The 117,767-nt window shown below is 37.5% G+C and overlaps 2 protein-coding genes across 2 annotated transcripts; both read left to right on the forward strand.

Annotated features, from left to right (window-relative positions):
- Positions 1-14,375: 14,375 nt before the first annotated feature.
- LOC149011154 (uncharacterized) lies at positions 14,376-65,149 on the forward strand. Its single transcript, XM_089163240.1, has 25 exons — positions 14,376-14,686; positions 28,791-28,871; positions 29,044-29,143; positions 29,242-29,326; positions 29,455-29,504; positions 29,592-29,657; positions 32,826-32,905; positions 33,741-33,800; positions 35,587-35,686; positions 35,782-35,859; positions 36,678-36,745; positions 36,857-36,925; positions 37,048-37,125; positions 37,250-37,345; positions 45,174-45,244; positions 45,376-45,453; positions 45,606-45,699; positions 48,852-48,950; positions 55,964-56,181; positions 56,276-56,390; positions 63,190-63,321; positions 63,408-63,515; positions 63,600-63,709; positions 63,801-63,902; positions 63,983-65,149. Exons 1-25 carry the CDS (start codon positions 14,642-14,644, stop codon positions 64,479-64,481), a joined length of 2,682 nt encoding a protein of 893 aa, XP_089019366.1. The 5' UTR covers positions 14,376-14,641; the 3' UTR covers positions 64,482-65,149.
- A 32,303-nt stretch (positions 65,150-97,452) lies between these two features.
- Positions 97,453-99,465, forward strand: LOC149011155 (uncharacterized). Its single transcript, XM_089162570.1, has 3 exons — positions 97,453-98,120; positions 98,294-98,565; positions 98,999-99,465. The coding sequence occupies exons 1-3, from the start codon at positions 97,453-97,455 to the stop codon at positions 99,463-99,465; spliced, it is 1,407 nt and encodes a 468-aa protein (XP_089018696.1).
- Positions 99,466-117,767: the final 18,302 nt, after the last annotated feature.

Here is a 117,767-nt window from a genome sequence, read left to right on the forward strand (position 1 = left end):
TAGACTTCTTATGTATGTCATCCAACAACCATGATCGTGCTGAGGGTATCAATAAGTAGTGTCCCATACCACAACCCCTGATATCCCAAGCAATATATATCCAATATGGATACCCTCCACCATAGTTACATCACATCATCAACCATCATGATATAGCTAAACAACTAACGTCACATAGCAATTGAAGTACATCTCGTCATCATTCACAAGACACTAGCCCTCTTCTGGGTAGGTTTAGTCACTCTGATCCCTCAAGGACTGGTTGCCTCTGTTGGAATCCCGGGCAAGGGGTTTAGTCTTCGTCAATCAACCATGGCTGGGGTTTAGGTCTACACTCTCTCACCACGACCATTGGCATAAGTACTGGCTCATGTCGAGGTTTCTAATCCAATGCAAGGTCATACGGTGACATACTACATGTAGTTCAGATACTTCCCCTATAGCACCAACCAACTTAGTCCTCACAGACTAGCTACCTCTATTGCACTCCATTCCCAAACCCTATGGTCATTCACATATTGTTGGCGACACTCTCCTTCTCATCTATCGGGCATGGTGTCTTGCTTCTTCTTGATCGTAAGGATTCGGATTCCTCGAAACCCCGATGCTTCTCACCATGCTCCTAAGTAATGCCTACATGTCAAGGAACTGAACTACATCTAGTTCATCTGCTCTTGTGTTGCTGAAACAATTGGTCCTTCATTATTTTGAACTTCCAATAATCCACCATCATTAACTTCTTCTCCCCACTCCTTGATCTCTTAAAGAAGCGGATCTTCACCTCGGGGGGGGTTGGATGAATCGGATTCCGATTATGCCTTGCACATTTCTCAATAGTGATGACCTTGTATCCACGTGACTTTTTGAATCGTTTCCCACAGGCAATGTCAAAATGAAGTGTCTGTAAATTTTCCAACTACCGGAAGCCTACAAAACAAATATCAAACGTGGGATGACTCGTCGGTTGGGAAGCCGCCTCAATTGGCTAAAACAATGAATGCACCACTAAAGAGCTCTAACTAGTTGCAGAGCTTAATTGAAAACTAGAATAAATGGGAGACGATTCAATTCTCTCCTCCTCACATTGCACATCAGCATATATAAGATTTACCTTCCATTCTTGACTATAGGATCAATCAATAAGACCTATTTGTGACCGTTCAATCGTAAGGTTAGGTTCCCAAATTTGAGTGGTTGCATGTTATTTTATAGGCACGATTGCCTATTCCAAATCTGGCAGGATCACGATTTCTACCATAACTGTTGAATTCCTTACTGCTAAGGAACCTTCAAGTTAACTTGTCGTTCCAATCTTGATCGGGTAAAGCCCGTTGACTATGGTTCAACCTGGTTGTCTCGACAGATTATTTTCACTTATCTGTAGGTGATGCCATGGCACAATTTCCCTCTTAATTTGTGTGGTTATTTTTCTCTTCTACTCTAACCATGTCAGTTCCATGTGTATAACATTATTATTTTGCCATTGTTGGCGTGATATGTAGCTTTATCCTCACACTAATATCATGATCAACCCTCTTTTCTATATTTATATTCAAATTCATTTCATATAAGATAAATGCAAACTTTGATAACGTAATATTAAATATTTGAAAATGATTAACCTATTTCATTATGTTAAATTTTAGCATGGTCTGATATTTATTAGTTGTTGTGTATATAAGAAACTATTACTTAACCACAATCTTCAAAATTTATAAAGTAATTATAATAAATATAGATGTAGTGCATTTTTTATTATACATAACAGTTTTTTTATTTTATTATTATTATTTTTTTTAAGAATCTAAAACAATATATCGATTTTAAAATAATTTCATTAGTTTTCATCACTACATTTGTTTCCCTTAATAGTCTTATGTAGAAAAATGGAGATACCAACTATATTAGTATATTGTTCTCACTATAGCCATTGATTTTTTATTTTTTTTGGGTAGAAATAGGTCTATATATTAATGTGCGACCCACACAAGGCATCAAGATTACATAAATCTAAAAACCATGGATCCAAACAAGGCCAAAGAGTCCGGCACCTAACGGACACAGCCTTACCGGCAAGGAAGTCAGCTACCGCATTGCAATCCCTTTTAACATGAACAAAAGAAATAATCTGAATCCAAGATGCCAGAATCACCACATCCCAAACAAGGTGTTGAATGTCCACTGGAATCAGTTCCAACTTGGTAACGTATTTAATCGCTACCGACGAATCTGATTCCATAAGGACACTGCAAAATCCTTCCTCCAATGCAAAAGTGATTCATTCTCGAAGAGCCAAGATTTCACCTACCAATATTGTATTGAACTGGGCTGGAACCGCAAACCCCTTAATGGGCCTTCCCTCCGAGTCCCGACAGACAAAGCCCAGGCCACTCGCAACGCTATTCAATGAAGCATCAACGTTAATCTTCACCGAACCACGAGGAGGTTTACACCATTGATTGCTGTCTCTAGAAGGTTCTTCATGACGATCAAGGGTTTCCACTCCAGCCTTCCTCTCGTTGAAGCTCGAGTATTCCAGCATCTCAGCCACCGATTTCTCCATCACTTGTTATGGAGACCAAAATCGCCCCTCAAAAATCAGATCGTTTCACGCCTTCCAAATCCTCCAGCAGGTATGAGCGATCAAGGATGAAGCTTCCTTAAACCCTTTTTTATCATTGGGTAAACGACTTCTCCACTCACTAATGACCTTATGCAACAGAGGGTTGTTCGGTGGCAAGAAAGAGAGAGGAGAAGCAAACCAAACCCTGTGAGCGAACTGGCAATCGAGCAAAATGTGGTCAGCTGATTCAGGTTCTCCGCACCTGCAACAACATGAATCAAACTGTTCGATTCTTTTGGAAAGCTCCACCGCATAAGGTAAAGCCCCTAAACAAGTTCTCCATAGCATGTTTTGATTTTAGGAGCAGAGTCACAGTTCCAAATGTTTTTCCATACCATCGATGATATCTGATTTTTGCTTGAGATTGTTGATGATGATGGTTGATTGCTATGCTCCCACTCTTTCATCTTTTGAATGTGATGATATGAAGATTTAACAGAGAACATTCCATTTATTGCTGGACCCCATATTTGTCTGTCTTCCCTTGGAATTAAACTAATCCCAATTTTAATAATTGCTTCTGCATCCTCCCTACCAAAGACTTCATAGATTAGATCTCTCTTCCAGATTCTTAATTCATCATCAATTAACTCAAATACCCATACGATTCCTTTATGATCTCTGTTGCAGCTCTGAATTTTAAACCCTGGGCAGATAGAATCCATAAATCTTCCCAAACACGAATAGCTGTTCCATTTCCAACAGCCCACACAAGTCCTGATTTTAGAATCTTCCTCCCCTCCATAATACTTCTCCACGCCCATGATGGATTATATCCAACTTTAGCAAGATAAGAAATCGAGTTGGGAAAGTAGATTTGTTTCAGAAATCTCACCCAGTATGCCTCTAGACTGCTCCATATCTTCCAAGCTAATTTGGATAAAAGGGCCATATTCTGCATATGAGGATCCCTAAATCCAAGCCCCCCCCCTATCCTTTGATTGGCACATTTTCTCCCATGACACCCAGCAGATCTTCCTTTTGTCCTCTATTCCTCCCCAAATAAAACTGATCGCATCTTTCTTTAATTCTCATGATGATATTTAGTCGTGCACGTATTGATGTGACGTATAGTCGTGCACAATCGTCATGAGCAATCATTTTTAGTTGGTTTACATTTATGTCCGTACTATGCGAGTAATGTAACTTTTTTCCCGAACGAAATCAAGTAGTTTAATGTACTATGATACGGGAAAAAAAATTTGAAGTTTACTAATTACTTTAATTATTATTCCCTACAATGACTATGATATTCTATCTACAAGGACGCCACAATAACTATCAGAATCATCGAACTACTTTATAAGCATAATTGCATAAGAAACATAGACATTTAATTACATGATAAAACAAATGGTGGTGGAGATCATGGTTGTGAGAGGCAGAGGCAGTTAGCATAATACTCATGGTGGTGGGATTGGTGGCAGTGGTGTGTGAGTGTTGTGGATATATTTTGAATACCATTGCCTCTATACTTTGATGCTTTAATGATAAAATAGAGAACTCCAAGTTGAAGTTTCTTATTATATTTTCTAGTTACTTCTTTGTAAGATTAATTTTTGTTGGGAAATGCTACATTAACCCCTAATTCATCTCGATGATAATAAACACAAAGCTCCACTATCTTGCTTAAGATGTAGCTAATTAAGTCAAGCCTAATGAACCATGACGAGAAAATGGAACCAATGCTAAGTTGATCAAGACACAAGGGAGGTGGAACAAGACAAAGATGAATGTCAAACACAAGACCCAACAATAGAGTAAGAGTATGTAGACTTGAATACAAAAAGAGAATTGGGCCAAAAAAATAAAAACTACCTTAAGAAGGATCAACCAAACTCAAGTATAACAAATGCATTTAAATTACATGTATACATGTAACATTGCACACATTCATGCATCATATATAATTGCATTTTGATTGAAATATGACATCTTAAGTAGGGTTAAAATTGTACTTAAGGTTAGTTAAGAGAACAAAAACCCCACATGAAATCAAGTATCAACTTATTATACACAATATCTAGTTATTTCAATTCAAGCAATGTTGCTTGATGAAACAAACAACTAGCCATTTTAGGTTTAATCCATTGCATTCTTAATGATTTGTTTTTTTTCTTTCTTTCTTTCTTTCTACCATGGTACATCAACAAGGCCAACGGCTTAAAAGATATAACTAATTAACTGAAAATTGGAGGCATTAAGCCTTTCTACAGCTCCACCTAAAAGATCTCTATGATGGCATTTGAGAGATCTGATTAAATATTTACTTTGTGCTTTTGACGGACTTATAATCACTAGAATGGAAACGGAATAGAGCCGTTTTCCCAAAAGGGCGAGCTTTTTGGTCTCCCAAGCATTATATTGGCTTTGTGATTTTTTTCTCTAAAACTGAGGTTTGTCCCGGCCAACTTATTTTCATGTTGACTAATCCTAAGGGAGATAATTTTATATGTTGGGGTGGGGGATCTATTTTTTATATACGGGATTCTTTTTTCTTCTTTTTTTTTTTGGTAAACCAAACGAATTTATTAAGGCAAAGCCGAGGAAATAGAGTTACAAATATTATGTAGCCAGGGAGTAGATAAAGGCCAACTAGTCATGCCTAAAAGTGACTTGGCCCTCCTTGCTAGGTGATCCGATACATGATTGAATCTCCTATAAACGAAAGAAAAACGGCATTCTTCAAAAGCAGAGCTTAAGTGTCGAATGTCTTCTATGAATGCATGGATCGAAATAGGTGGCGGCTTTTGGTATTGTAGGATTGAGATTAACTCTTCACAATCTGACTAAAAAATAACATGGTCAATACCTTCAGCTAACGAGTGAAGTGCTGCCTCTCTCATAGCCTCTGCTTCTGCCATTAAAACCGTTGATGACTTGATGCAAAATCGGGTTGAGACACGGCAAAAATTGGTACTCCTTGCCAATCACGCATGATGAAACCCAGGCCACTTTTCTATTATTATGATCAAAAAGTGGCATCTGAATTGACTTTGTAAAAAGGCCTTGTTGGGGGTATCCATCTGGAGGCAAACGTAGGAAGAGATTGGAAAGGAGTATTAAAACATGTTGAATGGGCTTGTAAATACTCATGGGCCTTACTCCATGCAATATACAGGATTTTTCCATAGCCCTAAAAAAAAATTAAAGAGTACAAAAAGAGAGGGCCTTGGCACAATGGTCATTGGACCATAGTTGTAGCCTGTGATTTTATTTTATTTTTTTGGGTGGGGGGGTGGAGGGAAGGGGATTGAGATTCATTTGGGCCAGTTTACACTTTATACACTCACCTTGGCTAATCTTGGGGTGGGGGGGGGAACTATTTTATGTAAAATAGTAGAACTCTTAGTCATATATGAGATGCATAAAATATTATGTATGACTTGATAATTAATTACTTTTCATATTTGTGTATACAATTACTAAAAGATCACATAATACTTTGTTTATAATTCATGCAAAGTTTGAACATTTGGCAATACTTGTCAAAATTAGGTTGGACCAGCTCTCAACCAAATAAACTCATCTCAAATAAAACACATAGGCAACCATTAGCTATAAGATTGTTGGACATATCATAAAGAGGAATAATATTTCAAACTATAATGTGAAGTAGTGAATGAAAAATGAAAAATAAAAATGAACAAAAAATTGTTTAAACTTCTAATGATTATAAAAATGCAAATCAAATGAAGTGTTTTAAGAGTGTTTCAGTTTTTTTTTTTTTCCAGTGAATTATAACTATTTTGTCCATTAACACATTATGTATGACTTTTTTTTTCTTTTTTTCGCCTAAAACACATTATGCATGAGTCTAAACAATAAATAACCATACAAAATCAACATAAACGATAATCGGTAATGTTTTTAGTTATGGTCATTTTTTAAGGTTATGTTTTTTTCGGGTTATCTTTCTTTGAAGAATAACTCTTATATTCTGAAGGCAATTGAAATACTACTAACAGATAATAAGAATAAAATTTTAGATATATTTTTTTCTCCCTAATTTCACAACAGTATGAACTAAATTAAAATATTATTTTTCATGAACTGATGATTATGCAACTCCTTTAATTTCAATGTTTTATATATTTAAGTATAAATGTTAAGTGGTTTTTTACAATTTTTGTTAGTTTAGTATAATTAATTATGAACAAAGTTACAATATTGTAATTGTGCGAAGTTGTAATGAAAAATCATCAGGTATTTTTTTCTTCTTCTTTCTCTTCCATTGCAATGTGCAAGTAATTTATCACGTATCCTATAATTGAAGAGGAAGAGGACAATTGATTAGCTAAATCATATCATAATATTATTATAAGAATATGAACTCAATGAACACGGCTACATTCCATGTTCCACAAATACAATTTTGTATTCGTCAATTAGACTTTTGAATTAGTAATAAATAATGTTTGAAATTGTAAATTCAAATCGTTGAATTAATTTTAATTCTCAATTTCTCCACGTATCATTTTTTTAAAGAAATCATTAATTATCAAATATGTTAGATGTCTTTTTGTTCCCCCACCCCAAAATAGAAAGGAAAAAAAAAAAGGAGATTCAAATTAGTTAGACACATTTAAATTATTTTTTTGTCTTTCAATTATTCCACTTTTCGAAATCTACCACTCTTTAAAATGTAACTAATCTTCACCCCTTGAAGAAATCTAGGTTTTTTGCCACCCCCTGTTTATTCTCCATCATCTTCTAATTTCATTAACTCATGGCAACACTTTAAAAAGCTTGGTAAACCATAGTTCAATTTCTTTTGCATTTGGTTTCATATTGCTTATACCATCGATGATGATCGTAGATATGGCGCAAGGGGGTGCGTTAGAGTTTTTAGTAGTGATGTCCCAGGGAGGTGAAATTCAAGTGACAAACTACTTTATCGTACAAGGTGGCAAGGTTCTAATCAATGCGTTTAAGGCACAGCATTGAGTTGTTGACGGTGGAGATCAAATCTCGACTGTCCATTTTGGTTTTCAGCACCTTCGAAATGGACGGTCAAGATCAAAATCTCGATTGAGATTTGATCTCTACCGTCGGTAGCACATGTTGCGCAATAAATGCGTAGCATTCAAGTTCCCTTGCTAATCAATTTTTTCCAAATCAAGGTGGGGTGCCACTTGTGCACGCTTCAAATCATAGTGAATCTATGACAATCAATCCTCTCTCTAATTGAGGCGAAAAAAACCTAGGCGTTGTTTCAAGAGGCGGAGGCTCTCCGCCTATCTCCGTCCCGTTTTCGGTCTCAGCCTCTCTCCGCCTCTTTCCACCTCATCTTCATCTCTAACTAAGGCTCTCCACCTCTCTCTCCTTCTCTTATCGCCTCTCTTCGCTTGAGGCTATCAGCCTCTCTCCGTCCATTTCCGCCTCTTCCACCTTTATTTTTCTTTCTCCTTTTCACTATCCGCATTCCTCTGCATCTTCCTCATCGCTCTTCTCTTTTCCATCTCTTCTTTTTCTTTTCTTTTTTTTTTGCTGTTTTTTTTATCTCTGTTTCACTGCTTTAAGCTTCCGGTTATTAAAATAAAAAAAAAAAGACAGTGGTTGATGCGAGCTTTGGTTGTGTATTATGTGGTCTGATGTTTTTTATGCCATATTTTTTTCGTCTACTATTGGTGGTGGTATCCATGTTTGCAGTTTCAAGATGGGAGTTCAAAAACAAGATCTGGCGCTTTTTGCTTCAATAACAAAGTTGGCACCCTTGTGGTGTGTTCTGTCTTCATCCATGAGGCGTGTTCTGTATCCGCCCTTGTGGCGTGCTCTGTTTTCGCCCTTAAGGCGTGTGGTATGTAAGCCCTTGTGGCGTGCTCTGTTTTCGCCCTTGAGGCGTGTGGTATGTAAGCCCTTGTGGCGTGCTTTGTGTTCCCCTTTGAGGCGTGTGGTATGTAAACCCTTGTGGCGTGCTCTGTGTTCGCCTTTGAGGCGTGTGGTATGTAAGCCCTTGTGGCGTGTTCTATCTTTGCCCATGAGGCATGTTCTATATCCGCCCTTGTGGCTGGCTCTGTTTTCGCTCTTGAGGCGTGTGGTTTGTAAGCCCTAGTGGCTTGTTTATGTCTGTGTCGGTGTCTGCTTTTGTAGTGTGTCTCCACAGGCGGTGGTGGTGGATATGTATATTATACCCATTATGCTTTTCTGGTTCTGTGTTGTCACAACCAGTATTCTAATGGTTTATTGGGCTCGACCCATTCCTTAGCTTTTGTTTGGTGTTTGTGTTTGTATTTTTTTTCAAGTTTATGAATGAAGTGTTTAACTTTTGACCCAAAAAAAAATGTATGACAATTTGTTGTGATGCAAGTTTCTCAACATCTACCTCTACAGGTGGCTTAGGTTTTTATTTTAAAAACACAAATGGTGAGTTATTAGATGCCATGCACATTCCTTGCACCACTACTGAAAGAGGCTGTGTACGCGGGCTGCTCTCTATAGGCTGGAAAATGCGGACATTAAGTCATTGAACTCTCTTTGGATACTCAAACGGTCATCTGTCACTTGCAGGACGGCGTCATGGATCTGCCCATCCAGTTCCAAAAGGTGTTAGAGGATGTTCCTCATCTTACTTAATTATTTGAGTATTGTAAATTTTCATACATTCAAATGGTGCAAAACAGTTTCGCTTACACTCAGGCACTGAAGGCTTCACTTCCGAATGTGATTTTTGGCCTCTTTTTTATCCTAGTTTTGGGTGTTATCCCACCTAACCAGTAATTTCAATACACTCATCTTTTTACACATAAAAAAAAACAAAAAAGAACAATTAATAATCTTCACCCCTTTATATTCTTTCCTTATGGGATTAAGCCTAACCACTCTTTGATTGCTTGGAATCAACAATATCGAAGAATTTAATGGAGGATTTGAAAGTAGAGATGCAATTAAGAATATCATGGCAAACGAGGGATCTGAGAGGAAGGGAAGGCATGAGAAAGGTGGATTCAAAGGCTGGATTTTGCAGGGTTTGCCTTTAAGCCTACTTTGCTCTACTACATTCAAAGGAGACTGCTGCAAACCCATGGTTTAGAAGAATATAAGATCAAAGAAAAGAATGGCCTTTTGATAAATTTTTGGCAATATCGAACTTATGTGTCGCTTTATTTTCTTGAAGTCAAATTTGTGATCAAGTGTTCTTTTTTGATCAACTGTTCAATAAGATACTTTTGAGATGTTGAATCATATAGGAATTTGTGTTGCTTTCTTGCTTCATCATTACTCCTTGTTTGTGTGTTGGTGTTTGATCTCCAAACTAATAACATCTTACAAATTCATCCTTGTAGTTCAAGAAGAATATGGAGCGGCTATGGATCAATTAAAGCCCTAAAGATTTTGCTTAACATTGTTGAATCTGTCATTGCTACTGCTTATGAAGACTTTAATTGTAACTTCAAAGCTCTTCAGAAGGTATGGTTGAAAACCAACTCTATCATATTCATCAGCCAAAATAATTAATGAATTTGTATTCAGAGCAACAGTTCTTGTTGTCTTTGCAATTGACTATATACTGCTATATTTTGACCTCACCATTGTATGCAACCCGAAGAAGCTTTGAACCAGCTTGAAGCACAGTAGAACCAATTGCAGGAAAGTGAATAATTATTTGTATTTGCTAACAAATATGCTTTGGATCTTCATGAGATGACTCAAGTACTTTCACAGCTTGCTGGATGGAATATCCGAAGAGACAACAAGAGAGATGACCCCTAATTGGATGTATACCATGGTTGATTATAATTGATGAGATATTCATGTTATATACATAAGTATACAAATAGAACTAATAAATGATACAATATACTTCACAACGTAAATTTTAAATTAACACATTTATTCACTCTCTTTTTTCCCCCATTTTTCTTCACCTTTTTCTTATGTTTTGCAAAATAAATCTTTAGCTTCGAAGTTTCCTATTCAGTTTGGAACTATCCTCAGATATTATACAATGACTTTTAACCAATAATTTTTTGTATTCTAAAATTATTCTTCAAGTGGAAGACACGCCACGTGTTTTTTACTAGTAAACATAATAATAAGAATTGGAAAAAAAAAACATGTCAATAAGCATTTAGGGGTTAAAAAACTTAATTAACACATGAAAAATAAAGGGGGTGTGCTTCAGTGTTGCGCATTTAATGCGCAACACTGAGCTGCGAACGCTCCAGATAAAGCCACGTCACCAAAATTAATTCTGGCCCTTGATGGACACCAAGTGATATTTTGTTTGTTTTAAGTAGTGTAAAAGTAAAACCGGTTCGACTCGACGAAGAAAAACCAAACATGTTGGGGCATCTTTCTTTTCAGTAACCTTCTTTCCTGCATCTCTAAACTTCGAGTTCATCACGGAACTAGCTTCCTCAAGAATCCTATGGGCATTCTGCTTTAACTCGGTTTCTTCATAGTTCTTCTTGAATGCTTCAGATATAATCTTGATTGGGAACCAATGAATGGGATTCTCCCATTGTGCCCACAATTATTTTGCTGATGTCCACCTCGTTTCATCTGCCTCACTGAGAACAGTAGGTCTGTGATCAACGAAGTCAATAATTTCAAAGGACTCGTCTAAGCTTCGGTTTAGAAATTTTCGGTCTTCAGCAGATGGCATCAATTTTGCGAGAAAACCTGAAAGGACCAAAAGAGATACGCAGGAAACTCTGTACTCAAATTTGCCATCCTTATTGCCAAACTCGCAAAAACCAGAACCAAGCGAAAACGAGAAACAGAGGGAACAGATAAATTGGATAAGATGCCGGAGCACAAGATCGCAAAGCCAAGCCAAGACACAGAATCAAAGAACACGAGGAGATGAAACGGAAGCAAACGAGCAGAATTAGGGTAAAGCAAGTCCGCCAGAATGAAAGATGAACCAAGACTCAAAACGAAAGGGCACCCAAGAAGACAAAGGAGGACGGGTCTCACCCCTAAGTCAGCTGAACGTGGGTTTCATGAACGAACCCACGGTTACCCATAAACAAGCAAAAACCACATGGTGTAATCAAGGGCCGAATATCAGGACATGGTTTCATCTGGAGGAGATAGTGTTGCGATTTAATGGAACACTGAAGCAAAATTGAAAATAAAGTGGTTGTCTTGTATGTATTCTTGAAAATGGTACTGCAAATAATATTGATTATTCTTATCATAAACAAAATTACAATATTGAATATATTATATATTAACGCATGCAAATGAATGATTGAAAATTTTTAAGGAAATAAAAATGTAGTCATTTCTCTTGAGTTTATGCTTTTATAATAAAATAGCATGATAGTACAATATGATATGATGTGGCTTGGTCCTACACCCAAGGAGGTTCTAACTCTTGAAATCATATCACGAGGCATTGGTCTTTATTAACAAAGTCAACCCCTTGGGACGTCTACATTTTTTTTGAGGATAAAAATAATGACAAATTCATCAACCATAAGAAAAAAGTTTATTTTTTTTCTTTTCTTTTATTTTTAATATGTTTGAGTCACTTAAAATGGGGCTAAAACTTTGGTTGAGTAGCTTATTAGCTCAAAATTACATTTGGGTTACAAGTTAACTTATTAGCTCAAAATTTCATTTGGGTTACAAGTTAACAGTTGATAGTCAAGCTCAGTTAACTACCACTATTAAATAACCAAATTACCCACATGTGAAATTAAATGATAAAAATTTAGTAAAATACCCTTGTTTCTCATATCATATCTAACATTTAGATGAGTGAAAAGATTCCCAACAACCACCAAAAGAAAATTTTGAAAATGGAACACAAAATTTTGAATTTCCTGGTAACATCGGCCTTTTGGAGCTTCAACAATGATAAGGAGCCTCACGGGGCACGGACTACAATGGGATAATGATGTAACCTTTGGGAGTGCTTTTGGTAGTGTATATTCACATAGATGGAAGAGAATGTGGAAGTGAATCTTGATTTCAAAGATGAATGACACCATCATTCTCTATTGAGTTGAGCCTGTCGGCATTCGTGATATCGAAATTCGTCGTTTACGTTGATGCAAAATACATCTTTGCATATCTATAAGGCAGTGTCAAGGATGAGATAGTTTTCCGGAGGTTCTCATGAGCATTGGTAAATCCCTCTCTACATTGTAGAGTGTTGGTATTGCGTTTAGATCTGATTGTGCACTTGCAGTACGTGCCTTGCATAAACAGAGATCGGAACTCCATCGTACTAAATCTAGTGGTCATAAAGCTCTTCGTGGACTCTGACTCATTAGTAATTGCAAAGGTAGCGATGGATGGATTGACATGAAGGCTAGTTTTGAGTTTTAATTGATATGTGAGGAAACAACATAGTGATCTTGAACTATAAATGAAAATAGAAGAGAGAGGCTCGTTGATAGTACCCCTTTTTTTTTGAAACCTAGGATTTCTTCATTGCAGGATCAATTTGAGCTCTTGGAATCTTTAAATTGTTTTACCATTCTTAGGGTTTAAAGGGGGAGGTGTGTGTGGGGGTGTTGGGCGGGGCCCTTTTTTTGGGGGGGGGGGGGGACAAGAGGAGGGTGGGTGGGTGGTTTTTGGCAATGGGTAGTGGTGGGTGATTTTCTACATGAAGATGGGTGGGGGGAATCCCTTCACCCACTTACACGAAGGATTGGGATAGGTATGAGTGTTTTAATCAAATTGTATTTATTGAACATTTTGGGGATATTTTTGTCATAGAAGGTATGGTCAAGGAGGTAATATAGTCATACTAAATTAAAATTAAAATTATATTAATAACCCCAACAATTTGTGACCGAAATGTAATTTTGAGTAGATAAGTGACTCAACCTGACTTTTGCCCATTTGAAATAACTCAAAAGCAAAAAAGAAAAAAAAAAAAATCAAAGAAAAGTCAATATCAATAAAAGAATAATTCATTTTGATAGCAATTTTCCTTTTTAAACCCAACGAATTGGACTAATGGAGACCTCAAAAAAAGAGTCGATCTAAATCATTTTGGACTAGCATTGGAGTGACTGTATAAAGGAGCCAAACCTATTAAAATAGAAACTGTAACCACAACTAAAAAAGAGCATCTAAAAAGAAGTTATTAATAAATTGAAAGATTGCTGCCTAGGATTAAGAGTTTAAAAAAAAAATTTTTTTAATTAATTTATTATTTTTGTGTAATATTCTGAATTAAGTTCTTGTGCCATTTCTCAATGATAATTGATAGGTGGGTTATCATCTCGTTTTCATTGGATGCTTTTACATACATTCTCTCATTGTCTCTTAAGAAAAATGACTTGACAAGGAACTCTTCCCCATAAGAACAGTGAAAACATGCTTTCCTATTATTAGAAGCTAAACCGAAACAGTAAAAAACCAAACTTGGTGGTCTCCGTTCCAGTGTTTCAATTTCCATTTAGACTACTGAAACCAGATTGAACTCCAAAAAGATTGATACACTCTTCCCAAGGTTGTAAATGCATGAAGTTCCTGAGATATTCATGGTTAAGTGGCCACATCATCATTGAATTTTCAGGTTTTTCAGGTTCCCAGAAAGACGAAGCTATGAGTTCAGAGTCAGAATCTGCATTATAACTGTTGTGCTGCACTCTGGAGATCAAATAAAATTGAATTCCGAGCCAAGTAAAGTAAGAAGTCCACGGCCAATGTAGTGATAGTACACTGATGTTGACTGAGTGGTTCTCAAATGTCAGCATAGTTTATGGAAAGAATAAGGGCATTCTGGGTATTCTGGCACCTTCCGGTATTTCTATTTTCTATCGATGGGCGGGGAAAAGTGCACAGAATATATAAGAGAAAAAAAGGGAAAACGGAGAGAGAGAGAGGAGAAACCAAGAGAGCGAGGTTGGGAGCTAAGATAACCAAGGGTTCTCTCCGATGTTAATGGCAATTAGGGTTTTCTGTTGATCTCATGAAGTCAAATCTCCGGCTACTTCCCTCTTTAGTCACTTCCTAATGTTGTGTTCCATTCCCTAATTATGTCATATTGTTTTTCTCGATATCTTTAAGGATTTGTATAAATTCAGTAGAAGAAGAGAGAAAAGACTGATGGGCGCACAAGGAAAAACTGCGGCTGTTGCGAATTCAATGCAGGTAAGTGTTTTTATATGATCTCTGTTGACTGGGGTTTCGTAAATTTTCGACTTCGATGATGCCCTAGCGGTGAAGTTCTTCCCCTCTTTTTCTCGTTATCCTATTTCAACTTTGAATTCGATTTTGACTGCACGTTTAACACTGAGTTCTTGCTCATTTTGGCCTGGCGGGATATTTGGGTCCTCTTCCCGGAGGTGTAAAATTTTATATTTCCTGGTTTATTCATTTAATGGCTACTGGAATCTGTCTAAGAAGTTACGCTGATTTTAATTCAATTCCGACTTCTACTAAACTGAGGTCTTTTAGTTTGGTAACGTTCCTCACGGGAACTGAATGGTTGCAGAAGTTGTTATAAATTACACCACAAATTTCTTTACGCGGACTAATTTATTCACCAAGTCATATGGGGCAGTAGCTATTCAGACATTCTATCATGCTTATACAAAGTAATAGTCAGTCGTAAGAATGCATGGTGGATGCTGCAAGCTCTTTCCGCACTTGTAGGCAGTGTAGTTTTTGCAGCTAGATTATGACTATTGTGCTCTTCGGTGAGCCTTCGACTAGTTGATTACTAAGTTTTGCTTATTTGGGAATGCGTTTGATGGGTGTTTAAGCTAGGTTTTTATGACCAGGTTTGAGAATGAGCTCATAGAAGATGATTAGATGGTTGAGGAAATTTAAGACTGAAGAGTGCCTCTAAGGTAATGTAAAAATAATTTTTGGAGACTAGAGAGATTGCATTGTGTCACTAGTGAGGTTTTGAGCTGTGTTGTGAAAATAACATTTTGGGAGTAGGGAGATTAGGTTGTGTAACTACGGAGGCTTTAAGCTGTTATTTAAAAAAAACAACAACTTTAGTTTACTGTTAAATCCTAAAATTTGATTCCTTGATTGATCTTTATTTTGAGTTCTTAAACTTCTTTCATGCATTTTGCATTTTTGGGGTTTCCTAGTTGCACGAGGGTTACTTAATAACTGAGAATCCGACTATTAGAATTGGCTCTGACTTGCAGCCCTAGTTTACATAGGGATGGGTAAATTTTGTTATCATTTTTTTGTTAGCAGTCACCAGGTTGAACTTGACCAACTCTACCTCCAAAACATCTTACAATTTGGAATGATTTACTTTCTTTAAGTGGATGATGATTTGGATAATGGAATACGATAAACTGTTGAGACTGAGGTTTCTGAAAGTTGTTGAATGTGTGTCCTGCTGCTTGTGTGTGCCACCCAAGGTTATTGAACTTGGAACCAGGATCAAGATTGGTCATATCAATTCCTAACCGATTCCATGCTGAATTGGATAGATTCTGCTTGAGAGCTAGAAATGGGTTGTGAATCAGCCATCCCAGTACGTGAGGAATTGGGTCCAGCATCAGCTGATCCGTTCATGTTACAGCACATGTTTTGCCATCGACGTGGGGTCTATAGAATGCAGTTGATGTCTAGAAGACCTTTCCCCCAAGATGATGACTGCCCCCTCCCCCAAACCAAAAAAAAAAAAAAAAAACTCTATTTTCTTGTTGGCGTTTGATTTCAAATTTTATTTTGAGCAAACCGTAGCATTTTATATGTGTAATAGGCTGAACACAGTTTTCCCATGATTTGAGTATTGTTTCATGAAGCTTTACTTTTGAGTTCTCTTATTCTCTTGTCATATATGACTATATGAGTGATAATTAAGGCTAGGGCTTTGCTATGAGATTTAAATACTGAGGGTTGAGGAACCTTGCTAAGAGAGCTGAACACTTTTATCCTTTCTACTTTCTGTGTTCTTATTTCTTTCATCCTCCTATTGTCTGATTCCTGGAATGGAGATTTTGCTTCTGCAGTTGATTGAAAGAGGGCCATTAATCCGTGATTATTCCTTCGTTTAATTTCTGTTTGAAACTCCTGCTAGAACTTTCATTGAACAGTTTTGTTGACTGAGGTCTTGTTTGTTTGCTGCAAGCCTGCAACTATTTTGATCCAACTGTCGATTGGTGAACATTTTCTATGTTATAATTTGCCAATTTTTCCAATGTGATTCCTTTTCTTGAAAACCATGATGCTGCTTCTCTCTGTCCGTATCTTTTCTTTATTCTTGACTCAGGCCAGGGATTAATGTAGTTCTAAGTTAGAAAAGATTATCTAGTAGTCAAACAGTGAGGATCTGGTATGAACTGTAAGTTTGGCTCGGTCAAAATGACGGTTTGATATTAAATTAGGTTAGGGTTTTGTAGGACCAAGGATATGATGGCTGTGTTAGGTTAGGTGATGTAACCCAAGGGTTAGGGTTTCTTGAGATAATTCCCTAGAGCTTAGGGTTAGCTCAGATTCTTCCAGCAGATAATCACCAAGATTCTAATTTCTAAGGATGGGATGGATACCATGGTGGGCTAGTTGTGGTTTGTAGGGAAGGACAAGGAGATACAATTGGGATCCAAATGGTGGTGAGGGAAAAGTTAGGGTTTTACCAAATTATCGTGGGATGATTTTGGGAGACTAAAAGTGTATCCTAGGATTGATGAGATTGAGTTTAGGGAAAGTTGTGGTGATGATTCCTAGGTGAAACAAAGATAAAGAAGATTGTAGGGTTTTGGGAATGGATCTCGGATAGAACTTTGAAGATCTAAGGCAATATTTCTCAATTCCCCTTTTTTCCTGTTTTCTGGTGGCCACAAGTCAGGAGGAGTGAGAGAGAAAGAGAGGGGTGGGGCATGCCAGAGGGCTTTGGGAAGGTGGGGGAGGGGTCTGGAGGGATCGCCAGGGTGGGGGTAGCTGAGGATGGATCGCAGGAAGGGACTGGCAGGGTCGGGGGCTGTGAAGAGAGGGGAGGGGCTCATAAAGGTGCAAGAAACGGGAGTGAAGGGGGAGGGCTGCGGTGGCTGTAGGAGGAAGGGGAAGGGGGCTGAGGTGTGTTTATTTGGAATGCTGCTGGAGATGGAGTGGACTGCTGGATCTTAAAAAGTTGCTGCAATTGAAGGCAAGAAGCTTGAAATCCACCGTGGCCCTCCCAGGAAGGCCACAACCTGTTCTCCCACTTGAGTTCTCGATTCTTTATTCAATGCAGACTAATTTTTCAATGAAGAGAATGGCCTATTTATAGCCTTACATCAAGAAAGAAAGGATTTGACTCTAACTTGGGAATTGGCTTAGACTCAACTAGGGATTAGATACTGACTCAACTATAAGTTAGGAGACCCCTTACAATTTAAAAACAGCCACATAAAATAAAAGAATCTGTCTTTTATAAAAGACCTAATTATCCATAAAGAGTCCCACTTGAAAGAAAGACTCCTTGGGACACAAGAACTCAACCAACTCAAACTAGGACTTCAAAATAGAATTGGACTCAGAAGAGTGAAACAAACTTCTGAATAAAATAAGCCACTAATTAGGGGTTAGACAATGATGAAATTGCCACTATAGGTGTTTGGCCAACCCTAGGTGCACCATCTTGGTTGGCCCTTGGGGCCCAAACTAGGGTTTCAGTTAGGGGTAGGGCTCTTGTTCACATCATTAGGTTTATCTAGCGGAGTTTGTCATTGGATTTTAGGTTTTATTTTTTATGGGATAAGGTTTTCTGGATATGAATTGCTCCAATTTAGGGTTAGGTTTTAGGATCTTGGAAAGAAGAAGATGAAGGAATATGGGGCTTCGAATGGTCAAAATGGGATGTTACTTGGATTGACCTTCCCTTGTGGTGAGAGGAGAACTTAAAGGAATAGTTCTAATGGCTTGTCTGATATGTGGAAGTTTTCGGATTCATGGATGGTGTTTAGGGAGCTATATTTTTTTGGAGGGTGGGGGGGTTTCAAGGAGCTAGTGTTTATGGCTAGAGGACTAAAACGAGAAGAAGTGGGTTGTGGGTTATTCAACATGTTGAAAATCTTCTTTGCATAGCAGCTCGAATGTTTGAAAATGTGCTTGAATTGCTGCAAAGAATGGCTAGCAACTAGAATATGCTTCATGAGGTTGAATATTGTAGACTTGTGGTTTCCTTGAAGAACTTGATAGAGTGGGATGAAGAGTAGAATAGCTAACTCTAGAGGTGGCAATCTTCCAAACAAAGTCTTTTTCAATCAATTGTGGTTTCAACTAACAATTGCAATTATATTTTTAGCCATTCAAAATTTTTGTGGTGCCCAAAGATCTAGATGGGACAAACAGATTTGGTTTTAGGTAATGGATTGTGAATTCCCCATTCAGAGATTTAAATTTTTTCGTTCCTATCTTTTGTGCTAACTTGGACCTCGAGTGACGAAATAGGGTGGTCAGAAATGACAAGCCATCACTGATGGGTTTGAGCCTAGTAGTTTGGCTTCCAAGATGTATAAAAACTTGCTGACAACTTCTTAGGTATTGGATGGGGGAAGAGTACAGAATTCAAGAAGGAAACGGAAAAAGGATTTAAAAAAAATAAAAAATGTACTTGATGGCATGGTTTAGGAATTGAGATCTCGGTCTCAACCTAGATCTCATGATTCTCATCCAGCAAAAAACCAAGATCTGATATTCTTTCCAAGTTCAACTCGAGTGAATTGCCCATCTTGGTGGGTTTTAGGGCTCAGGTTGGGCTGGAATTTGGTATTTAGCCTTGGTGAGGCCTTTTAAATAGAGTGGTGGCCTTAGATTTGGAAGAAAGCTAGTGTATATATGAGTTCTGACTTGGCCCTTGCTTTGAAACCAAAAATGTTGAAGGAATGAAATTGCAGACTTATAAAATATGTTCAGTTGTTCACAATTCCACATTATGACACTGCAAAATTGGTGTATTTATAAGTTATGGGATCGCGGGTGTGATTTCGGTAAATGAAATTGCAGACTTATAAATATATGTTCAGTTGTTCACAATTCCACATTATGACATTAGAACATTGGTGTATTTTATAAGTTACACTATAGTCATCACTAGAGTATGAGAGTGAAATGAAGTCAATGACTAAGTCACTAAACAACTCCTCCAATTCTTGCTCCTCTGCAACCAACACTAGCACCAACACCATCACTCAACATACATTTAATCCACACCCAAACACCTTCTGCAGAACATATTATTTGAAAAACAGGAAATTGGGGAAGAAAACTCACCTTGCTTGAAGAATAGCTTCAAAATTGCTAGATTCTTGTTTATTACTTGCTGTGGATGAACTAGATGGAGTGATGATGCAGTGTAATAGAAGATCTCAGCAGTTTTCTAGCAAAAGCCAGGCCAAAAGTGGAAGGACAACAGCTGGACAAGAAAGGAGGTTGAGTGTCGAGTTGAGACATCTAGTCTTGACTCAACAAGAGGTGGGATTTTAAAGAGCTGACTCGATTGAGATCTTGATTGAGATTTACCAGTCCTTTTTTTTGCCCTTGATCTCGTCTCGAGGTTCTAGGAAACCAAGATCTTGGCCGAGAAGTGCAAGGGAGAAGTGTAAAAGTTGATTGTATTCAAAAGCCAAATTCCTCTACTGGGCCAGGTGATTTTGGGGTGAGCAGATCATGAGAATGATTCAGTTCTTGATGGTAGAAGTGTGGAACCATGCTTCTTTAACCATTCTCTGATGTGAACACAGAGGTCCCCCCTTGGCCGACCCCTATGTGGGGCCCACTATAGGGCTACAAGAAGCCCCCTTGAGCTGGGAAACCCCCTAGTAGGGGTATTTAGGGCATTTTATTCATCTTTGCAGTGATGAAATTATTTCTAGAATTATTTGGAGTTTGAATTGGTTTTTATTTCTTACTTCAAGTTGTGCTTGAATTGGTTAGGTTGTGGATAAGATAAACTATTTCACAACGAGGATTCCTATCTTTGAGGAGATTCTTATCTTTAAGAGTTTACTTTTAATTAGAGATTATCTTTTATTAGTTGGGTGGTTGAATGTCCTAGGGAATTCTTTTGATAAAGTCTTGAGTTATTTAGTCTTCTATTTTCAGCACATGTCTTCAATTGTTTAGATTCTAATTCAAGTCCTGATTATGTGTTGGGATCCTTGTCTGTTAAGGAATCCCACATAGTGTGAGTCTTTTGAAGGCTATAAATAGCCTAGTATTCTTTGTAATTCTGCAGTTTTGATTATTGAATGAAGTTATTGATTTTGAGAATGATGGTTTCCTAGTTGAGGGGGCCATGGTTGAGTAAGGATTTTGTTCAAGGTCTGCACATCTACCATCAAGGTCAGCTTAGTCGTCTTCATTCCAGCTATTTTCAAGCAGCCAAGCAGCCTTCTTCAAGTTCTACAGCTTTAAACCAAGTAAGTACAGAATTCCCCACCCCATCCCCTGCCTCCTCTCTCTCACATAAGACACCCCCAGCCCTCCCCTGTTTCTGTGCAACCTGCCCCACCCCCTGCTCCTGCTGCCACACCCATCCAACAACACCTCCAGCCCCTTACGACTCCCCGAGTCCCTCCCCTGCCCTCCCACAATTCTGTTAAGCCCCTCCCCCACACTGTCCCTGCCCTACGGCCTCTCCCCTTTCCCTCCCAGCCCTCTCAGACTCTCTCTCTGTCTCTCTTTCTTGTGGCTGAAAAATAAAGCAGAAAAAACGGAAAAAAGAAAAAAAGAAAGAAGAAAATAAAGAAGAAAAGAAAGAAAAGAAGAAGGGAAAGAAAAGAAAGAAAAGAAAAAGGAAGAAAGATTCTTTCCTGTAAAGATGCAACCCATACCCATTACATCATCATCCAATTTGGGTTTGTTAAAACCCTAAAACTTTTCCCACACCCAGCTGCAATTCATATATGTCCGAGGATCCGCATAGCCCTCGATTTATGTGTTATTTATCCATTCCTACTTTTTTTATGCCAATGTTGGTGACTGGAGCCAGAAATAAATAGACCTACTCCTCAATTGAATCAAAACTCCAATCCGAACTCCGAGTTGGTTCTTTGAAGATTGAGGTGCATTTGCAGACAATTATGCCATTCGGAAGAAGTAGTTTCCTTCACCCGTCCCATCTTCCCTAATAATATTTTGGATATCTGACTACATAGTAAATGATCCCATCACAAAACCCAAGATTTTCCCTTTTCTCTAAAACCCTTCCCACATAATTTTGGATTGATCCATATCCATCCTTTCCACAATCCAAAAAATTATTTTGCTTATTTCTATCAATCTTAGACATTCCATAATATTTTTACCTTTATTTGCTGGAAGATTCTGGGTGAATCCTAAATTCTAGGGAGTCTTTCTGTGAAGCCCTCCCTGGCGTCCTTTTAATTACCAGTCTGTTGATTAGTCCCTTGTACTAATCAGTCTTGATGGTGGACAACAATCAATAGTGGAATAGAATCGTCCCACTAGCAGTCGGAGATTCCTATTGCCATGCCCTAGCTGAAGCAGGCTTTGTATGTAGTAACTATTAGCAGAGGACATTGATTGGCAACATGGTCTCCCCCTAGTGGGATGCACTAGGGGTGCATGAATGATGTTACTGATTTCATTGGCTTGAATGGTTACTATGAGTCTATTGGGGCTCAAAACCTTGCTCAGTGAGAAGTAAAAAAAATGGATATATTTGATATGATTTATGACCCCCTATTTTTCATTAAAATAAAGGGAAAATCTCTAACTTTCCACTGTACTTACTCTCTATTAAGTGGAACTCCCCACTTGAAAGTGTCACTTCTGATTCCCCCCCAAAAAGTGTAACTTTACCTCCTTCTCCCGTGATATTTTAAAATGGCCAAATTACCCTTTTTTTTCTTTCTTCTCTTTAATCGGTTACATTGATTTTTCTAAATTGTTTTTCGTTATTTCTGTTTCTTCCTTTTCTCCCTTTTTGTACGAATCCATACTTGGATGGATTTATTTTTATTTTTATATTTTTCTTTCTTCTTTTTTATAGAGTTATTTTTTCCTCCATATTTATAGGAAATTGTTAAATGTAATTAGATGTAATTTTTTTCCTTCCTCCATCTTTTTTATCAGAATCTATTAAACATGATTAGATGTATTTTTCTAATTTCACACTCTTTTATAAGCATCCACCAAAGGAAAAATGAAAATATAAATAAAAATTAAAGGGGAAAGAAAAAAATAGAGAATAGAAATTCACCTATGACATTATTGATTGTCATAATAAAATGGAGATGAAAAAAATGATCCAAGAAAGAAAGAAATTGCTTTAATCGATTAGAGGGATAAAAATACATTAGGATTAAGAAATTTCTTTAGTCGGTTAGAGGGATAAAAATAGATTGAATCCTTGATCAGATAGGAAAGATCATGAAGAGAGGGCTTGTCTCACATTTTCCGATCCAATCATCCTGGCCGTGGGCCCAATACAACTCGTTTACTATCGAAGTCTCGAGTTCCCCAAAGTCTGATCATGAACCTACCACCCGCCTAAAATGAATAGTTCGCCCAAAATAGACTATCTGGAAGGAAATGAATGAAGGTTATGTACATCGGTCACCCGATAGATATTGATGAGGAGGGTACTTTGGTCATTTTCAAATATCAAGGGAGAAGAAGAGGTAAAAGTTCACTTTTTTGGGGGAATCAGAGATGAAGCTTTTGAGAGGGGAGTAAGAGTTAATAGAGAGCAAGTATAGAGGAGAGAAATTTTCCCAAAAATAAAATTGATTTAAACATAGCTTCATAAACAAGGGCTGTTGATGATTTATCACCATAAGCTGTTGTTCTTTGTTTATGTGGGTATTATTAACATATGCAGAGTTGCAACTTATGTGGGGTAGAATGGTAAAATTACCAAAAATTAGAACAAGACCTTGTTTTTCTCTCTCTCCAACCTCCGTTTGCTCCTATTTTCACTTTACAATATTTTACGGACATTGAAATTTGCCCAAACCAATGAACGCGGGTCAAAACTAAAACTAAAGCCAACAAATATTGATGCAACCTAGGGTTTAGGGTTAGATTTTTGTATCTTCTTAAGTGGAACCAGCACACAATTAAGGCCTCCGGAAGTTTGGCTACAGGTTGTAGGGGTCTTAGAACCTACTGGGAATGGTATTTCGGATCTGAAATTTGATAAGAATTCAGAATTCAAACTTGAATTTCAAATCCTAGTTGAACTGGGATTCGTCTAGGGCTAGGGTTTGGGGTATTGGGCTGTTGTTTTGCAGTTTACAACAGTGAAGGACTATTCTGCAGTTCAGAAACTGGTTTAGGTAAGCAGGAAGAATCAGAATACAAACTTGAATTTCAAATCCTAGTTGAACTGGGATTCGGCTAGGGTTTGGGTTTGGGGAGTTGGGCTGTTATTTTGCAGTTTATCACTAGTGAAGGACCATTCTGCAGTTCAGAAATTGGTTTAGGTAAGTGGGACTGAGATTTAAGGTGTTTGAGAGTTTTCTGCAATTTAAAAAATTCTGCAATTCTTCTCAAGGAGGAAGATGAAGTGCAGAAATTTGGAACACCAGATCTAGGGCTGCTTAGGGAATTTTAAGGTTATGGTTCTATAGGCTTGGGTGACTCTAGGAAGGGTATGGTGAATGGTTTAGGGCTAGTTGGGGTGGTATCTGCAAACTTGGGAAGGAGAAGGAAGGGGGATGGCTTCTAGGGTTTGAGGAAGGAGCTGGAGTTGTGGGAACTTGAAGTGGAAGGGGCTGCAATGAGTTGTGATGAGTTTGAGGTGGTGGTTAGGGTCAGACAAGGGAATAGGGGGCTGAGAAGGTTGTGCAAGGTGCAGGAGGGGCCGAGGGGGTGGGGAGGCTTGCGGACCGAAGAAAGGGCTGGGAATGATGCGTGAAGGGGATGTACTTACTTGTATGTTGAGAAGGATTGCTGTGATTGTTACTTAAGTGCTGAAATGATTGCTTGAGTTCTTGAAGAAGAAGAAATAACTTGAAATTTGCAGAAACAATAACTTAATCCCAGCCGCAGGTCACCTTCCGAGGGATCCCACGACTTCTTAAGCCAAGTTTTCACTCAATCAATTAATTAATTATCAAATCTGTCAATGACAATAAGATTAGGCTATTTATAGCCACTTAACCCAAATAGACTCAAACAATGAAACTTGGTTCCTAAGTAACCAAGACTTAATAATTTAGGACTCAACTAATGAATTCCCGACTAATTAGGAATCTAATTACTTACCAAACCTGGACTTTCTAAAATAAAAACCCTATCACACCAACAAACAAATACCAACTTTAACTCAATTACTAAGACTCCAACTTAGAAATAAAAACAAAATTAAAGTTTGGAAATGAAAGTGGACTCGGTCAACTAATGAAGCTCAATCTAGGGGGTAGGAAAATGACCATCTACCCCAGGACAAATTCGGCTCCCCCATGGTTTGGGCCTTCTTCCAGATGGGCTTGGGCCCAGTTCTTGGCTCTTTTGGGGCTGATTGGGGGCTGGTTTCATCAGCTCTGCCTTTTTTGAAAACATTCGTCTTCTGATGAATGTGCTTCTCTAGCTCTCTTGGATCAATGCCTTGGAAGTCTTCGATGTGAACTCTTCCTTGCATCTTGTCGTGGAGAGGAAGCAGTAGGTGTGTTACTGTTTGCACCTTTCCTGGATAGTACTTGGGTGGGCTTGGATTAGTGGTAAAGTAATCTTCAATCGTAGAGGATTAAGTGTTAGGAACCCAAGGAGGAAGGATGGAGTTGATGGTCATGCCTTTGGATCCCTTTTCGTCTGCACTTTAATTGTCACTGTTGTTATGGCCCGTAGGAGATTTAGAGTATCTTCCCCAAGAAAGAAAGTGAAACCCAAGTGGTCCTGTCTCACATGGGAGTGTTGTTGGTAAGGATCTGATATCTATGGACAACAATGCTTGTCTTGTACTATAATGAGTCCCTGGAGGAGTGGGTGCCTCAATTCCTTCTCCTTAGTTGCTATGACCTTGTCTCTGCTTTCGCCTTGTCTGTAGGAAATTGTGGGATTGGTGAGAGGGTTCACCATCTGGTTGTGGAGGGAGTTGGTCGTGGTGTCTTGGTTGAGCTTTTGACTGGGTTCCAGGTGTTGGATCCACCAAGTGCTCTGTTTTGGTATTGGAGTACTTCAGAATTGCTTTGAGGGCCTGCTTCTTGATCTCTGCTGGTATAAGGGTAAGAGTACAATCTTCTTACCTTTGTGCCTCAATTTACACTTGTTTTCCCTCCCCATGATGGTTTCATCATTATCATACAACCAGGGTCTCCCTAAAGTAATGTCAGTCAATCCCATGGGTACTACATCACATGATATCTCCTCTGAGTAAGAATGGAGCCTAATGAGAACTCCACACCTATGGTGACTTCTAATTCTTCACTGTCTACAAAAGAAGCTTTATGGAGTTGGGGATGCCTCTCACTTTTAATATCAGCCCTCTTTACAAATTCTTTTGACACCACATTTAAGTTACTACCATTGTCAACAGTTACCAAAGATTTGTGCTCGCTTGATTGGACTTTATTGTAGAAGCAACAACTCCTCCTCCAGTCTTCTTCTCCTTCTGGCTCTGCTGAAAGGACATTACAGTTGACGTTGAGGGAGTGGCTGCAATATAAGCCTTCCATGGGGCTGTCTGCTGCTTGTTTTTGTAGCTCTGATACCAATAATGTAAACCATAGTTTAGGGTTAGCTTGCAGGATCTTCTAAACTGGAACCAACACTCAATTAGGGTTTCTAAGTGTTTCAGCTAGGGTTTTGGCTGGGGAGGGATGGAGTGTTAGGGCTGCTGGGTCAGCTCTTCAAAACTAAATTCTAATGCATCTCTTAAACTAGAATGGACTCTAATTGCTGGAACTCAAATAGAATTTAAATTCTGAAATTTCCAAAAATTCTGCAAATCCTAAGGTTGAAAAGTGCAGAAATTCTCAGATTAGGATAGAAGGGATTGGATGGGCCAATTGAATGAGGGCTTTTGCTTAGGGGTTGGGTGCGGTCCAAGGAGGGTGGAATGGGTTTAATAGGGGCTGGGGAGTTAGGGTTTTCAAAGGGGAAGGCCTGCTACTACTGCAAGACAGAGAGGGAAAGGGGGAGGGCTTTTGACTGCAAGGGGTTGGATAGGGGCTGCTAGGGCAGAAGGGTAAGGGTGAGGGGTGATTTGTGTTGGTGTTGGGGCTGGTTTGGAGGTCAGGGGTTGAGGGGAAAGACTGGAGAGGGCTGCGGATAGAAGATGGGATGGCTAGGGTTTGGATTGGGGTATTCCACTTACTAAGTTGAAGAACTTGCAGAAAAACTCTGTGATTGAATGCTTGATGCAGAGGGAGCCTTGAAGTTGAAAAAACAATGCACAATATCCAGCCGTAGGGTATCCCTTAGGATCCCTCGACTTCTCAAGCCAATTCACAAAACTTTGGTTTATTCAATAATCAAGATTGAGAAATAACATGATGGACTAGGCTATTTATAGCCTTTATACAACTGAATTGGACTTATAAAAGAACTCCCCTACCTATTTGGGATCCAACACTACTTAATTAGAATTTGACTAAAATAAAATCACTTACTAAGAGTCTAAGATAAGTTTTCTAAATTTAGAAAACCCTATCCTAAACAAATCACACTCATCAACAAATACTAACGTAACTATTAAGACTCTAAATTAAAAAATAAAAACAGAATTGAAAATCAGAAATTATTCTGAACTCAACCCTACTGACATAGACTTGATTCCAAGGGGTGAAAATGACCATTGTGCCTGGTCAGATTCGGCCCCCTGGTTTGGGTCCTATTCTGGATAGGCTTGGCTCCTTCTAGGCTCTTTTGGGGCTGCCTGGGGGCTGGTTACATCATATATTTAACAAGGTAGACCAAAACCAACTCAAAACCAAACTGATGATACATAATATAGTGTTCATCCAATGGTACCAAAGCTATTTCTTGTTATACAATATCTTATGTCTAGCAGTAACCATACAAAAACTGTTTATCACTCAACCTGTTAACGTAACGATTATTCACAAAAAGTTTGAAGAGATGAACACAAGTTATGCCAAAGAGAGCCTAAAGTGTATCTCCCTTGGGTTTATAAATAGGCTTCCAATCAATGTCATAACTCATGGGAGATTTAGGAATTGAATTCCTAAAAGAAATAGAACTGAAAAACTTCTTAGATCGTGGGCTCCTACTAGGCTTATGACTTGGGCACTCGAAAAAAGAAAAAGAAAAAAAAAGGAATAGAAACTACTATTATGCCCTTGTAACTTAAGCTAGGCAGAATGTATTTAAATAAAGGCCACTTGTTAAGCTATTTTTGTTCTTGGCCTAGACACTCAACTTCTAGGTCTGTGATTGTAGAAACCTTTGAATAAGGGGCAACACCCACATCTATCAACCCTTGGTTTATTTTAAAGGAAAAAAGTTTAATTTGGTGGTGGAACTAGATTGTGGCCACTCCTCCTAACATAGATTTACTACCTCACCACATCGTATTGCGCCCAAAGCAGAGCACCATATAATCTTCATTAAAACATTTAGGTCCTAATTTGGTCTGTTACACCATGGACTAACATGCTTAAGATAAAAAAAATTCCAGCAATAGGGATTAGTAACTTATTCACCTAGCAGTTGCATAGTTTCAACTTAAAGCTTATATAAACTGAAACAAACAACTGAAATAAAACTGCAAACTTCTAATTAAAACCTAGGCCTACTTTTCAAATATGAAACTAGAAACTAACCAAAGTGAAGGAGATGATGTGCTGGATTATTTGTTCTCCACACAGTCTAGACTTGGTCCCAACATGATCTTCTAGAAGCATTTAAGATGAGGCAATGTTGGTTGACACTGCTTGTGTGAACAGTGTTTTGGTCTTCAATTCAACCTCCATCAGCTGTGCTGCGGTGACCTGAATTCTAAGATCATCACTTTCAGCTGCTGGCTTGATATGGATGAAATAGGACCAAAGATTGCAGGCTGCTCGATAGTCCTGCTGTATGGGCCATTCTGAACCAGATTAGGAGCTCCAGTTAAGAGCTTGGATTTCATCAGGCTGTAGTCAATGGCACCTGTAATACAGTTTTTAATAATCTTCTTCTTTACTCTAGCACCTTTCTCTAGTTTTCACAACTGTTGAAAAAAAATCTGACTGTTGCATTTGACTTTTTCTTCTTGTATGGCTTTTAATCGCAGAGGGATTTCTATTTGCATGGTTTCTTCTTATTCCCTATGAGTGGAAGTTTCAGTTCTTAGGAATCTCTTCTTATATCCCTAATAGATCTTATTTTGCAGCGTGTTAAGGTCTACCGTTTGAATGATGATGGAAAATGGGATGATCGTGGAACTGGACATGTATCTGTTGATTATCTGGAGGTTTGTTGATATTTTTGGAGTGCATCTTATTCTTCCAACTGCTCTTAATTTTTGGTCTTATGTAAGTTGTGCATTTATCTTTTCCCCTTTCTGTGGGAGAAGAAGTGTGGCATGGTCAACTTGGAGTGCTTACTCAAACTAACCCCCACCCCCTTTAAATAAAAAATAACAGAGATCAGAAGAAATTGGTCTTTTTGTTGTTGATGAGGAAGACAATGAGACGTTACTTGTGCATCGTATCTGCTCTGATGATATCTATAGAAGGCAAGAAGGTATTTCCATTTTCTATATTGTATTCCTGATTGTCTTCAGTTATGGTTCTTACATTATGGAACAACCGTAATAATGCGGCTTTATTTTACTTTCCTAGATACTATCATTTCTTGGCGAGATCCACAGTACCTTACAGAGCTGGCTCTTAGCTTTCAAGAGAGTGCTGGGTGCTCTTATATCTGGTAACTGTCCAGCTCTTTCTAATAGTGTCATGGTGACACTCCCCCCCACCCCCCCTTCTTTTTTTAACTTTTATGCTATCATATAACATTTTTCTTTCTTCCTCCCCCCTCCTCTTTTTGACACTTAGGGACCACATTTGCAGTGTGCAAAGAAATATACAATTTCATACACTCGGTAGTAAGTATCTGTTTCTTATTTGTGGTCTCTGAATTGCTTGTTATTTGTTTTTCATCACCTTGTTCAAATGTCTGAATTTCTTCATAGACCTTGACGTGGGTCATCGCTCGACCACAGAGCCATTGGAGACATCTGGGACTTCCCAGGCCAATGGTAATTCTTCCTAAGCTTTTTTTCTTTCTCCTTTTGGGTTTGTTTGTTTTTTGTGTGTGTGTGTGTGTGTGTGTGTGTGTGTTGCGTGCGTGCAATTTATGAATGAAAGAAACAAATTACTCGGAGATCATGAGGAAATCCAAGCTAAATGGAGAAGATCACCTTATAGATTGATTCTCATTGCACAAAGTGGTCAATTCTGAGTTTCTTAAGGAAAAATTTCTTCTTTGGTAGCAAACTATTGGTTGCCCTCTGTAATATATTAGGTCACATTCTGTAAGTTTTTATTGTTTTACTATAAACAGATAACCGTTTTGGAGTGTTTCTGGTTATTATTGTAAATGTTGAATATGTTGATAAACTATATCCACTTTGAATCAGAAAACGATTTAATTGAGTACTGTATTTGATTGATCAAAACAGTAGCCAAATAGGACCTTTCACAGGGAATCAAGTTCAGATTTGATAGACTTAAGATGAAACAAAATTTAGATGTGAAAGAGGGTTGAAACTAGAGTGGTATTATAAAGATAATAGTGTAACAATACGGGCTGAATAGATCTTCAAAACAAGGCAGAACTATGATGAAGAAATTGAAAGGACAACATTAGGGAATTGAGAATAACAATGTTAACACTTGGGCTTCACACCGCAAGGTGGATCGATTGGATCGAACACCAACCTACCTTGATCAAACACAAAGATTCTCCATAGAGAAGGAATGCGAACAAAGCAATTTGATTTCAATTGATGAGTTGTGTCTTCACATCTTACATAAGTCTCTTTATATAACATTCTAAAGAGACATAAACATTAATGGTAACATCCAACCACTAGCTAACACCACTTACCTATTAATAATCAACTACTACCTAACTCTTGACAAAGGAAAACTCTTTTGACAATGAGTTCTTTTATTTTCAAACCACAACCCCTTTTATTGACTTTTCAAAAACTAGACTTGGGCTTAGGTTTAGACTATGAAGTTCAACATATGTGGGCTAACTTTAACCCACTAAAATAGTCCTAGCCCATGAAAGCCATGGGCTGATTCAGGTGATAGCTTTAGGCCTTTGATGGGCCTAATCCAATGGGCTTTTTCTTTCTTAAATATGTCTTTAATTCTGCATCACGATTCCAAGCTTTAAAAACCCAGTTTAACTTCTCCTTGTCTCACCATGCAGTTCGCTTATCCATTGCTATAATTCCAGGCTTTTCAGCCAACCCTTGTTGCATTTTATGTTGGAATAGTGCTGAATATGTTGTCTTCTTTCCTTCTCTTGCGCTCTCTCTAGCTCCATATGGGAGGAAACCATTGCCTCCGTTAGGCCCTGCGGCTGCTGCCCTAGGTCTTTTGCTTGATGTGGATTTTGAGATCCTTCTCCAGTAACTCTATTTGTGACTACATAGGTAAGCTGGTGTTTGGGACAGCTATTTAGCACATGTGGTCGCAAAGTAATCTTAGGGTATGAACCCTAATTCTAAGGTTGTGGACTTGATTGAGAAAGTCATCTGGTTCAATGTTTCCTTGAGACTTCAAAGTTTACCCTCCCCCACTATTTTTGGATACCCCAATGAACAGATATACTGTTGATACCTGGGGCCTAGGCTCTTACTGAGTAATTTTAGTTCGACTAGGATTTGAATGTTTTTCAAATAGGAGTTGGAGTTATTATTTTCTCTTTAAACAATGTAAGATCTAATGCTTCACATGCTATATGAATTTTGAGAAGTGTTTCCCTGCAATGTAGCTAAGGAATCCAGGGCATGGATCAAGAACCCGCCAGATCTTGTGAGTTATCTATGATGTAAACCAACAAACTTATACAGAATCGGCCACCTCTTTCTTTCTTGCAATCTTGATCTTTTCTTGGGTTGGAAGATTCTGCAGTCAGGGCTTTCTGGGAAGCTGCTCCAGGTTTGTGATAAGGAAAAGAAAAGGAAAACCTAAAGGAGAAAGGCTGGAATGATAGGGGATTAGGTATTAGTGAAGCGGGAGGGGTTTTAAGGGTACTGCAGGGTTTAAAAGGGGGCTGAGGTTGTCTGCGATGGAAGGGGAAGGGTGAGGGAGGGCTTCCGTGAGCTAGGAAAGGGGGAAGAGGGGCTGGGATGGGGAGGTGAGGGGCTGTACTTGCTTGAGATGGTAAAGCGCCGCTTTTGTTTGTGCACTTTTAAGGCCATCACAAGAGGTCAACCTGACCTTGGTTTGGGGCTGCCTCTGATTGCTAGCTGCTTAGATCTCTTTTTTTCTCTCACCATTTAAAATTTTAGTTTTCAAATTATTTCTAATTTAGCCGTTGGATTTTTTAAATTCTTTAGGTGTTCGATTTAGTTTTATTGAATTGAAGGTCTGATCCAAAATTTAGGTATATCAGCAGATCGGATTGGGTTTAGTTTTGGTTTTACTGTTTCTAGGCTCTTCGCCCATGGGATCTTTTTTTTTCTAAATTACTGCCGAACTGCTTGTCGGATTGTATTGGCTATTGTTTCTAGATTTTGGTGATACTTAGGAGGGTTTGATTTGATGTCAGATTGAGGGTTTGTCTTGGATTGATATGGAAGGTTTTCTTGCAACCAACAAACAGTGCCACACGGCCCCTCCCTAAAAAGGAAAAAAGAAAGAGATATTCATTGAAAATTTTTATTGAAACACCCACTAATAGAGGTAGCCTACATAACAGCCTTAAAAGAGACTGATTTCTGAGCTCAGTATTTGAAAAAATTCCTAAGTGCTTGTTGGTGCCCTCCGGGCCACACTATTCCCATAATAAATTAATTTGACTGGTTTTCACTGCTGGTTATTTGGCTAGTTCTGCATGTGCTTCACCTTGAAAACATAAGATTTCCATCTTCTCCTATGTCCTTCAAATTAATATGCTTAATGTGTGATTGTTTCATAACCTATCAACTGTTGGTTCATTGAATTTGGTTTGTTTAATTTTCGCTATTCTATGTAATCTGAAAAATATGGTAAGTTGTGTTCATTATGACCCTTGGAGCTTCTGCTCTGGCCCCTTTATTTTTAATTTTTAATGTGGACAGCATTATTTGAATTAGCAGGTTTCTAGTATTTTCCTTCACTTCATTTTCAGCTCCATAATTTGTGCAGAGTGTTGGTTGTTTGTCTAATCATTTTTCCTTTCCCTTTTTTTTCCATTAATTATGTAGATGAGACATTTCATGGTGCCCACAGTGAGCTGAGGGAATTGCCAGTTGTTGAACTATCAACACTTCCTCTAATCTTGAAGGTTTTGTCAATAGATATTGTTCTCTTCTCACCCCTTGACTTCTCATTATATGTGGATTTGTACTGTTGTTTCTTGCTGCTGTATGAGTTGCCTTGGTGAATGTCTTGTTCTTTCCTTGAGTTGGTTTTCGCTTTTATTTTCCCTGCTTTTTTCTGGCAGTCAATTGAATTAAGTCGTTTGGATTTTTATATAAAGTGATGATGGCGGTCGAGTTTTAAAATTCTCGTCTGATGGAGTTTAGAGTCCAAATCACCTCCCTGTCAGGGGAGAGGTATGTGCTCCCTTGACGCTTCTCCATGACACAATTGGGGGGCACATGGGACCCATTGGGGGTCCACCTCTGATTCTTTTTGTCAATATTCTGAGGTGGGCCCACCTATTGTGGTGGAGAGATGTTAGGGGAGCATACACCTCTCCCTTGACGGGGAGGTCATCCAAACTCTGAAGTTTACATATCTCGACAGTATTTTGAATTCTCTAACTGAACTTGCCTACTGTCTTGTTTTTCCCATTAATTATTTATTGGTTTATACTGCAACTTGGCGAGTAAAATTCCTGATTTCTTGTTTGTGCACCTTTGAGATGCTTAAAAAAAAGATTCTTTTTCAATTTACTGTTTGTTTAACCTATTTTCTGTTCTTAGCACAAGGATCATGGTTAGCATGAGATTTGAACTTTATCTACCTATTTGATATTACTTTTTCCCTGCTGGGCGAGGAGATGTAATGACCTATTTCACGGTGTTGCTACTACTATTATTGTTTTTCCAGAATTTAAAAAAAATTATTATTAGCATGTGTTCATTGCTTGTTAAGTAGCTCAATGTTTATTGCAGACTGTGACAGAAAGCGGCATTGCAGATCAGATTCGAGTGACAGAGCTTATTGTACAAGATGTAAGCTTCTTATAAACTTTGAAATTTGAATACAACAAGCGCAACAACAACCATAACTTTATCGAGTCAACCTTTTTATTCCTTAGAAAATCTGTACTTGTTTAACAGGGTATGTGCCTGCTGTTATGTTTTGCCAGGCATTGTACCATACTGGAAACTCTCAGAAATGACTAGAATAATAAACATACCAACTGGCCGAAGAAATTTCCGTTCAAACTCTTCTTCCCAGTACTTCATTGAAAATTTTGTCAGTAATCTGGACTTTTAGAATAATATTTGTAGTACTACATGTAAGTGAGATTCACTAAGATGTTATTATGTATGGACACTGCTGGAAGTAATGGCAAATTGCATGGTTGAAGTACTATTAAATAATCCAATTGAGGGAGAATTTCAGGAAAGAAGTCGATAACTTCTATTTTGTGTAAATTCTTGTTTCTCTGAAGTCGAAAAATTTCAGCTGAGATCCCGACATTTCCAAAAACTATGTTGGGGATACTGAAAGCTAGACTGAAATATTACCAACTTCTTCCATACCCAGTTTTCTCACATCCAACTATGACACTAGTCCAGTCTGTGACTAATGCAAAGAAAGATGCTTCATGAGAAACCTGACTACCGGAACACCACCTCTCTTCACCAAAAAGCTGGACGAAGCCATGACGTCAGTGTACACCCCTAGGATCCATCTGTTAGTGGCCAGAAACCCTAAAAACTCGGCTGAAGACTGTATTGTCCAAGAAACTGAACACTTTAGGCAGGGAAATATCGATGTTTCAAGGCTTTGTCATTGATCTTGAAGATCCTGGGCTGCACTTACTTCTATTCTGGATGTATCCCTAGGTTGAAAGGATCAACTAGGGGCCAATTACACTTACGAACCAGCCAATTTGGTTTGGTTAAAACTGGGTGTTTTGCCTACTTTATCTGTACCCATGAAAGTGTACAAATTGCTTCTTAAGATTAAATACTGAGCGCAGGGAACTTCAGTTGTAATGCTAAACTTCATAATTTTGATGGAATTCAGCCAGTTCAGTTGCAGTATTTAATCTAGTTCTTATTTTTATTTTTTTAATTATTGGGTAATGTATTGAGTGTGCTCTTGAAGTAAGCGGTTCTCTGTGACACCCCAACTCAACATAAAAGAAAAGAAAAGAAAAGAAAAGAAAAAAAAAAAAAAAGGAAAAAAGAAAAGAAAAGAAGGAAAATAAATGGAAACAGTCTTTGATGATTCATGCAATCTTGGTTGGATAAAAGATGCCATCTCGTAACTTTTCAAATGCATAATTCATTACCTGCACTATCAAAGTGATATCTCATTTTACATGCCTACAGTCTTTGTGATACACTGTGTTCACACATCAATAAGTAACCAGAAAAATGCTCGTATGAGATCATTGATGTTCCATTGAGAGTGCCCTTTTTTTGGCATATATTTAAGGAACTGGCCCTTTTTTAAGTTGACTTTTTGTGTTACAATGTGATTGCTCATGGTTCATGACTTTGTGTTAGGCATTCCGTTGGCTATGCTTCTGTGAAATTGTAATGGTATCTATTCAAAGTTAAAAAATTTGAAGTACTAGTGCTATTTAAAAGAAAATGAGGAGTGTTTCCTTCTACTACTGGAGATGAAGTTCTAGTGCATTCTATTTTACTAAACTTCTGCAACGTTTTGGTTTTTATTTTTCTTTTTTTTGTAAAGTTTTTCTATGATCCTACTTTTTTCTTCTTCTTGTTCCTGTGGGTTATGAATTTAGTATTTCTGAACATTCCATTTTTCATGCAGCAAGATTTCTTCAGCAAGCTGATGGATCTGTTTAGAATGTGCGAAGACTTGGAAAACATCGAGGGTCTTCACATGATATTCAAAATAGTCAAGGGGATCAGTCAGTGCTTGTATTTTTATGTACTTTATTTGTATTTAATTGTCTTCATACCCTTATTCTAGTGCTAACTACCTTCTTATTGTTTTTGTCCACAGTTTTGCTCAATAATCCTCAGATCTTTGAGAAAATTTTTGGGGATGAGCTCATCATGGATGTTATAGGTTCACTGGAATGTAGGTTCTTATTTTGGCTGTCAGTTTTTATTTTTTATTTTACTTTTTTAGTTTTTTGAGTTGAAGAAAAGGAGTATCGATGTCTTGCTCTCAATAGTACAGTAATATAATGTGGAGATGTTTGTTAGCTATTGTCATGCAAAAATTTGAGGTAATAGTAGTACCAATTAATTCTCCTGGAATGGCTTGTAGCTAACAGTATAGTTGACTATCAATTTATAGATTTATTGAGGGACAAAAATTGTGTGTTTGTGGAGTAGTCTTTTTCTTTCAATTGCTGAGCTGAGGCATACATTGTTGACTCATAAGAATTGGATGACATAATTCTCTGAGTAAAGATCGAATGCCAGTCTACTAGTACTCGGGGGTGAAAATGGTTGGGAAGGAAAAGACAAATACATTTGGACAATATTGGCTAAAATATAATGACGTCACAGGTTATCTTGCTTGCCTTGTAGTTTCTGTCCCACTGAAGGCTTTAATCACTTAGTACTCAATTATATGAAGTGAGGAAAGTTAAATTCATCATTTACTACCCAATATGCAGTGAGCACAGTATTTTATTGGCCCGAATAAATAGGGTTGTTAACTTGTTATTTGGATGTTTATAAAGAGCTTGAATGTGGATATATCTTTGCCTTCTGGTTGATATATTCTGTTGCGTCATTTGTAAGGGTGTTTTGAATTTGAAATTCTGTCAACTAGAAACATAGACAATTCAATGCCTTTCTTCTTTGGTTTTCTCTCTTCATTTTCATTTTTAACCAACACACACTTCAAATGTTGTTCCAATGTTTCCTGTTGATGCTGCCTTGCAGATGATCCTGATATTAGTCTAGTCCAGCATCATCGAGCCTTCCTAAAGGAGCATGTGGTTTTTAAGGAGGTGATATTTTGTTAACCTGTTCTCTCTCTTCATTGTCATCGTGGGTCTTAGTCTGCTCATCACTTTTAATATTAACAAACTGATTATTTTTTTCTTTTCTGCTTTCTACAGGCAGTCCCTATTAAAGATCATATGGTCTTGTCAAAGATACATCAGACATACAGAATTGGTTATATAAAGGTTATGATGCTATCTTGATGCTGGATTATTGGGTTGATTTTCTCTCTGAATGCCTGTTTCACCATCTCTGTGGATTTAGATGTGCTCCCCTTCTGATTCATCTCGTGCTGTTACTTTTTTAGGATGTGATTTTTCCAAGGGCATTGGATGAGGCAACGGTTGCAAATCTCAATTCCATCATCCATGCAAATAATGCTGTAGTAAGATTTAATGCTTTGATTGTTCCAAATTATGATCTTTTCTAGTAGAAATTTCAAATTCTAGCTTTAGCTTTAGTTTATTTTTTTCTCATTTCCTGATGAACTCTATGTTACTTTGTTGTAGGTAATTTCATTGTTAAAGGATGACAATACATTTATTCAGGAATTGTTTTCAAAGATGAAATCACCTTCCACCTCTACAGAGTCAAAGAAGAATTTGGTAATATTTTGGTGCATCTTTTCATTGGGCTAAGGCATGTTTACTTTCTATTGCAAATTTTGCTCTATATAAACTCAACTATTCCTTAACCCTTCTGATTGAGGTTAGCTGTATGAATTCTGTATTTCAACTTTACTCCTAGGTGATAGTTGTTGATTTCTTGTTAAGTTTAATCTTTGCATTACTATGTCGTGTGTTTGGCCGTATCCCACTGATAAGACAATTAAAGTGCAGGCTTTCTTACCCCATCTTTTCTCCAAAGTTTCCAAACTAGCACAGTCGTGTGGGAGTTTCTTATTGTGTTCCCAAATCTCATTTTTATATGGGTGAACCTGGTTTCAATTCTTAGGCAACAGAGAAAACCCTTACCTGCAATAGGAGGCTATGAAGCCATTGAAGAAAGCTGGAGTGTGCTAGTAAATAGTTTTTTTTCTATATTCCATTATAGCTTCTTTTTGCGAGCCATAACAAAACAAAGCCCATTCTGTATCTGTATACTAATTGAAGAGTCTCCATTTTATGGAATTTCTCATGTTATCTGCTTCTAAAGTATCTGCGTAGTTTGTCAGCTGGTCTTGGTTTCCATTTGAAAAAAAGACGTTGCTTTGATCACATGGAGAATTTATTTTCTTCAATAAACAGTGAAATTTTTATGGGTTTCTCGTTCTCCCTCTATGCATTTTTCAGTATAGCCAATTTGCATGTAAATGATAAAGGGTCCTTGGAGCAAGCTTCTTTTCTATGGTATTTATCTGTTGTCCAGTTTGATGAGTGTACGCCACAATGACTTTGACCTCATAACTCAGATCACTGCAGCAATGAATGCCCTTGGTTTCATTCATGGTTAGACGTCTTGCTTTGGAGGGCAATCTCGCCCTTCAGAAAAACCAAGATCGTGCTCAAGGTGGCGAGATCTTGGGTGAGATACTGTAAATCTTGAGGGCTCAGATTGGGGGGGGGGGTTTAAGAGTCAAATTGGGCTCAAATATGGTATTTAGCCAATTGTAGGCCTTCTAAGCACACTGGTGGCCTTAGATTTGTAAGAAAAGAACCCTATGTATGAGTTCTAACTTGACCCTAAGTTTGAAATCGAAATGCTATAGGAATGAACATGAGGTATTAAAACATAAAATATAGAACCATTAAGACATAAGTGAAAACCAAGTGATAAGATACATCAAATAGCTTAAATTGTTCAGAATTCCATCCATATGAGTATACTACAGCATCATCATTCTTGACTCTCAAAAATACAATAATACAATCATCATAAATTTATAAATCATAACTTCATAACAGAAGGTGGGATCAGCTTGACCTGCACCATGACCACATCCTGCAGGTCCTTTACTAGTGGCTCTATGTTGTTCAGCCAACTTGATGAGGTGCTGAAGAATATCATCCCTCACAAAGACTTACTGAACAGAGTATTTGGAAAAAATAAAATTCGGGGGGAAATTTCTCCTTGCTAGAAGAACTCCTTCAACTGATTTGTCTTGTTTTGTTAATGTTGATGTGCTAAATCTTGCTTAGGAGTGTGGTAGGTGAAGATCCGGCGAGAATTGGGCAAAAAATGGGGACAAAATGAAGGTTCAAGTGTGCTATTGAGATATGTGGCGAGAGGAGTGAGAGAGAGTTGAGATGAGACTGGATCTTGCCTTGACTTGAGTGAGATCCTTTTAAAAGGGGCTGGGTTGGACTGAGATCTTGACTCGATCAAGATCTCGGTCGACTTGGGGTAAAATCCTGGACTCGGCCTACATCTTGTCCCACCATGCTGGAAAAGCGAGATCTTGCCGAGACCTCTGACCATGGTTTCATCTACAGCATTACTACCCTAGACTTTGATAATGGTAGGAAGGGAGAGGGACCAGCCTTTCGGTCCTGGTTTTGAAGTAATTTGGTACTATTGCCTTTGTGTTATCAAATTGAGCTGGCATGCATGGTTGATGTTGAAATTGTCATTTTATTGCTTTGACCTATAGGCTTACGTTACATTTATTTGCATAGTTATCTAAAATAAGAGTCAAAATGATCATATAAAATCAAATATTGGTCTCCTCACCACCCCTCTTGCATGTGGTTTGGGAAAATGAACTGATGCAAGTCCCAAGACCTACCCCAACTTGAGGACCAATGGCAAGAACAGGGAATAAGTGCTACGCTTGCTGCCAGCAGCCTAGGTTGCTGCCCAGCAGCATAAACAAACCGCTCAAACTACCAGTGCAGTTTTGTAGTAAGACCCAACATTGACTTTCTGGTTCTGTTCTGTTTCAGTCAGTCTATATTAGAACAGGTCTATCAAGAACCGAACTCGCCCATCCTTTTTGGGCACAGGAACGCCAGAACCAATCCGAGTAATCAACCGCTTTTATAAAATCTGCCTCCAACCCCTCTTTTACTTTAATTTGGAAAAGCACATTAATTAAATAGAGCTTATTAAAGACCTGGTACACCTTAAATAGTCCTTATCTGGGACCTGATACACTTTAATTTTGTATCCTTGTTAGGCTAGTATTTATTATTAAGAGTTTAACATTTCAATTCAGTTTTCTATCCAAGTAATACTAGGAAACAATTGTAAGGCTATAAATAAGTCCCTGTGCATGTAATAAGATTTCGGATCAATAAAATTGGCTATTACAGCCTATGTATGTTTGCTTAGGAAAGAGACTGCTTCAGTGGTAGTAAGGAACCCCCAGTTGCTTGAGTGATAGAAATTCCCCAGTTTTCAATTGAAGAAGCTCTTTGGCTGGAACAGTGCGCCTAGTTGCTTCCGCCCTTCCGTGTCAATCAAATACAGTGTTTGTTCTCCAACTAAATTGGTTAGCCAGCAGCTGTTCCATTCTCCTTTCCATCCTTTTATTTTCTATTTTGATGCCAACCCCGTTGAAGCCCTCTTCTCCATGTCCATAAGCCTTCCACCCATATCTGAATATTCAACCATCAGAATCTTCCCAAACTACAGACCCATCATCCTAGGATTCATACAAGCTCTTGATCCTGATTCCAGCCCCTTGTCCCAATCCACAACCTTATTGCTTGATGCCCTTGACCTCTAAAACCCTAACCCTTCGTCCAGAATTCGAAGGGAGTTAATCCCGCAGTCATCCATCAATAATCCTCCAGATTTAGAGAACATAATATAGGCCCTCAACCCACCTTCAATTCCTGTTTTGACTCAAACAGAAACCCCAAATAGTTCTGGCCAAAATTCTCTAGAAACCCTCATTTTGCCTGACAGCTTATTCATCTAAGATCTGGGATTATTGGCCCTCATCCAATATAGGCTACATCATGAACTGGATCCCCATCATTATGTTGTTGCTCCTCTGCCCGAGACGCATGGGGGGAGCCTCTGATTTTTATGGGTTGGTTGGACATATTTGACAACACCTCTTTTCTTGACCAGGCATCTCTAGCCTCGAGGTAGGTGTTAAAGCTCCCAATCTAGCTTAACATTTGACTTCCCTCCCTCAGGTTTGCACGCTACAATCGACATCGCAACTCACAGCAATCGCATAATCAAATCAGGTTAAGATGAAGGATATAGCTTTATTAATCAATCAATCACGAAGAATAATAACTCTTGTAGAACATCAAAAGGAATTAGATTTATTCAGTGGCTCCACTCTTCACCTACAGTACCTGAGAGCAACTCCTCTCCCCTTTAAGGTCTACATTGCAATTTCCCTAATCCAATGCCATTTCCCCTCTTCCCTTCCCCTATTTATCAGTTCTTTTCCTGCTGATTCTCCCTTCTTCCCAGTTCAGTTGTTTCAGTTCTTCCTCCTGGCCAATACAGTTGTTTCTAATTCAATTGGTCCAGTTGTGCAACACACTCTGTCCCATATCTGGTTCCCTTTTGGCTGCTCATGTGATCCCCTGTTTCCCCTTTTATTCTTGCGAGTATACACTTCTGATATTAGGGGCCTATCTGTATGTTGAGTAGGGTAAAAGATCATGGATACTGATTACTGAGGCTACAGTCTGGAGTGGTTGTGTTTGGGGTGCACTAGTTTTGCTGGCCCATGTCATATGGATGTATGGAAAATATTAGTTTGGGCTTCTTCCTGTTCTGAATTTAAAGATACATTTCTGATATTAAGGATCAGCAGATTCTTTTTTTATACGATGATGATCATTTAACATATTTTCCTATTGTAGTGTTTTGGCGTCCATCTAACTATCAAACAATTTTCATTTACAGTCAGCTTTTATCAAGCAAATTTTCATTTACAGTTAGCTTTAGTGTCATTTGAGTTTCTTTGTAGTGCAGAGTTTAGTAGTTTTGACTCTTAAAGAATTAATTTGAAAATTAGAATACTATTTTTAGTGTCATTTGTGTTAGGAACGTTGTCTTTGAGTCCCTTTTGTATCTTTGTATTCCTACCTTAGGTGTTGTCTATGCTGCTTATTGATGATTGAGGGAACCAACTGAAAGTGTCTTGTCCTATCAAGGTTTTCGGAAGTCTGAATTCCCACTGAAGTAGGGAACTAGGTTGGAGAATCTCACAGAAGATTTCTTACTTGTGACTTTTATCAGAAGAGGATTCCTGGTGCCACCTGCTCCTCACACTGTCATCACCGAGGTTCGATGCCTGGACTACCATTTCCTTCATCATTCTCTTCAGAAGGTCTGATCTCACCATAGGAGGTTCTTCTCACTGATTTAGTGTGTGCTGAGGACGCAGGCCAACTTGTGTGGACTTGGCATTAGGGCCCTTTTGGGTTTGGGGTGAAATTTCTTAAGAGAGATGTGCAGCTAGGTGTTTATGGGAGGAGAGCAATGCAAGAGTATTCTGAGACTAGTTTATGGAGTTTGAAGCAGTGATTTGTACAGTTGTTGTCAATTTGTCTTGGCCCTCCTGGGTAGGATAGAGTTTATATTCTTTCCATAGGTTGGATCCTCTTACCTACTCTGATGGACTTTGATGGAGATTCTCATGGAAATCCTCTACCGTCTTGGATGGGTGGTACTGCCAAGTCCTCTTGTAGGCTGGTGAAAGGGGTGTATTCTTGTTCCTCCCCCCCAACCCCCCATTTTCTCCTTTTGTTGGGTAGGGGATTGGGAACTCTTACTGTTGCTGAGCTTTTCTTCTTGAAGTGTGGTACTTTGTTCTTGATAATATTGAAGCAAAGTTTGTTGTTTGGAGGGAGCAGTGCACAAACATTGTTACCTGGGTCCTGGATTTTTATTTAGTTGATGAACAAATGGGTATTTTGCATCTGGGGTCAATTGGAGATTTTGCTGGAGTTTCATTAGCTGGATATCTGATATTAGTTTGCTTGTCAATGCCCATGATCAGTCACATTCGAGAGACTACTTGTGTATCACCGAGGAAAGTCCTGTCTTCTCAATGACCAGTTTTCTGAAAGCCAAGACCTTGAAGGTCCTTGATTTATCCCTAATTTTGAGGTGGCACATAAAATCATAAATCATTCCATGGAAGCGTTCAAATACATTGTGTTCTTCCATTAGCCACTGGATATCAATGGTAATGGGAGGATGCTCATGGAATGCAAGTGTTGGATAATTTTTCACATTAGACCATCCGTTAGTGCTTACCATAACCTCTTCAGCTCTTTAAAATTCTGTCTCAATTATCATGTATTTCATTATTATGTGGGGCAATGGTCTCCTGGACAGCCCACTGAGGAACTTCCTGTATGACTCAAACATGGCCTGGTGGCAGGTGACAATGGGCACCAATTTTGTCAACAGATCTCATGATCCCCTGCTAATATATAAATTTAGAACTCAAATGGCTTGTTTGAAGTGGAAAATAAAGCTTTGGAAATTCCTGGACTCCCGTGAGTATGATGTCAACAAGTGGAAAGATATGTGATTGTTGATTTCCTGGAAATATGACATGATTATTTCAAATCATACATTTTTTTTTATGGTTGGAATTGTTTCATCAACCTTCCACTATGTGGAATCCTAGTTTGAAAAATGAAGCTGGAATTTATGTTTGTTGGTGACTACTTTTGAAAGTTATGCATATCCTCTGTTATTTCCATTTCTGATGTAGTTCTAGATTAATAGATTATCAACTAGGAGTCAGTTCTTCCAAGATCTTGTTCAGAGTCTACCCAAATGAGTGCAAGATGGGGTTTCTTGTAAATGTTGGTTAGGTTGAGTAGGCCTATGGGCTCTTGTTGTTCCCTAGATAGAATTGGTTGAAACGTCTAGGTTTGTGATGGACTAGGATTATCAGCCTGTGGTTAAGTTTGAATCCTTCATGGTTTGGTTGAGAATCTCCTAAGATGATACACAAAAGGGTTTCTTAATCAGAGTTTTGCAATATGGTTGGATATTCCTTTGGGGAATTGGGTTTGTAGGCTTCAAAATAAGATACAACCTGGAGAGAATGTAGATAATGATGTAGGGGAATAATCCTCCAAATTTGGTGTTCGAATGGGTAAGTGGGGCTAGATCAATGTTCTTGTTTTTAGGGCTTTTGGAAGCAGAAAATTTGAGTAGCTTTTAGGTTTCTGGGGTTAGGATGTTAGCTTGAGCTGAAACCCGGAGGAAATATAGGTAATGGGATAGGGATATGATCCTCCAAGTTTGGGCAGGTTTTGATTGCTGAATTAGAAGATATGGGGTTTCTTGGTTTTAGGGTTGTAGGGAGTACTAAATTCATTAAAATATTTATATCTTTTATTATTTGACTTTAAACTGTTATGTATTCATTTGTATCAAGTAATGGTTGTGTACTTCATGTTTTATAAGTCTGTATGGTCATTCCTTTAGCATATTGGTTTCTAAGTTGTTGAGTTGGCATTCACATCTACACTTGTTTTCTCTCAAATCTAAGGCCACCACTATGTTTTGAAGGTCTAAAATAGGGTAAATACCAAATTCCAGCCCAAACAGAGTCCTAGAACCCACAGAGATGGGTACGAGTTGGCTCGAGTTGTGGTGGCCAAAAATACCATATCTCGGCCGAGATCTCGCTAAGTTTTCTGGGCCACCGTGATCCCAGTCTAGATTGATATCTCAAACCATGGTCAAAATGGTATGATGGCAACCAAGCTGAAGAATCTCATTAACTAATCGATTACTTGATCCTTTGATTTTTCTTCTTCTTCTTTCTTTTCCTTTTTTTCTTTTTTTGGGGGGTGGGGGTGGGGGAAGGAGCTTTGACTGGAATTAGGAAACTTGTACTTATCTTAATCTTACAGTTCACCATTAAAGGAACCCAATTGTGGGCTGCTTGCTACTTGACTCGCACAAAAAATACTGACTTAAATAAAGAAATCATGAAGGCTCTTAGCTGTCCCTGACTTTAAATTGAGTAGAATTAGAACAATGCTGTTCCCAACCAGAATTTTTTGGACTTGAAAATTAACTATAAAGTTATATTTGAACTATCGATGTGCTGCTGGGAAGAAAGCCTAGGGGCTTCACTTTTGTTTCTAACTGCTGAGCATTAAATCTGAAATTCCAAATTAGGGGGTGGATCTCTGTCAGTTTCTGTTTCAAAGAATGACTGTCAGCAAGAATATTACCTGACGTTGTGTAATTATCTGATAGCTGTTACCACAATTGTTATCCTATACAATTTTCAAAGTGTAAGTAGGTTTTCCCTTCAATAATAATTTTCTCATTTATGCTTACTGTTTGCTTAGTGGTGGTTTCTGCAATTGTTCACAAATACCGAAATAATTAACTAAAGTTATGTGGAGAGCCAACATACAGAGAATGACTGAAGTTATAGCAGTAGAATTGTGTCTAATGCACTGTAGTGGAACCTTGGATGCATTTTTTGGTGTCAAGGCATATTAGATGACTGACTTTCTTGTCATTATTCTGAAACAGGTTTTCTTTTTGCACGAGTTTTGTAGCTTGAGTAAAAGCTTGCAGCTGGTCCATCAATTGCGATTATTTAGGTAGCCTGTTGTATTATATTGCTTTGATCTAGGGACCAAGTTGCTATGCTGAAATTTAGTTTGTCCAGTTTGGCATTGTGATGATATTCTTTTTGTATTGGGAACTTCTGATAGTTTCATATTTTCTTCAGGGATCTCATGAACGAAGGCATCTTTGACATCATAACTGATACATTGCAGAGTCCAGATAAAAGGCTTGTATTAACTGGGTAATAGCTATATTTGCAAATTTTTTTTTTTTTTTTATCTTTTTAATTATTCTAAATACTTCTTTCATATCTCTGGTCTTCATATTTATTTTAAAGTTATTATTGAAAATTGACAGTTATGACAATAATTATCCATTCTATGTGGAGTGCAGGACAGATATCCTTATTCTTTTCCTGAACCAGGATCCCAACCTTCTTAGGTCATATGTGTTTCGACAGGAGGGCATTCCTCTTCTTGGGCTCCTGGTATGCAAATAGTCTCTTCTTCTCCCACTGCTGTACTTTTTCAAAGCAAAAATCCGAGCCATGTGGGTGATTTTGTAATCTTGTTGAAGGTGTACGGATGGGCTGGATGCTTCAGTGTGTATGTCAGTAAGTGAGGTCAAACAATGCCAATGCTTAATAGCTAACATTAGGAGGGAAAAAAAGAGATGTTAATGACCACTATTATGGCCATGAAGCAATTCAGAGCTTAAATTATTTGGCATCATTTGCATAGTGACTCTATGCATATGGACCTTACTGAAAATCATAATTGCAATTACTGAGAGCCAAAAGCACTCTGCAACTTTAGATCAGCCATTCTTGGATGTGTTATAAAATTGGGACACAATATTGTTGGAATGGACTTCTGTTTTTTGTACAGCAATATAATCTATTGGGCTCTAATATTCAGTGTGACTGTTTATGGACCTTTACTGAAAATCTTAATTGCAGAGAGCCAAAAACACTCTTTGCAATGCAACTTCAGATCAGCCATCCTTGGGTGTGTTATAGAATTAGGACACTGTGTTGTTGGATTGGGCTTCTGTTTTTTGTCCAGCAATGTAATCTATTGAGGTCTAACATTCACACTTTACTGCTTGATAAATCTGTGCAACCCATTGGGACCTTATATAAGGGCTTTATAATTCAACCTAGTATAATGATACCACCGTAAACAGATTTCTAATGGCGCTAAGTCCATTGGGGTATATACTCTGTCTTGGTCAACCAAACCCAACTGGGCCTCTAGATGGTGATGAACCTACCTGTTCTAATATGATTCTCGGTAAAGTTGGATTTTATAAATTTATTTATTTGGGGGAAATTACATCTTTTAAGTTTTTTGTTTTATTTATTTTAGAAATTAGATAAACATTATATTTGGTTTCTGATTCCTTATTTTCTGTACTTGGATTTATGTTCTTGGTAGAGTCTTATTTTAGGGCCAACACAGAGTTGTTCTAGTGGTGAAACCAACACCTCTTAGTGAAGAGGTCGTGGGTTCGACCCTTGCTAAGGCATATAATATCCCCATCCCCCGGCTTAATAAAGCCCCTTTGTCCCCCCCCCCCCCCCCCCACAAAAAAAAAAAAAAAAAAATTGTCTTATTTTAGGGGTTTCTAATGTTTCCATTATGATGCAATCCCCCCATAGTTAAAGAATAGATTGGATTGAGTGAATCAAGTTCTGCACTCTTCTGTTTTCCCTCCTAGCGACTCTAAATTTTCTTCAGGTCTTCCCCCCCCCCCCCCCCAACAGGCCCACCATTATCTGTGTACATTAAAAAAAGCTGAAGTAAAAGACATAAGACAGAGTCTTACATGACACAACCTTTGGTGGCCCTTTGCTTAGAAACTCATAAAATATCTCCCTCAATTTGACAATTCAAATGCTCGAATCAACAGCTGGTAATCAGAAAACATAGATGCGTGGGTTTGCCCAATCCCTATAGGTAAAAGCCATTTTCTCCATCTGGCCCTACGCTAGATGCTTACATGAGTTTGCCTAGGATTGTTTGTGAATTTTGAGGTTCTTTGCTGGCTATTCTAATTGTGACTTTGTTGGTAATTGATACTGGGAGCTGCCATCTATCACTTATGGCGAGAAAGAAACCTTAGGAGATGTACCCCCCGACTCTAGATCTTTATACTCCATTTGTAAAGTCTTTCACTTCGATGTCTCTTGTACTCTCCAGTTGTATCTCTAACCCCCTTTTAGACATCCCAAGGAACAGGCTCATTGCTGTTATCTGGGGTTTAGGGTTCTATGTTCAACCTCCTACCTAATGGCTGGCTGGCCTCCCCACCCCCGCGTGGTCCGTGGTGTATATTTTTCTCTTCTTTCCTTTAGGGTTGTTGGTAATGAAAATTATTCATTCAAAAGAAAAAGCCAGATACAAGGAAGCATCAATGATTTTGTATCTGAAACTTATCCACTGTTTGATTAGACTGTGCCCTTCCTTCCCAATTGTTTTTGCGTCACTTCTTGGCTAGTATTGTCAAAGCGTTTGCCCAGGAGGCAAAGCGGTTTTTCAACCGCGTTGAACCGCTGAATTGACGCGTTGTTTTTTTGCCGCCTTTTCGCCTAAGCACTACTACTTTGTTGCCTTGTGCGCCTTATTGCTGCCCAGACACTAAAACAACTTTTTTTTTTTTTTTTGACATTTTGTACATAATATTGGTTTATTTATTTATTTTTAAAAATTTTAAAATCAAATTTATTCTACAAAGCCGTAAATAAATTTAAAGCTTAGTCATTTCGGAATCGAGACCCCATTGGAAAGGAACTCCGAGGCCCAAAGTGACACGGGACCTCCGTGCCCGTTGGCAATATAATGTGAAGCATGAGCCATACTCAACATCGAGAATCAATGAATCATTAAATGGACAATGACTTGGAAATCAGAATAATGAGATCTATTAGTTTATCGTGTTGGGCCTTGTTAGTACATCGTCATTGTTATGATGCTTGATGAGATGAACTTGTGCTTGTGTTCTTTTTTTGGATTATTTCTCATAATTATGATTCTTGAATGCTTTCTTTTTTGGATGAATGTGACTATTGAATGTTTGTTTAGTTTATTGTAGGAAGTAGTTGTATTAAAAAGTAGTTTAAAAGTAGTTGTATTGAAAATTTTTGACCCAACCGCTTTGGTTGCCTTAGTGCCGCCTAGGCGCTGCTTTTTTTCGCCTAACAGCCTAGGCCAAGCCCCACTCGCTTTGGTCACCTTGCTACCTTGACAACCTTGCTCTTGGCAAAAATTAGTCCACTGAAAAAGCTTTCTACTACCGTCATGAAGCGTATAAAAATGGGAATAACAGGAATATTACAAAACAATATGGTTGGGGTATACAATATTTTAATACAAGGAATATTACAAAAGAATATGGTTGGGGTATACAATATTTTTACTTTTAGAGATCTAGTATATCAAAGTTTATTCTACTTGGTACATACTTCATTTTATCCAATGAATTACTGTGCTGTTCTGCTGGGTGTTATTTCTTTATTGGTGTTTACTTTCTGTTTAATTGTAATTTATGTGCTTGAAGAGCTTTGTGTTAGATGATGCATCAGCACTGTTATTTGCATATTTCTCCCTTGAGAGCTAAATTGTTTGGGTTTTTCTACAGGTTAAAGGTATGCTAACAGACTTTGGGGAGGACATGCATTGTCAGTTTCTTGAAATCCTACGCAGTTTATTGGACTCGTATACTCTCTGTGGATCCCAGGTGAAAAGATTATGCTTGATGCTCCAACTTTTACTTAAATCTCTCTTCCCAAAGAGTTTGCTCAATGTTGTGTGCATCTTTTTGGATGTTTTCTTACTTGTTTGGGCATAAGGATAAAAACAAGCATGTTTCTTTGAAATCTGTAGACAGTCATTTGTTGTGTGTTTACATGTTAGGGGAAGAACAACTATTTTCTTTGAAAAATTTAGAAAATGTTAATATCTTAATCATCAGAGGCACAGAATGGTATCTGACTTTTTTTGAGATAATGAGACAAAACCAAGGTCAAAATTGAGAACTATGACTTAGTCAAGATCTCAAACGGAGATTTTGGTTTGGCTTAGATCCTGATCAAACCAGTGTATAAAAGGGGCAGTTTTGCTTGAATCAAGATGACTTGACAATCGTGCTTGAGTTTTAACAGTTTTGCCTGGATTCTTGCTTTCAGTTCCAATTTGCCCTTTTCCTTTCCAATTCAGTGTTAGTAATTTCAGTGGCAGTAAAAGTAATCCTGCCTAACTTTTGGTTAGGGACAGTAAGTTCATTTAGGTTGCTATCTTTTATTTAAAGTCAGTTTTACTTTCCAGCTCTTAATTCAGTAACGCAGCCTGGTATCAGACTTGCTTGGTCAATTAGGAGTGGGTTAGATGCTGTTCTAACTTAAGTCAATTTCCAAGTCTTAATCTCCATAGGACTTCTTGGCTATAAATAATCCCAAATAGATTGAAATCAACTACAATTGATTGCTAGGTTATTTTCCCTTCAAGCTTTAGGTGCTTTTATGTGTGTGTTGCTGCTTGCCTGCAGTAGCTATTGGTTTATGTCACTGTTGTCGAAGAAGGTCCAAGGGTTGAGTATTTCATTCGGGTTGTTGGTGAAGTCAAGCTAGGTCCTTGCTATGGCTGAATAGACAGCCTTCAAGAAGCCATATTTGATTCACTTGATAGCTTTGCAAGGCTCCCCATTCAGGTGTCTTGCAGCCTATCCATTCCCCTTTTGTTACACCTATATTTTGCTTGAATTTTCTTGAGCTTTCAGATTCCCCCTCCATTCCGCCAATATATTTAGAATTCAATGTCAGGTGTACACCCGACTAGAGATGGTGTCATATGATTCTTAGAGCATGAGAACATGGAGTAGGGGGAGCGGCCCCCACGAGAAGAGGTTGCAGAACCTCAGGGGAGACGGTCCACAAGAGAGCATAGATCAACACAAAGGTATCCCATTTTTGAGTATATTCTTCTTCCTGATAAGGGGGAGCCCAAAAGTTTTTAGGAAGCGGTGATCCCCGTGATAGAAGCAGTTGGGTGAAAGCTATGCAGGAGGAGATGAATTCCTTGCATAAGAACCATACTTATGAGTTGGTAAAACTTCCTAAGGATAGAAAAACATTGAAGAACAAATGGGTATACATGTTAGGATTAGAGCGACAATCACGCAATCAAACAGAAAACAAGAAAGAGAGACACGAATTTTACCCTGGTTCACCTCAATGTGAGTCTGCGTCAAACATTAGGTTTTTGACTATATTCTTTTCAAACAACTATTACAAATGTTGTGTTACTTTGAAACCCTAAGCCACAGCTATTCATGGGCCCAAGCCCAAACTGTAAAAAAACTTCAAGGCCCAAAGAGACGTGGGTCTTCTATAGGCTCTGAGGCTGTGCGCCCCCACCCCCGTGCCCATCGGCAACACAATGTGAAGGATGAGCCATACTCAACAATACAAGATAAAGAGAGATGTATCTGGAGAGCTAGTGAAACACAAAGTTCGTTTGGTGGTGAAAGGGTTCGAACAGAAGAAGGGCATTGACTTTGATGAGATCTTCTCTCTAGTTGTAAAATTGACATCCATTCCAATGATTCTAAATTTGGCAGCTAGCATGGATCTTGAGCTTGAGCAGTTAGATGTGAAAATTGCATTTCTTCGTGGTGACTTAAATGAAGAAATTTATATGATGCAACTAGAAGGGTTTGAAGTCAAAGGGAGTGAACAATTGGTATGCAAGTTAAAGAAGAGTCTTTATGGAATATGGACTAAAGCAAACACTAAGGCACTAGTATAAGAAGTTTGACTCACTTATGGTGGCTATTGGGTATAAGAAAACTCAAGCAGATCATTGTGTATACTTTAAGAAATTTCCTAATGGTAAATTCATTGTTCTTCTCCTTTATGTTGATGATATGTTGATCATTGGGTAGGATGTAGATATGATTACGAAGTTGAAAGAACAGTTGTTCAAGTCCTTTGATATGATGGACTTAGGGCTAGGCAGACAAATATTGGGAATGCAGATTGTTCATTATAGGAAGGCTAGGAAGCTATGGTTGTCACAAGAAAAATATGTTGAACGGGTACTTGAAAGGTTCAACATGCAGGGTGCTAAGCTTGTAAGCACACCTCTTGCCAACCACTTTAAACTGAGTAAGTAGACATGTCTATTTATCAATCAACAAAGAGAAGCAATGTCAAATGTTCCCTACTCATCTGCAGTTGGTAGTCTTATGTATATGGTTTGCACTCGATATTTGGGAGGAAGTTCCAAACTCTCTTTGTGTTTTGGAGGTCTAGATGCAGTCTTGGAAGGGTATACTCAGTTTGACATGGCGGGTGACCTTGATTGTAAAAAGTCAACTTTAGGGTATTTGTTTTACTTTTGCAGGGGGGCTGTTTGATGGCAGTCCAAACTACAAAAAATTGTTGCTTAGTTGAATACATCGCCGCTGCAGAAGCTGGGAAAGAAATGTTATGGTTGAAAAGATTTTTTCAAGAATTGGGTTTGAAGCAGCCAAGCAGGACAAATATGTAGTCTACTGTGATAGTCAGAGTGCTATAGACTTGAGCAAAAACTCTACAAATATCTCTTGTACCAAGCACATTGATGTCAGATATCATTGGTTGTCTGATGTCATGGAAGGTGAGTTGTTGAGATTGTGAAGATTCACACATGTAAGATTGCCTCTGATATGTTAACAAAGATTGTTACTAGAGAGAAGTTTGAAGTGTGGAAGGAGCTTGCACATATGGATTCCAAATAAGGAGTTCAATTGTGGTTTCCTTCCTCGTGGGCACGGAGGCGGAGATTTGTTGGGTTCCGTTGCTTGTATGTTGTGGGGCCCAACAACATTAAAAGCAAGAAAAAAGCCACAAGACTATTATTGGAGTCCACCTAAACTTCCATTATCACCAAATAGTAACAGTAATGGATACACAATCAGTGTCTCATCTCTAGATTACACTAGAGGAATACAAACACCATCATCAAAATGAAAATCTAATAGGAAATGGAGAAAAATCGCCAGATCTTCCTGTGAACTGTGGTAGAATGAAAATTTGACCTTTGGATGTGAAGTACTTGGTGTCACAAACATTCCTTTAAATATCACCTCATTCTAGCGAAATCTTGCCGTAAAAATCAAGAACAAAACCCCTTATTCTTCTTCTTCACCGTTTCTCTCTTTCTTTCTCTTTTCCCCCTTGCTTACAACTGAAGCTAAAACATTAATGAATTGAGTTTTTCAAAACTCAATTCCATTTTTGCTTCTTCCTTTTTTGACTTTCTAAAAGAGGTTTCAAATGCCAAATTTGTTTTTCTTAGTTCTTTTGATTTTTTTCTTCTTTTTAATGCTGATGGGTCCCACAACATATGAACCACAGAAAGCAACAAATCTCCCCCTTTGTGACCATAAGGGAGGAAACTACAACTGGACTCCTTATTTGGAATTCATATGTTCAAGCTCCTTCCACACTAAAAAACTTCTCTCTAGTAAGAGTATTTGTTAACATATTAGAGGCATTCTTTTCTTTGTGAATCTTCACAATCTTTAACAACTCACCTTCCACGACATCATGCAATCAATGATATGTGATATCAATGTGCTTTGTGTGAGAGTGATATGTAGGGTTCTTGCTCAAGTCTATAGTACTCTGATGTCACAGTAGACTACATACTTGTCCTGTTTCAAACCCAATTCTTGAAGAAATCTTTTTAACCATAACATTTATTTACTAGCTTCTACAACGACGATGTATTCAGCCTTAGGTGTTAATCAAAGCAACAAAGTTATCAATAGATCAAACAATCATTAATGAAGTCACAAAAGCAAATACACAAGAATTTTTTTAGTGTGAAAAAATCTGCAAGGGAAAAAACCATGGGACTATTATTGGAGTTCACCCAAACTTCCACTATCGCCAAATAGTAACAATAATGGGTACACAATCAATATGTCATCTGTAGATTACACTAGAGGAATAAAAACACCATCATCAAAATGGAAATTAAATTGGCTTTTGAAATCTCTTTTAGAAAGTAAAAAAAGGAGGAAGCAAAAATGGAATTGAGATTTTAAAAACTCAATTCATTGCTATTTTAGCTTCAGCCATAAGCAAGGGGAAAGAGAGAGAGAGAATTGTAGAAAGAGAGAGATGAGGTGAGAGAAGGTGAAGAAGAAGAACAAGGGTTTTGTTCTTGATTTCTATGGCGAATCCAACGGCGAGATTTCGCCGGAATGAGGTGAAAATTTGAAAGAAATGTTTGTGACACCGATTACTTCACATTCATTGGTCAGAATTTCATTCTACCACAATTCACAGGAAGATTTAGTGTTTTTTTTTCCATTTTCTCTTTGATTTCCGTTTTGATGATGATGATGTTGTATTCCTCTAGTGTAATCTAGAGATGAGATATTGATTGTGTACCCATTATTTTTACTATTTGGTGATAGTGGATTTTGGGTGGACTCTGATAAAAGTCCCGTGGTTTATTCCCTTGCAGGTTTTTCCACGTTAAAAAATTTCTTGTGTTTGCTAGTGTGGTTTCATTGGTGATTGTTTGATCTATTGGTGATTTTGTTGCTTTGATTTAGACTTGTATATTGTTTAGCGCCCAACAGAGTGCCCAAAATAGGTTAGACAACAATTTTAGCCCCAAATGACACTATATACTTCTCGAGATGGACCATCAAGTTCACAAAAAGAAAATACACAATATCTTACGATATCTTGGCCCATGTCACTATTTTGAGGAGGTGAGATTGCCCTGAAGATTGGGATCTTGATCTGTGATTAGAGGCCAGGCCTTGATGCAATTGTGACACTGCTCCATTGTGACCTAGTGGTCATGATTCATGTATGGAAACAGAAAGTAATGCTAAAGCGTGGTGGTTTCCTGTGCTGGCTGAGAAAACTTAAGATTGCTTACTTGATATTAAACGGTTAGGAGGAAATGCAGTTTATAGATGGTAAACATAAGATACTATGTTTTATATTGTTTGGTGCGAGTGGTCAATCAATTATTCACAATTTGAAGTTCTTTGAATGGCAGCTTGTTAAGTAGCCAAGCTGGGGGCTTTTTAATCATCTTGCCATGTCACAGGACGGAGGCCAACTCTAAAAACAGGCTTGTATATACCGATCACTGACTATGTAGTGGGCTTTTTACCATATTAAAAATTAGGTATATGGAATCTATAGGTGTGGCTTTAGTAAAAATAGAAGCAAAAATGGATCGACTAGGATAGGTGATAGGAAAGAGGCTCAAATGGAGGTTTTGACATTTTCGGGACTTGTTTCATGTTGTTTTTTCACGTTTGAATTCACATGACTGCAGATGCTCCTGTAACTGGTCAGTGGATTGGTTTCTGGGATGCTACCCCTTGCTAGAATACCTGCTAAAAATTGCTGCCGATCTTGAATTTGCCACAGTGCAAGGTTATTAGGAAGTTCTGGCTTCTCAGATTTTGACTCTTGTACCAATAATCAATGGCATTCACTCCTTAAAACAAAAAGGCAAAAGTCCCTTGCATCTTGTGTAGTTTGGTTGGTTGCAGCAATGACATGATGGATTATGAATGACTTGACATCAATGGTAAGCAAAATTTTGAGATGTGGCCACTTAGGTCTTCCTTAGGCTTCTTTATTCTTGAATGTTATCTCCATTGAGGAATTGGACATTTGGTAACTTCCTCTCTTGCTAGCGCCTTCTTACAGATGCTGCATAGAGTTCGAATCTTATGTTTGTTGAGTTCAGCTTCTGTTTCCTGGGTGATAATCTAGGGAGTATCTATTGAATCCAGGACTGTGGAAATAACAAGTGGACTAGATGTACACTATTCTAGCGTGCAAAACAGGTATTGATAGAAAAATAAATGATCTATGAATATGCATGCTCGTGACTGTTTGCCCCATTTCAGCTTCAGAAGTTGGGATATGTTGTCCTCTTAAGATGTTTTATATCACTAGCAAATTACTAAAAAAGAAATTGATTGAGAATCAAAAAGGGGGAAAGGTGTTCTCAGAGAATCCTTGTAGATGGGCCTTGGGATTATTAAGTTCATATTTGGTAGCTAATTTCTGAATTGTCGGATTTAGAATCTCTCTAGCATAATTCTGTTTCTAAGATTTTGTTCCATCTTCTATTTATCTTTAATAGCTTTTCGTGCTTTGGTCAAATGCTTGGGGACTGTCAAGAAGTATGGTGAAGGGAAAAGTCATGCATTAATTCTACTGATAAATTAAGCATTTTTTTTAAACAAGCAATGTTCATCATGTACCTATGTTTTCAATAATTAAACTATAGTACAAGGGGACATCAGTAATTATCCCTAAGTAATAACAAACGTCAGGGTTTTTTTTTGGGGGGGGGGGGGGGTTTGAAAAATACAAAGATGCCATGTCAACGGTTCATGCAAAGTCGAAGGTTGGACTAGTAAGAAGTACAAGGGCTAAGGTAGTAATAAAGCTATAGTATAGAAGGGTGGCAGTAATTATCTATTTGGTATCTCATGTATGGCATCCGTCTATTAAGTTTATTTGTGAAGAAAGGTAATTGAACTTTCACTTGTATTTCATTATGTTTTCTAGTCTTGAGTTTTTGGAAAAACTTCTTGGTGAAATTGACGTATAAGAATGCTTCCATCTTCATAATTCCTGTTAGTTCAGCTTTTGGAACTTTGTTCTCTATATTTGCAGTGTGTGAATGGCTTTATCGTTATTTTTCTCTTTTGCACAGAGAGACACTATCATAGAGATTTTTTATGATAAGCACTTGGATCAGTTAGTCGATGTTATAACATCATCGTGCCCGCCGAAAGGTAGTACATGTTCAGTTGTCAAATTGGCTGGCTCTGTTGGGAGGACTGGAAGTCAAGCTGTGACAAAGCCTGAAATTTTGCTAAACATTTGTGATCTCCTCTGTTTTTGTGTGCTTCACCATCCTTACAGGATAAAGTAATCATATTTCTCATGCTAAGTTTGGTTTTTCTCATTTCATCATGTAACCTTTTGCAGTCTCCTCTCATCTCTGCTCACTTTTTGTGTGTAGGTGCAATTTTCTTGCCAATAATGTAATAGAAAAGGTCTTGTTTCTAACTCGTAGAAGAGAAAAATACTTGGTAGTTGCTGCTGTTCGATTTCTGCGGACTATTATTTCTCGACATGTGAGTGATTTTTTTTATTCCTTTCAAGGGATTTCTTAGTAGTTAAATTTAATCATATTACTGCATTTAACTGGAATGATTGATTTGGTGATAAATAATAGAAGAAAAGGGGGGGGGGGCAGGAGAGTCGATAGCTTGTTCAGCAAGGGGGGCCCAACTCACCACTTCATTCAGGAGACACACGATCACCTAGAATGTCACCAACAGTTTACTTGAAAATTGAGATCTATGGGAATATCTAGAGGTTTGGAATCCAGTAACCTTTTCTGAGTAAAGATCAATTGCATAATTCGTGGTGGGAAAAAGGATCCCTTTTTCTTGATTGAGCCACTTCGACACCCAAAAATTACCTTGGTTTACCTAACCTCGGTCTGAGTTTCTGCTGCAAATGCTTCTTCAAAATCTCAATACCTGAAGCATCATTTACTGTGACAACAATGTCATCTACACAAACAATGGGAAGTATTCTCCCTATTCTAGAATGTCAGAAAATTATTGAATTGATCACTATCACACCATGTCAGCTCAATTTCTTTTTATAGTCTTAAAGAACTGATCAAACTACTCCTCAGGGGAGTGTCCCAGCCAATTCAGAAATTTCTTAAGCTTATACACTATACCAGATTTTCCTGAATAATAAACCTGGGAGGTTGCTCCTTATAAACTTCCCTGTGAAGATCTCTATGCAGAAAGGGATTGTTAACATCTAATTGATGATAAAGGCCAATGATGAGTAGCTGCTAGTCAAACCAAGGTATGAACACGAGTAGGCTTAGCCATAGTAGAAAAGTATCCAAATAATCCACAGCATATGCTTGGCCGTAGCCATTTGTCATCAGCTGGGCCTTTAAACCTGCTAAGGAACAATCAGGGTTAACCTTTTCCTCATAAAACCTGAAGACAGCCAAAGCTGATTAACCTGACTTTAAGGAGACAAGGTCTTGTGACTAGTTCCCCATGTATAGCATCCTACAACCAGGACAGATTATGCCTATGGAACAGAACTAGGAATAGGATGATTTTCAGCAAGTCAAACACAATTAGAAGGTAAAGAGGACAAACGGGAATAGGACACTGTCAGAATTTGTGCTGGACTTGGATACCTTTATCGGGACCTATGGGAACATCAAAATAGAAGTAGTATCCAACGAAGTACTTATTGCAGTTTCAGTAGGCAAAGAAGATGGAGCAGAGGTGACAAACTGGGTGGAACCCTAGCTTTCCAAAGATGACGATAGCAGTAGTACAGGCAGTGGTGAAGAAACTTTTGGAACTATATGAACGAAAGACTGAACGAGTGCAATATCATCATACGACTCATAAACAACAAAGTAAGATTCATCATAAGGGATGGACTTAAAGAATTAGGAACTTTGAGGATTGACCTTCAAAATGCCAGGACGATGATTACAAATAAAATTTTACACTAACAATGATGCATGGCAGTAAAACAAAGAAAGGTTTAGAAGGAAACAACAATAATAAGGAATGCCACCACACAAAAATTAAGTATGGGTTGATCGGTTAATGTGCAGTTAAAATAGCAGCTGCCCAAAATGATTGTCACCTTCATTTCAAACAGAAGAAACTGGGTGACCTCCATTAAATATCTGTTCTTTTGGTTGACCACACCATTCTGTTACAATGTGTACGTTCAGAAAGATTATTTGAATTATACCTTGTTGCATGATAAATTCAATGAAGGGAAATGAGACATACTCTTTAGAATGGGGTGGAACTTGGAAGGAAGGTTGACATTGATGTATGGGAATGATCTACCTCCAAGTTTGGTGATGTTCAAATGGAAAAACTGGGCTAGATCTAGGTTCTTGTTTTTACGGTTTTAGGAAGTCCAAATATTCAAGAAAATTCAAGAATTTAAGCAAAAAGAGAGCCTTACTTGACTTCACAAGGAATCTTTTATCAAACACCTTGGAGATACCTGACCAGCAGCCTAGAACACTATTCTACCTGAGAACAGTAAAGAGACCATAGAACTGGACAGCAAAGCCTAGAAATTTCGTATAATATTCAGGGTGTTCTTTATTATTCTCTCTAGGGGATATAAATGGGGCTAAGCAACTTTAAAGTCGATAATGGAAATAAGAAACCAACTTTTGAAAGTAATAGAATGTAAAAGCCCATTATACATAGGACACTATGAAATCTTAAGGACTAATTAAATAACTTGCATCAGCTCTTTAAGGACTTATTAAATTATATGTATCAACTCTACCATGAACGAGATGACCCCCCCTAGATTTCTTCTTTAGTGAAGGTTAAAATGGGTTGGGTCCCTTTGGTGGCTGAAATTATGTCTAGGTCCAAGTCCAACTACCACCTTTTTAGAGGTGTTAAGTTCATTCGTTAAATGACTAAATCACCCTTGTATTAAATCATTGGAACTAGAATTACTAATATAGCCCCATACCTATTAAACCATATTGGTCACCCATTGATGTGACCATGGTGACCCCCTCTTGACCAAAATCCTAAGTGGGCCCCACTAGATGGCTCCAAGAAGCCCCATTGAGCGGGCCGTATCCCCTAGTAAGGGTTTTTAGGGCATTTTCTGCCCTCTTTTATTTTTGGAATTAATTCCAGAATTGTTCCTAGCAAGGTGTGAAATTTCACTCCATGTCGCGATTTCGCAATGTTTCAGTGAAATTTCGCCCCCAAGTTTCCGGGGGGGGTACTCGGGGTCAATTTGAGCTGGGTTTTAGTGGCTAGCCTAATTTGGGGCCTACACTGAGAATTTTATATTTGCCTAAAACCTAGTGTAAAGGGGTGTTCTTGTCGGCACATGCCCGCTTGTATGTAGGTAAAACTAGAACTATGGGTCATTAATTTAAACAAATGTAAATATGCAAATGATGCAAGAAAACTCAGAGTTCTTCATTAAATTGCAAGAAAAAGGGACAAGTGATCCCATCATCTCAATGCCATATTAGTAGTCAAGTACATATAATATATCATGTACAACAGTCAACAATACAAGTATACAAGTGTAGGCATGTAAATAGTGATCTCTCATCTCAATACCAAGTATTGTTCCTCTTTCAATGAAATACTGCCTTGTTTCGGCAATATATTGACCGTTGGGCGAAAGATCCTCTTGTTTCGGCGATATATCACCGATATTTTGTAATTTCGTTTTCGCCAAAGGGTTCCCTGTTGCTGCTCGCCAAAACACCGAAATATTGCTAAGTTTCGGCGATGTTTCAGCCACATTCTCTCCATGGTTCCTAGAATTATGTTTGGGTTTTACTTCTTATTCCAAGTTGTGTTTGAGTTGGTTAAGTTGTGAATAAGGTTGCGGATAAGATAAGACTCTTGTACGAGAAGGGTTCTTATCTTTTGAGGAGCTTCTTTTTTTTTTCCTTTTCTGATTAGAGTTGGTTTTGAGTTAGTTATTGAGTCCTTGGTTATCTTAAACTTTATCATATGTGCCATTAGAGATTTAATTATAAGAGAATCCCGGTATGTGCTTATTAGAGTTTGAGATAACTTAAAAGAGTTTTATTTTTAGCATATGCCTTTTTTTGTAGAATCCAATTCAAGTCTCCAGATTTTGTGGTGGGATCTTTGTCTATTAAGGAATCCACTTAGTATTAGAGTCTTTTAGTAGGCTATAAATAAGCCTATTGTTTCTTTGCAATCGTAAGTCTGATTATGGGAATAAGAAAATTAAGTTTGGAGGTCTGTGGTTCCTATTTGAGGGGGCCACGGCGGATTTAGAGAAAAGCATTTTTCTTCAATGATCAGCAATCTTGTCTAGTGTTCTTCTTCAACAAGTTAAGCACCTTCTTCAAGCCTTGCAAGCAATCCAGCATCCACGGTAGTTCTACAGCCTTCAACTAGTAAGTACAACCCTCCCCTACGATGTGATCCAAGTACCCTCCCCCTTCTCTCTCTCCCCTGTGCAAGACCCTAGAACCCTCCCCCTTGCTGCTGCAGCTTGGCAGCAGCCATTCCCAGCCCCTACGACCACCCTAGATCCCCTCCCCCCACGTGATACCTCTAGGCAGCACCCGTCCCCCTTCCCTTTCTCCTTCTGGCCCCCTCTTCCTTTGTCTCTCCTTGTGACAGAACGGGAAGAAAAAAAAAAAAAAGGGGGGGGGGAGGGAAAAAAGAAAGAAAGAAAGAATGAAAGAAAGAAGAAAGATGAGCAAAAGAAGAAAAACCCTTCCAAACCTCAGCCACAGGTTTCCTTTACCCGTCTCATCTTCCCTAATATTATTTTGGATATCCTACTACCTAGTAAGTGATCCCATCTTGGGTTTTGACAAAACTCTAAAATTTCCCTTTTGTTCAAAAGCCTTCCCATAAAAAAAAAACTTTGGATTGACCCTTATTCCTCCCAAGAGAGGTGAATTCTCCAACCCAAATGAAGTAGCTCCTCTGGAGTCCAGTGAATTAACGAAAACTACCAAGGATCCGCTTGTGTATAAGCAGCTCTGCGACCAAAACCATTGATATAAATGCTAATTAGATTCTAAAAAGGATAAAATAATAATAATAATAATTAAAAACATAAATAATAAGGTTTCCTTCCAAAACTCCTCAACTGTCAAGCAACTTAGAATAGGAGACAAAGGCACACTAATTAAATGAATTCAAAACTTACCGCAATAGTTTGCAAAAGCCGCCACAAGATTGAAGAAACTGACCTGGTGGACCCAAAAGCATTTGAGATCTGCAATAGCTGAGAAGTTCAATCAGTTTGAATGATTCACAATAAGTTAAGAATAGGATGGATATCAAGTAAGAGATCCTAGGGTTTTCAAATAAACTTGGAGCTCGGGTAGACTCAAACCCATAGTCATGTATACAATATACACTCAACAAGGGGAAGAATCAGGAAACGTAAAGCTAAGGGAAAGAATTTATTTCCTCATGGAAGAAAATAGAAGTTGAGAGACGTTGTAGGCTGCCTTTTTATCATTAGAAGGAGCACTGTCCCATGACTAGGATTGCCATCAACTTCTTGTTGTCGGTATAACAAATACATGTTTACATGCTAAGGGTTCGATTTGCATGCACGTAAGGATGGAAAAAACGTGTGTGGGATCTTTGACGTTGGTGGGTGATTTCCGGTAGGGTACAATATTTATTTATTTATTATTTTTGGGTTGGGGGGGGGGGGTAGTGAGTCGTTGGGGGCAGGTGGTGGATAATTTCCTCTAGGGTGATGGAAAAAAATGAGTAAAACGGGAATCCTTTTACCCACCTATATGGTTTTTAAGAATCGGGCATGGCGGTATATTAATAATTATATTTCCATTAATTTAATACTAAGGGTAATTTGGTCATTTCACAAATAAACTTAACGCCTTCAAAATGGTGTCTATTGGCTCTAGACCCAAGCGTGATTTAAGCTACTAAGGGACCCTATGTGATTTTATCCCCAAGGTAAGAACATAAAAAAAAAAAGAGGAATTAGAAAAACTGAACATAGGATCATGAGGTTCGCTGATGCCATTATGGCCCCCAGGCATATTCCTATGGAAAAGCCTAACATGGTGCTGGATCTGCATCGGTTACACATATCTTCCCCCCCCCCCCCGGCGGCTTGTGCTGTTGCTGTTGTTCTTCTCGGCCTCCTTTTATTATTCACGCCCTCTACCAATTATTCTTCTTACTGTAAGATACTGAAATACACAAAAGTTGAAGAGTAAGGTTAAAAACAATTATTGTTTTTGGTTAGTTTATAAATAGACAAAAAATTTAACGGGAAGTCAAGGACGAAGATGTAGCAAGTACCTATACTAGTGGCTTTAGTTAAGGAATCATCAATTGAAGTAAACACTAGGTTATGATTTCTGCGGACTGGGGGGAGGGGGTGTACTTGACACTAGATTTAGGGGTGGGAATTAGTTGACAGACATTATCTATCTTGGCAAATGTAGCAATTGGAGGATGGGTGATGTAGAATAAAGTCTGGACAAACGAAGAACAAGGAATCAGGGTCAAATGGAGAAGCACTGGACCAGGCCAATTCAAGCCGCATTTTCTATTCTCAAAATTTGGCTGCATGGACTTGAACCTGGGTTTTTATGCTGGAGTTACTTGGAGTTTGACATCATACTTTGGACTGCTCCCTTGGGTTTACAGTCTTACACTAGTGGGACGCCTAATAAATCTTAAATTGTTAAAACTATTTTCCTTATTAGACATCCTCACTGTCTTACCCTCTGATTGTGAAGATAACTATGGGAGTGACAAACTGGTTTGCCATGGAAGTTTCCAACAAAATTGTTGGGTATGTTCTGATTGATCACAGTGGTGGTGACTCTTTATTGAACTTACCTGAAACAGCTCAAGTACCCAAAATAGGAGCTTTACCATAACCAGACCCCCATGTACCCCTACAACAACTAGTACCATTACCAGACCCATGGGAGATATTTTTCTCTGGCTTTGTGCTTTGGACTGGAATATTTTGGTTTTTTCTCTTCCCTGCTCTTCCCTCAGTGAGGGGTTGATTCTATAACTCTATTTTCAGTTGATGCGGCAATATGTAGGATGGGTACTGTATAATCTATTGTGTTAATGATCTGGAGAATCCAATAAGCATTGGTTCTGGTCCAGAGTGGTTCTTCCTTTAAAATTGATTCTAGATTCTAGTTAACTTACGTATATTTATTTCTTCACAAATGAATCTGTGTATATTTTTTAATATGATGGCTGAATGCCTGTGTATCTCTCCATGTACCATTTTGTTTTTTTCAGTCAGCATTGGTAATGAAATTTGTATTTTGAGGTTATGCAATGCCATCATGAGCTTCATTAATTGCAGGATGATCATCTGCTGCGTCACATTGTCAAGAACAACCTTTTAAAACCAATTGTTGAGGCATTTGTTGCGAATGGCAATCGTTATAATCTACTTAACTCTGCAACTCTAGAATTGTTTGAGTACATCCGGAAGGTGCTGGTCACTGTTTTACCTCCATTCTGCTGAGTTATTAGTGTATTTGCAAGCTTTCAATCCTCAGCTTTATTCCTTCTCTGCAGGAAAACCTGAAAACTTTAATTACATATGTAGTAAATTGTTTCTGGAATCAGTTGGTCAAATTTGAGCACTTGGCATCTATTCAAGCGCTGAAAGTTAAGTACGAGCAGGTGATTCACTCAGTCTCTTCCTCTCTTAAGTTTTGATAAACTGCCATTTGACAGAAATTTTTTTTCTGATTTTTCTTGCATTAGTCCTTGGAAGCATTGGAAACAAGAAGCTCTGTTAATGATGGGGATCCAAGAAAGCGAACTGATGAACGGGCCCTGGAGAAAGAGGAGGAGGAGTACTTCAATGAAGACAGGTCTATAATTTGTTGTGTGATTTCTAAGAATGAAATGATTCTTCATGTTACGTTTATGGTTCCTAAATAGTTTCATACTTTATATGTTTAGTGATGAAGAAGATACTGCATCTGCACGCACTTCACATGCCCGTGACCAACAAGCTCAAACTGTCTTAGCAAATGGTTCCAGCATCAGCAATGCATCATTAAGGTGATATTTCATTTTTGATCAGATTACATGGATTCATCTTGATAACATTTGTACAATGCCTTTTTGTCTTAATTTTGTAGACGTAGATCTGGTGGGCTGGTTGATTATGAAGATGATGATGATGATGAAGACTACAACCCACCACCTAGACCAGAGACCGCTGGAGAGAACGAGACAACAGAAGAAAACCCACTTGCGCAGAAGTGCAAGTCACTTGCTAAAGAAGAGGAGCTTGAGATAACAAAGAAGCGGAGGATTGATAAAAACCCAACGGATGGTCCTGTGTCTGTGAAGACATCAGCACTTAGCCATGCAGAATCACCGAGCAAGAAAGTGACCAGCTCCATGCATATTAGTACTCACACCACAGATGATAAAAGCAGTTCAGATCATGAGAACCATGGTGAGGACTCCACAGCTCCTCGGAGCTGTTCTAATTGTGTACCCAATGCTTCAGGGGCTAGACAGTCAACAAGTGGAGATGACTGCCCATTGATGGCACCCAATGGTAACAATTCATCAGAAATGGCTGTAAATGGAACTAACGTGACTGGTTCAGAACCATACTCAGTACGATGACTTGCACAGTTCACTCGTAATGTTATTTTCTTTCCAAGTAAAGGGAGTAAAGATGGCAATCAGGCAGTTGGGTTGATCGATGTCTTCCAATGAACAAAACACTCTGGAAGGGGAGCTTTGCCAAAGGGAGTGGCTTTACCGTTGGCAGAGGAAGAGAGACACAATGTACTACCAGTAAGAGCGGCGAAGCCTAAATTCTGGTGAGGAGGTCTGGTCTTCCTCTTGCTTGCTTTGCCTCTGGAAGCTGGGAAAAATGTTGGTTTCTTTGTATTACATTCATCAGCCGTTAATATTTCTTTTCCCCAGCTGTTTCTTTGCTTGTCTTTACTTCTTAGTTCCTTATGGAAGGGCTCCAATATTTGCGGTCGGCCCTCGTGTATTTTCCTCCTTTACTCTTTCTTTTTTGTTTTTGTTTTTTTAGTTGTTTCAATTTTCTGGGTTTTTTTTTTTTAATTTTTTTTAATTTCTTATTCCTTATAGAACGGCTATTAGAGGGTTTTTTTTTTTTTTTTTTTTAATAATCAGGTGATGAGGGGGGAGTTGATTTTAGTCGGAACAATTGACGAGGATCGAATCTCCTCTGGAAAATCAGTGTAATATCATCTTAGGCTAGTTATATTGTACATTAGATTTTGGTTGGTTGGATATTAAGATTCATATACTAAAAAGGCTTTGTATCAAGGGCAAATGTAATTATGTTTTGTGTTTCATCTTCAATCATGTTCTAGGGTTAACCTGATTTGGCTGGATTGATGCTGAACTTTTTTCTTTAGAATAAATGGAAGCACTATTCGTGCATCGTACTAGCTTTTGAATTATATTTGGTAGTGGTCAGAAATCTATGTTTAGAAATATATATTTTCTAACCTATTTGTTGATTAAATTCTACTTTGAAAAGTTTTGTAATGCTTGTGTTTTTTAATGGTTATAAACTAGGAAAAATTAAATAGTAGAGTTTTTGATCATGTATTTACTTCTCTCATACGATGGCATAGTGGATTCCCGAGTTTTAAACTTAAGAAGAGGAATTCCATTGGATGATGAGAAATAAAGTATGGTTAAGTGTGTTGGCTGTTGAGAAGAATCATATAGAAAAATTCATGTATTTAAAATCTTTTTGAGTAATAGTTGGTTTTGATTTTAGTCAATTTTATTTTAGTTTCCCGTTGAGTTTAAAACGTGGAAAGCCAGTCTTACGTTTTTCAATTTAATAAGGAAAATTCGATAAGAACATATAAAATCACCTTCCCTAAATTGAAATAATATAAACATATAGATAGGGATTATTGATCTGATGTTCTCATGTTGCGACAAATTAGTTATTTGAGAAAATGGCCTCTAACTACTACTGTCCTCGGTTTGGATTGCACTCTACAATTTGTCAACATGAAGCGGGAATTGCTAGTAATCGCTAGTTTGCCATATAGTTTATCAAAACCGTGATGCTTCCCGAAGGCCTTGTACACACTTCCAGTCACACTTAGGAGCTAGTCATGTTCGAAGTCGTTACTTTAACTGCAAGGAGGGGGATGCCGAAGGAAGGGTTAGTGATTGGAGTGAAGTCCCAAAATCCAAGGTATGCTGTTTTAAAATATAGTTATTTATCATAAATTATAGACAAGAACTAGTATTGCATACATTAACTAGTCACTAACATTGTTGGTAAATACGCATATGAATTGTCGTATTTATGCAATAACTGTACGTATAATTGAAAAAATGGCATTTTTCCTTACACTAAGTATGCACTTAATGTCGTACCCGACTTCTTAACATGGTCATATTGATTTTCTTATTAATTGTAATTTTAATTTGCATATTAGTTGGTTTTTACATTTTTAAGAAGAAAAAAAATAATAAACTAGAAACTCAAAAGGATTATAAAAATCTGTTCTTATTCCCTTTATATATATATATATATATACATAGAACCTTCATTCAGTCATTGAACTCATTCCCATTATTTTTGTTTTTTCTTTACTAACTATTCATAATACTCAAGCGCTAAAACTTACTCATCATCAATGGTGGCCTTTATTGGTAAGTAATTTATAAATTGTTTATATAGGTTTATTCTACTCCTCACAACTTTCACCGGGGAAAAAGAAGTAATTTAGCTCGTCTATTGACCCAGGGCGATTCTTGTTTCTCACACATGTAAGACGTGTGGATGTAGGCTCTTTAGGGTTAGGGTTAGGGTTAGGTTTAGGGTTAGCCACTTAGCCTAACCATGGGAGGAGACCAACTCTCGTAAATCGTAATGCTTCCCTGGCAAGGAGGGGCCCTCTTGTTCATGGACGTTTATGCCAAAAGAATAGAAGACAGCTGTTAGGGCCCTTCTATACAATCTGTAATTAGCACGTTCACGGTCACCGGTCTCAACTCTCACGTGCATCATTTTTCTCTCAAGAAAAACTGTTAAAAATTCAAATGTAAGAAAGCCAGTCGTCGGTCACTGATGGGCCGCCAAAACGCCTAGCTCGGATCCCGATATTAAATAAAAAAATATACAGAAAACGAATCAAGACTGGTTTGGTGACTTTGGTCTATGATTTTACAGTTACAGAAGCTTTGAATTCCTTTATTTCTTTTCATTTACTTACAGTTAGAATTTACAGTTGCAGAAGCTTTGAATATGAGAATCTAGTGTCTCTTTCTTGTCCGCCCTTTTTGTCTCCTTGTTCCACGTATCATATTACATTATTACTTTCCCCGGGTCCCCCACTCCCTCGCTCGAACGCTAAATGTTTGGCCGGCAAAAAAAACGGCTGATCTGCTGATCGAAGCCTTAAACTTTCCAAAAAAGGCTGACCTGCACGTTTCATGGGGTGGGCATTGACCGAATATTAATTGTCGTATTTATATACAATATCTGAATGTATAATTGAAAAAACGACATTTTTCCGTACATTAAATATGCACTTAATGTCATACGACTTCTTAACATCGTCATATTGATTTCCTCATTAATTTCCATTTTAATTGACATATTAATTGGCATATTAGTTGGTTTTTACCTTATATATATATATAAATCCCAAAAGGATTATAAAAATCCCTTCCTATTCCTTATATATATATTCATAGAACCTTCATTCAGTCATTGAATTCATTTCCATTGTTTTTGTTTTTTCTTTACTAACAAGTTATAATACTCAAGGCCCACAATTTGCTTATCATCAATGGTCTCCTTTGTTGGTAAGTAACTTACTTCCTCTTTGCCAATGGTGGATTAGTAGAGCGGTTAAAAGCCCAACTTCCCACGGGAAGGTCCGGGGTGGCACTTATATTAGTAATATTTTCCCACCCTATATATAAACTCTTCGGATTCAAAAAAAAAAAAAAAAATTTATTTACTCTTTCATAAACTGTTTATATAATTTCAATCTATACCACAAACCTCTTCTTCATAGCTTTTTTTTTTTTTTTTTTTTTTTTTATGCCTACTTCATAAGAATCATTTCAACTGAAGAATTCAAAACATAGCACAAAAAAGAAAAAGGAAAAAAAACACACACACACACAAAATAAATTAGAATAGATTTAGACATGGAGATCAAACTTAACCCTTAAATAGCATAGCACAACCACAAAATAAATGTTTCCACAAAAAAGAAAAAGGAAAAAAAAAAACACACACACACACACAATAAAAGTCTTCTAAACAATGTTTGACTTGCTGAAGTTGTTCTCCAAAAACAACAATTCGTATTGCAATGGAAGAGCAAAACCCAGTGTCTTGAGAACTTGCTGTCATTTCAATTAACTTGGATGTAATTACTCTCATTTCAACAAATAAAACTAATGAAAAAAAATTGGAATTTAAAAATGAGGAGGAAGTAAGAGTAGAAGATGATTGACATTGCTTGATAGTGATTTTGGGATTGGATCACTTTATTCTTATATTGATATTTCAGTCTACCGTGGTACTTTGAGTTAGTTGCCTATTATCTTTAATGCTTCTTCCTATTGATTAGCAAATTGATTTTTATAGAGACGAATTTCCCCCTCCCTAATACTTTTGTTATCGTACTTATCTAAATTAGTTGTATTAAAACACATATTATACATGTAAAGTATGATTGTCTTATAGGACTTATTGAGCCGGTTTATTGAAAATGTACTATTTGCCATATAGATTGATTAATGCCGTATGTATTTATGCCCCAACTGTTGCCGTACTCGAACTTACTAACTATGATCACTAAGATAATTATTAATATTAAGATATCAAAATATATCCTATTATTTTGGTAAGCATCCATAGTGTTGGCAATTTAACTAGTTTTATACAAAAAGAAGTAAGGATTCCATGACAATTATTTGTTTGGATGTAGTTCTCACGCATCACATGTAATTGATCAATATGCATATATTTTGATTAGGGAAATGAATAAAACTATGTGATCGTGCACATTCAAGCCCGAGTTTATGGGATTTTGCTTCGGTCGAACGTCATTAAAGCTTTGAATCATTAAGCGTGTTTTAAGCCCGTCAAATTGAGATCTCGTTCACTTAATGATTCAGTGCGAAGCAAAAATCTCAGTTTCTGCAATCCGTATTGATTATTGATCAATTTACAGAAATCCCCATGTACATATGAATCTTCAAATAAAAATGAAGTAAATCTTGTAAGCCTCATCTATAAGGAATCATTCCTTTTTTGGTTCAAACACTCCAGAAATCTTAAGAAGAGATCAGTCATTTGATTCCCCACAGGTACGATGGTTGGGCCCAATTCAAGCTGGGTGTTTGTACTTGTTTTAGTTAATGAAGTATGATGCTCTTGCTCTCTACCGGAAGAGGAAAAACAAATACAAAAGGGCAAAAAGAAAAAGACACCTGTGTCCTTTCTCTGTCACCCTGACCCACCCAACCAAAATGAACAGGTGTCCAAACCTCCTGCCTCTGGAAAAGTAATTTTTTTCTTTCTTTTCTTTTCTCTCTGAGATCTCAACAAAATGTTTCCAAAAAGAAGCTGATGTTCTTCTGCTGTCACGAGTGGACAGAGAGAGAGAGGACATCGAGGTCTGTGCACTGTCCCTTTAAAATTGCTTTTCCCTTCCATAGTAAAAGACAGAGAGAGAGAGAGAGAGAGAGAGAGAGAAAAAAGGGCGATTTGTCACTTCCAACCCAGGCGACAGTTGCCAACGTTGTTGCGACTTGCGAATTAGGAACATACCACTCTACCTGTTATACCAGAGCCTTAGCCTCTCAGTGACAAAGATTTTTATAGATTTCCACAATTGAGCGAATAAGAAGATTGAGAACTATCGCTATCACTGACTGTCGGCGGCCAAACAATATATATACATAGTTAACTAAAGTAATATAAATAGTAATAATAATAAATCTCAAGTATTCAATAATTAAGCCATAATAAACCACTCAAATCCAACCGAACCGAACCAAGAGAGAATCGGTCCTCAGTTAGATTTCGGAATAACAGAAACGTATCCCAATAAATGGACGACGTTAGATTGTGCATCTCAAGTCTCAAGATATATATGGCAGTCAGTATATAAGGACGACATGTTAGTAGTATATTGAGACAGAGAGAAAATTGTAGTTGAGACTTGAGAGTTGAGATTGCTAGCTGTGAATGAGTTCGATCTACTTTTAATTACTTGTCATACTGAAAATTCAGTTTGAATTAATTGCTGACCGTATATAAGAGTCTCTTGGAAAAATATTAGGTTTCTCAAGTATGTATGTATGTATGTATGTATTGATTAGGCTAGGGTACGTTTCTGTAGGTATCATTTATTCCTTTATCATGTCGCCTCTCCCTCATGTGCCAAATCGTCAACCACTGGCAGTCTGGCACCACAGAAGAAATGAAGAATCACAGATTGTGATTTGTGGCAGAGTGGAAATCATGTCCAGCAGAGATTCAGAGCGATCGATTCGCCTTTTCCTTCTCTTTTGAGTTTTGACCACCTCTGCTCACTTTTCACCCAGGCTAGGCTTGCCGCCACTAACTTTATGATCTTTCTTTCTTCTAATGGGGAATTGGGTTTGAATTAGGAACATAATCATACCAGAGACAAGATTTTGATTCCATTAAACTTACTTGTTTACGCATGCCTTGCTAATGTAGTGGAAAAAGGAGGAAAAAGCAATCTAACCTCACCATCGTTGACCCCACCACCCACCCACATGCCACAGCATGATGTGAGTCTATGAAGATCTCCCGCACCATGCATGTGAATTTTTATAAATAGTCTCATTTAGCCAGAGTCTCAACAAATCTTGAAAGAGAGAGTAAACTGTGAATTGTTACTCCACTTCTTCTTCTTCTTCTTCTTCTTCTGTATCTTAGCTTTCATTTATCTTCAAAGCTATAATTTTTAGCAATGGAGAATCTTGAGCAGGATTTCATCATCGGTGGGGAAGCAGACAAATCCTCCTGGGGCGACGATTTGTCTCTCTGGCCAGGTAGCCAAAATCCCTTATACTGGGGCCGTTTTTTGACTCTCAGGCCGGATAGCGCCATCGTCTACAACCAGAATAATCTCGTCTCTTCCACTACATTTGCAGCAGAGGTATATATATATATATATATATATATATATATATATATATATATATCATCTCTAGCTATCTTATCTCATCAGTTTCAATTTTGAATTCATTGAATATATAGTTGGTTCTCATTGCGTTTGCCTGCTGTGGTGAGTGCATATATAAGTTAACCATCTGCATAGTTCAGCATTTCTAGTTGGAGCCGGCTTTTGTTCCATAGCCGGCTCTGGTGACCGAAACATGCAGGCATTTGTGAATTCTTCTCTTCTCTACTCTTTTCTTGCAAAATCACTAAGAAGCCGAATTTTGTGATTGATTTTACTTCTTTTCTCACGTTTCTTCTCTAATAATCATTATACTCTGGTCAAGTTTTCTCATCGTGTAAAGTGTTGGTTCACTCTTGCAAGCTTCACCCTCTTTCCTCTTTGTTTTCTCTCTGTGCAGTAAAATTGCTTGGTGCTGCACAATTAATAATTAAGCAGCACCGGTAGCGCAGTTAACAATCGATCTCGACCAGCACAGTGCGCAGCTGCGCACTGTGGTCGAGCTCCACTATGTCTATGCCGTGGGTATCTGCAACACGAAACATAGCCGGCGCCAGCCGCCAAACTCTAAAACAACAAACTGAACCGGAAATATAAGGACCGGACCACACCAGACCGACCAAAACAGGGGTCAGTCTGAAAACCGAACCGATTATGAAAGGTCCATCTTGGTTTTAGAGCCCAAACGACTGACCCAATTAGAAGACCAGGTGCCGAGATCTAATGATATGATCTTCACCACAAGAGATGTTGTGGTTTATTTCTCTGAATGTACGAGTGAAATTGTTTGTTTTCAACTTTTAATTCTATGCATTGAACTTGAGTACTGCCCACTGGTGATATGACGGCTTCAAGTTAAATCAATGAGCATTTTTATTATTGTGTGGTAATTGTTTCATGCAATATTATATATATTCTTCTAAATTAAAAAGAGTTTTATGAAAGACAGGGATTGGAGCAAAATCTGAGGGGGCCGGGTTGGCCATTGAAGCTTGATATTCTATTGTTATTTCAATATTGCTAAATGGCTGGTGAAGCCTGCTAATCTTAAGAGATCACAAGATTATGATATCACCACAGTGGTGGCCTCAACAACAGTACCCCTTTTCTGTTTTTTCCGTTTTTTCCGTTTCAGTTGATCTGCCTAATTTATGAAAACTAGAAACTTCTTTTTCTCAGTACAGTTCAAGGATCAAAGGACAGATTTAATGATTTCAATACTATTTTCCGAAGTCTTCATGTTAATTGCTTCCCTTTCTTTTGATTTTGTTAAGTCAATATTAATCATGATTATGGTTGATATGTTTTCCAAGACTCAGTATATCTGTTATTTGATTCTTCGGTATTTTAAGTACAGTTTTTGTCCTCCCATTTGATATGGTATTTAATCACTATGTGCTTCATCACTGGACTTGAAGTCATTGAAAAGGCCCAATTATGTGATTAGTTTCACATCTTTTTGACACGCTTATTCATTAATTATTATGTTTTAAAAAATAAATCTTGGAAGCAAAGTTTAAAGTATTCCATGATACCGTACGATACTAGCCGATATGTATCCATATTTGACCAAACTGATACGATACATCTCTCCATTGAATTACACTAAAATACATTAGCCAGAGCGATACAATACTAGATATATATAGGACGATACATCTCTTAAAATCACCTGACTGATACAATACTCGATACCGATACTTTAAACCTTGTTTGGGAGGAATCTATTTATTTTCATTAGAATGACAAAGACTTCTTTAACTTTGTTGCACAAACAGGCTTCGCTGCTAGCTGCTACTTCCTCTACTCAAATTGTCAATCCACTGCAGGCACCTGGGCCAAGTTTCACTTTACAGCCAAATCCTCCTGAGGAAATTGCTCCTTCACTACAACTCCTGAAGTACGGCAGTGGTCCCATCATAAAGACCTGCTGAAGGTGTAAGACTAGGGGCTGCAAAAAGGAGCACTGGCATTATTGTACTGATTTCAAGGTGATAATCTCCAAATAAACAAATTTCTTTACCTCAAAAACTTGATAGTAAGACTGATATATAATTCGTTTCTTCTAAACAATTACAGCTCCGATTTTGCAATGCGTGCGGTTTACGCAACAAGAGGGAAGAGCAGAAAGCTTGGATGAAAGCCAAGGCTGCTGGTTTTCAAGCCAATCTTGTGTAGTTGTCTGTCGAGTTGAACAAACACTAGTCAGATAATAGGCTAATGGAGGGTCTATATATTCTTATTATTAAAACTTTCGTCATGTCTTGTTTTACTTTGGCTTTTTTTTCCTTCTTGTTGGTTCAATTACTCTGGCTTTCAGAACCCCTCCATATATATCAGTAACTTTTGCTGAGTTTAACTACGAAATCTCCTGAATTTGGCAGTTGTTTGTGTCTGAATTTTTATTTTATGTTGTTATTAATGTTCTGTTTGTGTCATCATTTTTTTCCTGTGGGTGGGTTGGTTCTTGAGTCTTAATTTTCTCATTTTAACTTGGAGAAAGAAGAGGGAAGAAAGAATATTGATTTGAGGATAAATGAATAATTTGAGGGTTTAGGATAAATTGATAATTTTATTTAAGTTAATAGATGTAATGATCAATTATCCCTTTTAGGAGGCTAAAAAGTTCGTATTGAAAATTTAGTTTGAATTTTAACTGTACATTGGACAAGGGTTTTGTAAGCTTTGCATTTTGGAGAGGTTACGTTTTGTTTCTAATGGAAACGACAGGCATTCTTATGAAAAATTCAAAGATTGGTAGTCTCAGGTTGAAAACACCAAACTATAGACACGAGGCATTAGCAAAAGTGCAATTTCAGTTAGGTGTAGTTTGGGTCTAGGTTGATCATAGTATGGACTAATAATTTGGGTTTCGAGTTGAATCAGTTTTGAGACCATAGTACCTTGTTACCAAACTGTTATAACTCATTCCAAATTAAAAATAATATGACTTCTTAAAACTGTCTATTGGGCTTTTTAAGGCGGAAACAAACAAATCTCTTTTAACTTCTTTAACATCTCTAATTAAATAGTAAAATAAACTCAAGAAACTATTAAAAAACCCATGAGACAGAAACATAAAAAGGTTTCATTTCGATAGAATTAATGGTTTCAAAATATCCAGCTACTTTAACCTATTCTTTAATTAGTTCCATTATTTATGGATGTTCCAAAAATAATTATTGTCAAAGACAAATACTTCTAGAACCTCACAATTTGAAAATAAATAATAAGAATATATCATATCCCTCTTCCCCCCATAATAATAGATTAATAATGATGTTAACTCTAATAATAATTATGACAGGTACGTGTATTTTTAAGTACGTTTCGGTCCAAGTACTGGCTTGGTCTATTCGTCTATTCGGTTTGAGTTGACAGGTCACTAACTGAATGTATCAAAACCCAATTTTTTTGACCCTCAAACCATACACTATTCAATAAGCCTCTATTTGGTTAGTGAGTGCCTTATTGGGTAATTGAATGATAGTATCAAATGGAAATAAATTATATATCCTTAAACCGGTTGAAACCCAGTTCTGTCCATCAACCCCACATATGATGGAATTAGACCGAAGTGAGAATAGGAAAATAATCAGTATAATTTTCTAAACTTATCAGTACCAACAATATGATCCTTGTGTGGCGCCAAAACAAAGAAATTGAAATGGGCCCACAAGTTCATAAATGGAGGTCCATAATTAAAGACCTGCTAATCAAGGTATTACCAAGGTGCGAAGTTTTGGCCCATAATTTCATGACGGACAAAATCGGTAATCAAATGAAGTACAAAAAAAATTTAGAAGGCATTGAGGTGACACTACATCATGGGATGGGAATGCGTGGGAGGATGAAAATTGACAAATTTAATCACAAACCACGTTGGGGAATGAAAATCAATAAATTTAATCACAAAATCATGTTGGGGGGAATAAAATCAATAAATTTAATCACAATTTCTAACGTGATATTATTTGAAGGATTTGGTGGTTTTGTGAACCTTTGTTGCAGATCGAGGTCGAGGCTTTTCAGGGCTTCTTCTCATTCCATTGTCTGCAATTCTACTGTCCTATTTTATTTTGTCCTTTTTTTTTCTCCCCCATGATAAAGAGACTTTCTTCAAAGTAGATACATAGATCAAGAATTCACTAAATGGAGAAAGAGCAATCCATCCTACCAAGGATGAGGCCATCTTGGAAAGAGAACGAGGCATACAGTTAAGCTCTCTAAGAAAAAGACATCAAAACTCAAAAATAAATAAATAAATAAATAAAATAAATAAAAACTGATGGCATTAGAGGTGTTCTTGTTTACGGTGGTATGCTTTACATTAACTTATTGGGTAGAGTGGGAGACAATTATACACACCACCATCAGGGAGGATGAAATCTTGATTTCTTCACTAAGAGATGTTGATAACTACTATTTTTAATAGTGGGTTTTCCTTAATTATCATTTTGTGTATTCTTTGAATTTTGGCGGCAACATGAATTAGCTGTGTGATCGGGTTTGCTGTACAATAATCACGGCTACCTTCGGTAATTTCAACCTACGACCTTGAAGCAACTTTAGTTCTCTTTTGCCAATTTTAGTATTTCCTGCAAAATTTGTTAAAACTTGTTTTGGCGGTTTAAAGGATAGCATGTAGTCTAGCTGTTAAATTAGTTAGTCTGTTATTTATTTATTTATATTTTTAGGGGGTGGGGTGGATGTAGAAGTTAGTCTGGTTGAGTGATGATATGTTTAGATCAAGCCAACCAAACCCATCCCATCCCAGCGTGGCCCAATCATAAGCCCAAAATATTTGGGCCAACGTTGGGCCTTCTTCTGAAGAATGGGCTTCTTTTGATCCGAATCCTATATAAAATAAATCCAATTAATTTGGCGTGAATATGTATTGACACCGTCACACCAGTAAGTAGGTCATAGCAACACGACAGACAGGCAGCGATCTTCTTAGGAACCATTAGAAGCTACGCAGCAGCGTGTGCTTCCATGATTTAACAATAAAGAACCTCTGAAATGCTTGGCTCATTGGCTGAACCACTTTTTCCAACCCAACGCATTCTAGTTCTCCTGGATCAGTCTCTGCATCCCCATAACAATTCTCATGAGACCCAACCTTACTTTGTAATACCCAAATTAACCACAGCAAGCAGCTAGTGACGTCAATGCACCAACCCAAATGAAGTAGCTCCTCCGTAATCCAGTGAATAACAAACACTACCAAGGATCCGCTTGCGAATATGCAGCTCTGAAACCAAAACCATTGATATAAATGCGAATTAGATTAAAAAAATAAAATAAAATAAAAAAAAGCGATTTGATGAACGGGTCCTTGAGAAAGAGCTGAAGGACTGCTTCAATGAAGACAGGTCTATACTTTGTTGTGTGATTTCTAAGAATGAAATGATTCTTCATGTTATGTTTATGGTTCCTGAATAGTTTCGTACTTTATATGATTAGCGATGAAGAAGATACTGCATCTGCACGCACTTCACATGCCCGTGACCAACAAGCTCAAACTGTCTTAGCAAATGGTTCCAGCATCAGCAACGCATCATTAAGGTGATATTTCATTTTTGATCAGATTACATGGATTCATCTTGATAACATTTGTACAATGCCTTTTTGTCTTAATTTTGTAGACGTAGATCTGGTGGGCTGGTTGATTATGAAGATGATGATGATGACGAAGACTACAACCCACCACCTAGACCAGAGACCGCTGGAGAGAACGAGACAACAGAAGAAAACCCACTTGCGCAGAAGTGCAAGTCACTTTCTAGAGAAGAGGAGCTTGAGATAACAAAGAAGCGGAGGATTGATAAAAACCCAACGGATGGTCCTGTGTCTGTGAAGACATCAGCACTTAGCCATGCAGAATCACCGAGCAAGAAAGTGACCAGCTCCATGCATATTAGTACTCACACCACAGATGATAAAAGCAGTTCAGATCATGAGAACCATGGTGAGGACTCCACAGCTCCTCGGAGCTGTTCTAATTGTGTACCCAATGCTTCAGGGGCTAGACAGTCAACAAGTGGAGATGACTGCCCATTGATGGCACCCAATGGTAACAATTCATCAGAAATGGCTGTAAATGGAACTAACGTGACTGGTTCAGAACCATACTCAGTACGATGACTTGCACAGTTCACTCGTAATGTTATTTTCTTTCCAAGTAAAGGGAGTAAAGATGGCAATCAGGCAGTTGGGTTGATCGATGTCTTCCAATGAACAAAACACTCTGGAAGGGGAGCTTTGCCAAAGGGAGTGGCTTTACCGTTGGCAGAGGAAGAGAGACACAATGTACTACCAGTAAGAGCGGCGAAGCCTAAATTCTGGTGAGGAGGTCTGGTCTTCCTCTTGCTTGCTTTGCCTCTGGAAGCTGGGAAAAATGTTGGTTTCTTTGTATTACATTCATCAGCCGTTAATATTTCTTTTCCCCAGCTGTTTCTTTGCTTGTCTTTACTTCTTAGTTCCTTATGGAAGGGCTCCAATATTTGCGGTCGGCCCTCGTGTATTTTCCTCCTTTACTCTTTCTTTTTTGTTTTTGTTTTTTTAGTTGTTTCAATTTTCTGGGTTTTTTTTTTTAATTTCTTATTCCTTATAGAACGGCTATTAGAGGTTTTTTTTTTTTTTTTTTTTTTTTAATAATCAGGTGATGAGGGGGGAGTTGATTTTAGTCGGAACAATTGACGAGGATCGAATCTCCTCTGGAAAATCAGTGTAATATCATCTTAGGCTAGTCATATTGTACATTAGATTTTGGTTGGTTGGATATCAAGATTCATATACTAAAAAGCTTCGTATCAGGTGCAAATGTAATTATGTTTTGTGTTTCATCTTCAATCATGTTCTAGGGCTAACCTGATTTGGCTGGAGCGATGCTGAACTTTTTCCTTTAGAATAATGGAAGCACTATTCGTGCATCTTGGTAGCTTTTGAATTATATTTGGTAGTTGTCAGAAATCTATGTTTAGAATATAGATTTTCTATTCTGTTCTCTAATTAAATTCTACTTCGAAAAGTTTTCAAATGCTTGTGTTTTTAATGGTTATAAACACGAAAAAACTAAAGAGAGGAGTTTTGATCATGCATTTACGTCTCTTATACGACGGTATAGTGGATTCATAAGTTTTAAACTTAAGAAGAGAAATTCTATAAGATGATGAGAAATAAAGTATGGTTTAGAGTGTTGGCAGTTGAGAAGACTCATATAGAAAAATTCATGTATTTAAAATCTTTTTGAGTAATAATTGGTTTTGATTTTAGTAAATTTTAAGATAAATATCACTTACGAGTTAACTAAATGACATTTTGAACCCCTTTTAGTTGGATGGTAGTACTTACTTCTCCTCTTATCTATTAAAGTTATCAAATATCTCTTCTTTTTTTTCTTTTTTTTTTGAGTTATAGTTTTACCATTAAATATTTTTCTAAAATCCCAAATTACCCTTATCTAAAAAGTTATTTTAGTTTAAAACCTCAAATTATTTTCAGTTACTTTATTAGTTTTGAGTACCCAAAAGAGGGGGAGGTAAGTGATATTTACCCTAAATTTTATTTTAATTTCCCTTTGAGTTTTAAATGTAGAAAGATAGTCTTACATTTTTCGCAATTTAATAGGAAAAATTTGATAAGAACATCCAAAATCACCTTCCTAAGTTTAAAAAAAATATATAAACACATATAGGATTATTGATGTGAGGTTCTCATGTTGCAACAAATAAGTTTTTTTTTATTTTTTTTAGGAGAGAATAAAACTATATTACTAGGAAGGACAATTACATAATTTAGGTACATCTATTACATTCCAAGCATTCTTAAGAGCTATTGAGGATCTATATGCTAAGGAAGTGAATCATAATTGTAGAGCGGGGTTCGATCTGAAAAACATTGATGTCTATATAGTTACAAGAAGCTAGGTTTTGCCATGAAAAATTAGCCACTAATTGTGCTTTGGGTGTCAAAAAAGATCTACGATTTCTTGTAAGTTGCACCATGTGCTTGCTAGCTTCACCAGAGATGTGTTGGCTTGATCTATTCTTGTACGAAGCCAATGATATCTCCATTCCCTAAGCTTCCTGTGCTGATATATTGTAGTTGTCCTCCCCAAAATAGACTCACACTCCATTCTGCAGAGTTTAGCTGAGTTATGTACCCCTTGCACATTGGGGTGTCAATTTATAGCTCGAACCGTTAAAACTAAACCGCACCGGCTCGTTATAGCCCGAACCGGCCCAAACGGAATCTTAATGGCCCGTAATTGGGCTGAGGGTTGTAGAGCCCGCACCAACCCGAAACCGAACCGCAACCCGTTATAACCCGTTTTATAACCTGTTTTGTAATTTTGCATTAAATAGTATTTGAATCATTATATTACCATTAGGCAGTTGATATAGACAATTAAAAAAAATTAAGCATGATTTCAAAGATCAAATAGTCATTTTACTACCTAATATCTAGGTTCTTGATTTCTATAGAATATGTGGGTTTTTTTAATGGAAATTGATCAATAGCAACTTTGCTTTCCATCTAATTTTCGCTTTTGTTGTAGGATGCTCAATTGTTTCTTCTTGTTCTTTTTCTTACACACCATAAACCGTTAGTCAACCCGAATCTAAACCATTAGTTAGCCCGAACCCAAACTGCACCAAACCAAAACCGGCCCGAAATCGTTATTTTGCTAATGGACCGTGTTTGGGCTATGTGTTTTTCAGCCCCAAACCGCACCGTTGACACCCCTACCTGCACATAATAAGAGAGGAGATTGAAATACATTAGTGAAACACATATTGTGACAAAAACAAGTGGGCGTAGCCATAACATCTATTGTGTCATTAAGGGTTGTGGGGGGGGGGGCTCAATGGTTCTTCTTGTAGTTGGATGAAGAGTGCCACTCCAGAGGAGATGCCAGTGTAAGACTTTTAAGGGGTTGGGTGTATGTTTATTGAAGATCTTTTGATAAACACAGAAATCAATTATTGTTTTGAAGTCTTATCAATGGTAGGAATTGATAGAAAAGAGGTGCATAAATGTAGAACAGATTGTTGTGTAAGTCCATCCATTAGCAATCCTAATGGACCTGCAGCCCAGATTCTTTTGGTCAATTCACAAGAAATGAAAATGTGCCAAAAGTAATTCTACATCGTTTCCACAGAAAGTACATTCAGCTAGTGATGTTGTCTATTGTGCAAGTACTGTCTTGATTGGAAGTCCTTCATGAAAGAGCCACCAGAAGAAAGTTTTGAATTTAGAGTGAAGAGGTAACTTCCAGAAGTACTTCCACCATGAATAAAGGGTGACATCTTGTACATTAATTCTTGATTTTAATAGCTCTTGTCTTGCCAATTTGACAGTAAAGCTTCCATTGTTGGAGATAAGAGACTGCTAAGAGTCATTGTTTGAGGAACGATGTAGAGATGTAAATAAATTAAGGTGAGATAGATTGTGGGTAAGAAGACACTTCCCTAGCATGTTATTGTTCAAGGTTGCTACTTGTGCTATCGTAGCATTTCTTGTCCAGACTTCATAGTTATGAAGTTCCTAGATTTGAGTAAAATTTTACAGGTTACTACGGTGCTATATCCATGGGTCAAACCAAAATGATGGTTCCTTTCTATTGCCTATTTTTCTTGCCATTGTTTTTCTTAGAAGGGGTAGAATGTTGCAAATGCTTGAGCGTTTGGACCCACAGAGCTTTAGGGTTGGTGATCATTCTCCATCCTTGCTTCAGAAGAAGAGCTGTATTGACATCTTCTATTTTTTTGAATCCTAGAACTTTGTGTTCTTTAGGAAGACAACATCGGTTCCATGGTATTAAAGTAAGTTGTTTATGCTTTTCAGGATGCCATAGCCAAAAATTTTGGCACATGGAATCAATTTTCCTGCAAAAAGTAATAGGGAATTTGAAACATTGTATATGATAGAGAGATTGTGAGTGGAGAACTGATTGAAATAACACTTCCCTACCAACATATGACAAATTCGTTGCTTTCCAAGATGCCATCTGCTTCTCATTTGTCAAGTATGAACTGCAATGTTTTCATTTTCGCTCTTCCATGAAAAAGATCTGTTACAGGGTAGATCACATCTTTTTTTCATTTCCTTGATGCCGATCAAAGACATAATTGAGAAGAATGGCATCTAACTGCAATTGTCCTTAGTTTGGATTGCACTCTACAGTTCACCAGCAACGAAGCAGAATTGCTTCTAATCGCTGGTTTGCCATATAGCGGTGAATTTGTTCACGGGCCTTGTACACACTTCCCATCACACTATAGGAGCTAGTGATGCCCGAAGTCGTTACCTTAACTGCAAGGAGGGGAATGTCAAAGGAAGGGCTAGTGACTGGAGTGAAGTCCCAAAATCAAAGGTTTATTGTTTTAAAATATAATTATTTATCATCATTTATAGACAAGAACTAGTATTGCATACATTTACTAGTCACTAACATTGTTAGTAAATATGCATATAAATTGTCGTATTTATGCAATATCTGAATTTATAATTGAAAAAACGACATTTTTCGATACACTAAGTATGCACTTAATGCCGTACCTGACTTCTTAACATAGTCATATTGATTTTCTTATTAATTTCCGTTTTAATTGGCATATTAGTTGGTTTTTACCTTTTTTTAGAAAATATAATAATAAAAACTTGAAACCCAAAAGGATTATAAAAATCCCTTCATATTCCCTTATATATATATATATATATATATATATATATATATATATATATATATATATATATATATATATATATATATATATATATATATTCATAGAACCTTCATTCAGTCATTTAACCCATTCTCATTGTTTTTTTTTTTTTTTTTTTCTTTCCTTACTAACAAGTTATAATACTCAAGGCCCACAATTTGCTCATCGTCAATGGTCGCTTTTGTTGGTAAATAACTTACTTCCTCTTTCATAAACTGTTTATATAGTTTGATTCTATACCATAAACCCTCATAGCCTTTTTTTGTGTATACTTCATAAAAATCATTTCAACTGAAAGAGTTCAAAATATCAAGATATAGAATAGATTTAGACATGGAGATCAAATATAACCCCTAAATAGCATAGCACAACCACAAAATAAATGTTTCCACAAAAAAGAAAAAGAAAAAAATGCACACACACAATAAACGTCTTCTAAACATGTTTTGACTTGCTGAAGTTGTTCCCCAAAAAGAGCAATTCATATTGCAATGGAAGAGCAAAACCCAATGTACTGAGCACTTTTTGTCATTTCAATTAACTTGGATGTACTGTCATAAAAAAGATGGAATTTAAAAATGAAGAGGAAGTAACAAAAGAAGATGATTGACATTGTTTGATGGGATTTGATCACTTTATTCTCCTGATATATTGATACTTCAGTCTACAGTGGTACTTTGAGTCAACTGCCTATTATCTTGAGTACTTCTTTCACATATGATTTTGAGATACAAGCACAGTCTAACATAGACAATTTTTTTTATTTTTTTTATTGATAAAGATAATATTTTGTCGATTTATAGGGTTACATCATTATTTGACAAATGATTTTTATGTTTTCTTGTTTAACAAATGCTTTATGGTTTTGATGAGTTAAATGTAACAAATGTTTTTGTTATACATTCTCCTTGTCTATTTTAGATGTAGAGAGCCAAATGAAGAAAAATGGTCTCAAATTAGGTGTTGTCTATTTTTTTTTTGTATGAAATGTTGTTTTTTGTTTATGGAGGCATAATTTGTTTGAATAAATTGTAAAAAATCAATTTGTTATTGATTTTTATAGAGACAAACCCCCCTCCTCCCCCATATTTTTGTTATCGTACTTATCCAAATCATTCGTATTAAAACAAATATTATACATATAAAGTATGATTGTCTTACAAACTTATTGAGCCAGTTTATCGTACGTATCCAAATCATTCGTATTAAAACAAATATTATACCCCAACTGTTGCCGTACCCGAACTAACTATAATCAGTAAGATAATTATTAATACTAAGATATCAAAATATATCCATCCATATTGGCAATCTAATTAATTTTATATAGTGAAGGATAAGAACTAAGGATTCCATGATAATTATTTGTTTGGATGTTGACGCATCACATGTAATTGATCAATTTGCACATATTTTGATTAGGGAAAGGAATAAAACTATGTGGTTGTACACACGCTTTGAATCATTAGCCATCAAACTGAGATATCGTTCGCTTAATAGTTCAATACATTTATGGCACTGAATTAAAGCAAAACCCTAGTTTCTACCATCTTATTTAATAGGATAAATATCACTTACCTCCCCTCTTAGCTGGACAAATAGCACTTAATCCTCTCTTAGCTGGATAATGTCACTTACTTCCCCTCTTATCTAGCAAATATATCAAACACCTCCTCTTTGTTTACTTTCTCGATTAAATTTAACTTTTACCATAAATATTTTTCTAAAACCCCATACTATCATTGGCTAAAAATATTTTTTTATTTTAAATCCTAAATTATCATAATCACCTTAACAGTTAAAATACTAAATTACCCTCAATTAAAATAATTAATAAAAACCAAAACACCATAGTTGAAACCTAAATTATCTTTAATTAATAAAAGTTTTTATTACGGTAATTTAGGGTTTAAAATAAAAAAATATTTTTAGCCGAGGGTAGTTTGGGATTATAGAAAATATTTAAAGGTAAAAGTTAAGCGAGGGAGATGTTTGAAATATTTGTTAGGTAAGAGGGGAGGTAAGTTATATTATCCAACTAAGAGGAGGTGTAAGTGCTATTTGTCCAGCTAAGAGGGGAGGTAAGTGATATTTACCCTATTTAATAATATAACACTTATCGTTTAGCTGCGCCGTTAAAAAAAAAGGACAATTTTATAGTTTGCACCCGGGGAGAAGAAGAGGAAAGAATAAATCATAGTCAGAATTGAAGAAAAATGAACATCATCTATTTATCGACATCTGTCGATGCCATTGCCGACACCAAGTGGTGAATCGGTGTTGTTGCGGGTGGTGAGTCGGGGTTGTTGCCGGAGGTGAAGAAGAAAACCGCAAACACATGAAACAAGAGAGAGAAAAGCAAGGCGGTGTTGCTGGAGGTGAAGAAGAAAATCGCAGAAACATAAAACATGAGAGAGAAAAGCAAAGGATGAAGTGATTAAGAATTGGAATAACCATAACCATAAGATTAGAATGAACAAACGTGTCGATGATCTAACGGCCAACAGGAGGCTCCAGTACTGTGTTAGGACTGGAGCAGATAAAAAAGGATTTTTATCCGCTCCAGTACTGACAACATCCAGTTCCCTGCAGTTGATCGTTAGATTTTCGACACGTAGCATATTCCAATCCAATGAACAACATTTCATCAAAAAAAAAAAACCTTTCTAGGGTCGGCGATTCTCGCTTTCACTCGACTCTCCCCTCGTCCACCTCCTCCGTCTTCAGCTCCGGCCGCACCGATGTCGCCATCTCCACTTTCTCCGCTTCCAGCGACCAAAGCTTCAACCTAGAACCATCTGAGTAGGAGAAACCAGAGGAAGCATGGTCACCAAGTTCAGCTTCGTCGTACCATCCTCATCTAAGTCCAAGGATTTCGCATGACTGAATGAAAATTTAAAAACTTTCTTAACTCGATTCTCATCTGCAATAAAATCCCTCTCGAGAGCACTCACAACTAAAGTAGGGTCCCAATTCACAAGTTCAAGTATCCACTTCCCATCATTCTCAATCACAATTCTGAAATAATCTGGATACTTAGAAACACGATCTCTAAAATCTTCAGGAATCCCAAATAAAAGTCGATAGTGATAAACCTTACTCAGGGGAATTCGTTTCTTCGCCGACATCATGAGAAGCTTACGGACTTTATTAACCTATCTTCCTCCATTTGATCCATGGTGGACTTCTCCTCCTCAAGCAGATCATCAGATCGCTGAAACCAGACCACATTTTACCATCTTTGTGACGATAAGTCTTGAAGATCAATGGAGGCCGTTCGTCGAGCGAATGACCTCGCACACTCTAGCTTTCAAAATGGAGAGAAGAGTATGGCAAAGGTGGTGTGGGAGAAAATTAGGTTTTCCAAGTTGCGCAATCTATTGTTCCCCACAACAAGGCGCTAAGCCATTGCCCTCTCTGTTTCTGCTCCATTTCGAGGGGATCGTTAAATTGTTACATTGTTGCTGCCGGAGACGATGGCAAGGTCGGCATTGCTAGAGCCGAAGACGGAGAAGGTGAGAGAGAACCATTGAACCCTGCGAGTGTTTTTCTTCTGAATAAATGTTATTCATTGGATTGGAATAAGCTACATGTCATAAATCTAACGATCAACTGCAGGGAACTGGATGTTGTCAGTACTGGACCGGATAAAAATCCCACACGGGTCCTTTAAATCTTTCAAAGTCTTTCCTTTCCCACTTTTACGTCCTTTCTCTCGTCTTTGCTTTGACCAACTAGGCTAGACTTGACGTCATCCCAATTATATCTGATTAGTTTTTTCACATTTTTTGACACGTTTTTTCTTTGATTTTTATGTTTTAAAAGATAGATGAATGATGAATCTATTTAATTATTTTCATTAGGACTAGCTAGGACAAATACTTACTGAATTTTGTTGCAGAAACAGACTTTAATTGCTATTTGCTACTTCCTCTGCAGAAACAGACTTTAATCAATCCATTGCAGGCACCTGGGCCAAATTTCACGTAACTAAGATATGCCACAAGTGTAATACTGAGGGAGGCCAAAAGGAGCACGGGCGTTATTCCACAGATAAAACGGTGGATAATTTCTAAACAAACAAATTTCTTTAATTAATTTGATATAATTTGTTTCTTCTGAATAACTACAGCTCCGATTTTGGATTTTGCAATGCGTTCGGTTTAGGCATGAAGAGGAAAGTGCGTGAAATGAGTTTTTACAATACTATAATTTTAGATTACAAGTGTTTATATAAGAGACCACGTGTAGTCTATGTGCTACGTGGATCTCTTTCCTTTACACGCCCCCGCAAGCGTAACGGATCCTGTACAGTTAGCTTGTCTCGGATAGGAAAAGAAATCAAGAATAATGTAAACCTTTGGTGAAGATGTCGGCAATTTGATCCTGAGTAGAAATATAACGAACCACTAGTTGCCGAGAAGATACCAAATCACGAACAAAATAAAAATCAATCTCGATATGTTTGGTGCGCGAATGAAACACAGGATTCGCCGTCATATATGTGGCACCTATGTTATCACACCAAATTGTAGGAGCATGAGGTAAGAAAGTACCAATTTCACCAAGCAAGGAGCACAACCATAATAACTCAGTCGAAGTAGTGGCAATAGCTTTATACTAAGCTTCAGTCGAAGAGCGTGAAACTGTACGCTGTTTGCGAGCTCCCCAAGAAATGAGATTAGAGCCTAAGTAGACACAAAAACCCGTGGTCGAACGCCTATCATCCAGACATCCCGCCCAATTGGCATCAGAAAAGGCAGTCAAAGAGATAGAAGACTAACATGAAGAATATAAGCCATGAGAGGGAGTACCACATAAGTAGCGTAAAATACGCTTAACAACCATCTAATGAGCATCAGTCAGGCTATGCATGAACTGTGCAACCTTGCTCACAGCAAAACTAATATCTGGTCGAGTATTGGCAAGGTATTGAAGTGCCCCAATTGTATGACGATATAAACACATAGACTACACGTAGCACATAGACTACACGTGGTCTCTTATATAAACACTTGTAATCTGAATACCTCCTGGAGATTCGTCAATTAGCTGATGCTCGACTTGCTATCAATTGTCCAGTTCCTGATACAGATCTTGTGTTAACCACACTCTGAGGCCTTGGGGAAGAATATAATGATTTTTCGACTTCTATTTTACTTTGATCAGAGTCTTTGAATTTTGCAAACGTTTCTGGTCTCTTATACACACAGGAACTGCATCTTCGAGCATCTGCAACTCAGTCAGCTTCTTCAATGTTGTCTGCTAATGTTGCTACATCTGTTCAGAATTCTTCTTCTCATCCTGGAAATTCTAATAGCAATCACAATGGTTATCGAAATTCCAACAATCGCGGCAATCGTCGCTTTTATGGTAATCGAAGGTTTTTTGGTAATCGACGGGGATCCCCTCTGTCTGATCGTAATAATCAACCAGTGCGTTATCGAAGTCAGGGTTATGTCCATCATCGTCCTCTTGGTAATATTTCTGGTGCACAATCTGTAAGTTCTGGCTCTGATACCATGTGTGAAATGAGTTTTTACAATACTATAATTTCAGATTACAAGTGTTTATATAAGAGACCATGTGTAGTCTATGTGCTACGTGGATCTCTTTCCTTTACAGAAAGAGAAGAAAGCTGAGGCCTGAGGGTGCTGCTTTATAAACCAATCTCATGAAGAAGCAGTTTGTCGAGTTGAACAAACGCTAGTTAGATAACTTATGATGATAAGTATGTATGTATGTGGTATTTTGGTTTGGATGCATGGCGTGCGTGGTCTAAGTGAGTGGGGGTGTTTTTCTTTCTTTCTTTTGGGTTAAATTCTAAGTGGGGTGTTTGGCGTTTATATATTATGAAAGAAATCGGTGCGTGACTGAAGTATTTGGTAATTCATCTCGGTTTGGTTTGGTTGTCCAATCAATTTCAGAAAAGATTCAACTGTTTTATTTTGTCATGAGTTTATGATTATATTATTCCTATTAGAACAGTGGAATAATAGTCGATGCTTTTAGCTAGTTTCAGACGGTGGGAGCATTTGTAGAGAGCAAGCTTTCCTATTAAAACAGCTGTGATGTTACTGGAATAGTTGTTAAGAATTTCATCTCTCAATGAAAAAGATGCAAGTGAATGAGTAGTTCTACTGTAAGAAAAGAAAAAAAGCCTTCACAGGAAACATGTGGTCCACCCAATATTGGCTGCTGAACATATTCCTCACATTTCTCTGTTTCTCTCTTCTTGATTTCTTCAAAATCACCACCAAAATTAGATAAAACACATGGGCCCACCAATATTGACGGCACATGTATGATTTATTTTTAGGGTTTATCCAAAACAAACCATAATTTTTGATGATATTCTGCACTTGAAAAACATTTTCTCTTATTCTTAGGAAGATCAACTTAGTTGCGAATTTTCTAGCCCGGAGGGTCCACCAGTCACTTTCCGGCGTGACTGTTTAGTCCATTTCCACTCCTTGGTTGAGAGTGCTTTGCTCTTCCACTTTGCCGGATGGTTGCGAACCCAATACCTCCCCATGGGAATCTGAGATTTTAACCGCTCTACTAACCCACCATTGACATTAAATCATTATGTTACCAAAAGTAAAATCACGTGCCTGTTCGGACATAGATCTATTAGTATAAATGCATCTATCTGATTAGTTGGTTTTGACGTTTTTCTAACCACAAAAAGAAAAAGCGCTCTGAAGTACTTGCATTGTCGCATTTTAAAGAGTAAGATTAAGTGCGCTTTCTCTTTTAATCATAAATCATTATAAAATCTGAAAACTATGTTTATCCAACTATCACTTCATTGAAATTTTCACCACCATCTATGATTGTTCTACAGCTATCGTATTGGTCTCCCCACATCACTTTCATTGAAATTTTTCTAATGATCTCTTTGACTTACCCTAATATTAATTTCATCTCCTTCTCTTTCAATCATAAATCATTATAAATTAAAAACTATGTTTTATAAATAATATTTTAAAATTTTAGATATAAGGATAATATTAAAAATAAATAAGTGAAAATTACTTGCCAGTAATAGTGTTCATAATAGAGGGTTTGTTTGATAAATTAAACAACTCAATAGGTGCCATTAGTATTAGGCGGTAACTCAATAGTTGGTGCTGAAAAATTCCTTTTAATGTTCTCACTTGGGTCGGATAAAGATAAGGCAATATTAAAAAAAATTACTAGTGTTTTTCCATGTGTTGGAATCGAAATATGTCACATCATGTATGAAATTATCATAAAAGACTATTGTACCTTTCAAAGAAATTTTATTCTCACTTATCAAAAATACAAAGAAGAGACAAGACATTCTTCTGCCTACAAAAACCCGTATTTGATGAAGACATTGTTTTTAGATTTTTTTTTTTCTCCTCAGATTTTGGTAAGGATATTTTTAGAATTAAATAAAATAAACAATGGATTAATTATTTCACTAACAGAATAGACTAATGTATTTAATAAATTAAGGTATCTGTGATTTTAAAATATAAAATGAGGTATTAGTGTTTTAAAACCTCTATTTTGGGTGCCAGTACAATTTAGAAGATCAAAAGTATAAAAGAAAGAATGAATCAAAGAAGAAACGAATCGATTACTAACCTTTTAGAAGAAGAAACCAAGGAAGAAACCTGAACAAATGTTTGAGGATCTTCCTTGGCTTTGGAGGAAAGGCTCTAGGGTTCTTCTCAAATTCTCCAGAGGTTTAGAACTGATTCTGAATGAACAACACGGAGTTCCCCCCCCCCTCCCCTTTAAATAACACAAAAGCCCCTAAATTGCAAGGATTTCATAAAAATACCAAAATAATCCTGTTGGTTGATTGGCCAATTGACCAATCAATCGACCAACCAAGTCAGCAACTCCATAACAGGGAAATGAAAGTCCAGACTTCAATATATTTGCATGGGCTTCAAACAACACCTTAAATAACTTACCTAGCCTTGAGAAGTGCTTTCAATTCATGTTCAGATAGGCTTTAAGTCCAACAACCAGAGTCTCCTTCATCAATGAGCAGCTTCTTCTCCAACTCAGACAAGGTTTCTAAGTACAATACTCCATCATCACTATCCATGGGTTCTTGATTAGACATCATGTCTTCTACTGGGATGGTTCATAGTTGATTTTTACTTTCACTTTGGGTCTTAGGTCCTACAAACAATAAAGTTTTCGGGTTAAGGTTAGGACTGGATTTTACAAAAACCCTTCAATCCAAACTCAATCTTCAATACAGTTGCAATGGAGAAGAATACAAGAGAGAAGAAAACATTTTTCTTGTAAAACCACAAGAAGAAGACTACAAAAGTGCAATCCCGTTTTTTGTCAAAAACCCCTTTAGAACTCACTAGAAACTTTCTTATTCTCACCCCCATTTACCTCTCCCAAGATCCTCTTAACGATACCCAACACCTAACCCATGTTTAACACTAAGTGGAACCCATCAAATTCAAATTTGAACTCAAACAAAGATAAAGTGATTTTCATCACTAAACTCAACACTTGTGACTTGGATAATTTGGGTTTGACTCGGGTTTTAAAAACGTAGGAGAGTGTAGCAGTACCGTTGGATCTTTGTGGTATTCTAGATTATGTATTTTTTATTTTTCCAACCAGTCTCTAAGCTGAATTATAAATTTCTCTATGTACCATGGGAGGATAAGTCTTGTGATGATTCCCGGGCAAATCCTAATTTTAGCTGCTGTTATTGTATTCATGAGTGTGGAAAAACAAAATGAAAAATCATTGTGTGTTGAGAAATTAAAACAACGTAATACCCTCAAATTCCTAGCCATGTTAATTGAAATCAATTACTTAGAAAAGTCAATATCGTTTGACTCAGTGACTGGCTCTCCTATAGACCCATATTGCATATAAATTTGACATCATTGATTAACTAGTCTAGTAAGAAGATAATTAATATTAGATAAAGAAGAAGATGACGTCAGCAATTCACAAGAAGAGAGGAAAATTTGAGATTTAAATTTTTTTGTTTCTCATTCATTGAATGTGGTCTATTTATTGTTATAGTAAGAAGATACTTAATATTAGAGAAAGACGTTCATTGAATGTGCTTTATTTATTGTTCCATCAATTGAAAAAGCTAACTACGGCCAAGTACACCTGTGAAGAAGTTTTAATTTTTTTTTTTTTTGTTTTTGGTTTCTAAACCCGGTTTCAAGGCTTTGTCCTGACTAATCCGGTGTTCGATTCGGCTCGCACACCTGGCTGTGGTGGGTGAGTCTCCTAGCGAAGATTTTTTGCATCCACAAGATTTTGATACCGGAATCTTGCTTAAGTGGACCAAGCTACTTACCACTTGGACCACCCCCGTTGGTTAGAAATTTTAACTTTTAACAGCCAACTGGAAGACTTGCATAAGATTTTTAAACATCATCTTTGGAAGACTTGGATAAGGTTTTAAAACTTCCATCTTTTGTGATGGACTTTTATCATGGACTTCTTATTGGAAAGTGGGACCGTATCATGTCAACAATAGGCCTGGCTCATGATCGACTGAAAAAAGAAAAAAAAAAATTCTAATCAGAAGACATCCACCGGTTGATGTGGTCGTGTCTAAATTCTCAAGTACGTACACGCTTGAGAATTTAGAGACGATAAGATTCTGCTGCCTCGAGTCCCACTAGAAGCACTTTCTTTCTTTCTTATTTTGATAAATCTTTATAACAGATTTGGGAACCTCAAACGAGCAACGCTTTTCGTCTTTCATGAGAAGAAGAAAAACGTTTCCATAAATACGTACAGAATCCAACCGGCTCCTCAGAAAGAGCAAAATAATTAAAACAGTCAAAGAATTACAAGCATTATGTTACCAAAAGTGTAAAATCACGTGCTTGTTCGGACATAGATCTATCAGCATAAATGCATCTATCTGATTAGTTGGTTTTGACGTTTTTCTAACCACAAAAACAAAAAGAAAACGCGTTTTGCACTTGCTAAGCTTACTAAGTTTGACTTTTGATTTATTTTCTTCAGATAAAAAACGAAAATGGAAATAATTTTAGTCGATCTTATGTCAACGATAAGAAAATTTTATTTATTGTTGTTCTTCTTAGCAAGGTTTAAAGTATTTTACGATACGTATTCATATTTGACCCAATCGATACGATATATTTCAATACGTCTCTCTATTGAATTACATTAAAATATATTAGCCAGAGCGATACAATACTCGATACAGGACGATACGTCTCTTAAAATCACATGATCGATACGATACTCGATACCAATACTTTAAACCTTGCTCCTTAGTCCTTAACATGCAGATTAGATTATAAATTATGTTTAACTACTAAAACAAAAAGTAAAACCTTATTCTTTGGAGATAGAATTTCTTTTCTGGAGACTTGCAATTGTAGGGTTCAATTACAAATCTTATGTAGGGTCCCACCTTCTCTGGAGACTTGCAATTGTAGGGTTCAATTACAAATCTTATGTAGGGTCCCACCTTCTCTGGAGACTTGCAATTGTAGGGTTCAATTACAAATCTTATGTAGGGTCCCACCTTCTCTGGAGACTTGTAGTTGTAGGGTCCCACCTTCTCTGGAGACTTGCAATTGTAGGGTTCAATTACAAATCTTATGTAGGGTCCCACCTTCTCTGGAGACTTGTAGTTGTAGGGTCCCACCTTCTCTGGAGACTTGTAGTTGTAGGGTCCCACCTTCTCTGGAGACTTACATGGTCCTACGGGAAGATTATGCTGTGAGGAATCTCAGTGGTTTAGATTATTAGGTTAACATTGTGTCTCAAGGACTAACTACTAAGTTTGAATGTGAAACCATGAATTTCAACCACGAAACTGCCAATATAATTTTGAATTCCCTATAATTTTCACCAATTAACCAGGCATCATTATATTCCATTCCATTCCATTCCACAGACAGAGATAGAGAGATAGAACAGAAGATTTAGGGAGCGTGAGAGAAGCCGAACGCGAGTGAGAATGAGATAGACAGAAGATTTAGGTTCCACTACGACTTTTAACGCACTGGTAGTTGAGAACCACTCTTATAAATAAATTGCTCAGTCTTCTGCTTCTATCTCATTTATCATTCGTCTCTCTCAACTCGTCCTGTAAGCTAGAGAGTACACTCTCATCATCTGGTTACTCTTCCTTTCTTATATAGTTTTATTGATCTTCGAATCTAGAATCAGATTTCAATGGATAATCATGACCAAGATCTCCACAACCTATATCTCCTCGCAATTGCTGGCGCTGGCCTCCTCTCTTCCACTGAACAGGTATTTCACCTCATCGATCTTATCAGTTTCAACGCTAAATTCGTGGAATATATAATAATGGTCATTTGTTTCTTGTAGTAATGTGTTTTGAGTGTGTGCGAAGAACATCTTGAGCAGGACTGGTTTATGAGCCATGCCATGCTGTGCCATACCACTTTTGGTCCTTCCGACCTTTAAATCTCTCAACTTAATTTTCCCTCCCTTTGCCGCAGCTGCAAATCCTCCTTTCTTTCTCTTGTCTTGCTTCACCTACTGTTAAAATCATTAAAAACCCCAACTCTCTGATTAATTTTACAGAACTATTTCTTTTCATTCACCGGTACCTACTTCTCAGGGACAGGGACGGCGTCGGCGACAGGGACCGCGACGGGCACAACGACGACGACACGATCCTCCGAATGTAGAGACCTGCCGTATGTGTTGGCGTACCCTCACCGATCAGCACTGGCGCCATATTGAACATCTTGGGGAGGTAATCTCAAAACAATCAAATTTATTTTATTAATTGCCCCCAAAAACTTGATAGTAAGACTTACTAATTCGTTTCTTCTTGAACAATTACAGCTCCGAGTATGCAATCAGTGCTTTTATCATAATAGGAGCGATGAGAGGAGAGAAGCGGAAGCTGCAAGGGCAGCTGCAAGAGAAGCGGAAGCTGCAAGAGCATCTGCAAGAGAAGCGGAAGCTGCAAGAGAAGCTGAAGCTGCAAGAGAAGGAGAAGCTGCTGGTGTTTGAACAAATCTTATGCCGCCCCCATCGTAAGCCAAGGCATGCATCAAATGATAGGCGAATGGAGGGTGAACCTATTCTGGTCATTAGAGTTATAAACCATAGTCTTTTACTGTGTTACTACTTGTCAACAAAGTTTTACAGATAAACTCTTGTCATGGGTCATGGGTCATGGGTCATGGGTCATGGGTGTTTTTTTTTACTTCGTCTGTTATGCATTTGTGTTCTCTTCTAAGATTCCCTTATATTGGTGACTCTTGCAGTGTTGAACTACGAATTCTCTTGAATATGACAGTTGTAATTTGTGTGTGATTTCTAAGTTTATTGTGTTTTTAATGTTCAATTTGTGTCCATCATTTCTCTTTCTGGGTTGGTTCTTGAGTCTCTATTTTCCGATCTGATTTAGGGTGAAGGAACTAAAGAAAAAGAAGAAAAAGAAGATAAAGAAAATAAAGATCATTGACTTGAGAGTAAAAGAATAATTTGAGGGTTTCGTATAAATTATTAATTTTGGGGGTAATATGGTCCTATTGAAAATTTAATTTGAAATTTTGACGCTATTGATCAAGTAGACGGTGTGAATTAGTGAATTAGAGGAGGGCTTCGTAAGTTCTACATTGGAACTAATAAAAAAAATTCAAAAATAAATATAGAGAAAAGATCAAATAAAAATGTTGTTCCATTTCTTTTGTCATGTAGTGTCTTATCATTTATCTTTTTATGACACAAAAAAGGCATAAATTATCAAAGAACTCAAAGGCACCAAACCTAGATGAATGGAAAAGAATTTGAGATCAAAAGGCATTAAAGTAAAATAAATTAATAAAATTGAAATGAAACCACTTGGGGAGTGGGGAGTATTGATCTTGGCTGTCTGATCTTCATCAGGTGGTGAGGAAGGATGATTCTCTTCAGTGCCAACAACGCCCACCTTGTGTAACAATTTCTCAGCTGACTGGGCCCAGTTGACAACCTATATGACTGTGGCTCTAATTTCATGTTATTCAGTGAACGTGTGGGTTTAAAAAAAAAAAAAAGTGAACATGTGGGCATGGAAGGAAATTTCGGCGAAATTCGCCAGTTTCGTTACCGAGCGAACCGAAAGGTTGCTCTAAAACGAGATGAGTTAGATTCCGCCGATTATCGCCGCCGGCAGTCTCCGACTGTGCGTCGCCGTGAGAAAAAAAAGAGAAAAGGAGGGAGTGAAAGCTTGCAAAGGGAAAAAAATACTTGCAGAGGCCGGAGATGTTAGAGACGAAGAATAACAAACGAAGGTGGGAGAGAGAGAGTTAAAAACAGATTTTCGTTTAAATAATATTATTATATTATACTTTTACATGATTGAATGACGTTTTGTACTTTTTATAAGAATTTTTTATATTATTTTTGTACTTTTCAACTTTGCAGTTATTACATGAATCCTCGTCCTTTTGTAATTATTTCTTATATTATTTTTATCAATTTTATATTTATATTACATGGGTAATCGCACCCCGCAGGCTTATTTTGAAATTTGAAAAAATCAGGCAGCGAAATCTCGGCAAAGATTTCGCCATATCGCCCGGTTCGCTACCCAGCGAACCGGGCGAAACAAACGATACTTTGTTACTTGCATGTGGGTCCCTCACCTTTCTCTATTTTCTTTGTTTCTAAAGACATAAAGTCTTTTCATAAAAGACAAAAGTACAAGTACAAGCACATTCTGATCTGCTGACGTCGCATTATTCTGACGTCTTTTCTTTTCAACGAGAAAACGACCCAACGCCGCCCAGATCAAAATTGAAGAACTAGACTACGTTAGAAGTCTTAGAAGACTTAGAAGACTCCACGTGTTCCTGAATCTAAGGCTTGAAAGAAAAAGAATCTAAGGAGCGAAGGGGCGACTTGAAAGAATGTCAAAGTGTTCCGATACCTCATAGGTTAACATTTAACCATGGAACTTTATTTTGTCGAAATACGAACTTCGCCAGTTTTGCCCCATGGTGAAACGAAATCAGGGGACGAAACGAGATAAACACTATATCTACGAGATATTGTCGATTTCTCGGTGATAAATTGCGGGTTCAGTGGGGATTATTCATTAATTATCGTTTAAATTTATGTGATTTTCTCTCTCCTCACCCACACCATCTAGAGTTTCTCTCTCCTAGTTCTAGGTGTTTTGACCATATTTTCGTCCGATCTTCGACATAAAACGTCAGTACTCACTTCATTATTGACGAGTATAGCGTTATTTGCGACGATCAAGCGAGATTTCACACAAATCTGGGTGTTTTTCATCTGAGAGGTAAACTTTTCTTCACTAAACTGTTTTTTTTTTTAAATGCATGCCATAATATTGTTGGATGGGTATGAAATAAATATATGTTGGATACAATAGGCTGATCTACAAACTTACGGAGTCGAAATTCTTTTTCACTAAGTAATTTTTTTATTTATTTTCGAGCGTCAAAAATTGTATTTTTATACATTTTAAATGCTTGCTTTTTGCATGATATATGTGTTGCATTGTGATTGAAAAAATATATGTGGATCCCCATGGGTCGATCTACAAACTCACGGAGTCGGAATAATTTTCGACCCAATAAATAATTATTTGATTTTTTGAAATTTATTAAAATATGAATGTAAAATATAAATAATTATGAAAAAAGAGAAAAAAATTAGGAATAAATAAGGAAAATGATTTTGAAAATTAGAGAAAATTATAGAATACCTATATAATTATTTTCAAGTGCTTCTTGTATGGTTTCATTGTTGGTTTTGATATGGTAGCATTTTCTTTTGTCGGAAAAAAATTTAAATATTGTTTTAAAATATTATACTGGTATTGTTTAATTGTTTATGAAATCATTTTTGTTGCAACAGACCAACAGTTATCATGTCTAGCGGTGGGAGAGAGGAGCAGTTCACGGGGCTAGGGACAGGGACAGACACAGGGAGCGGCATCTGCAGGGAGGGGGAGGGCTGATCCTGCATGGCAGTATTGTGTTGCAATTGATGGCAACAAAAGTAAAACAAGATGCAACTTCTGTGGTAAGGAGTTGAATTCAGGTGGCATAAATAGGTTTAAGGCTCACATCACTGGTAGTTCAAAGGATGTGGCCACCTGCACTGAGGTGAATGTGGATATCATAAAGGCAGTTAGAGAGATGGAGAAAGACAAGAGGAAGAAGAAACAAGAGAGGAGAAGGGTAAATGAAGCATTGGATGAGGCGGTGCGGGCACCATCATCTTACAGAGTTGATTCAGATTATGATCAGGAGATTGATCCCGTTGATTTGAGAGAGCGGGAGGAGAGGGCCAGAGCTAGATTTATAGGAGCTGGTACCTCTAGGCCTGTAGGGGCTGGAGCATCTGGATCAGGGGCTGGAGCATCTGGATCTAAGGACAGGAGTGGTATACGTGGTATCTTCAGCCGATCACAGAGTCAGAGGGTCCCTTCTACGGCTGATGTACGGGGATCACGTCCACGTGACTATCCACAGAGGTTGGATCCTATCCTAGAGCAGGATCCTGATATTTTCATAAATAAGGGGGCCAAGCAGCCCAAGATCACAGGTGCATGGAAAAGGGATGGCGAAGAAAGTTAAGAAGGCAGTGTCGAAGTGGATGTACTACAATGCGGTTCCACCACATACGGCACAGGGTCCTTATTATAGTAATATGGTTGACACTATTGCAAAGGCAGGTCCTGGACATCCTGGTCCTACCCCTAATGAGGTGTTGACCACTTTCCTGGCTGAGGAGAAGGAGGAGCTGCAAGAGTACATCAGTAGTTTGAGAATATTTTGGGAGACATATGGATGCACCATTATGTGTGATGGATGGACCGGTCCAACAAGAAAATCTATCATCAACTTTATGGTGTATTGTGATCGGAAGACTGTGTTTCTAAAATCTGTGGATGCTACTGGGCATACAAAAGACCACAGGTATATTCTTGGACTTTTGCAGGATGTGATTGATGAAGTTGGGAAGGAGAATGTGGTGCAGATTGTCACCAACAATGGCACCAACTTCAAGAAAGCCGGTGAGGTAATGATGAATACAACTGGATATAACCTATATTGGACACCATGTGCAGCTCATTGTATCGACCTCATGTTAAATGACATCGACAAGATCAATATTATCCAGAGCATAGTGGAGAGGGCCAAGCAGGTAACAAATTTCATCTACAATCATACTGTTGCTCTGCATATGATGAGGCAGGCATGCGGTGGTGAGCTAGTGCAACCCGGTCCTACGATATTTGCCACGAATTTCATCGCCCTCAACAGTATTCAGGAACGGAAGACAAGCTTGAGATCCATGTTTTCATCAGAGGAGTGGTTCTCATGGGTTGGATCAAAGTAAGTTTTTTTTTTTTTTTTAATTTTTTATTTTTATCTATAGTCTCTACTATTTGATTTAACAAGTTGTTAACTTATACATTTATACTATGAAATATGAATATCTAGTATGTAGTATTTATTACTAACTTAATGTGTTTGTGATAATTTAGTACTAGTAGTGGGCGCACCGCACAGACGACAATCTCGTCTGATGAATTTTGGAGGAATGTGAGAATTGTGCTGGAGACCTTAGATCCTATAATAAAGGTCTTACGTATGGTTGATTCCTTCCTCAGGGGGCCCACTATGCCGCACATATATGCAGCCCTGGAGCGAATGAAAACAACAATCCAAAGAGCTAACCCCAGAGGTTTTGTTGCATACTTGAACATTGTTGATATTAGATGGACCGCTCATCTAATGCATCCGATGCATAGGGCGGGTAAGTAGTTAGTGTGGGTTACTACTTACTACTTATTATTAATAATTTATAACTTGTAGTAAATATTAATTCCAGTACACTGAAAATTTGGGATTGCAATCAGACTTGCTCGATGCCGTTATGGAGGTTATTGGGAAGTTAAAGCCAAACGCAACGGTCCAATCAAATTTCCATATGGAAGTTAGAACTTAGAAACTTAGAACTTAGTACTTGCTTTTTATTTGTGAAAGAATTTAGCTAACCATCAATACAAATTATTGCAAATAAAATACTTTAGAGATGCACTGGGAACTTTTAGTTCAGTTGCTGCTACTCAAAACCGACAAAATTATGATCCAGGTTAGATGCATGATTACATTTTACATATAAGTGATATAAGTAGGATTTTTGTTAAGAATTAAAGTATTAACTTGCATTATTTGTGATAATGCAGCTGAGTGGTGGATTCTATATGGGGGCGATGCAGAGAACCTCCGAAGAGTGGCAGTGCGAATCCTCTCCCAGACTTGCTCTGCCTCTAGGTGTGAGAGGAATTGGAGTACATTTGGGATGATTCACTCTCAGAGGAGGAATAGGTTGGGAAGTCAACGCCTGAATGACCTCGTGTTTTGTCACTACAACATGAGGCTGAAGTTAGAGAATAGCCGTTTAAACACTAACAGTGGGACAGACAAGGACATCCAGCTCGATGATATCTTCGAGGTCACTGCAGATGACCAACATCCACTCACGGATTGGTTGTTGGATAGGGGCGAGCCAATGTTAGACCAGCCTGGAGGTAGGCCAGACCCAATCATTGCTCAAGCTGCGGGAGTTAATGTAGATGAGTACATGGCTTCTCAAGAGGGGCAGATACATCAGGCGGCTGCCGCCACAGTGGATGAGGATTGGATGGTGTAGCCTGGCACGCAAGATGATGATCTAGATGACACCCTTGCTCCCAGTCCCAGTCATACTCGAAGGGATGATGATAACGGTGGTGGTGGTGGTGGTGGTAGTGGTGGTGGAGGAGGAGTACAGGAACGATATCATGTTCCATTATCAGAGGCACAGGATCCCCCCCAGAGATACACTAGAGAGACTCAGTACACACATGCCACCTAGGATGACGATCATGGTGGTGAGCTTTATCGTGGTCGTCCTACGAGCTACAATCGGCCAGGGAGGGGGGAGTTTCCGGGGGGGAGCAGCAACATATGCATGGTCAGCATGGGTATAGGTCGTATGGCTTTGGTTATAGTGACGATACTTGATCATAAGGCTCATACGGCCATTTCGATCCGATGGACAGGTTGTTAGGAGTGATGGGGTCCATGACCTTGGAGGAGTCTGTAGGCTCCACACCTGCTTATGGACACGATGATATGTCATCTAGGAGTTCGCACTATGGATATAATGATGGATCTTCCATGAGCTTGGGTTCGCAGGAAGGCAGCACATATGGTGGTTGGGGTAATGATGTTTGGGGTTATCAGCATCAGGGTGTCTCGCTTATGCCTCCATTTGGCTCACAGATAACTGCTATGTTGGAGGCAACATACAGATATCCTTTCGATGCTACGATGTCAATTGAAGAGCTCCGTTCACGTTACCCCCCTGAGGGGAATAGTTTTACCGTCATGGATGACGAAAACTATAGAGGCCTGGTTTCCTTGTATGTCAACAACCATCAGCATGACATGTCTTGGAATGACTTCAAGAAAATAATGGAGCGGAAGTTTAATGTTGTAGCCTATGGGCCTTGTACCCAACTATCAACGGAGATAGAGCTGGAAGACATGGATCCACCAAGGCATAGTACTTGGTATTGAGTAGTTGTATTTGTATTATTATATACTTGTATTTTTCTTACTAATATAATATTTTTGTGCTTATTTATGTTAGTTTAATTGTTTAAAATAAGGTTGAAAATTTACAGTTTTACCGGTATATACAGTCGATTATATGCCGATCAAGAACACCAATTTGGGTGAGTTTTTAGGCAAAACCAACCATTCCATTGTGTTTATTGGCATCAAATTAGGCTACCCACCAAATTTCAACTCATTTGGACAAAAAAAACCCATCGAAACAAGGGGGCGAAATTTGCCGAACTTGGTGGCGAAATATCGCCGTTTCGCCCAATTCACGGCCCGGTTCGCCGAACCGGGCGAAACGAACGAGATTTCGTTCCATGCATTTAACCTTCTTAAACTAATTATTGATAGTGAATGGGGTCCACAGGCCCAAAGGTGCAGGAAAATGAAAAGTGCGTGATACAATCAAATTTTTTATGCTTAGGTGCTCAAATGAGTAAATTGGACTCGTAATGGATTCTTAAATCTTATATGGTTGGCGGTCGGCACAGAGGGATACGTTTCTCTTACAAAATGGGCACAAAATCTTGTATGATATCAACAAAATTGGTAATTTTTTTTAATATAACTAAGTAAAATACTTAAACTCATTTATTTCAACTTAAACAAATTACATATAGTGTGGTTAAACCTTAATTCATCATTTATTTGGGGTAATTTTCATCTGGACCTCCTGAGATTTGACCTATGTCATTTTTAGTCCAAATAAATTGACACTTTGCACCTGCCTCCCCTGAGGTACCTAATAAGATCAATTAAGGACAAATTGTAATTTATATGACCAAAATACCCTCATATCCATTCAACCGTAAGATTTGCATCATGTTTTCACAATTAACCCCATTCCATCCGCTTCATTCAACTTTATTCACAGATCCAAATCCATATCGACGATTGTTGAATCGGCTGGAGGTTCGATTAAGAAATGGTGGGAGAGGGGTTGGGCTTGGATCCTATCCAAGAAACCCTCATTCGCCAGAGATCTGGAGATGAACGAGGCAGAAACCGCCATGTTAGGTTGCCAAGACAAGGGCAGCTGGAGGCATGTGTTCTATAACGTAAGATCTGAGTTAAGAAAGCTCATCGATTCCAATAAGGCTGGTTTTCCCTTTAACCTTCAGGTATGATTCCTACCTACAATTATTCTCAAAATTTCGACGATGGCAACAAGGCTCATTAATTAAACACATTACTCTGAAGCCACAAATTCCAAGATCTGAGTGTTTCTTTCTTTCTTCTACTGCTTATATACATACTAGTAATCCTCTTTGTGATGGGCTTTGCATTTCCATGTTGAAAAACTAAGGTCAAGATTAATATCAGTTTCTCTCACGGGGGCCTCTCTTCTTCTAGGTAGTGGGGTAGCAAATGTTTTTGGTAATTATTATTATTATTATTATTATTATTATTATTATTATTATTATTATTATTATTATTATTATTATTTTATTGTTGATTTTTCTTTCTTTTTCTTAAAATTGTGTATCTATCTCTGAACCAAAGAGCTGCTAGATCTGAATTACTAGCAAACTTGATGAATATTTCCTTTCGTCTTCAATTCCCACCGATACCATTGATTCAGAGAAGGGGAGTGAACATGAGATGAAAAAAATGGATCTAATTGGTATCACAGAGCCAACTGAACTGCATGTTTTCAGTTTTTAAAACCGTATTTCTTCAGTGATGGAGGATCTAGGCAGGCAAAATCAAGAGGGATTTGAATCTGTGAATAAAGTTGAATGAAGCTACTGAAGCGGATGGGATGGAATTAATTGTGAAGACATGATGCAAATCTTATGTAGAATAGATATGAGGGTATTTTGGTCATAAAATTCACAATTTGTCTTTAATTGATCTTATTGGATACTTCAGTGGAGGCAGATGGAAAGTGTCCATTTATTTGGACTAAAAATGGCATAGATCAAACCTCATGAGGTCCAGATGAAAATTACCCTTTTTTTTAAAACCCTAATTCATCATTGAATCAAAAGAACCTTGGCGGATTTGAACCACCATCACTTGGAACATTGAAACGTGTTCATGTTCCAAAAGCTCTACCAATTGAGCTAAAGATCCATAAAATATAGTTGTCAATTAAAGATGTAATATGACTATAAGAATGTCTTTACGCCAAGGGCAATTGCATGGAATAACAAACCTCATTTCTCTCACACCAAGAGAGTATCTAACATCATAATGAACATATCATTGAAAGGACAACACCAAGCTCTTGTATTTAGTGAGTTCAAGTTACAAATTATAACCTAGCAACACCTTAGAATCAAAGTTTACCAAAAAAAAAAACACCTTAGAATCAACATATTTGAATAATAGTCACTCTTCTTCTTAATTAGGATCAGTAGATGATTAAAGAACAATCAATACAGCACCACTAAGAAGGTACAATCTAAAACTAGGATATAAGTAGAAAGCCGAATAAGTTCCAGGTGAGTGGCACCAAGCAGGCAAGAAGAGTCAAACACATATCACCTGCTGGTTTAGACCAGCCTCCTTACCAACTCTACACCTCCTCAGATGCTAAGAACTAGGAAATTTTTTTTCAAAGAACACGTTATGTTTTTCATATGAAGCTGTTATTAGCTAACTATCCTGCATACACTACAAAAAATTACTTTTAGTGGCGGTTTTTCCACCACTAAAAGTGCCCAAAACCTCCACCATTTGTTTGGTAGCAGTTTTTTAAACCGCCACAAATCCGTCACGAAATGTGCCGCAGCCATTTCATGGTGGCGGTTTCCGTCTTTCTGCCACTAAACATCAAACAATTAGTGGCGGTTTTTCGTTTACCGCTTCTAATTCTCTATATTTAGTGGCCAAATATGTACAAACCGCCATTAACTAGGTGATATTTAGTGACGGTACCCATAAAACCGCCACTGCTATTTGAAATTTAGTGGCGGTGAACTAGAAACCACCACTAATTCTGTGGTATTTGGTGGCGGTAACTATAAAACCGCCACCAATTAGGTTAATTTTTTTTATTTAAAATTTCCCTGTATTTGCTAATACATTTATTCCCGAAAGACAGTACAAAACATGAATACAAAGAAAATTTAATAAAGCTAAAAGTATTCAAAGAACAAAATTTAAGAAAAATAATACCAAATACATATTAATCAAGTCAACTTGTGTACAAATATACAAAATCTATATGTAGCACTTAACTTGATGTTACATTGTTAATCTAAACACCAATAAGAGAAGAAGGGGGAAAAAAAGGACACAAATTTGTCACTTGGGTAGGAGAATAATGTCATCAAATAGAGAAAGTCTTTGGAGCTAGCTGGAGCAGAGAGATCACAGCTATCTCTTTTAGAATACGGATGTATTGCTTCATTGAATTCACAATCTAGAGAGTACCGAATCCCTACCAACCATCCTCTTTACTCACTCATGCTTTGGCCTACCAACTCTATGGAGACCTCAGGGGCTTGGTTCCAGTATCCTGTGCCCCCACAAAAGAAAAAATGATAAGATCAACCTTAAGGATCTGCAGACAAGTTGTAATATTTGACTTAAACAGAAAAAATTCCAACAAGAAGTATATGGTTTCAAACAAGTATATAGTTTCAAAGAATTAGGGGTTCAAACAAGTATATTGTTTCACATTACAGGAATTTTTATCATACTAATCAGTTGTTGTGTCATTGTTGCTTGTGTATCAAGATGTTACGCAAGTGCACGTGTCGCAATCAAGTAATAAATGATAAGTAGAGTATCGATCCCACGGAGAATTCTATCCTTAACTTTCAATGTAAAAGTAAAATTGATTTAAATGAAATTAACAAGATTGATTTGTGATTGACTAACTAATTAACCAAATGACATGTAATAAAACTAAGGAGCTAAAATGGAGATTAAGCAATAGAGGGAACTTAGTGAGTAAAAAGAGTGTTGGGAATCAAGTTTCCCCTCCCCTGAATTTTATAATGCAAATTTTAAAGTAATACTACAACCCCAAAATATATCAAGAACATGGAATGAATGGCAATAGGGTATTTTCCAATACACCTAAGCTAGCATCCTAAATCAACATCTGCATATTCCTATGAAGAATTGATGTATGAATGCAATTTAAACCCAATCCAATCAATGGTAATGTGAGGTAATTGGGTATTCCTACCCAACCTACTAATTAACACAACCTAATTAAAGATTTTGCTAACTCACACAATTCAACAAACACCTAGACTCCATTAATTTTCCAATTAATGAAACCATAACATTCATTCAAGAAAGATCATTCAAGAACTGAAATTAGTCAATATAACATGCTGAATTCATTGACAGTAAAGTGGATTGCAATAAAACTAAAGAACACATGATTAGTTACATCTCAAAATTCAGGTTTAGGTGCTACTATCATCCCAACACAGCAAAGATTTAGCTCATAATAGAATTCAAATACATAAAACCAAGTATAGTTGTCATGAGACTAGAAAGTAAGAAGATAGAGTTATAAAAAACAAGAAGAAACTAAAGCTTCAATGCTTCCACATGAGCTCCAGCCTTCTTCTCCAGCAAATCAGCAACTCCAGCAGCTCCTTGCTTCCATAAGAGCTCCAGCATTCGTTCTCTATCTCCTCTCAGCCGTGTGTGTGTCTCAATCCTCCCCCCTCTTGCCTCTCTTCTCTTTTTTCCATAAATGTCTTCAATCACTAGGTTAGATTATGGCCATAGGATTATAACTTTCCTCCTGAGATCAAGGGCTGAGAACCATCATGTATTTACAAGAATATTGTCCACTTAAGTTAGCCCTTTCTGGTCATTTCCATTTGAATTGGATCTGAGAATATTCTGCTCCATTGTTGTAGCAATGCTGCAGCAACTCTATAACAAAGTTAGAGGACAGGTTCTTCTATTATGGATCTTCACCTAAATTTTCAAAAGAAAGAGAAACAGTCAAATTCATCCACAAATCTGGAGGGAAATTCATGTAAGGGTGACAATAATGAACTAAACAAGATGCAACATGTTAAGACTAAATAAGACAACATCTAATGAATACTATCACTAAAACAAAGACAAAATACTCCTAAATCAAGCCATCTCAAGTATAAAGTTACCAATCTTAACTCTATTTCATAGAGTTATCAGTCATATACAATGGGAGTTACTAAATCACAAATCCAAAGACAATCGAATCAAAACCCTTACAGTATGCTTCTCTTTCATTTGCAAGGACAGGAGTACCAAGAGAACCCTGCTGAGTACCATGTGGATATCCAACCAAGAAGCTCAAACCACCATTGGATTGAGGGACTTACAGTTATATATGGGGATAGAGGTCTCAGGGGTAACCAACGTGGGACTATTCACCAAACAACTCAAACTTATGATTGAGAGGGGTTTCTACATCCATGCTGAGAGAAAGAGCACACAAGCCAGCTGGCCAGTGGCCAATGCTACGAGGTGGCTTACTTTGGGCTTAACTGTCAAGTAGTTAAGGACATGGGCTGTGAAGAGAGTTGGCCTTGGGCTGTGAAGAGAGTTGGCCTGAACATAAATGATCATCTGAGAAATTTTATTGATTGAAGGTGAAGGAGTTGTTTGTTTGTGGGCCAATTATAGAGTAATGCCATTTTGTTTTCTATTACAGGATCTATCAACTGCCTAATTTTATCCACAGTAAAATTGGAGTGTCAACCTATGTGATTAGATACTCTTAATACTAAATAACAGTCAAGTCAGAAAAGTTCAATGCTACATATATCAGTGTATCAAATAACAACAAAAGATATTGGCTTTCCAGAAAAAATAACAGAAAATAATATGAAAAGGAAATTATGAAATGCTACATGAAAAACAGCATCTGATGGCTCAAAAAATAAACAAGACAAGAAGGAATGAAACTAATCCTCTTTCAGATTAAAAAAATCATCACAGCGAACTGGATCATCAAGGTTTCTTACTGACTTCCAAGTTTTCCCTTGTTATACTAGAATGCATACTTGCTTAATCAATATGATATGGAAAATATGCACATAATCAGATGAATAAAGCAACTTAAAAACTTTCCACAGCATTGAAAATGTCAGATTTATTATCATATAAACAACCTCGAAACTAAAGGAAGAATTGGTTCCAAAAGAAAGAATTGGCTCAACTTACCTGATGATTGGACCTTTATATCCAAAACTATGCCTGGCAACCAAACTAAGACCATAATTCTCAAAATCAATGGAATTGTAAACTGAGTCTCCCAACATCAAAAATTCCAAATTCAATTATTTAGTAAAATTCAATGGACCAGACTAAAAGTTAGGAATAGAGAGAAGGGTCCATCTAGAGGACCAGTAAACAAAAGGAAAGGCAATTTTTCATTGAACTATCAGCTTCAATCGGAGGATTCACTTTCCTCCATGCAGCCAAGCAAAAGAAGACAGAAAAAGTAATCATAATCTGCTAATTTGCAAACAACTAAACCTCTCTAGTATAATTACTAAACCTCTTTGATTTCCTGCAATGAAAATGCACCAATTAGTAAAATAAAGCAACTAATAAATTAATTTATATAAGTTAGATATGCATGAAAAATAATGATGAATAATGTCTTAAGAGGATAGTGGCAGCTAAGGAGAAGGAACTCCAAAAAAGATCTCAGAAATAGCAATTAAGCTTCTCTGCAATGAAATGACCTTGTCATCTCACATATGTCAAAAGGGGATGAACTCACTACCTCAGAATTGCAAACTAAATCAAAGATGTTAGTGCTTAGATAGTTTCAAATTAGAAAGTAAGCCTCATAAAAATCGCTAGTCACCGAAACTACCAACCATCAGATCGTCATAGAAATACAGACTAAGGAAGAAATATGTTGGAGCACCAGTGTGATAACTAAAGAACGGATATCTTCTCTTCAATCGCAAATGGAAGAAATTGGATATAAATAAACTTGAAAACAAGTCGATGTACCAGACTGGAAACAAAGAAAAAGCCGAAGAAATCAAATCGATGTTTCTCATTACCTCTCGATATCTGTACGAAATCAAATCGATGTTGAACAAAGAGAAAGCTGAAGAAATCTCTTCAATACTCGAATATCCTCCTGCAAACCAGATCTAAAATCTCTTATACATCATTTAATCGAAATCAACTTTTCAACAACAAACAACTCACCAGTTTCTCAAGTAAAGAAAGCAACCTGACTAGGGTTGAGAGGACGAGACGAACAGACGAAAACATGCAGATGGCAGAGTTTTTCAACTCTTCGTCTTCCAAAAATCGGAAGTGAAAATACGCGGGGTTGGGCAAGAGGAGTGATCAGGGAAGAGCCGGCGGTAAACAGCAGGTTCACAAAATTGATCCTAGGGTTATTCGCAGCAGTTTTATCACAACCGCTCCAAGTATCCGGATATTCACGGTGTTAATTCTCAAAATGTCACCCAAAATAAGGTTATTCGCAGCAGTTTTATGAGAACCGCTGCAAGTATCGGATATTCAGTGGTGGTTTTATCACAACCACCACTAAACTCCTAAATTTACTAATTTTCGGGTAGCGGCATGTGTTTTTTTACTAATTAGTGGCGGTTTAAACAAATCACCACTAAATTTGCATCATTAGTGGCGGTTTATCAAATTAAACGTCACTAATTCTACTTTTTCTTGTAGTGATAACAGAAAATACCTTATAAAATGAATGGATTTAAGCATTAAAAGATGAAATGCTTCATCATAATAAAATTAATTTCGGATAGAAACTCAAACCATCAAAACAGACCCAAAAAGGCAGATGACAATTCACAAAGCCCGTAGAGAGATCAATTCCATAGTGGAGACAAGCGCTTGATGAGCTCCTTCTCATGATTTGGATTTATTCTATGTCAACATTGTACATCCAGAAGCCCAAATCCACTTGAAATATAGCTTTTCCATATGACAAGGATGAAGCCAATAGAAACAATCAGACATCAAATTGTCAAATTTTTAATTAAAGGTATATAAGGTTTTACAGTTGTAGTACAACATTGTTTACCAGCAGCAGCCCAACCCTAAACTCTAAGAACCAGAAGGAAAAAAAATTTGAAAAAAGAAGAAGCTCCTCTGGAAACATGTCTTCTTGATTCTTTAGCTAGATGAGGGGTTGACTGACTTCGACCAACCTTGAATGCTAATTAGCATGGTTCCTTTAGTCTTATCAAAATTGAAGCCAAACCGATTCACATAATAAAAAACATCATAGATTTCAGGGCCCATCGTTGAACCGAAATGCACGATGTTGTGAATTGTGCAGCGATAAGACAGAAACTATTTGGTACATCTTTATCTCGTGTGAATGGACCAAGCGAATTTGGGCTGCGGGACCTCTCAGACTACGAACGGAATAGCTAAGTCAGGCGTCCCTACTGCACTTATGCAATGATTTCCTAGTTGGTACCCAACTAGACAGGCATAAAAAACAGTGGTTCTTTTCCGTGTTTGTGACTACATGCTATTTCATATGGAGAGAGAGAGATACTGTAATTATGGAAAAAATCAAACCCAATCCCCAAAAATTAATTAACAACATAAACACTTGGCTACGAAATATGAAGGTTTCACCTTTTAGGGATGAAGACACAACCATCACAATCTATGCCAATCCACCAAAAATTTGTGCACCATGTACTAATATTATTGTTTTGCTTTGTGTAGGGATATATAACAAATCACTAGATATAGCAGGATGGAGCGCAGGGATTTTTAAGCAAGGCATAATCACCGCCCCACCAGGATTGGGTATATGAGAAAATGCAATTAATGCCATAGAAGCTTTAGTGAAAGCAATGAAGAAAGGCTTAAAACTTTCTGAACACATCAAAAAGTATGGATAAATGAACAGGATGCAGTCTCCTTCTTTCACAACCCACCTAAACTTCCTTGGCCCATTTTCCTAATATCTGATTTGGTAGAAATAAAGTCTAGCTTACAATAGACTTTGGTCTGTAATTATAAATCCCTGCCACTACTTAAATATCTAAGTAATTTGACTAGCAACTCCTTTACTAGTTATTATTGTAACAATAATAATGATCTCCGTAACCCTGGAACGGCGGATCGATGTATGGTGCCCTCTTTGTAATTTAATCTTTTATTTTGTTTGATTAAAAAAAATATAAGTAATCTACAGTTGGCAACGCAGAGCTGTTCTAGTGGTAAAACCAACACCTCTTGGGATGAAAAAAAAAACCGGTTCAGTTTGATACATATGTTTGGGTTAGCTTTAGTGGACGAATTTTGCATGTGAGGTATTTAATGATCTAAGATTCAACTATTCAAAGAATCTTTTAATCTAGCCGTCCGCTGCTTGGAGGAGTGCCACGTAGGCACTGCTCCCAAGCAAAATTAAAATGTTATGAGAAAAAATATATAGAAAATAATATAAAAGTTTCGTTACAGTTTGAAATTTGTTAAGAGATCGAAAATATATCATATTCGATCATGAAATACTTATCTTGACAAGATAGTTGATTAGTTTCTACATGATAAACTATCTATCACAAACACAATGGCTATAGCTCAGTTAGGTAGAGCACTTCGTTTACACGCACACCAATGTATTTCAAGAGAATCCATCTATCAGTTGAACATACTTGGAGAGTTGGAGTATCCTTCCCGTGGCTTCTTCTAATCTTCCTTGTCAAAGCATTGATCAATAGAAAGCCAAATATTAGTTCCTGCTTTTGTGTTATCTATCTCAAATACATTAGTCCCTTTTGTTGTTATCTATCTCTAATACTATCTCCTTCTGAGGAAAGTCAATGGTGTTTTGTAATCAGATTTGAGTTTCTTATGTATTTCAATATCTGTTGCTCATGGAGATACAAGATATTGCAAGTGTTTATAACCCAACCCAGCTAAGACGAGAACCATAAAAGTAAAATACAAGTAGACCAAACACAATTGAATTCAAGGAAAAGCTTTATTATGATGTGCAAGTAACAAATGAAATTCACGTTCCCTTGGAGAAGGAGTTTCTACATCGTTCATTTTCACCTTTTAGGCCCTTATTACCAAGCTTATAATAAAAAAACAACAGAAAGCACAAAAGTACAAAATAATAAAGTGTCTAAGGGAGGAAATATAGTGCTCTATAAAAATTATTTTATCTGATTTAGTTAACATTCAAATGAGAAGGGAAAAAAATTCAAAATATTTCAAGATTAAGTAGAAATGTTTGGATAAAGTATGAGGAAACTATACAGAAGTTACCATATGTAAACTTAAAATATTTTTTCAGTGGAAAACAACATTATTTAGTAGAAGGGATAAATAAATAAAAATTAATGAATTGTAATAGATAATTAGAAAAAAGAAGAAGAATCATTTGTTTAAGATTTATTCGAACACCAACCTAATATAACCAGAAGTCGATTCCCAAAACATTTCTTTTTTTACCTTATATACATGGTCACATGTGCATTTTCACGTACTATTTTTATTGCAGTATTTATAATAATTTGTTCTTTTGGTAATGACTAAGGCTATTCAATGATTTTTATGATGACAGTAAAATGGGCAAATTACATATAGACCCTATGTGTTTGCAATAAATTACATCTACTACTCCTGGAAAAAAAAAAAAAACAAAGTACAGATGTCCCTTTCTATTTCAACAGAATTGTTCATTTTTTTATTTCAATTTTTTACTGTTGGAGACATCAATAATTGATTTTTTTCCAAGAATAGTTTATATAATTTATTGCAAACACTGGGAGTCTATGTGTAATTTGTTAAAAAAAATGAATGACATTTAAATTTCAAAGATAACAGTTTCGGTCCTATACCTGCTCCATAGGACTGATATCGAATCCAACTCTGACAAGAAAATGATCCATCTATTTTCTTATGGATGGATGACATATATCCAAACATCACATCAAAGAGTTGAGGTCTATTTAAAAGTCATATCAAATTTTTTTTTATAAATTTAATCACAACTCTTTGATGTGACTTGTAAATATATCTCAATCCTTTGATGTGATTTTTGAACACATGTCATCCATCTACAAGAAAATGAGAAAAAAATGATAGTGTATTTCCTTGAAAGAAATGGACGTAGATAAAATTCCCATTCCCTGCTCCATATGGTCCCAAATTTGTTTATATATTATCAACCACGTGTTTGGTTAAAAGCATGGAATCACTACATAATGGGTACTTCAACCAAATAGTCGGCGAGTTTATATTGAGAAGAAATATTACTAATATAGGTGTTGTCGGGTGAGTGTGAATCCAAGATCTCTCCAAGGAAGTTTAGGCTTTTAAGCTCTCAACTAACCCACCGTTTACCAAAATAATAAAAAAAAAAAAAAAAGGAAAGAAAGAAGTACATAATGGTACAAACGGCAAATGCATCAATCGTCTTACACTTGTACCAAAAAAAGGCTGCGATCTACGTAGGCTAGAATGTCGCAGTTAATTCTGCATAGTGCATTCTATGAAAAATTGTTGGTGCAAGTGAGATACAACACTAGAAGGAGGAAGATGGACGACAAAGTTCTACCAAAAAAAAACTTAGTTAAACCAGGCGGAGTTTTTCAAGGGAAGAGGAAAAAAAAAAAACTGGTGTTCCTCAATGTTTTTTAAACAGAACATTATGTATGAATATTTTTATTTATTATTTTATTTCTACACAAAATAACTATACAACATTTAACATTTAGATCGGTGTTTCTTCCGTGGAAAATGTCCTCTTTCATTTTGAATTTTATATGGATGCCATTTTTTTTTTTTTTTCTCTCTTGGAGTAGACAATTTGTTAGAATTTATTATTTGTTATATAAAAGAGAATTGTCTCTTTTTTTTATCTAAAAAGAAAAAGAAAAGATAAATATCACTTACCTCTCCTCTCAGAATTTTTAATATTCTAGTGTAGAATGAAGGGGCTCTTTGAATCAATAGAAAAGTAAGTTAAGGAGTGGTCTTTCGATGGAACGAATTTGTGAAGGTCTTCACCAAAAGGAAAAAATGAACTTGCGAAGATCAATTTCACCAGTCAGTTGTAGAGAGTAGTCATTATTGGTGACTTTTCAGCATAGATCATGGAGTTGGAGCTCTCGATGGCTGAATAAGACCAAAATCACGACAACTGCTTTTCAAGGTCTCGTCTATGTAGGTCAACTTGTGTTAAATCTCTGTCTACCAAAATAGGATTATTCTTTTTTATTTGTTTCGAGGGATGTGAACCTTCGTTTCATGTTGGGTGATTGGACTCTGGGTTGGTTTAATTTGAAAGGCAGTGTTATGCTTGTTAGTGCTTAGTTTTGAAAAGTTGCATTCATTCATTGGGGGGAGGGAAGGGGGAAGGGGGCTATGATGGTTTGAAGGAATGGAATTTTGGTTCAGTGGAAAAAAAATACCATAATGTATTTCAAGTTTTGCTTTTTTTTTTTTTTTCTTTTTTTTTTGGTAAGTAAGTTTTGCTTTTGTATAGACAATATGATTACTTGGTAAGGAGGCCTTGGTCATAGTAGGATGTGGGGGCATTCTCTAGAGGGGTTGTGCTCGGTGAGGAAGTCAAAATTAATGAGTAGTTGTGTCACCTCAAATTTTGTAGAGGTGGGGTATTGAGGTTTGAGATGGGTATTTTTAGACTATTGAAAAAAAATATTTCAATATTAATTTGAGTTTGTACGATCATATAATAGTATGAATAGTACGTCTTTGGTGTAGTTGGCTATTTTTGGAAAGAATGATAGGGAAACATTAATATTATAGAACTCTAAAGGAATGTTATCTTTTCATTGGGTTAAAATTTGTATGGTTATTATTTATTTTTGGGAAATCGTAACTTTTCAGGGAATAATAGAATCAAGAGATGTATATGTTAAGGCATGTGGAGGTATTCTAGTAGAGTAATGAAGAGATGTGATTATGTGAATATTAAGAAGAAGTCCTCTTCAAAGATGTAAGTATTGATGATAAGTAGGTTGTTTTGGTCCAGTGAAAGAGTATACCAAAACATGAGTTTGTACTTTTATATAGTAGTATGATAGTATAATTAAGTTTTTTGCTATGCAAGTTTTATATATAGTGCCACAAAAAAGAACAAGTCTATGACATGAACAAGCATGGTGGTCACTTGTATCAAATTGACTATCAGTGACTTATAGAATCAAATGAAGGTGCAAATGGATCATAGGCTCACTATATCACGATCAACACACCACTAAATAAGAAAAGCAACCCAAAATAAGATCAACACCAAAAAAGATCAAAAGTGCCTATGTTAAATAAGATCGAAGTTAGGTTCCTTTTGTCAAATTGTATTGCCTATGTAATTTAGAGGAAGTTGTAGCTTGTAGGTGGAAGGTTCATAAGAATGTAGTTTTCTATACTAATACGTATATAAAGTCCCAAATTACTAAAAAAAATATTAACATAGGATAATAAGTATACATATTAGACTCTAATCCACAACAAGCAAATCAAACAATGATAAAACACATTGACTTCCTTTTATTGGAGATATACAAGAGAGTTGGAACAAGAAACTTAGGTCTTGGATCAAGGATAATTAAAGCAGTGCAGGACAATGACAAATTAAAGGTTAGGACAAAAATCTTAGGCCTTGAAGTAGAGTAAGGCAAAAATGAACCTAGCTATGAGCATTTAGAATTAGGATTAGATTTGAAAAAAAAAAAATTTGACCCAACCTGTCCCTATTGCAATCCTAATAAGAATTGTGCTTATGAAAAATAAAATGTAATGGAAGCTCAAACTTTAAAATAACATAAGGATATATTTTGATTTTTTTATTTTTTTTTGTTTAATTACGAATAAAATTACATTCTTCTCCTCATTTACTTTGGTTGTTGACAATCTCCTCCCCTTCATATTGAATAATGGCACCCCACAATCTACATAATCACATAGACCACTATGCCAATAATGCCCTTAAAGCATGAAAGGACAATTTGTAACAAGAGTCCAAGATCACTCTCAGGAAGCACATTGTACTCCCCTGATATTTCTTTGTTTTGGTGTGGGCTCATATATGAGACTCATTGAAAATTTCACATCTAATTGTTTTATTTGTATTTAGACGTAGATCTTACAATAAATATGTGGTGAAAAAGCATCAAGAGTGTTCTCTCGATGAGGAAGGCTTCTTATTGGAGATCAGATTGATATTGAATTTTGTTTCTCTCATACTTTACCATAGACTTTGCTTCAGTCTTATGCATTTAGAGTTAAGCAAGATTTAGCTCCGCCACATATTTGGAGAAGAGCAGCTGTTGGTAAGCATAGAGATGTGAGGAAAGCCCATAGGTAGATGATCATGGTCCCAAGTCGAAATTTTCTTTTCTACCAAAATCTCCCCGGAAGGACAACTTTTTCCTTGCATGTTTCCCCTAGCTACATTGAGAAAAGGGGTGGAATCTGTCTTTTCCACATCCAGAGCGGAATTACAACCCCATCACCATCAACTAGCTCCACTTGCACGCTTTTGGTCAGTGGTTGTTACTGATGTAGACCAGACATTTGTCAGCGTGAATCAATCTCCACCGTAAAATATCTGCACGCAACGTACTCTGGAATCTGGATATGGACGGTCTGTATTCTTTTTATGTTCCATAAAGTACGTCCTGCTCTGTCCTACTCTGAAAAGAACTCATATAAACAAATTACAAGTAACCACGTGGAATGTGAAGACGTGGCCTCCTGCTAGATTTCTAGTGGGACCCAGTAAAGAAGCAAAGAATCCAATACATGTGGGACTCACTTTATGACAAGGGTTCTCTTATTACATATTTCTATCCATGGAAAGAAAGTGGGGGGGGTTTCCGCCCCTGTTGTTGTAAAATGAAAGGGGAATGGGTGGGGGGGGGCCGGGGCAAGGGGGGGGGGGGGGGGGAGAGAAGAGGATAAAATGCGGGGGGAGTGGTGAATCTCGGCGATATGGCGAGATATCGCCATATCGGCGATAAATACCGAGATTTCGCCGATTTTTCGGCGAAATTCGGCGATAAAATGCGGGTTCGCTGGGATTTTTTCATTATTTATCTTTTGAATTTCGTTTGATTTTCTCTCTCCTCACCCACACCATCCAGAGCTTCTCTCTCCTAGTTCTAGGTGTTTTGGCCATATTTTCGTCCGATCTTCGACATAAAATCGCAGTACTCACTTCATTCTTGACGGATATAGCCTTATTCGCGACGATCAAGCGAGATTTCACACAAATCTGGGTGTTTTTCATCTGAGAGGTAAACTGTTCTTCACTAAACTATTTTTTTTGAAAATGCATGCCATAATATTGTTGGATGGGTATGAAATTAATATATGTTGAATACAATAGGCTGATCTACAAACTCACGGAGTCGAATTTTTTTTTCACTAAGTAATTTATTTATTTATTTTCGGGCGTCAAAAATTGTATTTTTATACATTTTAAATGCTTGCTTTTTGCATGATATATGTGTTGCATTGTGATTGAAAAAATATATGTGGATCCCCATGGGTCAATCTACAAACTCACGGAGTCGGAATAATTTTCGACCCAATAAATAATTTTTTGATTTTTTGAAATTTATTAAAATATGAATATAAAATATAAATAATTATGAAAAAAGAGAAACAATTAGGAATAAATAAGGAAAATGATTTTGAAAATTATAGAAAATTATAGAATACCTATATAATTATTTTTAAGTGCTTCTTGTATGGTTTCATTGTCAGTTTTGATATGGTAGCATTTTCTTTTGTCGGAAAAAATTTATATATTGTTTAAAATATTATATTGGTATTGTTTAATTGTTTGTGAAATCATTTTTGTTGCAACAGACCAACTGTTATCATGTCTAGTAGTGGGAGAGGAGCAGGTTCACGGGGCAGGGGGATGGACGGACACGGTGGAGCGGCGTCGCAGGGAAGGGGAGGGCCGATCCGCATGGCAATACCGTGTTGCAATCGATGGAAATAAAAGTAAAACAAGATGCAACTTCGTGGTAAGGAGTTGAATTCCGGTGGCATAAGTAGGTTTAAGGCTCACATTATCGGTAGTTCAAAAGATGTGGCTACCCGCACCGAGGTGAATGCGGATATCGAAAGGCAAGTTAGGGAGATGGAGAAAGACAAGGGGAAGAAGAAACAAGAGAGGAGAAGGGTAAATGAAGCATTGGATGAGGCGGTGCGGGCACCATCATCTTATAGAGTTGATTCAGATTCTGATCAGGAGGTTGATCCCGTTGATTTGAGAGAGCGGGAGGAGAGGGATGTTAGACGGGCGATGGCTGAGAGTAGGGCGATGCAGTACCAGGAGGAGGAGAGGGCCGAGCTAGATTTACGGAGGAGCCGGTACCTCTAGGCCCGTAGGGGCCGGAGCATCCGGATCGTGGGCTGGAGCATCCGGATCGGGGCTGGAGCATCCGGATCTAGGGACAGGGGTGGTATACGTGGTATGTTCAGCAGATCACGTAGTCGAGGGTCCCTTCTACGGCTGATGTACGGGGATCACGTCCACGTGACTATCCACAGTAGGTCGGATCCTATCCTAGAGCAAGATCCCGATATTTTCGAAATAAGGGGGCCAAGCAGCCCAAGATCACAGTGCATGGAAAGGGATGGCGAAGAAAGTGAAGAAGGCAAAGTGTCGAAGTGGATGTACTACAATGCGGTTCCAAGCACATACAAAGACAGGGGTCCTTACTATAGTAATATGGTTGACACTATTGCAAAGGCAGGTCCTGGACATCCCGGGTCCTACCCCTAAGGAGGTGTTGACCACTTTCCTCGACCGAGGAGAAGGAGGAGCCGCAAGAGTACATCAGTAATTTGAGAATATTTTGGGAGACATATGGATGCACCATTATGTGTGATGGCTGGACCGGTCCGACAAGAAAATCCATCATCAACTTTATGGTGTATTGTGATCGAAAGACTGTCTTTCTAAAATCTGTGGATGCTATCAGGCGTACAAAAGACCACGGTATATTCTTGGACTTTTGCAGGATGTGATTGATGAAGTTGGGAAGGAGAATGTGGTGCAGATTGTCACCGACAATGGCGCCAACTTCAAGAAAGCCGGTGAGGTACTGATGAATACAGCTGGATATAACCTATATTGGACACCTTGCGCAGCTCATTGTATCGACCTCATGTTAAAGGACATCGGCAAGATCAATATTATCCAGAGCAAGTGGAGAGGGCCAAGCAGTAACAAATTTCATCTACAATCATACGTTGTTGCTCGAATATGATGAGGCGTGCATGCAATGGTGAGCTAGTGCGACCCGGTCCTACGAGATTTGCCACGAATTTCATCGCCCTCAACAGTATTCGAGAACGGAAGTCGGGCTTGAGATCCATGTTTTCATCGAGGAGTGGTTCTCATGGGTTGGATCA

The sequence above is a fragment of the Hakea prostrata genome, chromosome 7 (assembly GCF_041222555.1).
Source record: "Hakea prostrata isolate BN-2017 chromosome 7, UWA_Hpros_2, whole genome shotgun sequence".
Lineage (NCBI taxonomy): Eukaryota > Viridiplantae > Streptophyta > Magnoliopsida > Proteales > Proteaceae > Hakea > Hakea prostrata.

What these genes read in the sequence shown, in the direction of transcription:
- LOC149011154 (XM_089163240.1), top strand. Translation starts at nt 14,642, where the DNA reads ATGGGCGCACAAGGAAAAACTGCGGCTGTTGCGAATTCAATGCAG. An exon ending in CATCAATTGCGATTATTTAG is followed by an intron (nt 45,245 to 45,375) that starts GTAGCCTGTTGT and finishes TATTTTCTTCAG; the next exon opens with GGATCTCATGAACGAAGGCA. An exon ending in ATCAGCAATGCATCATTAAG is followed by an intron (nt 63,903 to 63,982) that starts GTGATATTTCAT and finishes TTAATTTTGTAG; the next exon opens with ACGTAGATCTGGTGGGCTGG.
- LOC149011155 (XM_089162570.1), top strand. Translation starts at nt 97,453, where the DNA reads ATGGTTGACACTATTGCAAAGGCAGGTCCTGGACATCCTGGTCCTACC. An exon ending in ATGTTTTCATCAGAGGAGTG is followed by an intron (nt 98,121 to 98,293) that starts GTTCTCATGGGT and finishes GTGATAATTTAG; the next exon opens with TACTAGTAGTGGGCGCACCG. An exon ending in GCATCCGATGCATAGGGCGG is followed by an intron (nt 98,566 to 98,998) that starts GTAAGTAGTTAG and finishes GTGATAATGCAG; the next exon opens with CTGAGTGGTGGATTCTATAT.